A 144,179-nucleotide genomic window follows, 5' to 3' on the forward strand; every position below is an offset into this window, starting at 1 on the left:
CTGAAGCAGCTGTAATTGCTGACGAATTCGTGCTCACCCATAAAAATGTTTTTCCGGTATGTCATATGATTCCGTACCAGTATCCTATAAACAAGAATGGCATGAGGGATAAGTTCCAAATGGGTAGAATGGAAAAAGGCCGTAAGCCAATCTCAAACCGCAATGGTTACAAGCGTCTATGTTTTTACTGTCTTGACCCTGGCCATAGGATAGCTGATTGTAAAGCGTGGAACCAGAAAATGAGCACTAAAGCTAAAAGTGTTGCTTTCGTTCAGTCCGTTGCCGCTTTTAAGGATTCTGCTCTATCAAACATCTCTGGTTATGAACCGTTCTTGTTAAGTGGAACTGTTTCACTCTCCCATGATTCTCCCACTTATCCAGTTTCGATTCTCCGTGACACTGGAGCTTGTCAGTCCTTAATACTGGATAGCGTACTTCCATTCTCACCTGAGTCTTACGCAGGCACAAATGTCTTCGTTAAAGGTGTTGGAAAAGGCTGTATGAATGTACCTTTGCACTCTATATGGTTAACTTCTGAGCTAGCTTCAGGTCCTGTCAAAATAGGCGTGTGCTCTGAACTGCCTGTGAAGGGTATCAGTGTAATTTTAGGGAATGACCTGGCAGGTGGCAAGGTGTTCTCTTCTCCGAACATGTTGAATAACCCTGACATGTGTGGACCAGCAGCTTTGGTTACCAGGTCCTCCACTACAGTACCTAGTGATCCTCTTCTTTCTCAATCCAAGAAACTGGTGGAGACTACTGACTTTTCAGACTCTGTTATCCCTTTGTTTGAGTCTGCCAAGTATAAAGTCTTGACTAAACCCATGATGGACACTCCTATCATTCCTGCTGTGTTTCAGGTGGAACAAAGTCCCATAACGCTTGGGAAGGACCATATCGCTGCTGTGCAGTCTTCTGAGAAAGATTTCTCTTCTGTTTACTGTTTGCAAGTACTGAAAGTAGTACTCTTGTACTTACTGCTTCCGACTTTATTCTACCTTTTTCAAGTTGTGAACACAGCTGGGGTGGGTGCAGTATTGTTATATGAGCATGTCACTGCTGCAGATCAACTAAAAGACTGCTCTATTTATGCACTATCCCAGCCATCTATTGGTAGAACCCCTTTCAAAGTGTGTCCAAAAATGCCACTGGATGCTTCTCAGCTTTGTGATGGGAAGATGGTTGCTTTAGTTGTGATGGTTTTGTTGAAGATTTGTGCATGTACCCTGGTGCAAACTACAATGTTGGTGTCATGGTTGCTCCTATTTCTGCTATATAGGAGCAGTTCTACTGCAGGAAGATGCCTCTGGAGTTGACCAACCACAATCCCTCAACCTTCTTGTCTCAAGTGCAACTTTAATCAATGCTTGATGTGCTGGTTCCTCATTGTGCAAGAGAACTTTGAAATTCGTTATAAGCGAAGGGTAGAAAATGTCATGACTGATGCGCTGTCCAGAACCAACAGTGCAGCCAGCTGACCTGTGAATATTTAGTGCCTTTGTACGTGAGTACATTTTTGTTGAATTATTACAAATTACTGTGGTAATCTGTAATTTATGGGTGGGGGTGTTACGTCCCAGGACGTATATCGTTTATTGTTTTGTAATTCTGTGAATGTGTATGTGACACTGTCTCTCTGATGCCCAACAGCCTGCTGGGAAGTGTAGTTTTTTTCCCTATTTCCTCTGTTCCTCCCTGTCCTCTTGCAGGAGCCCAATTGATGCCACCTGTTCCTCGTTAGAGTATGGAGAGGAGCTTGCATTTACACCGCAGGAGCTGGCTGTTCCCCAGAGAGAGTGTGGCCTGTCTTCCCTCCCAGAACTTTTGTTGTCTTGGCTGTTGTGAAAGCCTCTTTAAGAGAAACCTGTTGTATTTGCTGGTGTGAAAGCTTCTTTGAGAGAAACCTGTTGTATCTGCTGTTGTGGCAGTGTGTAATTGTCCCATTATTAATGTTGCAGATGCAGTAAGGAGGTGGGTGCCCTTTTGTTTTTACTAACCCCTGTTTTCCCCTGTTTTTGGTTAGTGAGGCAGTCAGGTAAGGGATTTGTTGTTTATTTTGGTGTTTTGTTTTGATAGGTTATTTAGACTCCCTTACTCCAGTTAGCTTACTCCTTTTGTTTGTTATTTTGGCTTTAACCCCCTCCCAAAGTTAGAAGTGACTTGTGAGTTATCCTTATTATTTTGCCTTATCCTTGATTGTTATAAGAGACTTTGTTCAATAAACCTTTTCAAGAGTTATTTTGTGTTCGTGTGAGTTCTGGGAGTGCAGACTGAACCAACTCTCTCTCATTTTTGCCCTGTGTTTTTGAAGGGACATATCTTTTATTACTTTTTATTTCTATATGTTGCTCTCCCGCCACCCCTAGACAAAAGGGGGACGTAACAAAGTATTGCAATTTTTCTCCATTCTTTGGAAAATATATCTCAGAAAAATGCTCAGAAAATGATGGCATAAAACATACTCTCCAGCCACAGCAGTCAATCACCACTCCAAAAATAACACACATCCCACTTTTCATGACATTAGTTCAACTTTGCTTGTTTTTATTCTTTGTCTTTTGAATTAACATTTAGCACACAGTGTATATTGTATAAAACCTTTAGCAGTCTCTTTACTAAAAGACAGGTAAGACGGATGTAGTGTAATGGTCAATGATATGAAATAAAGCAAGGGTGCAAGGTCGAATCTATAGCTTTGCCTCCCCAGAATTATTCCAGTATAAAATACAAATGTAAGAAATGTTTCCTGTACCACTTTTCAATGTGATGACACAATGTAGCACAAAATCATGTAAAAAATAATTATATAAAACAATATAAAATAATGACAACTATAAGTCATTGCGAGCTGCAACTGATGCAGCACACTCAATTTAATTAACAAATGACTTTTGATCCCAACCAATCTTTTTACAATTTAAGCATGATGAATCTTGACATTATCATCCTGGAATATCGCCATGATGTGTCTTCCTACATGGTTGTTCAATAAATGAAAATCTACACACTCCATCAATTAGGTTTAGAAGTACTGTTGCCAAACATATAACATGCTAGAAACATAATCAATACAAAAATGATCAAATCATGGAGTCCAGGATTTTTTTCATTTTGGGCCACGGTGTGTACTATCGATGTTGTAACAACTTGATTACAAAGCGGGTTGAAAATCTGTGAAAAAAAAACAATTAAATTATCTAGACTGAAAATCTTGAAAGACAAATTTCGTGTTTTAAATTCAAGTTAAATAGTTTGAAGTTGAATCAGGATAGATGTGATAGAAAGTGTTGCTACGCATTTGCTAGGATATTCAGGGTGGTTGCTAGGCTGTGCTATGCAGTTGCTAGGCTGTGCTATGCAGTTGCTTGGGTGTTCTTGGTGACCTTCCATAACATCCACATAAAGACATTTCCATCTCTGTAAATAACAGATAACAGAAACTCAAAAAAAAAAATAAAATAAAATAAAAATCAGATTCAGTCTGTGCTTTGATATTTTGGCATTTCTAGCCAAATCAAAAGTTTTTGTTACTCTTAAAGTGAAATCAAAATTGACCTTATTAACTTTGTTAGTGCATATTACTAGTCTTGAGGATAACAATCAATCCGTGCAAGTTAAAACACAGAAAAAAATTGTTTGTCGCGGTAATCTTTAACCAAAATATGAAGTTACTTCTGGTCTGGAATGGCGTTCCTTCTCTGATAACGTCAGTTTGACGGCTTGGGTTGAAAACGCGTAAACACTCCTCTGCTACCGTTCATCTGCTATGACCGAGAGATGGCGAGGAGGAGCGCTAAAGTAAAACTCTGCCCTCTATCCAATATTCTGTTTCACTTGGAAATACGTCACAACACTGGAGAAAAGTTGTTTGCAACTTCCAGTTCACGCAGACTTTAAACTTGTGATTACCAAGTAGCCTATCTAATATTAATAAAACTACTTGTCTTCTATATGTAATAATTATAGACATAATCTTACAAGGCATTTAGAATCTGTTGACATTACAGTGTCCTGAATTGGTGCCCTGGATATTTATATGGACATTTTCCTGTTTATTTTAAATAACTACTTTGTGGAAATGCAACTGTTTAGCATATTCATGAACACGAATGTGTATGTCAAGCTATAAATCAAGAATGGGTGCACATTTTGGTGTAGCCACCCCTCATAGTCCTCATTCCACCTTAGAAACAATTTTCTAAATCTGGTCCTGTTTGTGGTAATATTTTCTTCTTTCCAAGTTCCTCCAAGTAATGCTGAGGAAGTGAGCAAGGAAACATAATATCTACTGAGCCAAACCAAACTTGATGACATAGGCAGTTCTGTCTTGTCCACATTTGAATGTTTTCACAAGCTTGGAGTTGTGAAAGTTTGCTTAAAAATTGGCTTAATATTTTTGTTAGAGGTGTACGAGCTATGATTTGCCATTATCACACATATCGCTTGTGCTTTTCTCCTTGAATGTTCAAGTTCGACTGCCTTAACACCCATAGAGCCAAGTTTAAAGCATTTCTTACAAATTCTGTAACAAGCTTTTCAATAATTTCCTGGTACTGGTCTTAACCAGTTTGAGAATTTGATATTTTCATGCCACTTAAAAAATGTACATTTCCCATCTTCTTGTCCACCTGAACACGCCAAATCAATCCAGCAGCTCGGTCAGCATGAAAATCAGTTACCATCACAATCTCCAGCCAATCAAAACCATGTTTGCCTTTTTAAAAGTCTCCTCTGTTTGTGCTCCAAAAATGTTAAATCTTTGCAAACGGTTAGGACTTTCCCCCAATATTTAAGACTTTTTATGGATTTTCAAGTTGTTAAAAGCTAAATCAATGCTTTTACATGCTTTACGAGGACCCACTTACTTCCTCCAGGGTGAATGAACAAGTGAAATTGCTCCTTTGGTCTAAACCTCTTATTACACTCAGAGCACTGCAATTTCTTGGCAGAATGAATCTGCAGTTGACTTTTCAGATCTATTTAATGTTTGAATCTCTTCTCACACTAAAGATACGTGAAACGCTTCCCTCCATTGTGAACTTTCATGTGGCTATAACGGGTTCCTTTATGTGTGAAACTCTTTCCACACAGTTTACAGGAGTAAGGCTTCTCTCCGGTGTGACTTCTCATGTGAGTCTTAAGAGTTTCTTTTCGAGGGAAACTCTTTCCACATTGTTGGCAGCTGTAAGGCTTCTCTCCAGTGTGAACTCTCACATGGACTTTAAGGTTTGTGTTGGTTGCACAACTCATTCCACAGTGATGGCACATGTAAGGCTTCTCTCCGGCGTGAGTTATTACATGCGTTTTTAGTTGTTTCTTGTCTGTGAAACTCATTCCACACTGATGGCATATACAACAGCTATCTTTTAAGTGAATCCTCACATGGTTATTAAGGCTTTCTTTACGTGTGAAACATTTTCCACACTGATCACATGTGAAAGGTTTCTCTCCGGTGTGAGTTCTCATGTGAATCTTAAGATTCCCTTTACGTGTCAAGGTTTTTCCACACAGTTTGCAGGCATAAGAGCTCTCTCCAGTGTGAACTGTCATGTGGGTATAAAGGGTTCCTTGGTGTGTGAAGCTCTTTCCACACTGTTGACATGTGTAAGGCTTCTCTCCAGAGTGAATTCTCATGTGAGTTTTCAGATTTCCTTTTTGAGAGAATCTCCTTCCACACTGTTGGCAGGTGAAATAACTTCTATTCGCTGTCTTTTGAGCCCTTTTTTGTGAAGTCTTTTCAGTCTGTGAGCAACTAAATGATTCTCCAGTTGTTAAATCATGATGTTTCCCAAACTGATCTTTCTCTTCCGTTTTATTCACATCTTGACTTTCCTCTTTCAGCGCCATAAGGTCTAAGGCAAAAAAGGACAAATACATGTTAACCCCAGTTTAATGGCACAAAGCAAGACACATCAAAGCCATCAACATATCTGTAAGCAGCGATAAAAGGCTCAAGCACTATGGCACCATCATCACAAAGTGGGCAGATGCATTTAAGTGGGAAAATAAAGGAGGCCAGTTGGTGGCGATTTGACCCTGAACCAAAATCGCCACATCAGGGCTCCAGACTGTGATCAAATAGTTGCATTTTGCTACCCTTTTTCCTGCTTCTGCATCTAAATGTTGTTAAAGGTTGCACTGGTGCAACCACCATGTTGCCCAACTGATGAGAGCTGCCCTTTCTGTTGCAACATTCCACATGGTAGAACTCCTTATTCTGAGCAACTTTGCCTCTAGGTCTGCTGCTGTCCATCAAATTGTTCATTAAATACTGGGATTATTTCAAAAACCATCTTTGGCAAACTAGTCCTAGGTTTTTGGCTCAACCTCGATTAAAAAGCTTCATATACCATAAATTTCCTGTTTTGGCTGTAAATGGTCTTTTCCCGCATATGATCGAAATGGTTCCAGGCTTGCTAAATTAAACTAAAAATGTTCTTAAAGGCCTTATAGGGTTTGAACCCCGATAATTGCTGCTCGCAGCTATATTTATTATTATTCTTTTTCTGCCCTAAAAGTGTCTGTCCCACCAAAACCATAAGTCATAGAACCACCAAATTTGGCAGGATGCTGCCAAATGTCCCCCACTACTCGGGTGCACACACCCACCATGATTGGACCATAGGTGGTGCTATAATAAGAACTTTTATGTTTTTGCTCACATCTCCACAACCATACAGGTTACAATCAAAATGATTGTTTTCAAGCTGAACAAAATGTTTATCTCTTATTTTTTGCCATGCACTATATTATTCTGCTATGTTGAGGTTTTTGAAAAACATACTTCTCCTACACCATTTGTCCAATTAACACCAAATTTTGTATGTATCATCTAGAGACCCTGATGACAAAATGTTGTCAACAGAATTTGAATTCATCAACTGGTTTAGAAAATATAGTTTAATAAGTGGCTCCATACACTTATTAAACTATATTTTCTAAACCAGTTGATGAATCCAAATTCTGTTGACAACATTTTGTCATCAGGGTCTCTAGATGGGAGAGGATAGGAGGAGGAGAGGGTCTCATGGCTGCAAAATGAATGGGCATAAACGGTTTGGCAATTTAAAATTCTTTTGATAACTTTTTGTCTTAAGTGTCATAGATGATACATACAAAATTTCAAGTGGTTTAGGAGAAGTTAGAAAAAGAAATGTTTCCCAACTTAAAATGACTGACGGACTACAACATTTTGTAATAATGTTATAGAGGGAACCACAGGAAAAGAAATAATTTTAGATTTCATTACACAGTACATGTAAATTGACTTGAGTAAATGAATATAAATTTATTATAGATTCATAAAGAACATTTTAATAGAGCCCAAAACTATGTAATTCTTAAAGGGATACTCCACCGTTTTTTCATATTAAACTATGTTATTCCCTTAACTAAGATGAGTTGATACATACCTCTCTCGTCTCAGTGCGTGCACTAAATCGCTCTGTCTTGCGGCGAAACTTTGTTAGCACTTAGCTTAGCCCAGTTCATTCAATAGGGGCCAAGCAGAGAAGCTACCAAACACCGCCACGTTTTCCCTATTTAAATACAGTTACTCGAGTAGTGTAACTCGACCTAGGACGGTGACACAAAACAAAACGTTGCGCTTTTCTAAACGTGTAAAATGGATAACTATATTGTATGGCGGAATACCATAGCAATTGCTCGGGAGCACTTTGACTTGGCGCAGTAATATCTTCACTCGTGAAAAGTCCTCTCACCGGCCCCCGCTCCCTCTCATTTCCGTCAATAGAACCAACGTGACTTTTACCACCTGTGCTATTAGCAAACTGCAAGAGATCATTTGCAATGGCGGACTTTGTAGATGATTATGACTTGTTTGTAGCAGACCCAGAGCCATATCTGTTTGAACCCGAGTACACGGAGGAGGAATTAGCTCTTATGGACCGTGAGAGGGAAAAAAGATACGAACCAGAACAGACCGGAGCCGGCGAAAGAACACGGGCAAACAGCAATTGGTGGTGCAAGTGTGACTGTTGCGAACAGCAACAGTGTTTTTGGATTCTTGTTCAAAGCAGCTAACCAAGCTCTCCGCTGTATGTGGTGAGTTGGAATTCTGTGAAACATGACGGCACTATATACCTTCTCCTTGTTATCACAACCCTTTACGATGCACGTTATAACCATGATTGTCCACAAACTATCTTCCTACAACCTGATACTTCGTCAACTCTGCTCAAACTATTACTACTGGTGCAGGTCACGTTGGTTCTATTGACGGAAATGAGAGGGAGCGGGGGCCGGTGAGAGGACTTTTCACGAGTGAAGATATTACTGCGCCAAGTCAAAGTGCTCCCGAGCACTTGCTATGGTATTCCGCCATACAATATAGTTATCCATTTTACACGCTTAGAAAAGCGCAACGATTTGTTTTGTGTTACCGTCCTAGGTCGAGTTACACTACTCGAGTAACTGTATTTAAATAGGGAAAACGTGGAGGTGTTTGGTAGCTTCTCTGCTTGGCCCCTATTGAATGAACTGGGCTAAGCTAAGTGCTAACAAAGTTTCGCCGCAAGACAGAGCGATTTAGTGCACGCACTGAGACGAGAGAGGTATGTATCAACTCGTCTTAGTTAAGGGAATAACATAGTTTAATATGAAAAAATGGTGGAGTATCCCTTTAAGCCCCGGGTATACTTTGGCCGTCCGGGTTCATGCACCGTCTGCATGAACCGCCTGCATGACGTAATTTTCATCATGCGAAGAGCTCATGGCCAGCCGCACACCCCGTCCGAGTGCAGCCAAAATTTCGAGACAGCGCGGACGGTGGGCATGCAACAACGCATGCTCAAGCAGGACAGAAGAGTCCACTAGGTGGCAATACGCACAGTACTGAGCACAATGTGCAGTCGTCGAAGAAGAGTGTGTAAGATGACACGATGTCTGGTAATAGTATAGAAAAAAATTGCACTGCGCATGTGTCGAACTTGGTCATCTGCGTGCATCCGTGGTTTAGTATACTTTGAAAGATGCGCGGATGCGACTGCGTGCAAGACGCGTCCGAGTGTGGAAAGTGAAGTATACCCGGGGCTTTACAGGTCATTCAATGTTTATGCTGATTGTCATAGTTTCTAACTATGCCCTCATTGGTTGACTCTTGCTGTGTTCACGTGACATTATATTCAGAGCTGTTCACATCCTTTTGGTCCCTGGACTGGGAATTGTGCATTTCCATGGCACCACTATCAACGCCCAAACTAATCTACAGCGGTCAGGTGGTACATGTGGGAGCTTTCAGGAAACTCCCAGCTTACAAGCTGTAATTACGAGCTCTACAAGCATGTGAACGCTTTTTACAAGCTAGAATCTCGTAACTACGGGAATTACGAGGCCACATGAACGTTAATTAGTTAATTAGATTAAGTTAGTTAATTGATTAGATTCACCTAGTTCAGTTCTTTGGTGTTGCCTATTTAGGCACTGTATGCAGTTAAAACAAAGTTACAGCACTGGTTCTGCTGTGAAGCTCAAAGTCCGTCCAGAGTGACACAAACTTGAACACACATTCAGCAACTACTATGATCTGATGTGATCTTTCATACAGCTTCCAGAAGTAAAAGATGCACAGATGTTTCAATCAGTCTGACTGGGGGAAAAAGTCATGTTTACTAGACACCAGTTTGATATTTGAGGGTGAGAAAAAAATCACTTATAGACAACTATTAAATTTTATGTTTTGCTTTAAACAAAACAATGTTTTTAGATATGGTTGCATAATTAAATAATAGAAATGGAGTACATGTTGAGCTTAATGCTAACACTAAATAATTGTTTTGTTTAGACTACATCTAATACTACTTCTCTATTATGTGATCTCTACATGTTTGTCCATGAGGAAACCCGCTCCTTGTCCATTAAAAGCATTTTAATTGGGACACTCTTCAAAAATATCATTCATTTCTGTAGAGCTGGACATTTTAATAAGGATCAATGACTGAGTTCAGCTTTGAGAATGAAACCAACCTGTTTGTTCCTCAGTTTCTTCATGTTTGACTCTGAATGTTTCTTCAATCTCCACGTCTTCACTCTCCTCTTTAATAAACGCCATCTTTATAATAGTGTGTAACGTGGATCTCGGCCGCTTCACCAGGAGTTTCTCTGTGTTTTTTGTATGCTCTGTCCTGTTTAAGATGAGAATAATTAACAGAAAGAAAAATAAAGCGAGAAAAAATTTATTATGCTGCCAGGCCAGTAGATGGCGATGTCACTTTGTAAAGAAAGACTACACGCCTACACAGCTAGGCAATCTTTTACAGAGCACTACACGCCTATAGACTGAACACACAATACGCATGTGCATGATGTCACCGTTTTCACAAATTCACGTTTTTGTAGTTTACAGAGATGATTACGGTATTGGTTTAAAAAACTTCAAAAACTCTGAAACCTTTTAAAAATGTTGAGTTTTCAGGCCAACAAAACACTGTTGTTGTGTAATTGAACTGATTTCAGACACAGCTTCAGCATCTATTTATAATGTAGGGGGCGGGACACTAGGTTCTAGAGAGCATTTGATTGGACAGAAAATCTAATAAGAAGGTGAAGTGCTGCGTCATGTCATCAAAATCATTGATCCATATTGGCAGAAGTGAGTTTTGAACGATGATATCTTCTAAATGTGAATTTTGTTGTTGTTGTTTTTTTTGGGTGCACACTAGCTTATAGATAACAGTAAGGCTAATGAATTCTTACTAAAAGCCAATAAACTTAAATGTTGATTTCATGGGGACTTTAACTGACCCTTCGCCAGGAGTTTGATTGACAGGCAATCTAACCAATCATAATACCGAATCTGCCATTTTGTCCAACAAAGCAGTCAGTCAGGGGAGTTAGAAGATTAACCTCGGTGGACTTGAACTTGAAAAATGGTGTGTACCGTCTTTCTGTGATTGAAACAACATTCCTTCTGATGTTCATTCATGTTTATTTGATGCTATAAAATTATCTAGTAGGAAGAGATGATTGGTTCACGAGATGTTTGAACTGGGGCGCTACAGCATCTGTCACGACACATTAAAGAGACACAAAACGGAATTTATTGTTTGAATTTCTTTAAAAATTACAGCATTTGAAATTTGAGAATCAAAAAATAACCTGTTCTGTCTTGTCTGTCGACGCATTGTCAGTGTCCTCTTTGCTCTGCGATGTATTTTTCACTGCGTGAGAACATGATGTGTGGTGAGAGATCGGCATGGCTTGTCGGACATAGCAACAGTAACTAAAGGAGGCGGGTCTTTGCAAACGGTCAACTGCATACTTTTTCAATATTGTGTATCGACAATAGTGAAATATCACTGATGCCTTTGACGATATCAAGATGATATTTGACTTGTTTTCCCAATAATATTATTTAAATAACATTATCAAAGTAATATTAAATGGTTCTATGAAATCCGTTTTATTTTTCCCAAATTTCATTTTTTTCTGCAATCAGTTTTAATGGTTAAATTAAATTTTAGTAATCAAAAAACATTGCTAATCAATTGAAATCCTGAAACTCATGCAATTTAAGAGTAATTTATTAAAGCATTTAAAAATACACTGGTATCATTTTAAACTGCATCAATACAGAAAAAACAAAACACAGCATTTCAAAATCCAGAACAAAACACTGGATGTTTTGTCAAAGTGCTGTAAGTTAGTCCATTCTAAGTTTTACATCTCACACAAACATCTCCATTAAAACACATGATAGCCAGCCTCTTCGTTTAGCTCTGATAGTGCTTCACGCTCGACTGTGAGGAGTGTCTTACATTCTTTCATCAAACACAACAAACATTTTCTTTCCGCTGAACTTGTGAAGTACTGCTTCCGTGTGTTTGTCAAAAACATGAGGAAAGTGTGTTTGATGAAGGCTGCTTTCATTCTCAGACAACAATCCTCTTCGCTAGCAGTGTTTGACTAGAAACGGCCTCAACTTCTTCATTTTCTCGAGCGGGATATCTCTGCTCACACGGCTTAGTCTTCTACAAACTCACGCCTAGCATCCGATGATGGTGCTGTGTATGCTATAGTACAGTTTTTTGAAGACTTCACTATTTCAGATGGTCTCTTCAACATGATCGTTTTCTCCTTTGAATCATTGTTCATATACGCTAACGTAACTAATGTCATCATGCAAACGGAAAAATCACAACGCTATCTCTTGCTCTCTGTTAATTTTATAAATAAATGTCATTTTATTTGTCAGTTAATGAAACCACAGCAAAAAACAGGCATTTGTAAATTATTTCTAATTGCTTTTGGAAATGATTTAATGTATCATCGAACTTATATTACTCGTCAGCACTTTTTTGTTTTGTTTCATTGTACAACAAAATATTTTAATGCCACTAATGCTATAACAAATAAAAAAAATTATTAATATTCTCATTATTCATTATAATAAGTCTTTATCACTTCTTGAACAGCACAATAATCGATGAAAATTGATGAAAATCAAAAGCTGCTTCAAACACTGACTGACAAAAAGGAAGTATAAATGTTTCTATTTTCCCCACTATCGCTACATTTCCACTGTCTGTAGTGAACAACTGACTGTGATTTAAGGCTCATTCACAGGCATAATGTGTAAAGTTTGAAAATTGCGTGGTATTGTGTTTATTTTTTTTATCTCCATCTTTGCTCGCAAAATGATGGATCGCGATTCTCATTTCCCGCGATAGAAGTAAATAATTAAATAAAGGAATAAATAAACAAGTATATTAATACACGACTAAATTAATTATCACAGAACAAACTAAAAATAAACTGATTTACTGATTTAAATGAGACACGTCTTGTCGTGTATCCGCTTTACTCACAGAAATAACGTGTTTGATAAAGCATCACGATGTTATATACTCAAAAAGCTTTCGTTTTACAATTAATGCAAGAACTAAAATTATCAGAACGGTTTGCTCATAAAACACTTTAAATGTTTAAAAGCACAAACCTTTTCTTAAGCGAATCGCAACAGAGCAGCAGCGCGGCGCGGCCTGATGACGTCACACGGGCATACCAAAACAAAAGTCCCATAGACTAAAACGCATGTTTGAGCTGTTTTAACTGAAAGAAACTTGCATTGACATATCTTAAAATATGTCAGTGCCATTGTTTTGTCTCAAGATGCACATAAAAACGTTTTTTTTTTTCTTCTAGTGAACGTTTATAAAAGCTATTTAAATATCCTAATGCGACTATAAGACCTTCTTCAGTTGCCAAATAAATATTAAAAAAGCTAAATTTGTTGCAATGTGCTTTTTGAAGACTAAAAAAAGGTTTCAAAGGTGGTCTGAAAAGTTAAATCGAGCAACACAATTGCTAATGGGGAGTGAAAAGATCAGTGGGATGCGCAATGTGATTGGGCAACAAAATAAACAGCTGGTAATCTTTTAAGTTTGATATATTCAGATGTATATTTGTATGTGATACCATAAATAGTATTAGTATTATTTATAAAGGACATAACACATTTACTGTTATGCAGAACCACTAAAAATGTCAGAATGGCTACCATATTATATAAAATAATCACTATACTGTATATTTTATGATTTATTTTACTTGTACATTTGTCTCTGTGGTTTCTACACTCAGACATTAAAGTTTTGCCTTTTAGACAGAATCTCACACTAAGTACTTTAAATATGTATTTCACCAAGAAATCAACTCTGACATCTATTTTAAATTTTCTGTGCACTTTTGTGATTTTAGACAGCAGCAGCATGAACAGGACTTTTATTTTGGCATGGCGTCGTGTGACGTCACAAGGCTGCGCTGCGCTCCAGGTACACATCTGCTGTGGTTCGGCTGAAGAGAGGTTTGAATTTTATGCGTTTAAAGTATTTACGTCAATGCAACCAATTCAGGCAACTTTATAGCTTTTACAAACAATGTATTGCGAATTGGTTTATCATAAACACAAATTCAGGCAAGGAATGAGCTTTATGAAACTCTTGAGTCAAAAAACGCTGCAAATGATTCAGTGAATCGAAGCGCAAATCTAACAAACACAATCATGTGTAATGATGGCTTTGACTAACAAGTTTGTGTTCTTTTATGAGTTTGTAGTGCTAGTTGGAGAGTTTTTAGTAATTTAAGTCCATTACTTTCACTTTAGTGGTTAGTCTTAGTGCTCACATCTACAAATACCATCTATCACTGCATCTTTTTACTTGGGTAAAGTTGGTTTTATATTCGCACATTCGGACATCCGTATTCAATAGCCTTGTTAATCACACTACATTGGACATTCAGTGGACATTCACAAGTAAATATGCCATTAAAACAATTGCCTATTTTGATCGACTGTGAAAAATGTTGTAAGTTGACAATCGTTGGTTGTCAATATCATGTCGCTGCTTAAAATTCGCAAACATTAATTTAGAGTTGCTAGGAAGAAAGGAGTTGTGGTTGGTCATCAGGATTTCCACAGGAGACACACACGTTCCAGTGGAGAAGCACGGTAATTCAGCTAAACAAGAGGCTTTCTCGAGTAGGAGCTTCGCTATGTGTACTTCTTTCTCTGCTTTTCCTTTCAACTGCGGCTATAATGGGCTAGATGTGTTTTAAACACGTGTTTTGAAGCAAAAAAAAGTAATCTATACAACTCAAGGGGGTTAATAAAGGCTTTCTGAAGTAAAGTGATGCATTTTCGTAAGTAAAATATCTTTATTTTATAACTTTATAAACAAAAATTATCAGCTTTTGGCAGATGACCTTACTCATACTGGGTAAGTTGACTTGCGGCAAAAAACTCAAGCTCCTCTTCTCTTATATCAAATTCCTCAGACAATTCTCTTTAAAATCTCTAATTTTAGACTTCGTGACCGGTGTTTTGCTTTGCTCTCTCCTCTGAGCTTCAGTGCTCGTCATTGCATCGGCTCAGAGGTCACTCTTCCGCCATACATCTCTGCATTTGGCCATCTGTCAGAAGCTAGTTATTATAGTTAATAAAGATTTAAATATGGATATTGTTACTTACTAAACCCCATCGCTTTGCTTCAAAAGGCCTTTATTAATCCACTGGAGTCGTATGGGTTAATTTAATGATGGATTGATGCATTTTGGGGGCTTCCCACATTCACAACCATTATAAAGCTCAGAGGAGAAGGGATATTTTTAAATATATCTCCAATTACGTCCGTCTGAAAGAAGATATACAGGAACCCTGTTGACAGCATTCAACTCTGTTCTGATATTGTAGTACTGGGCAAATACTCCTCCTCATTCAGATGTGTAATGACCAGTTGCAGACATTTATCCTATAAGTCTCAACTAACTCTCAAAGATTGTTGCCAGCTGTGGTGGAAAAAATGTTAACACGTAAACAAGTTTTGTGATTCATAGCGGGTACGCATTTTGACCTCAAAGTATGCTGATACGATTTGTCGCTCTATACAATGCAAAAACCTGGCTCTGTGCACACATAGTACTCAAATCTTGCAAAAGAAAGATTTTGACCAATCAGGGGGTGGGTTCATTTCCCCAAATGGCAAGAGGGGATGATTGACAAATGCGTACGGCCTATCAATAAAAAGAGACTGCAAATCGACAGCAACACAATCACGCTCGATCCCTCCTTTCACTCCCACTGTCTGACAGTGACTGAATTCTCAATTAAGCAAGGACAGTACAGCAGTCACGGTACTTCTAATATGTAAAAAATTATAATGTGCAGTGATTTAATTCAAAGACAGCACGTTACAAATAGAAACCATTTTTTTCTGTGGGATTTAGTATCATATTTGGATATTGGAATTATAAAGTATTTTAAATGAATCACATGTAAACTTAATGCTTTTACTGTTTTTTAAGGGTTTCTTAATTTGACTAGTTTTATTTATTTAGTAAATGTTGAAATTAACAAAGATTAATAAATGCTGTATAAGTGCAGTTCAGTATTAGTTCATGTTAGCTAATGTAGATAACTAATGAACCTAAGTGTTTCCAATGTTTCTTAATCCAGTAAATAAACAGTTTTGTAACTTGTTTTAAAACTTATCTTTTATTCTATTTCAGGTCTACTCTGGTCTATATCTACTGACTCAATCTGCACACTAGTGGTTAGTTTTAATCTCACATCACTACAGCACCCAGAAATTTAGTTTGGATGTGTTTTTCTGTTAATTATTCTCATCATAAATAGGACAAACACAGAAAAACTCCTGGTGAAGCGACTGAGATCCACGTGACACACTATTATAAAGATGGCGATTATTAAAGAGGAGAGTGAAGACATGAAGATTGAAGAAGTATTCACTTTGAGACATGAAGATACTGAGGAACAAACAAAGATGGTGTTTATTAAAGAGGAGAGTAATGAGATGAGGATTAAAGAAACTTTCAGCATGAAACAAGATGATAATGAGGAACAAACAGGTTGGTTTCATTCTCAAATCTGAACTCAGTCATTAGATCCTTATTAAAATATCAGAATGCTGTATGTCTTGATTTGAGCCATTAAACTTCTATTAACTTTTGTTTTTGTTTTTTGCTTTACACCTGATGGCACTCAAAGAAAAGAATCAAGAACTGAATGAAAAAGAAGAGAAAGATCAATATAAGAGACAAGATTTCATGGATGTAGGAAAATCTATACAGACTGAAACAACTTCACTAAATAAAGTTCAGAAGACAGAATCTAACAGTGACTTCACCTGCCCGCATTGTGGAAAGAGAATCACTACGAAACATAACCTTAAAGTGCACATCAGAATTCACACTGGAGAGAAGCCTCACACATGCCAACTGTGTGGAAAGAGTTTCACTCACAAAACAACCCTTGATTCCCACATGAGAAGTCACACTGGGGAGAAGCCTTACACCTGTGTTCAGTGTGGAAAGAGTTTCCTTCAGAAAACAAGCCTTAATTTCCACATGATGATTCACACTGGAGAGAAGCCGTTCACATGTCATTATTGTGAAAAGAGATTTGCACGTAAAATAAACCTTACATACCACAAAAAGAGAAAACACTCAGGTGAGAACTTTTTATATATCATCAGTATGGAGAGAGTTTCAGTTGTTAAGTGTTATTATCTCTGGCTCCTCTTGACATTAGCCAGGTTTCCATCCCAACGTGAAGCAAATCTTTTCAAAGTTCGCAAAAAAAGAAAAGAAAAATGCGAATTAGGTGCATTTCCATTAAGTTTTTAGAGCGGATGATTGTGGTATTGGAAACCTAGTAACCAACAGTAAATAAAATACTGTGACCGAGCGTTCTGAATCAAAGATAAGACAAGTAAACATACCATGCAATTTTTAAATGAAGGTTTTTATTATGAAAGGAAAACAAAATCCAAACCCACATGGCCCTGTGTGTAAAAGTGCTTGCCCCCAGCTGTTAAAACTTAACTGTGGTTTATCACACCTGAGTTCAGTTTCTCTAGCCACACCCAAGCCTGATTAATGCCACACCTGTTCGCAATCAAGAAATCACTTAAGTAGGACCTGCCTGACAAAGTGAAGTAGACCAAAAGATCCTCAAAAGCTACACATCATGTTGAGATCCAAAGAAATTAGGGAAAAAATTAGAAAGTAATTGAGATCTATCAGTCTGGAAAAGGTTATAAAGCCATTTCTAAAGCTTTGGGACTCCAGCGAACCACAGTGAGAGCCATTATCCACAAATGGCGAAAACATGGAACAGAGGTGAACCTTCCCAGGAGTGGCCGGCCGACCAAAATTACCCCAAGAGTGCAGAGACGACTCATCCAAGAGGTCACAAAAGACCCCACAACAACATCCAAAGAACTGCAGGCCTCATTTGCCTCAGTTGAGGTCAGTGTTTATGACTCCACCGTAAGAAATAGACTAGGCAAAAATGGCCTGCATGGCAGAGTTCGAAGACGAAAACCGCTGCTGTGCAAAAAGAAAATAAAGGCTCATCTCAGTTTTGCCAGAAAACATCTTGATGATCCCCAAGACTTTTGGGAAAATACTCTGTGGACTGACGAGACAAAAGTTGAACTTTTTGGAAGGTGTGTGTCCCATTATTCTGCTGTCTACCAAAAAATCCTGAAGGACAATGTCCGGCCATCTGTTTGTGACCTCAAGCTGAAGCGAACTTGGGTTCTGCAGCAGGACAATGATCCAAAACACACCAGCAAGTCCACCTCTGAATGGCTGAAGAAAAACAAAATGAAGACTTTGGAGTGGCCTAGTCAAAGTCCTGACCTCAATCCTATTGAGATGCTGTGGCATGACCTTAAAAAGGTGGTTCAAGCTCGAAAACCCTCCAATGTGGCGGAATTACAATGATTCTGCAAAGATGAGTGGGCCAAAATTCCTCCACAGCGCTGTAACAGACTAATTGCAAGTTATCGCAAACGCTTGATTGCAGTTGTTGCTGCTAAGGGTGGCCCACCAGTTATTAGGTTTAGGGGGCAAGCACTTTTTCACACAGGGCCATGTGGGTTTGGATTTAGTTTTTAATTCATAATGAAGACTGCATGGTGTGTTTACTTTTGTTATCTTTGATTCATATTTAAATCTGAAACATTAAAGTGTGACAAATGTGCAAAAAAATAATCAATTCACACCACTGTATCACTTTAATGAATTATGCTGCTTAAAGTTAAACTGTAGTCAATAATTGTAATCCCTTAAAACTCATCTTTTATCACCAAATTTAAAAATAGCCTGAATGTTACTCTACACCCTTGCATTATTTGAAATATGCGGATCTATAAATATGCTAATAAGCCCCAGCTCCACTCGCTCGCACAAGCTCAGAGATCCACTTGGTTCCAAGGTAGTTTGTGACTTCACAAACATCAAGTAATTTCAGACCACTTTTTTGAAACTGTCTTTAGATTGCTGCAGTTTTAAACAGAAAATGCACAGCAATAGTGTTGACTTATGCTTTAAGACAAACCATGTGCAAATTCATATTACAAACAACAAACATACATTAAAAACTTGACTTTAAATCCTGAATGAAATTGTCACAAGTACCAGAGCATTGTGAAGAGGACTATATGTTTCTTAATATTTTATACCTGAATGGCAGATTCAGGACTAGTCTAAAATAACACAGTTTTGTTGCATAATGTTTGTTTTTGATTTGCTAATACTTTTATCTTCGCTTTGAAAAATTAAACTGGTGTTAACTTGTATTTATCTTTGCTTTAGACCTGATGGCACTGGAAAAACAGAATCAACAACTGGAAGAAAAAGAAGAGAAAGATCAATATGAAAAATCTGTGCAGACTGAAACAACTTCATCAGGAAAAAGAGTTCAGAAGACTGAATCTAACAGTGTCGTCACCTGCAAACAGTGTGGGAGGACTTGCAAAAATAAATACAGCCTTAATGTGCACATGAGAGTTCACACTGGAGAGAAGCCTTACACATGCCAACAGTGTGGAAAGAGCTTTACTGAAAAAGGAAACCTTTATTCCCACATGAGTATTCACACTGGAGAGAAGCCATTTAAATGTGATCAGTGTGGGAAGAGTTTCAGACTAAAAGTTCAAGTTGATACCCACATGAGAGTTCACACTGGAGAGAAGCCGTTCAAATGTGACCAGTGTGGGAAGAGTTTCAAATATAGAATGCAACTTAATTCCCACATGAAGAAAGGACGCACGGGAGAGAATGATTTAAGGTGTAAAATACGCCTCAACACTATTAGGAAACGTAGCACTGCAGAGAAGCAGTTCACCTGCAAACAGTGTGGGAAGACTTTCAAACATAAACAAAGCCTTAATATGCACATGAGAGTTCACACTGGAGAGAAGCCTTGCACATGCCAACAGTGTGGAAAGAGCTTCTTTCACAAAGGAAGCCTTAAAACCCACATGAGAATTCACACTGGAGAGAAGCCATTTAAATGCGATCAGTGTGGGAAGAGTTTCAGACAAAAAATTCAACTTGATTCCCACATGAGAGTTCACACTGGAGAGAAGCCGTTCAAATGTGACCAGTGTGGAGAGAGTTTCAAACAAAAAATGCAACTTAATTCCCACATGAAGAAAGAACACTCGGGAGAGAACAGTTTAAGTTTTATAAAACGTTGCACTGCAGAGCAGCAGTTCACTTGCAAACAGTGTGGGAAGAACTTCCCATATAAATCATACCTTGATTCCCACATGAGAATTCACACTGGAGTGAAGCCTTTCATATGTGCTCAGTGTGGAAAGGGTTTCACGCACAAAGGAAATCTTAAGACTCACATGACCCTTCACACTGGAGAGAAGCCTTTCATATGTGCTCAGTGTGGAAAGGGTTTCAGACTTAAATCAACCCTTGATGCACACCTGATAAGTCACAGTGACGACACTCGTTACACCTGCAAAGTGTGTGGGAAGAGCTTGGCGTATGAAAAAACATTTATAGACCACATGAGAACTCACAATCCTGAGAACCCATACGTCTGCAAACAGTGTGGGACGAGATGCTCAAACAAATCAAATCTTAAGGCTCACATGAAAACTCACAAAGGAGAGAAGCCATTTGTGTGTCTCGAGTGTGGAAAGTGTTTTACACGTCAAATAACCCTTACTTTCCACATGAGGCTTCACACAAAGGAGAACTGTTCTATTTGTCAACAGTGTGGAAAGATTTTCAGTCAGAAAATAGCACTTGACATTCATATGAGGCTTCACACCGGAGAGAAACCTTTCAAGTGTCTTCAGTGTAAGGAGAGTTTCACATATAAAAGAGCGCTGAAACGTCACGTGGAAAACTCTTGTGGAAAGAAGTCACCATGCTCTGAGAGTGGAAAAAGGCTTCGAAAAAGGAGAAATATCAAAAATGTTCAACACATTCAATCTGAAGAAAGGCCGTTTAGTTGTGATCAGTGTAATAAAAAATTTATTTTGCCATCACACTTACAGATACACCAGAAAAGTCATGCAGATGTGAAACCACATTTGTGTTCATTGTGTGGAAAGAGATTTAAATGGCTCGGCGGTTTAAAATGGCACCAGAAAAGTCGTATCTGTGTGAAAGTAAGGTTACGGTCACGCCGCATCTGAATGTGGCCCAAATGTGATTGTCCACCTTGAAAATTTGCAGCTTTTACCTCTTTATAATTTTGACTTGTTTAAATGAATCCGTTTGAGATCAAACTAATGCTAATTTTTTGCTATAAACTACACACATGGCATTAATGGACTAATTCTCATTTTTCTCAGTTATTTTGCTTTATTTCCAGATTAAATCAAATGCTTGTTCTTACGTACTAAAGCACGTATGCACTCTTCAAAAATGGTACTTTAAGTCTACTTTAAGACAAACTTAAATATATAAATGACATTTGTATATATTCTAAATAAAAGATATACATTGTACTTAATGTCAGCTTGCTTATTTTGCTCAAGGATTTATTAAGTCCATGGCATAAAAACAAGAAACTGTGCTTCTAACTACAGCTCGAGAGCTGTCGTTCCAACCACACAAGTTTGCGATGCAGTTTGTTAATGTTCGTTTGAACAATGGTTTCGGGAAACACCAAATCTTTGAACTATGTAAGTAACGACAGAACTTGCGATGTTAGTTGGCTAACGATGCTTTTGGGAAACACACCCCAAGTCATGAAAATATGATCATATAACACCAATTTTATCATCTCTACACTGGTTCTGTATCGATTATAAAGTATTGCTAATGACCTATAAGGCTCTAAATGGTTTAGCTCCTGTGTACTTAACCGATCTTCTATCGCCCTACAATCCTTCACACTCTTTAAGATCACAAAACTCTGGATTTCTGGTTGTACCTAGGATATCTAAGTCCACTAAAGGAGGGAGAGCGTTTTCACATTTGGCTCCGAAACTCTGGAATAGCCTTCCAGATAATGTTTGGGGCTCAGACTCGCTCACCCAGTTTAAATCTAGATTAAAGACGCATCTCTTTAGCCAAGCATTCACATAATGCATCTCATATCCTTGTACACCAGTTATATCAGATCAAATGCACATGATTATCATTGGTTAATGTTATGAACAGCAGCTACGCTAATTATTTTTGATTTGCTTTTGTTTTATCTTGGGATGCCCAATAAATGTGAATTGAATTAATGTTTTAAAGTGGCTGGTACAATTACATTAGTTACGGAGCTATTGATAATAGGAGTAACAACTTCATTTAATGGAAAAAGGCTTCATACTATGAACAATATCATAGAGCTGTGAAGGTGACAGGTTGGAAAAGAGAATGGGAACTTGGATGAGAAGCCGTTTCTAGAAGAAAAGAATTTTGAGATGGTATGTTAGACCTAATACAATTGACTTTATGGATAAAATGTTTTAAAAACTGTTCACACAAATCAGTGGTGATCTCAAATGAGGCACTAGGAGTAGGATTTAAAAAAGACATTAATTGTACTAAAATGTACCTTCGGCCTGTGTCGGTTTTGTGCATCTGACGTACTTCCACTGTGCTGCATTAGCAGTGCTCTGATACTGTTTAAGACATTCTCTGAAAATCTTGTATGATATGTGAAGTTTATCTTTCTTTCAACTCTTGTCTGAGGGCATGAGTTGGCCCATGTAGCCATGGCTGTACATTTTTCCATCACTTTGGATCTTTGTAACCTAAGGGAAGCAACAGTCCAAGATGGAAGTGCAGGTACACCGCAAAATCCCCAGAGTTAAATCAACTCTGCTCAGAGTACATATGGTCCCTCTCTAAATAGTGTTAAAATAACACTGAAGCAGAGTTCAATTTAATGAGATAATTAAGCAATTAAGTAATGATTGCATATTAGTGATGAACACCTGCTGTTAATAAGCATAATCACTGAAGAAATAAGAAAAACACAAGAACTACAAGTGACTTCAGTCACAGCCTTATTAATTGCTTAATTTTCTCATTAACTTTAACTCTGCTTCAGTGTTACATTAACAGTATTTAGAGAGGGATCATATGTACTCTGAGCAGAGTTGATTTAACTCTGGGGATATTGCTGTGTGTACTGTTGAAAAGATCAACTAATTCATCCGGATTGACACAAGAGAATATAACATTTACAGCATTTGGGATTTGGGTAGATAAATACACATTGACTTGGCAGTAGAGGAATTAAAACATCTAGAATAACAAGGTGATTTATAGGATATAGGCAGAGCACATGGCAATACAGAGAACTGGACAGTGATTGAAAATAGCAGCATCACATACTTCAAATTTTACTGACAGAAAATGTAATTAGTAATTCATTTAATTTTACCTCTGAAGCAGATTTGTTACATAATGCAGGTGTAACGTGTATAAATACTGAAATGGTAGATGAAAATAATGGACCAATATCAGAAGAACTAAACTCAACTCAGGGAGGAAAATGGTGTGTTCAATGAAACAAACACAAGATTGCAGTACTCAATGGTGAAATATATTACAATGAAATAAGTTGACAACATTTACAATATTTACATATACACACAGATAGTATTGAATTCAAAATCGTTAATGAACAATTCACATGATTCGAAGATTCAAGTGCTGCAACTGTATACCTCACACAATGAGCAAGTTCGACAATTCAGAAGAAAAATCAGTCAACCGAACCGGAGGCATCTGCAGCAGCACAACACATCGACTCCCACACACACACACACAAAACAATAGCGCGCCGTCATATTTAAAGGGAAATGACGCGGCCTCTGTCAAATCTCGCGATACTTGCATGAATCTCGCGATAGCGTGAACAGTGGGGAGTCGTGAGAACAGAAAGTAAAAGCAGGAAAACCCAGGGTTACACAGGCATCTTGTGTGTAAGACACATTCCCTCTCAAATAAATCTCGCTCTGAACCTGCCATGCAGGTTTAAGCTTACGGACCTGTTGCTATGACAGCAAGTCCAGAAACTAAAATATTATTTTTTCTCACCCGTCCATCACTCCTATTCTAGGATAGATTTTTTTTTAATTGATTATAAACTTTTTCTAGCTGTCTTACATTGTGATTATGAAGCAATGGTATTATCAGACCATAGCCCCATAGTTCTTCAGATATTATTTGAAACCAAATATGACACTATTAAATGGAGGTTTGATAATAGTTTATTGGCAGATAAGGCATTTGTAGAACAAACCAAAGCTCAAATTGGATTGTATTTAGTGACAAACTAAACGACTGATGTTTCCAAATCCACAATTTGGGAGGCATTTAAAGCGTATATGCACGGACAAATTATTTCTCATAGTATCTTGATCAAGAAACAGCGTAAAGAACAAAAAAATAAATTAATGGACAGAATACTAGAATACTTCCTCCTCACCAGAATTGTATAAGAAGTGGCTCTCTCTCCAGTTAGAATTTCAGTTACTCTCCACCTCAGAGACTACTGATCGGCTGATGCGAGCGAAAGCCACATATTATGAGCATGGATAGAGAGCAGGTAAACTCCTGGCTCGGCAAATTAAAGAAAATGCAGCATCAAGACTGATAACGGAAATTAGGAAAGATACGGGACAAAGTACATTTGACCCACAGGAAATAAATAATATTTTTAAGAGATTTTAAGTCAAATTATACTCCTCAGAATCTATTAATGACCCAGCATGTATAGAGCAGTTTTTTGAATCACTTGACATTCCATCTTTAAGTTTGGAAGACAGGGATATCTTGGAACATTTTGGAACAACCGCTAACTATTAATGAAATAAAACAAGCAATATCCAATATGCAAAGTTCAAAGGCCCCGGGTTCGGACGGTTTCACAACCGAGTTTTATAAATCTTTTAGTGATCAAATCTCTCCATTACTTTTAGAGGTCTTTAATGAATCACTTGAGAAAGACTGTTTACCACCAACATTTTATCAGGCAAATATTTCTTTAATACATAAGGTAGAAAAAGACACTTTAGACCCTGGTTCATATAGACTTATCTGTCTTCTTGATGTTGATAACAAAACACTGGCCAAGGTTTTGGCCACTTGTCTCGAAAAAGCTCTTCCAACTGTGATTTCCATGGATCAAACAGGATTTATCAGAATTCGCCTCCTATTTTTTAACATTAGAAGATTATTAAATATTATATACAATCCTAGTCCCAATCCCACCCAAACTGAGGTACTTATTTCTATGGATGCAGAAAAAGCGTTCAATAGGGTTGAGTGGGATTACCTCTTTGCCACTCTGGAAAAATTTGGGTTTGGTTCTAATTTTATCTCATTTATTAAATTGTTATATGCCCACCCCCAAGCTTCTATACAAACAAACAATAATAACTCTATTTATTTTCAATTAAATTGCTCTACAAGACAGGGTTGATCTCTTTCACCCCTGCTATTTGCTTTAGCAATAGCAATTTCTTTACGTGCATATACAGCCTATAGTGGAATAATGAGAGGAGGAAAAGAACACAAAGTTTCATTATATGCTGTTGACTTGTTAGTTTACATCTCTAACCCCTTACAATCAGTGCCAACCATTGTGTCAAACTTAGATACATTTGGGATAATTTCAGGGTACAAGATTCATTTTTCAAAAAGTGTTATGTTTCCGATCAACCCTAAGGACCAATTTGAAAACATTCCTCCTTTCCTTTTAAAATATTGAGCTCATTTAAATACCTAGGAATTACCATAACTAAATTTTTTTTATGCTTTTAAAGAAAATATTCTGTTGTTGTATGAATACACACAACAGATTTTTAAGACATGGTCCAAACTTTTTATTTCTTTAGCAGGTCATATTAAAATGTGTATTTTGCCCAAATATTTATTTGTTTTTCAGTGTATCCTAGTTTACATTAATAAATCAATTTTTAGAAATTTGGATAGAATAATCACCCAATTTATTTGGAATAACAAGAACCCCAGACTCAAGAAGATATACTTACAGAGGACTAAACTGAAAGGTGGGATGGGTCTGCCTCATTTCCAGTTGTATTACTGGGAACCAGATAAGAAGGCATTTAAAATGGCAGACGTGCTCTATTTTAAGTCCTTTATCTGCTAATCATTCATTTCCCCTTTCCCAAATTGATTCAATATTTCAGACCTGGTTCAAAAAAGAAATATGTTCTTTCCAAAATTTGTTTATTAATAAATGCTTTCCAACATTTCAGCAGTTACAAAAGATATTCCTAATCTACCTAATTCACTTTTTTTTTTTTTTTTTTTTAAATATCTACAAGCTCGCTGTTTTGCTCAAAGGAATTTCTCATCATTCCCTAATGAGACGTTAACCTCTCAGATGGACTCACTGTTTTTACAGGATCCATTTATTAAAGGAGGAATATCCATTATATATAATAAATTATCACAGTTGGAATGCGATGTTTCATTAGAGCATTTAAGAGCAGCATGGCAAGAAGATTTTGGAATAGATACTGCAGACTGGTAATGGGAAGAAGCACAAGAATGGGTTCACTCTTCTTCTTTGTGCATTAGACATGGTTTTATACAATTCAAGATCTTACATAGACTTCACCTGTCTAAACTAAAGTTCTCTAAGATGTTTTCTTCAGTGGACCCAGTATGTGACAGATGGAGTCAAACTCCAGCCTCACTAGGACATATGTTCTGGAAATGTCCTAATATTCATAATTATTGGATTTCTCTAAAAATCAGTGCATTGTACTTGGAGTTATTACACTCTTGGTACATAGATTGATTTTGCTTAATTGGAAACAAAAAAATCCACCTCACTGTTCTGTCCTGATTAAAGATGTTATGCACCACCTTCAGTTCAAAAAGATTAGATTTTCTTTAAAAAAAACAAGACAGATCATTTTTATGCAGTATGGAAACCTTTTATTAATTATTTTAATAAGACAGCAATAATTATTATATAATAATAATTTTTTCTTTTTTCTTTTTTTCTCCTCTTTTCCCTTCTTTATCATTACCTGTGTTCAAACATAAATTATTTACATATGAAATAATATTATTGCATACTGTATCAGCAAAGTGAATTTTGTTGGAATTTTTATTTGTGCCAATGTTAAAAACCAAAAAAGAGAATGTTAAAAAAAAATTATGAAGGTAACTCTATAGAGAAAAAAAAAAAACAGCATCATGATCCAGCTCAGTTCAGTTCAAGCTTTTGTTCTCATATGAAAGAGCCAGTGCAGTCTAATTGATCATTTCAGAATACTGTCTTTTAAACCCTAACTGAGAAGGCCAAAGTGAGGAACACAAAATTAGATAACAGTGGTAAGAAAAACCCTTGGGATAATCCAGGTTGGGGGCCAGTTCTCCTCTGGCCTAACGTAACTAAATGTGATTCAAGGACTCAAGGCTGCATCACAAGTAAGATTTTCTGGACTGTTTCCAAAACGTATGATAATTTGACATTTCCTTGTTTTCAGTTTGTATAACCAGTGGTTAATTTAGGTTTGAGCCTCTCAGCGGATGAATCTAATGTTTGCTGTCAATCACCATACCGGTGTGGATACTGAACTTCAGAATCACAGATTCTACGTCTTGAAAGTATGACCAATATAAGAATTTTCACTGGAAAATATCATCTGAACAAGTAAGTAACATGTCTGCCACTTTTGTTCTGACCAACTGAGGAAAAAAGCATAAGGCCTACAATAAATCATGCTACCAATGATGATTAAATGGTCTTGTCAGTGATTGTCATTTGGATCTTTCTGGATTACAATCCGCCATCAAAATGATGTTTAATTATTTCAGCTGATGTGAGAAAAGGCTATAAATGATCCGCTACAAGCAGCATCCTCACATGATAAAGCCGACTAGCCTGGACTCCTTCCTTTGTTTACAGACGTGACGTAATGACACAAAGACAAACTGCTGCATGCTCGAATTTCCCGCAGAAATCCACCAGGTCGCTCTTATTATAAAACATTATTACAAGCTTAGCGTTGTGAATCGAGCTAAGATATGGGGATATGGAGACACTGGCTGGATACAGTATGTAATTGCTCAATTTATTTTGGATCATTTTTAACCAAAAAAAGTTACAGACTGCAGCTTTAAGTTGTGTAATCAAGAAAAACATTAGAAAAGTTACAAAAATAAGGATAAATGATGTTTGAGATGTAATGCATCTTATTCTATTAGTAATAAAATAATTTTATATACAATTTAAAGCTGCAGTCCGTAACTTTTAAACTTTAACGGCAGGAACACCATGAACGTGGACACTGTGTAATGGACGCTGGCTAATTCTGTCAAGTGCTACTGCTAAGAGTGCAATGTCAGCCTGTTACCTTGATTCAAATTGTTCATAAGCTTAACTGAATTGGTCTAAAGAGAAAAATAATAATGACTAATTTTTGTCTAAAGACTACATATAAAATAGCTACCAAAATTAATTTAGTTTGACTAAAAGTAATGACTAAAAGTTAACAAAAATGCAACGACTTTTCGTCGATTAAAACTATAAAAGGTAAACATGGCTAAAATGTGACTAAGTCTAAGCATTTTTCATCTGAAGATGAAGAATAAATCAAAAATGGCTATCAAAATTAACACTGGTCTGAAGTTGAAGCTTTATTTCTTGTTAATTTATCCACTGTAACAAATAAATCCCTAGAGTTGTGTTTATTTTCTGCTAAAAGAGTAAAAAAAAAAGCAGATCTTGCTATTTTTAATGCAATTTCTTTCTGTTTGCAATAATGCTTTCTTTCCATGAAATGCGAGGGGGAAAAAAATCTATTTTTGGTCGATTTTTCAATCTGCTCTCTTACGGTGCGTTCACACTTAGCATGTTTGGTTTGATTAAAACGAACCCTGGTGCAATTGCTCTGTTAGTGCGGTTCATTTGAGCATGTGTGAATGCTGCCATCCAAACCCTGGTGCGCACCAAACAAGCGGACTGAGACCGCTGAAAAGATGGGTCTGGGTCAGAGGTGGGTAGAGTATCCAAAAACTGTACTCAAGTAAAAGTACAACTACTTTACACATTTTATAAGCTCTTCACGAGTTCCCAGCTGGCCAAAATACCATCACATGAAGGCTATGCACAGACAACATGTGCATTTACCTCATCACACAGCATTGTTTTGGATGTTCGGTAAGTTCCGTCTCAAAATAGGCAATACGTCATAAAATCCGACCAACCAGGTTGTGAATGTATCCCTATGCCTTGGTATCTAGGTATCTTGGTACCTAAGTTTGGTATCTTTTGGTTCGGTGATAAATTTGCCAATCTGAACACTAAACGGACCAGGACTAAATGTTTTTTTTTTCTTTTTTGGTCCAGACCAAATGAACCAAACGAACCAAACTAGTGTGAAGTAAAGTAACTAGTGTGAATGCACCCTTAAGGGCCAAAGTGTGCTCGTTGTACCATGCCTTTTGTATTTCTTTAAAGGGTTCACCCAAAAATGGAAATTCTGTCATTAATTACTCACCCTCATGTTGTTCCACACCCGTAAGACCTTCATTCATCTTCAAAACACACATTTTTTATGAAATCTGAGGGTATCTTATACACATATAGGCAACAACGTCATTGCACATTTTGATGCCCAGAAAGGTAGTTAAAAACATGATTAAAATAGTCAATGTGACTGCAGTGGTTCAACCTTAACCCTCTACCGCATAGTGTTGCCATATGGCAACATACTCTTTGTGTTCATTTCCTTGCCACCGTCTCTTTAAGAGAACATTCTTGTTTTTTTGTTGGTAAGAGAAGACCTTAGTTTAGCCATTGATGTGCTTTGGTAAAGTCAAATGACATGCATTTTTTTTCTGTAGCGCGATTTCTGACAAACTGCTGTCTCTTGTATGTAGTTGCTGAAAGCAAACTAAAACGTCAGTAACAAACAAGGACCCGCCCATGTCACATTCACAAAAAAATTGTTAACATCATCTCAGGTAAGTTATGATGACATATTCACCACTCAAAAAATGTTTTTATGAAATTAGTTTTTGGTAAATTGATAAAATGTCTGTGTTGCCATATGGCAAGTGATAGTGGCTAGTGATATAATGTTGATTAGTCATATTTTAAGGACTGCCATGTCATTTGTATTATGGATTAAATCAACATCAGAGACCTGCCACCACAGCCAGTGATACTGGCCCAGATCTACCACTGGCCTACCATGGTGTCTCAAAAAGGCAGGTGTAAGTGGATGTAAGTATATTGTTAGGGTGAAGTGCACCAAATGTGATGTGTACATGTGTCTCACCTCTGAAAAAACCTCTGCTTTTTGAAGTTTTGTACAGAAAAAAAGGTGAAGTTTCAAGGATTATGGGGGGTTCATGTTCATAACCTTCCTCTCATAAGATTGCGTAATGTTGAATTTTCATGAACTGCAATGTTTTTGGTTTGGTTTGGTCAATGTTTTATGATACATGATGAACAGTATTAGATTTGGTTTTAACTGGCTACATTTGCAATTTAAATAATATTCACAAAAAACGTAATGAAATATAAAGCATTATTCAGCAAAAGAGCATGGAATAAATAAAAGCACAAGATGTTGGAAAATAAGTATAAGCTGTTGTTTATATTTACTGCTAAAGCTTATAATAGCACCAATTGATTCAATACAAACAACATTTCTGAGGAAAAATATTAACTATATACACTTACACTTATTTTAATTTATTTCCACTATTGTATGTTGTTGCCATATGGCAACATATCATAAAGTACCTTAAAATAATTTTTTTTCCCAAAATTTTTTTACAGCACTAAGTTAAGCCATTCTAAGAAAAGAAAAAGAGTCAAATATTTTTTTTTATAGATTGATCATAATGCGTGCGGTAGAGGGTTCATTTTATGAAGCAACGAGAATACATTTTGTGCGCAAAAACAAAACAAAAATAATGACTTTATTCATCAATTTGTCATACATGGTGAACTCAGTGCAGGTGTCCTTCTTTACGTCCGAAAGCCAACTCAGTATTGGCACAAGCTGAACACGTGAGCTGCACGATGCATGCATGTGATGCTGACACAGGATCCAGCCAATAATGAGCCCCATATACGTCCCGTATCCTTGGTTAAAATCACGATTTTCTCTGGCCTAGTGGTTTTGGGATATTTTACTGCAAAATTCTTACATATTGTTGCCCTTTAAGGGTTGAAACACTGTAGTCACATTGACTATTTTAACTATGTTTTTCTGGACGAATTTCAACTGCATCAATATCGATTCCATGTGACAATATTAGATCTAAAGTATGATTACGACAATGAGTGGGTCCTGACAAGTGTTGTCTAACTCCAATAGAGTTTAGAATGTCTGTAAATGCCAATCCCAAAAAATCTACATCTACATGGATATTAAAATCACCAACAATTAGGACTTTATCTACAGCCAATACTAAATCCGATAAAAAATCAATAAATTCTTTGATAAAGTCTGTATGGTGCCCTGGTGGCCTGTATACAGTAGCCAATACAAATTTATCATGTACACTAGATAATGTTACAAAGCACCATCACTTCGAAATAATTATATTTAAAACTAGACCTCTGAGTAATTGTTACAGAGGGACTGCGACGTGCAGATCCATATAGAAAAGCTTTTAATTTACAAAAACATGTTCAGAAGGCATGATTTGGGCAAGACAAAGAATATTCCAGGGACAGGCGAGGCGAGGGTCAACAAACGAAGAATGTACATCAGAATAAAGGAGACAGATGGCATCAAATACAGCATTTAACATTATAGTAAGTATGCCATGAGATACTATAAACAGATTACCATGGTATAGACCAAGGGTTCCCAACCACATTCCTGGAGCCCCACATAGACAGCTCACATAGACTGATGTTCTGATCACTGTGTGAAGAGTTTTGAAAAAGTGGCTCAAGTATTGAGAAACTGGTCCTAGTGATTGAATAAAAACTGTAATGTTCAAAACATGTACTAACAAACTTCCAAAAACTGCAGTTCAGTTTACTGAGAACACAAATTTCTGAATAAAAAACAGATAAGAGTTGGTGTGTTTGCTGACGTCTGACTGTCACTGACACTTTAAAAGCAGTTTCACTTCCTCCAGGAAGAAATTTCAGAGCTGCTGTTCAACACGACAGTTCAGAAGAGAAATGTCTACAAATATTGTTTGAGGTGAGTGTTTCATCTTTCTTTGGTTGTTTTCATGTATTTTCAAATATAGAAAACTTCCACTGCAAAAATAAAGAGTTCATACAATATTTTCACTTTTGAATGCAGATCTGTGAAATGTGAGATGGGAAAAGTAGTGCTGAATAATAATGATTTATAATCATCTGACACATAATCTGTGCTTTCACAAGTGCTGAAAACCTCTGAAGCTTAGAGACGTTTATCTGAAGTAAACTAACCCTGAAACATGAAACATAAACCTGCTTTCTGGAAGGGGTATGTGTGTGTGTGTGTGTGTGTGTGTTTGTGTTTTAAAAAACAGTGTCAAAAAGAGCAGCACTTTGACTCTCTCTGGTTTGTGGGGCTGTGTAACGCCCTTCCATCTGATAACAGATCTGTTTCCTCCATTGAGATGTGTAAATCTCCCTTAAAAATGTACTGTAGAAAAGAGAACATGGCCCCTTTAAGTATTTTAATTACCCTTTCTGTGATCTAGTCTCTTATTGGTTGTTCAGTTACGCACTCTTTTGTATAGAGCGTAAAGTTTTTCTTTAGTTCGTTTTTGGGGTTGCTCACATGCTCATTGCACGTCGGAAAACTGCCGTCCTGTGCTGGAGCAAGAGCACCTAGCAGCCACATCAATGGTGAGTGTGCTGTGAACTGTGACTTACATCTGTGCAGAAGTTCAGTAAATTGTGAATGAATCCCCTTGTCGTGGCTCATTTCACCCATGTTTCCCACTGCATCGACCCAAATCAGAAGCACGACAACTGGTGTCAGAAGCTGGGATTTATTTGGATGTTTTTGAAACTCTGTAAATGAACCCAAATGGATTTCGGATATTGGCAAAATAACATATTAAAGCAGTGGATGTTGCAGTCGCAAGTTAATTTGTTAGCGCTTCTTCAAGACCAGGCCGGTGGCGCGAGGTAGTGAAGAAGAAAAAATAAAACAAAACAAAAACAAGAAAAAAAGAAAAGAAAAAACAAGAAAAAAAGTCAAAATATAAAGAGAAAAGAGAGATAATAAATAAAGTATTAAAAAATGTCCCAGTAAGATTTACACCGTGGAGCAATGGCAGCAGCAGCCCCTGATCCTGACCAACCTCCAGACTGGGTGAAAGTGATGCTCGAATTGTAGAACAAGCCCCACAAACATCCAATGTCCACTGCACCCAGATGGGAGACCCATGAGAACTCACAGCCTACTGTCAGAGAGAGGCGGATGCCTTACTGTGATTCAACATTTACCTCAGAGAATCCAAAGAGGTCACGCAACATTACAAGTGGGCCATTTACTGCTGAGCTGGAAGTCATACAAACAGAGAGAGCTACCCCCTCCATAGAGACAAGTGTTAGACATCGAAGTAGTGAGCGTGGCTCTCAACTACTGCCACCTACATACGCCGTTGAACAAAGACACAGTTTTCTTCCTCATCAAGGCCAAGCCATCCCTCAAGAGAGTCCCAGAGCCAAGCTCGCTATTTTTGATGGTAGTGGGGACTGGGAATCGTTTCTAGTACCATTTGAACGGCAGGCCAGGAAGTATGGTTGGAGTGGAGCCCACAGGGTGGATTATTTGCATCAATGTCTGAGGGGGGCAGCAATTAAGTATGTCTGTTCACTTTCTGAGCATATTCAAGAAGACTACATTATTCTTAAAGAGCAGCTTACTCAACGTTTTGATCAGCAAGATCCCCCAACCACAATTAGAAGGAAGCTGGGAGAACTCCGCCAGTTTAAAGAGTCAGCAGCAGAGTTTGCAGAAAAAGTCCAACGCTTAGTCACCTTAGCATACCCTGGTGTGGAGCTCGATCTGCAAGATCAACTTGCCACAAATTTCTTCCTCAAAGGGCTTCATAACCAAAAGGTGGCTTATGAAGTAATGAACAGAGATCCTCATTCATTAGTGGAGGCTCAAAGACTTGTAGAGGCCTATGAGCACAATTATCAAGCCACCGTGGGATGTGATGCTGATGCAAAAAGCAAAGCCAGGCGTATTTCCTGGGCAGATGATGATAAAGTGTCCAGTGAAACTCCAGCAGCATCATGCAGGGTGCAGAGTCCATCTTACATCACTGCAGACCGGCTAGCTATTCTTTCTTAGAAAACTGCATTCCTAACAGAAACTGGAGAGAATTGGTAAGAACTATGTGACTGCTGACCAGTTTCACTTCCTGATGGAAAAGATGGAGCAGCTGCAATCAAAATTAGATAATGCTGTGGAGCCAAGCAAGCTGGAAGAAGCAAATCAGGAAAAGAGGCAGGGCCGGTCTCCTATATAAAGTGGAGCAGCACAAACCAAGTCATACTCACCAAGTTTCAGCCGTGTTGGATTAGGTTTGTGTTATCACTGTGGTGAAAAAGGACATTTTCGCAGAGAGTGTGTGAGGCTGTCAACCCCGCCACCCAACTCCAGTCCAAGTAGTAAGGAGCAGAACCACAGTACTGCTCCAAGGGATCTAGTAGAGATCTTCTAGAGAAGCCAGTCCCCTACACCACAGGTGGGACACACTACAAGTAGAGGCCCAAGCTTGCTCATTGATGCAACTGTGAACAGCATTCCAGTGAAAGCCGTTGTAGACACAGGAGCTGAAGCAACGGTTCTCAGATCTCAGAAACCTTGAATCAGCAGTTTCCCTTAAATAAGCAGACAGCTTTAACACAGATATGTCTCCATTATGCTGAATCAGGGAAAGACATGAGTGCCAAAGCTGGACTAAAAGTTAAATTCCAAATCGGTACATGGAAAGCAGAATGGGAAGTCTTTGTGGCTCCGATACGTGACTCTGTTCTTTTGGGCCTAGACCTTCTGCAGGCTGCAAACGTAACAACCCATTCCGGCGGCAGTGTATTCACTGAAGAAGAGCTGGTTCTGCTAAGATTGTCAGAGGTAATGGAACAGACTACCATGTCGCATAAATGGTCCTGGAGACAGACACAATGTTACTGTCAGAAAGTGAATGTCTCGTCTGGGGTGAAGTTGACAATCCAAAACCTGGAGTCTGTGCTGTTTTGGAACCCTACCTGTGACTTCTGGAAGTGTTTTCACAACCATGGAGCAATGGGTGATTGTAAGGCTTTGCAATCTTTCCAGCAATAAGACCACCTTGCTGAAAGGAGCCTGTCTTGGTCTCTTGGTTGAAACCTATCCAGATGAGAGCTTATCACATTACACAGAGTAAGAAGAGGACTGTAGCGTTCAAGAGCAGAGTAAGGACACAATTTATTCGGAACTAAGAAGATTGTCAACTGCCACTGACTTACCTGAGCACCTCCAAGCCCTTTATACGGCTTCATTAAATGAACATTAAATGAAGAACAACCGCGATTTGTTAAACTCTTGCTCTCATACAGATTTCTTTTTGCCGTTTCAGATGCTGACCTTGGTTTCCTAACAGCTGTCACACACAAAATAAATACTGGAGCTGCTAGGCCAGTATGCCAGCCAGTAAGACGGACTCCACTCGGATTTCAAGGAAAATAGGAGAGGCATCTCAAAGCTATGCTGGAAGCAGGAGTCGTTACAGCTTTCTCCTCAGAGTGGGCGTCCCCTGTCGTGTTAGTCCGTAAAAAGGATGGTGGAGTCCACTGGTGTATCGACTATTGGCGCCTAAACAGCCTGACAACTAAGGATGCTTATCCTCTCCCCAAGACTGAGGAATACCTGAATGTCCTTAGTGGCACTTGTGTCTTCTCTACCCTAGACCTCCAGTCTGAATACTGGTAAATTGCAGTAGATGAAATGGACAGAACAAAGACAGCCTTCATCACTTGCTATAACCTGTATGAATACACTCGTATGCCCTTTGGATTGTGCAATGCTCCCAGCACTTTCCAAAGGGCAGTGGAGTTCATTCTTAGAGGACTTAAATGGGAAAACCTTCTGATTTTTACTTGGATGACATCATCATCCTGGGTAAAGGAGTAGACGAGAGCCTTGATCGCCTTGCACTCATATTCCAACGCCTTGACAGTTATGGGTTGAAGCTGAAGCCGTCCAAGTGTCACCTACTCAAAGACAAAGTCCTTTTTCTGGGCCATGTGGTTAGTGGTGAGGGTATATGCCCCAACCCATCTTTGATTAAGGATGTAGACATTTGATTAAGAATGACTTCACACAGCTCAAGGAAAGATTGACTTCTGCACCAATACTGGGGTATCCTTCAACAGAAGGGAAATAAATTCTCGACACAGATGCATCAAATCACAGCATTGGAGCAGTGTTATCACAACTTCAGTGGGGAGAGGAAAGAGTTATCACTTACGCAAGTATCCACCTTACCCCAGCTCAGAAAAAATACTGTGTAACGAGACGAGAGTTGCTAGGTGTTGTCTGCTACACCCGCCAATTTTGACACTACCTGCTTGGTAAGAAGTTCCTTTTATGCACTGATCACAACAGCCTTACCTGGTTGTTCCATTTCAAACACCCTGAGGGACAGCTTGCTCGATGGCTGAAAGAGCTGAGCCAGTATGATCTCGACATTGAGCGCAGGGCTGGAAAACATTCAAATGCTGATGCGATGTCAAAACGTGATGGTGATATTCTCAATATGTGTAACTGTTATCAGGAAGGGAAGAATGTTCCAGATTTGCCATGTGGAGGTTGTCAACATTGCCAAAGACTCCATGACCACTGGGAGAGATTTGAAGAAGCACTATGATATAAAAGAACACAATGACATTTGCTCAGGTGCAGAGAACAGATCAGTTTCAGAGTTGCTTGGAGCCCCACATGTTAACTGGTTAGAAACCACTAGCAAAGAACAGCTGGCTCAAGAACAAAAAGCTGATCCCGACCTCTCTATCTTGCATGAGTGGAAAAAGAGTGGAACCCTTCCCACAAAGGAGCAGGTAGCATTGAAGTCCAGCAGTAAGGAAATACTGGTTGTGTTGGCCGCAAGTCTAATTACATCAAGGTGTTCTCTTCTATCGTTGGGAAAGACCTGGAGGACTCAGCCTGGCATGGGTGGAGATGTACATTTGTACATACAACGGTACAAACTCTGCAATGCTTGTAAATCTGCAGGACCTAGTAAGAGAGCCAAACTTCAAAATTACCAAGCAGGGGCCCCAATGGATCGGATCCACATTGATATACTGGGTCCATTTCCTGTGTCCAGTTCTGGAAACAAGTATGTTCTCATCAGCATTGACCAATTCACTCGATGGGTGAAGGCATTTCCTATTCCAGACCAAGGCACAGAAACTACAGCTAAGACATTAGTTTATGAGTTAATTTCCCGTTTTGGTGCACCACTTGAACTGCACACAGACCAGGGTCACAATTAAAGAATGTTCACTATTCAAGAATGTTTGCAGTCTTTTGCAAATTACAAAAACAAGGACGACCCCTTACCACCCTGCCTCGAAATGGGCAAGTTGAGCGGTTCAACCACACACTCCTTCAGATGATTTGCTGCTATGTGAACCAGAATCAGAAAAATGGGGATGAACATCTTCCTCTACTTACATCAGCATATCGTAGCTCCCAACATGCAGTCACAGGATTCACACCAAATATGCTGATGCTCGGAAGAGAAGTCTACCAACCTCAGGGCTATGGTCGGGCAGAGGTCAGATAGTTTGGCAGTTCCCGACTTCCTGTAAAACGTGGAAAAGGGCTTAAGATAAGCGCATGATGCTGCCAGAGAGCACCTCCAAACAGCTCAACAATGTCAAAAGAAGACGTATGATCTCAGGTCTCAAGAGAGAATGTATAATGTGGGAGATCTTGTGTACATGAGGGACAGCACCAAAAAGAAGGGACAAAGTCCAAAACTCCAAGCACCTTGGAAAGGGCCCTTTGTGATACCTGCTGTGGTCCGGTGCTTTATGAGGTCCGGTGCTTTATGAGGTCTTCTCCCCGCCCGTTGACTCCTCGAAGTCGCTGTGGGTGTGACAGTTCGGCAGTTTAGTTTGGCAGTTCCCGACTTCCTGTAAAACGTGGAAAAGGGCTTAAGATAAGCACATGATGCTGCCAGAGAGCACCTCCGAACAGCTCAACAATGTCAAAAGAAGACGTATGATCTCAGGTCTCAAGAGAGAATGTATAATGTGGGAGATCTTGTGTACATGAGGGACAGCACCAAAAAGAAGGGACAAAGTCCAAAACTCCAAGCACCTTGGAAAGGGCCCTTTGTGATACCTGCTGTGGTCCGGTGCTTTATGAGGTCCGGTGCTTTATGAGGTCTTCTCCCCGCCCGTTGACTCCTCGAAGTCGCTGTGGGTGTGACAGTTCGGCAGTTTAGTTTGGCAGTTCCCGACTTCCTGTAAAACGTGGAAAAGGGCTTAAGATAAGCACATGATGCTGCCAGAGAGCACCTCCGAACAGCTCAACAATGTCAAAAGAAGACGTATGATCTCAGGTCTCAAGAGAAAATGTATAATGTGGGAGATCTTGTGTACATGAGGGACAGCACCAAAAAGAAGGGACAAAGTCCAAAACTCCAAGCACCTTGGAAAGGACCCTTTGTGATACCTGCTGTGGTCCGGTGCTTTATGAGGTCCAGGGGTTACGACACACAAGAATCATGCATCATGACCGTCTTAAGCCTTATGACTGTGAGGAGATTCTGGCATGGGTTAACCGTCAAAAGAGTCAGATCCTGCAAAAGAGCAAAGATACCACTAGTAATCCTATAATTCAAGTGCCTCTGCTTGATCCTGAACAGCTTGTAACCCAGTACAGCAGTGAAACAGAATCAGTTTCTTCTGACCCTGAGTTCAAGAAAAACCAGAACAAAGAAAGAAAACGTCAACCAGCAGCTCGTTGACAAAGGCAAAATGATAGGGAACTTGGGTTAATGTCAGGCCTAGGACAAGAAGAGACAATCAAGAGGACAAACAAAGGAAGATAAATTCATAAGCCTGCAAGATGCAATAATTAAAAAATAAATCAATGTGTAAATGTGACTTTTAGTTAAGTACTAGTACTTATGGATTGTTATTTCAAAGTTAACACCTTGAAGGACTTTTCCAGACTAAAGATACTGTTTACTATTACATGCACTATTTCTTAGTTACTGTTGATATGCTATTTTTACTGAAGGGACTCAGGACTCAGATAGTGTAGAAAAGAGAGCAAGCAAGAGCATCAGTTAAAGTGTGTGTTCATGAACGATACTGTTGGTGAGTGCGCTGTGAACTGTGACTTACATCTGTGCAGAAGTTCAGTAAACAAATCCCCTTGTCGTGGCTCATTTCACCCACATTTCCCACTGCATCGGCCCAAATCAGAAGCACAACAGTACTTATTTTTTTATGGCTTTTAATTGTTGATATTTTTGGACCTGTATTTTGTATTATCTTTGTTTTTGATGTATATATTTTCTATGATGTTTATGGTGTTTCTGACTGTAGAGTCCTTTCGTCTTCAGTGTAATTGTAAAGGACTCTATAAATCATTTAGACCATGACAAGACTTGAGGCATGACCAGTGACTATATTGCTATAGTTTCTCTGGAGACACAGAGGACATTTTTAGATAGCTGCCAAGTGTCTTTGCTTTCACAGATGAGGCTGCTGCTAAATTCTGACTCTGTGACACGTGATCTTTTCTCTTGTAATGTTAAAAAAAACATGACAATCAAGTTACTTCAGTTTTAACACATTTTCAGAACAGGAATGAATGCGTAATATCTTTCTCTGTATAGAAGCCTTAATAAAACCATGTGCTGTTTTATTATCACTCTTGCAGCTTCTTCTATCTCTGTCATTGTTGTTTTGATGGCTGGGATGTTGTCTGGACTGATGTAGTTTGTTAAAGCAGCTTCACAGTGATAAACAGAAGGAAACAACAGGATCATTTATGGAAACAGCTGTGGAGACTGTTCAGATTCTGCTGTAAAGCGTCTCTGAAAGAGAGTAGTGTCGTTATTTAGCTCAAGTCAGTTCAGGGTTGATTCAGACGAACTATGAATCATATTTTATTTATTATCTCAATTTCTTCTCCTCTTGATTTATTAAGCATAATCATGTGCAATATTTGCCTGCTGGTTATTTGTCCTGAAAACATTTCATTTTAATTTGGATTTTGCATTATCTTGCATTGCTAACAAGCCTCCACAAGCTTTCATGACTGCTGTTGTCAGATTTCATATATTGTCTGATCTGTGAGTTGATGATTGTGCGTCTGTGGATCTATTGTGTGCACAAGATTTTCACTCCATAGTTTCAAACTGTAACGAATTGTCATTCAGGCTGGGATCCATTTGCATGCTTTATTAGACAAGTTCGTAGTCATACAGGCAGGGTAGATCAGGGGCAACCAGATACGATACAGGACAGGCAGAATCGTAAACAGGAAGCAGGCAATGGTCAGGGCTGGCAGATAACACTCACAGATCATGATACAAAGCACAAGTCAGGGACAGGCAGCAGAGGTTCGTAAACGATAAGCAGCAGGTTCAGTAACAGGTAAGCAATCAGATAATAGAATAACGCTCAGAATTGTACACCACGGCAATACAAGACTTCGCATCTATGTGTGGTGTATGAGAGTCCTTTATAGTCCGGTTAACGAGGTACAGCTGGCGGGTAATTAGTCCAAGGCAGGGGATGATGGGAATTGTAGTGTGCATGTGAATGTTAGTACTCGGGTGAGGGCTCCCTCCGATGGCCAGAGGAGGGAATCACTGAGTTCGTCTCTGTGACATAAACCAAATGCAAAAAGAATAGCTGAAGATGTTATAGCTGACAGCTTTAACATGTGAGATAATGATCATTTCTTTTTTAAATCAAACCCAGATGGGATGATAAATAAAATTATATTTATCTGCACTTTTTACAGTTAAAGCTGCAGTAGGTAACTTTTGTAAAAATGTATTTTTTACATATTTGTTAAACCTGTCATTATGTCCTGACAGTAGAATATGAGACAGATAATCTGTGAAAAAAATCAAGCTCCTCTGGCTCCTCCCAGTGGTCCTATTGCGATTTGCAGAAATACACCGCTCCTGGTAAGAAACAACCAATCAGAGCCAGGAGGAGTGTCTTAGCAGTGTCAATCAAGCTCGCGTGTGCTGATCACACCCCTCTCATGCACAGCGCGTACAGGCGTTCAAATTCAAGATTACCGGTGTGCTGCAGCTTTGCTCATGGTGGACAAACAATCCAAACTGCCACTTCCTGGAGTGGCACCTGCTCATAAAATAAAGACAGGTAAACGGAAAAAGACAGATGACGATGATAAAAAAAGCCAAAAAGAAAGAATTAGATAGAGCCCGAAATAAAATGAGGGTAAATATCGGAGCGGCTTTTCCGAGGTGGAGGGAGCTACGTGTCCTGAAAGGATTAAAAACCGATTCAGAGTTAGCCACATTTCTGCTTGACAAGTAAGTATCCCTGCTTGATTTGTTTCATTTTTAAGAACTACACAACTAAGATAATTTCAAAACAGGCCTGCCCGTCCCCTGCCTGATGCTCCGCGCACACCACAGCTTCCTCTTCTCCCGCCCGTTGACTCCTCGAAGTCGCTGTGGTTGTGAATTCCTTGTCGGAGCCCATGGACTTGGTGTCAAAACTCTAGCCACATAACATACAGATAAAATGTCACGCACTGTGCAAAGCAACTATTGAAACCTACTAATTCACTGGCTTGTCATGTTGCTGAAATAATGTACTAGTAAACCTTATTTAGCATTACATATCGATAGAATAATTACTTGCATACTGTAACGTTAGTTACTGTTATATTATCTTACTAGCTATTTATTACTTATAGAAATAGTGCAACGTCATATAGTTATATTACATGTATTGCAAAATACGTAATGTTTTGAGGACCAAGTTTGTAGTCAAAGTATGGGCAGGCCATAGTCAATATAAATCATATTGTTGATGTTTCGTCCATACCAGTGAATGTGCCATAACTCTTTATCTGCTGTCATCGGTGGCCCTGCTTGCTTACTAGCCTGCGCGTTCACGGCAGGCTCCGTTTTGATGGGGAGGAGCTGTGGAGGGAGGGCTGTAGCGCAGCATAGAGCAAGGGGGAGTGACCTGTGAGTTGTGCTTGTTCAAATTTTCAGGCTAATTCAACGTTTTCTAAAAACTCCCTACTGCAGCTTTAACTTAGGACATGTTTCTCAATACACTTTTTCAAAACTCTAAAAGCTAAAAACAATAACAACAGGCAGTATCATACAGTTTTTTTTTCTAAAATCTCTTTACAAATCAAGAATGACACTCTACTATTTAGAAGTCACTGCAGTTTATGTTCCATGGGCCATGTTTTCACTATAGTACATTATTCCTAGTTTAACACTTGAACACTTGAAATACTGAATGTATTTTGTGTCAAAGCAATGAATGATCCACAGTTTATCCACATAGATTCTGTTGTGATCGTTGTGATTTATAAAAAGCTTATAAATCATACTAAGTAATGTTTTAAAATATAAATATGCAGAAAGTTTTCTGTGATTTGTAGGTTTAGGAATAGAATTAAGGCACAAAGTGTCTATCGGTTTCATTAGTCAATCATGAAAGCAAGTGATGAGCAGTGCTGACTGAAAACTGCATTTAACTGAATATTGTCACAGGTGGTTGCAGCAATGATGAGTCATAACTCTTTATTAAGCAGTAATTAGGAGTTTATTGAAGCAAAAGTCAGTTAATAGTGAGAATTGGACCCTAATCTAAAGTGTGACCCATTAATCTCATAACATTATTTATGAAGTTAGAACTGCAGAGAAGATGTTTTCATGGTACATCTGAGCTTCATTAAAATGACTATAAATACATCTAAATGCACTTCAGATGCAGAAGATTGCCAGCAAGCCAATAACATATAATATTATAATATTTTTAACTTAAAAAATGGAGAATTTTCACCTGCTCAAGAGGAAAAATTGAGTTTTGTATATAATAATACTCCAACTAAGTATTTAGTTTGACTTATACAAGTAGTCAACATTTTCAGAAGGTTCAACACCTGCTTTCACTATTTTAAAAAATATTATTTATTTATTTATTTTCAAATAGTACCTTCATTTTTGAAAGTGCCTGGTAAAAGTGGTCCTTTTTCTTTGTGTCCAACAGCAGTGAGTCAGTGAAGGACAATGGCTTCCGCTAAACCGCACTATGACACACCAGATGAGCAGGAAGAAGAAAAGCTGAAACACAAGGAAGGTAATAAAGGAAAGAATATCAGTAAATAATATTAAAGTTGTCATTTTGTTTTGTTTTTTATTAGGAGTGCAAAACATACAACATAGTGTGAACACAAAACACAACAACAAAACACAAAAACAACAATAAAACAGCAATGAAAAATAAGCAGAAATGACAAATGGGTAATAGTAGAAGTATTTAAATAGTAATAGCATGTATGATAACAATGATAATAATATTTTGTGATGACGGCAACAGTAATAATAATAATAACAGTAATAATAATAACAATAGTGATACTAAAGATGGTGTTGATAAGTTGTGTTGACGGAAATAGTAATATCAATAATAATAATAATAACATTTATATAAATAATAGTAACCGTAATAACAATAATAATAATAACAATAGTAATACTAAATATAGCTGCGAGCAGCGATGGCGGGCCCAAGCCCGGTGGCACCGCCACCCCGGTGGCTTCAGGGCAACTGTGCACAGCGGGCAATAGGCACTTAAAACGGTTAAACATCAAAGGACTATGTCAAATTCACTCCACATTTACTGCACTACAAGGTGCCACTATAGAGCCCCTCCTCCCTGCCCATTTTCAAAGGATTACATGTGCCAAGTTTTAACATTATTCTGATGAATTTTGAAGCAAATCAGGTAAAAATAAGAGGGTGATCTCAATGTATGCTGAAAGTGACACATTTTCTGCTTCCAGTTGGTGGCGCTATTACTTTGAATCACAATAGTCACATCCATGTGATCAGCCTTGTACAACGAAGACTAAGCCGAAGTTTCATCAAAATCAATTAATGTATGCAGAAGTTATAACACTTTGTTTCCCTTTTCTTGCCATAAATTCGTTGCCTCGCCACGGCCAAACCGTTTGAGATATCCAAAATCCGTTTGCAATTAAACAACTTCAATGTGTTAGCAACAAGTTAAAAAAAGTTTGGTGTAAATTGGATAAACCCTGTAGGAGCAGTAGTATAAAATTCATAGCCTGTTTTTTCAAAAAATTAACATTCAAACCAAAATAGCTGACTTCCTGTTGGTCGGAGCTAATGAATGTAAATTAGAAAATTGTCCGGCTTGATGAGAACAATATGTGTACCGAGTTTGGTGATTGTAGGAAAAACTAACCCCCCACTTTTGTCAAAAGGTGGCGCTACTGAGCCCCTCCACCACGCCCATTTCTATGGCTTTGTCCATGTCTACTGGTTGACAATATTGATGTGTGTGTCGAGTTTCATGCAATTTGAAGCATGTTAAGAGCCTCAAAAACACTCAAGAATATTATTACAGTTTGACCTGTTGCCATGGCAACAATATTTCAAATATCAAAAATCCTGTCATAGGTCTACATCTGCTGTGTATTGACATTACACTGATGAAGTTTGAAGCAAATCAGGTAAAAATAAGAGGGTGATCTCAAAACATTTCAAAAAGTGATACACTTCCTGCTGCCAGTTGGTGGCGCTATAACTTTGACTCACAATAGTCACATCCATGTGATCAGACTCCTATAACGAACACACTCGTGAAGTTTCATAAAGATCAATATATGTATGCAGACGTTATAACACATTTCCTGTTTCCTTTTTCTCGCCATAAATTCGTTGCCTCGCCACGGCCAAACCGTTCGAGATATCAAAAATCCCCTGGCAATTTTTAATCATCAGTGTCTTGACTTCATGCTGACCGAGTTTGGTGGCGATCGGATTAATCGTCTAGGAGGAGTATATCAAATTCCAGAGCATGCGTTTTTCAAAACAACCCTTAATAGCTGACTTCCTGTTGGCGTGGTGTTTAACTTAGAGCACGAAAGTTGTTCGGCCCGATGAGGTCTATATGTGTACTGAGTTTCATACTAATACGTGCAAGCGTGTTTAATATATGGACCAAATTTTCAGACTTTTTTCAAGGGGGCGCTGTCGAGCCCCCTGCCACGCCCGGGTACCAGCCTCTCCGGCGTCCTAATGGCCGCGGATTCCAATGTGTGTGCCAATTTTCAAGAGTTTTTGAGCATGTTAAGGCCCCAAAAAGCCCCGGAAGACGGAAAAAAAATAAAAAAAAAAAAAAAAAAAAAAATAATAATAATCCTTAGAAGAACAAGAGGGCCCTGCGCGAATTTTCGCTTGGGCCCTAAATATGGTGATGATGATAATATTTTGTATTGACAGCAATAGTAATATCAACAATAATATAATAACATTAATAACAACAATAGTAATAATAACAATAGTAATGCTAAAGATGGCGATGATGATAATATTTTGCGGTGACGGCAACAGTAATATCAATAATAATAACAGTAATAATAATGATAATAACAATGGTAAAATGACAATAGTAATAGTAATAATGAAATAATGACACATACCACACCTCTCCTAGCTTTTGTGTCAGTGTGCATGTTTTTTGTTTTTTTTCTCCTTCTCATTCACAGTACAGTTACTATTTGTATGTATGCCTAAGCTGAGGTGGTGCATTAAAAGAAGGGAGTGGTGCTTTAAAATCAGCATTTGATGCATTAAAATCATGTGTGGTATATGTTAGGTGTAGATTTGATTTGGTTATATTTATATATTTTAGATATATATATTTCTTTTTTTTTTAAATTATTAAAGATATTCATTATACCGTTACTGTCCTTATATCAAGCAAAATATCATCCCATCAACATCATTCTATTACTGCTCAATGTTTCTATGATATATTTCATAATATTACTAAAACCTTGTATAAATATGTATAATAATAAATGAATACATAATTAATTAGGATGAGTGTGTCAGATTTGTAATAGTTGAATGAGGTCTGATCTGGAGTGTTGTGGTTCCGATATACAGTTGTAATGAGGTGAAAAATATTCTAGGGAGATGTAGTCTGTGAGCAAATTTTTCCAATGCGTTATGTGAATAGTGTTTCGGGATTTCCAGTTCAAGAAGATGGCCAAGAAAAAAAGTTGTCATTTTAGAAATGTCATTAATCTCTCTCTATTCTAGTCCAGATGAGCAGCAGCACTCACTGTGGAGTCGGTGTTGATGTGAACGCTGAAACAGGAGCAACTGTAAATGCTCCTTTACTTTCTGGAAACACCTTCACGGGCCCAGTGAACATCTACAACTCTGCAGGAAACGGTATCAATATAACAGTGCTTACTGAGACACAACTAGTGAAGTTTGTTTTATGACTATTTTGCTAATGGGCAATCATGCTTTAGTCTTTTCTTCAGTTTATCTGTATATTTTGCCTTTAATTTTTGACTTCTCTCCTTTTCTTTCTCCACACAGAGACACAAAAAGCCTCAGAGAGAGAGCCAGAGAAGCACACAGTAGATCAAGGTACAACAGTCGTGTTTCCTCACACTGCACTGACAGATTCTGACTGACACCAACAGACACGTTCGTTGTGTTTTCCCCCTGTTGACAGTGGCTGGTGTTGGTTTTCATCAACTGAACATGTTCAATCAGTGTTTATCAGGATGTGGAATGTTTGAGTTTATGCAGCTCACATACAGTGTTGAAGTATACATTACTTAAGCAAGTACTTACAAATTATTACAAACAATTAATTTATAGTTTATTCATAGTTTATATATTGTAGTTTCTGCTTTGTTAATATATTAATATTCATGGTGACTCTGCCTAGGCATGTTTTTTAAACTGTACAAACTGTATATTCTATCACCCTATACTAACTCTAATATTAATATAATAAGTAAAAATATATGATATATATAATTTTCCATGACCTAATCTAAAGTGTTAATCATTTATGGTTAATAAGTTGTTAACAAAGCATAGATAAACATTATCTAACTCTTTACATATAAGCTAATTAAACAATAATAATTTGGTTAATTATAGTGACAATGAATGGGGAACTCACTATTTGTATATAGCCTATTAATAAATTAACAATGTAGAGGCTACAATATATTAACTATGAATGAACTATAAACTAATAGTTTGGAAATTATTTGTAAGTACTTTATTACTGTATACTAATTATAAGGTTCATTATTATTTATAACAATATATTTCTGTACATGAAAACAAAAGAATATGTAACAGCAAGCAGCAACTGCAGGGCCAAACCATAGACTGTAAAAAAAGATGGATGCTGTGACACTGCTTCCTTCCATTGTAATGAACAATGTAAAACGTACGGCGATGGGTGTTGACATGTTACGCAAAAACGTCAGTTTAGAGCCTGGGCATGCGCAGAAGGAATCGTTAGTGGAGCCCGGAGGCGGAGTTTGTCGTGGCAAATTCGATGTTTCTTTGTCCCTTCAGATCTGGTCTCGAAGAAAAACTCACAGAGTCGAAGTTCCAGGTCTCAGAAGTATTTAACTTTATTGTCAAACAACAAAGTGAGATGCCAGCTCCGCATCTGAAGCTCCCGTAGCCGGGGCACAGTTTTTATACAATTTTCTTATCTCTTAAAAACACACCAAAGTAATATCATTGGCTGGTAATATTCACCCTAACAGTTATTTTCCATGATCTCATCTACGGGGGCTCTTCTCCCACATCTCCTTCCCATGTACTCCCCGACCTTTCTGCCATAGTCATTTCACCAATTAAAACTTCAGGTGTTGCTTATGTAAGGGACAATTTTCTTAGTAGGGTGGCCGCCTGCCAACTACTGTACATCTTTTACCCTAATCTCTCATGGCCTTCTGCCAATTGATGGTCAACGCTTTTCCCATTGGCTGCCTCATGTGACTGCACTCCAGAAGAGGTAAGAGTCAAACATCACTCCCTCTCTCACCAAAAACATGATCAAACTCTCTGATAAAACAAAAAAAGGCGCCCCTTCTGTCACGGACTCACACACGAAGACGAGAGACAGATCCAATTGCAGGTAATTTATTAGGGAAATCCAAAATCGTAGTCCACAACAAGCATGAGTCAAAAACCAGGTATCAGTCCATAAAAAATAACAAAAACAAAACACGGGAACAGGAAACAACACAGACTGGGAAAGTGAACTGAAAACTCCAGGAAGTGAACAGAAACAGACAGGGTATAAATAGACAGACACTGATTAAATGATGCATGACAGCTGGTGGTAATGAAGTGATAGAGGGATAGTGAGTCCGGCAGTGCGTTATGGGTAGTGTAGTCAATGGGTGAAAGAGTCCAGGATGGAGTGCCCTCAAGTGGCAGATAGGGCACTCACACAATCGATCGTGACATTACCCCCCCTCAAAGGAGCGGCTACCAGACGCTCCACCAGACAAAACAAAAACACAACTCAGGAGGGAGGTGGACAGGAGGAGGATCAGGGGGAGGGATGGCGGGTCAGATCCAGGGTGCCCCACAGATAGCCAGGGCGGTGCTGGAGGAACTGACCAGGCTGGTTCCAGCGGTTCTGGAGTCCTGGCTGAGAGCCAGGGTGGCGCTGGAGGAACTGACCAGGCTGGTTCCAGCGGTTCTGGAGTCCTGGCTGAATACCAGGGTGGCGCTGGAGGAACTGACCAGGCTGGTTCCAGCGGGTCTGGAGTCCTGGCTGATTGCCAGGGTGGTGCCGGAGGAACTGACCAGGCGGGTTCCAACGGTTCAGACGGCCTGGGCAGTGGCGACAGGGCAGAAAGCCTGGGTGGCGGCGGCAGGGCAGAAGGCTTGGATGACGGCGGCAGGACAGAAGATCTAGGCGGTGGCGGCAGGGCAGAAGGCTTGGACGGCGGCAGGGCAGAAGGTTTGGAGGGCGGCAGGGCAGTAGGCTTGGACGGCGGCGGCAGGGCAGAAGATCTGGGTGGCGGCGGAGGCGGCAGGGCTGACCAAGGGTGCTCCATGGCCGTCTCAGGGAGAGCGGGCAGCTCGGTGACGGTTTCCGTGGCCGGCTCTGGCTGCTCAGGAGGCAGGGCAAGGCGCTTAGTTGGCGCCGGCAGGGCAAGGCGCTTAGTTGGCGCCGGCAGGGCAAGGCGCTTCGGTGGCGCCGGCAGGGCAAGGCGCTTGGAGAACCCACGAACAGCCACTAGAGTGGTCTCCAGGCCTTGTAGGACGGAGGAAGCCCTTTTCCTCCTTCTCCTCCGCTTATGAGGGTGAGGCAGTGGCTCACCCAAAATGGACTCACTGGCTGGAGCGGGCTCTGGAGTGGACTCACTGGCTGGAGCGGGCTCTGGAGTGGACTCACTGGCTGGAGCGGGCTCTGGAGTGGGCTCACTGGCTGGAGCGGGCTCTGGAGTGGGCTCACTGGCTGGAGCGGGCTCTGGAGTGGGCTCACTGGCTGGAGCGAGCTCTGGAGTGGGCTCACTGGCTGGAGCGGGCTCTGGAGTGGGCTCACTGGCTGGAGCGGGCTCTGGAGTGGGCTCACTGGCTGGAGAGGGCTCTGGAGTGGACTCACTGGCTGGAGCGGGCTCTGGAGTGGACTCACTGGCTGGAGCGGGCTCTGGAGTGGACTCACTGGCTGGAGCGGGCTCTGGAGTGGACTCACTGGCTGGAGCGGGCTCTGGAGTGGACTCACTGGCTGGAGCGGGCTCTGGAGTGGACTCACTGGCTGGCGCGGGCTCTGGAGTGGACTCACTGGCTGGCGCGGGCTCTGGAGTGGACTCACTGGCTGGAGCGGGCTCTGGAGTGGACTCACTGGCTGCAGCGGGCTCTGGAGTGGACTCACTGGCTGGAGCGGGCTCTGGAGTGGACTCACTGGCTGGAGCGGGCTCTGGAGTGGACTCACTGGCTGGAGCGGGCTCTGGAGTGAACTCACTGGCTGGAGCGGGCTCTGGAGTGGACTCACTGGCTGGAGCGGGCTCTGGAGTGGACTCATTGGCTGGAGCGGGCTCTGGAGTGAACTCACTGGCTGGAGCGGGCTCTGGAATGGACTCACTGGCTGGAGCGGGCTCTGGAGTGGACTCACTGGCTGGAGCGGGCTCTGGACCTTGGGGGAAGAAGGGAACCTTCCTCCTTCTCCTCCTCCTCCTTTTACCAGGGTTAAGCAGAAGCTCAGTGCCTACCTCCCCTGTGACTTCTGGAACGGATTCATGGGCTGGAGCATGTACACTGCCTGGTAGATTAGGTGGGGTCCCCCTACCCCGATCTTCAAGGTAGTAGACGAACCCCCAAAAATCCATGTCACCCAATCCATCTCTCTCCCTCGACGGCAACGGGTCATCCAGACAACCGTTGAAAAGGTCAATCAGACACGCATCATTGTAACCTAGCCCTGCTGCCAGGGTCCAAAACATTTGTGCCAATCCACCGACCTGATGACCTGTTGCCGCAGGGTGGTTAAATTGCTCAGGCGAGCCATCCGTTCCCTCACAGTGGTAGGAGGAGTGATGTGGATCCCCATCCTGCTGGATCCTTAGGTGCTGGAGTTTTCTGTCACGGACTCACACACGAAGACGAGAGACAGATCCAATTGCAGGTAATTTATTAGGGAAATCCAAAATCGTAGTCCACAACAAGCATGAGTCAAAAACCAGGTATCAGTCCATAAAAAATAACAAAAACAAAACACGGGAACAGGAAACAACACAGACTGGGAAAGTGAACTGAAAACTCCAGGAAGTGAACAGAAACAGACAGGGTATAAATAGACAGACACTGATTAAATGATGCATGACAGCTGGTGGTAATGAAGTGATAGAGGGATAGTGAGTCCGGCAGTGCGTTATGGGTAGTGTAGTCAATGGGTGAAAGAGTCCAGGATGGAGTGCCCTCAAGTGGCAGATAGGGCACTCACACAATCGATCGTGACACCTTCCATCTCTTTATGTAGTCGGTCTTACAGAACTCGTCCAGTTCATCCAGCCCTGGACCAATTGGTTACACTCCAGTGTTGGTGCATCCGATATCGACTCCAGTTCATCTTACAGATACATTGATCATCTGTTTGGCAGCTGCATTGGCCATCATTGATCTGAGAAAAGGCACAATACAACAGAACGTCTCGGTTACGTATGTAACCCTCGTTCCCTGAAGGAGGGAACGGAGACGTACGTCAGTAGTGACCGACGAATTGGGATATCGCTTAGAGAGCCCTATCAGCTTCGTGTAAACTAAAACAAGCCAATGGAATTGGCGTGCGATATTTGCATAATGCGCACCGCCTCCGACAGGTGTATATAAATAGGAAGCAGATGCAATCGCACTCTGTTTTTCGCTGAGGAGACAACTGGTGTCCGCGCTACAGCGAGGGTACAGAAACTGTGGCGACGGGACGTACGTCTCCGTTCCCTCCTTCAGGGAACGAGGGTTACATACGTAACCGAGACGTTCCCTTTCAGTCGGTCACGTTCGACGTACGTCAGTAGTGACCGACGAATTGGGATCCCAACTAAAGCGCCACAGTTACGAAACCCCTTCCAGTGCCCAGCGCAAGCTCAGCCGCCCATAGCACCGGCTGGCGGTGAAGGGGGCGAGCTTACACCGAGAGAGTCTACTGCTGTCTAACCACTACCCACTAAGTAAACTAGACTACACTGGGGAAGCGAACCCGTAAGGGACGCTGCGGAGACCACTACCTACCCAATGGGGGAGGAGTTTACGTGGAATACACATATGGACTGGCCCGGGGGGCAGTACGCATATGGAGTCCCTGGGATGGCTCCACCTGGTAGGGGGAGACTCATCTGACAGGTGACAGCAGAGCTGGCTCTGCTAAGGGAAAGACACGGACTCAGCCCGTAGGGAGTTTAAAACCGTGGATAATTACACATATGGGACCGCTCACGTAGAGGAGTCACGACATATGGGCCCCAGCCAACAGACAGCATCAGCGACGGATGTAGGCCTGGCATCAGACACTCCGCAATGTCCGAGCCGAAGGGGGAGGCGGAGGAACTCGACAGGGTTTGCCAAGCGGGGAACACGACTGGAGTGAAGTATGCACGTATCCGGCCGGTGGCGGGAATGGCATTGCAAGCCGACACTTAGAGCGGGTACAACACGTCTACCGACTAGTGGATGCGAGTACACGTGAAGATACCGGCTCTACACGTAGGCTATAAAACCTAGCGAACGTGTTAGGTGTCGCCCAGCCCGCAGCTCTACAGATATCTGTCAGCGAGGCGCCATGAGCCAGCGCCCAGGAGGAGGCCACCCCTCTGGTGGAGTGGGCTCTCAACCCGAGCGGGCAAGGCACGCCCTGGGATTCGTACGCCAAGGCGATGGCATCCACTATCCAGTGGGCCATCCTCTGCTTGGAGACAGCCTTTCCCTTCTGCTGGCCTCCGTAACAGACGAAGAGCTGATCTGAGGTCCTGAAGCTTCGCGTTCTGTCCACGTAAACGCGCAGAGCGCGGACGGGACAGAGCAAAGCTAGGGCTGGGTCTGCCTCCTCCGAGGGCAGCGCTTGCAGGTTCACTACCTGATCTCTGAAGGGAGTGGTAGGAACCTTGGGCACGTATCCAGGCCGGGGTCTCAGGATGACGTGAGAATCACCGGGCCCAAATTCTAGGCACGCTTCGTCGACCGAAAATGCATGCAGATCCCCTACCCTCTTCAGGGAAGCCAATGCAACCAGAAGAACCGTCTTGAGAGACATTAGTTTCAGGTCGACTGATTGCAAAGGCTCAAAGGGATGACCCCGGAGAGCTGTGAGAACCAGGGTCAGATCCCAAGAGGGTACGGAGGAAGGGCGAGGAGGATTCAGTCTCCTCGCCCCCCTCAGGAACCTGACGATCAGATCGTGTTTCCCCAGGGACTTACCCTCAACTGCGTGGTGATGTGCGGCAATAGCGGCAACATACACCTTCAGGGTGGAGGGAGACAGCCTTCGCTCCAACCCTTCTTGCAGGAAGGAAAGCACGGATCCGACCGAACATGATCGGGGGTCCTCTCGGCGAGAGGCGCACCATTCGACGAACAGGTTCCACTTCAGCGCGTAGAGACTCCTAGTGGAAGGAGCTCTAGCGGAAGTGATGGTGTCTACGACCGCTTGCGGGAGATCACTCAGAACCTCCGCATCCCGTCCAGGGACCACACGTGGAGGTTCCATAGATCGGGACGCGGGTGCCACAGGGTGCCCCGTCTCTGAGTCAGGAGGTCCTTCCTCAGAGGAATCGGCCAGGGAGGGGCTGTCGCGAGGAGGATGAGGTCTGAGAACCAGGTCCGAGTGGGCCAGTACGGAGCCACTAACAGAACCTGCTCCCCGTCCTCCCTGACCTTGCACAGGAGTTGTGCAAGAAGGCTCACTGGGGGAAACGCATATTTGCGCAGACCCGGGGGCCAGCTGTGTGCCAGGGCATCCGTGCCGAGCGTGCCGCCGGTCAGGGAATAAAACCACTGGCAGTGGGCAGTTTCTGGGGAGGCAAACAGGTCTACCTGGGCCTCGCCGAAATGCTGCCAAATCAGCTGGACCGCCTGGGGGTGGAGCCGCCACTCGCCCGCAAGTGGAGGCTGCCGTGACAGCTCGTCGGCTGCACGGTTGAGCACACCTGGGACATGAGTGGCCCGAAGGGACCTCAGATACTTCTGACTCCACAACAAGAGATGGCGGGCAAGTTGCGACATGCGACGGGAGCGTAGACCACCTTGACGGTTGATGTACGCAACGGCCGCAGTGCTGTCTGAGCGGACTAGAACGTGCTTGCCTGACAACAGCTTCTTGAAGCGGGCCAGCGCAAGACGTACCGCTAGCAACTCGAGGCAATTGATATGCCAATGCAGCTGAGGCCCCGTCCAAAGACCTGCCACTGCATGCCCGTTGTACGTGGCCCCCCATCCGGTGGCAGAGGCATCTGTGGAGACCACAGCATGCCTGGACACTTGTTCAAGGGGTACTCCGGCCCGCAGGAACGAAGGATCCGACCACCGGACAAGGGTGCGACGGCAGCTCGGTGTCACAGGGACACGGAGCGTGCCGCACTGCCACGCCCATCTCGGGACCCGGCCGCGGAGCCAGTGTTGAAGCGGTCTCATATGAAGCAATCCGAGCGGCGTGACCGCGGCTGCAGATGCCATATGCCCCAGGAGCCTCTGAAAATCTTTCAGTGGAGCCGCTGTCCTGCGCTTGAGCGAGCTCAGGCATTTCAACACCGACTGGACGCGCGCCTCGGTGAGACGCGCAGTCCGTGCGACCGAGTCTAGTTCGAGACCGAGATAAGAGATCCTCTGCCCGGGGGCGAGTTTGCTCTTGTCCCAGTTGACCCGAAGACCCAACCGGCTGAGGTGAGCTAAAACCATGTCCCTGTGTTCGCACAACTGCTCTCGCGAGCTGGCCAGGATCAGCCAGTCGCCGAGATAGTTCAGAATACGAACGCCCTGTTCCTTGAGGGGAACAATGGCCGCCTCCGCAACCTTCGTAAAGACGCGGGGTGACAGGGCCAGCCCGAAGGGTAGGACTTTGTACTGATATGCCCGACCCTCGAACGCAAACCGGAGGAAGGGTCTGTGTCGAGGCAGAATCGAGACATGAAAGTACGCGTCCTTCAGGTCTATTGCTGCAAACCAATCCCGGGGACGGACGCATTCGAAAATGCGCTTCTGCGTGAGCATCTTGAACGGCATCCTGTGAAGATACCGGTTCAGGACGCGCAGATCCAGGATTGGCCGTAGCCCACCGCCCTTTTTCGGTACAATGAAGTAGGGGCTGTAGAACCCCGACTTCATATCGGCTGGAGGGACCGGCTCGATTGCATCCTTCGCCAGTAGGACAGCAATCTCCGCCCGGAGAACAGGTGCACTGTCCAACGACACTTGAGTGAAGTGGACACCCCTGAAAACCGGGGGACGCCGGGCGAACTGAATCGCATAGCCGAGTCTGATGGTGCGAATGAGCCAGCGGGACGGGCTGGGAAGCGTGATCCACGCCTCCAGACTCCGAGCCAGCGGGACCAAAGGCACCACAGACGCACCGGGGGTGGGGCAGCAAGGCAGAGAGGGACCTGACTCGGACGGCATGGGAGCGGCCCGGAGTGAGGTCGGACTCTGCGAGGCAGCAGTGCGAATGGGAGACGGCGCACGGGACGCGGTCTGCGCCATCACACTGCCGCCTACTGGCGGAATGGGAGGGGGTTGCGAGCGGCGAGGTGGGGCCTGGCACACTGGCAGACGCGCCCTCTTGTGACCTGGAGTTTGAGGAAACTGCTCTTTTTGTGACAAAGTGGGTACCGCTGGACTCCGGAGAGCCAGCGGCGGTAGATGGACAGACGCCACAAAATCCCCCCGGCCCTCCTCCGGGGGTGGGAGAGCAGATGGAATACTCTCCCGAAGAGCAGGAACCTTCCCCTCCAGGTCGCCCGTCTCAGGGCCGAGTTTTCCTCGACCGCTTGCCACCTGGCTTGGCAGAGACGGGCTGGGCACCACGTCCGCGACCGGCACCCTGCTGTTTGGCTGGTGTTGGCTGCTGCTTTGCCGACTTAGGAGGGGCGGAGGAAGACGCAGGCGGGCGCCCTCGGCGACGAGCAGGCTGAGGCTGAGCCACGGGCGGCTGGGTGGAGGCAGCAGCGGACCGCCGTGGCATGACATGTCTGATAGCCTCAGCCTGCTTCTGTGCAGCGGAGAACTGTTGGGCAAAGCTCTCCACCGCGTCGCCGAAAAGGCCGACCGGAGACACGGGGGAATCCAGGAACCGATGTTTGTCGGTCTCCCTCATGTCTGCCAAGGTCAGCCAGAGGTGGCGTTGCTGGACTACCAAAGTAGACATCGCCTGGCCAACAGAACGCGCTGTCACCTTCGTTGCCCGGAGGGCAAGGTCAGTGGCAGCGCGCAGCTCCCCAAGCAGCTGTTGGTCAGGACCTTCCTGGGGCAACTCCGACAGCGCTTTTGCCTGGTAAACCTGCAAAAGGGCCATCGCGTGCAGGGCGGAGGCAGCCTGCCCACAGGCACTGTAAGCCTTCTCAGTCAGACCGGCTGAGAATTTACAGGCCCGGGAAGGGAGACGCGGCTCACCGCGCCAGCCAGTGGCCGTTGGACACAACTGCATCGCAACAGACCGCTCGACTGGCGGGATCCTCGCGTATCCCCTGGCTTCCCCGCCGTCCAGGGAGGTGAAGGCGGACGAGGGACCAGGCCTTGTACGAGCCCTATACGGAGCTTGCCAAGACCTGGTCACCTCATCGTGTACTTCCGGGAAGAAAGGCATTGGGGCGGGACGCTGGGTTTGACCAGCGCGACCCCCCCCAAGTACCAATCGTCCAACCGAGATGGGCCAGGACAGGGTGGAGGGTTCCACTCAAGCCCGACGCACAAGGCGGCCCGGGAGAGCACAGCCGTGAGCTCGGGATCCGACTCGGGCAACGCTACTGTCCCGGGCGGCAGCGCGTCCGGATCTTCCTCCCCCGAGGACTCAGGCTCACCTTCCGATGCAGAGATCGACATCCGATCCGCCGCCGGCGCACCAAAGGTAACGGCTGGACAGTCCGTAGAGGGCCCAGCGGAAACCAACGGTGGCACGATGGGTTGCGGTGCTGATGAGGCGGCAGGGGCCCGAAGAGCGTTTCCGCTCGGCGGGGAAGCCCTGACCGTAATCCTCAGGTCACCCTTCCTATACACCGCCGAACCGTCATTCCGGCCCGGGCCGGAAAAAACGGTCGAACGGGGCATAGGGGAGGGGACCCCCGCTTCCTGAGACTTCAGGAAGGAGAGTCTCGACCTCAGCACCGCGATAGTCATGTTCCCGCAATGGGAACATGAACCATCCACAAAAGCTGCTTCAGCGTGCTGAATGCCCAAACACGAGATGCAACGATTGTGCCCATCAGCAGGGACCAGGGAACGACCGCACCCATTAACGCACAGACGAAGTGACATACTGTCAGGGTTCGTCTGTAAAGCTCTTTTAGAAGGGGAAAACAGTCAACTCGCTCGTGCTGAAGCACACAGGGAGTGACGCGATGTGCCAGGTACACCACTCCCTGGACACACCGAGGAACCGGCCCAAATCGCAACACACACACTTTCACTCTTGGCGTGTTGCTGTGAAAACAGCAGTTTGAGGGCTTATAGCTCGGCTCCTCGGAAGCTCGCGACCTCGCTGAAGCGCCGTAACTACCAGCACACACACGGCTGCTGAGAATCCTCTTCTGAGGCAGTTTAGTTCTGACGAAGAAAGGAGTCTTCTGAAACTAGGACACCACTGTATGGCTCCGAAGCGAAAGACAGAGTGCGATTGCATCTGCTTCCTATTTATATACACCTGTCGGAGGCGGTGCGCATTATGCAAATATCGCACGCCAATTCCATTGGCTTGTTTTAGTTTACACGAAGCTGATAGGGCTCTCTAAGCGATATCCCAATTCGTCGGTCACTACTGACGTACGTCGAACGTGACCGACTGAAAGGGAACAACAAAACAAAAATAGCAATAGCCATTGCTATTATTATTCTCACTTTAGTAAATCATTTACCCGGTAATTCAAATATTTTATCAGACTAGTTCCCATTATGCTTATCTCCTTCATTTTCAGTGATTTCTTCTCTTATTATTCAGTTTCTTCATTGCCTTGTTGAATGATTTATCAGGAGCTGTATTATTTGGAACATAAGTACAACAGTTAACTTCATATACTTTACAAACACCTCCTTTCTTCTGTGAATAACCAATTTACTGTTTGTCTGATTTGACCTATCATTTTGCTTGTGGGTCTGAACTGTTCTCCGAAGGCTCTCAATGCATCTTCAGCGTGGTTAATGAGCTTCTGTTAATCACAATAAATTTAAATTATATTTTTTCATAAATTATACACACAAATTCTGGTTGTTCATTCATCTCCGTCCTTAAATTAATTTGGTATTCTCCTTGGTTGACCATTCAAATCCATGTACACACCTTTTCTAACATTGTTTTGGCCACAAATGATGCATTTGGCTAAAAAATTAAAAATATCACTCATTTATCAAAAAAAATCATCAAATCATCTGTCAGTGACTTTGATTTCTCTTCCCCCCTTGCGCAATGGTTAAAAATCATGCGCATCTAAGAGTTGCTGATGTAATCATTTGTCGACTTATATCGTTTGAGAGTATGCCTCCTAATTGACTCATTAATATTTCTTTAATTTTATATGCAAGTTACCATCCTAAATATCAAGGTTTGAATACCACCAATTCTAAATTAGTAACAAAATTCTAATGACATGATCTACTGAACATAGGCCATGTGGCATTCCCCATTTGACAGTGTCTAAATGTTTCCAATAATACAGCTCATCGGTATTAGTATGTAGTTGTGTTAAACACCACAGCTAAGTCCAGTCCCAATTTTAGTTAATTGTTGAGTCAAGCAAACACTCAACCTCCCCTCTTTTTTATTTCTTTCTGATTTTTAATGCTTACGGCTGGACTGATGTCTATTAAAAGAAAGCAGATAGAGAGTGTTAGCTTAACAGAATGCAGAGAACTGCTGTTGCACCAATGAATAATCAAAATACAATTAATATGGTCAATCAATAAAATTTGAAGTGGTCTCTAGTGATAATTGGAAATGTATCGCCTGTGCCTTCTTAGGAAAGTCCTTCTGCTCAGTTCAGGGAGCAGTTGAACTGGTCGGGCTGCTGTTTGAGTGTTTTGAGTGTCCTTGTGTTTCTTGATCTCACTTGTTGCACAGTCCAGTTGCTTTCAGTTAGTATGTCAAGGCAGCCGTCCCAGAAGTCATCTGGGGTAATCTGGAGATTGAACACTCAGAGAACCGCATTAATCAAATTTATCCTTTATAAATTCTACAAAGTCTCATCTGGTTGATAACAGCAGTTTCCCCATGCTATTTTAATAAAGCAAGTTCTTTTTTTGCAGAAAACAGCAAGCATTTTTCTTGCAGAATGCAGAAAATAGCAGCATTTCAGTCTTTTGAATAGACTTATTTTCAGTCACATGTATACCATAGTATCAATGAGTCTCGTTGTAAAATCTATATAACATGTCTGTTAAAAATGTTTGTTTGGCTTGGTCACTCAATCTTGCTTATTCAACACATGTCCAAAGTTATTTTAATTAACACAATCTAAAAATCTTAGAATCTCTGCAATGGATCAAATTTCAAACTGTCTCCCAGGGATAACAAGATACAAATTTCAGATGTCTTCATATGACTTTTCAGTGTCAGTAATAGTTATAAAACCCACATCTATATCTCTATTTTTTATCAGATATTTCTATAATCCCTTCTGTCAGTTATTTGGATTTCCTCAAGGAACTGCACAAACCACTTATACTAAGGAGAAAACTCCAATGTTTTTGGTGGCCACCAGTTTGTGCAATCCTCCAGATCAATCCCTGTTAGCAGGCCTGCTTATTAATTTAATTTGGACCGGTCAACTAACATTTATGCAATATTATTATTTCAGGGTTACTTATCCATTTTTGTTAGAGTTTTCTTGGTAATTGTTCAATTGGCCTACTTTTAATTCTAACTAGTTTAGCTCTTTTCTTCAATCCTACATATGTACTTGTTTTCCATTTCTCTTAGTACTTCAGCTGTTTTTGAATACAGTTTTTGAGAGGTTTGTCTATGGCTTCCCATTTACTTTTTTTTAAATGCTCATTTCATCATTGTACATAAATATTTTAAGTGGCATCCTCTACATACAAAGTGTCATATGTAATTGAACTCTGGGTCCATTCCTAAATTGTCACAGCTCAATGTCCTCATCCAAAATCAAAAATGTAAAACCCTCACCGAACACCTCCAACTGTCCACAGTCAATCCATCAAGCCGAAGTGAAAAATCAGTGTTGGCTAAACAAGTCTAAAACACACACAAAAAAACTAACATTTTTCACCTTTTGGACAGCAAGAAAGATAAAATTTTCACCACTGTTCAAAACATCCAACCAGACAGACAATGCGGCCTGGCAAACCAAACCTTTCCGTCAGCTCAACGTACCACCTCTGACAAGAGACTGCTGCCACAACTGGCAAAACTCAACTAATCAAAACTCAACTCATTGAAACTCAACCAGGCCAACTGAAAAACAGAAAACCCCTGACTTGGAGAGTTCCCAAACATTGTAAATTGAATGAAATTCAGTTTTTGTCATACAGGGCTCATTAAGTTACTCTTTTATGTACTCATTTGATAATTGTTTTCTCTACATCTTTTCCCTAAATCTCCTAACAAGTATACATTAGCTCACAATCATTTACTTACTCTTTGGTGGTCTTGCGTTGTATTTTAACTTTTGTCTGTCTGTTGCTTTCTCTGAAATCCATTTTCCCAATCTGAAATCCAAATCCATCCAGCTCTTTTCTCAGGACTTACTTCCATTTTTTTATCCATTTATCAGTCCTTCCTATGTCTCACTCTAACTCCATTATATTGGACAGATTTTAATTAGATCATTTAATTAGTCTCTCTTTTCTTTAGGTTTTCTTTGTACGGCCTTAGTGTCTCTTTTCTTGACCCCCCCATGGCTTGATGCCTCCATTTTCCTTTCATCCTCATGTTTTCTATGTTCATCTGCTAACTTCCCCCTGTAACTTGATGTGCTTATCTCTCTCTCTTTTTTTCCCTACAATACAGCTTGTGATATCTGAATGATTTTAATAGGCCACTTCAAAAAGTTGTAAAAGGTCAAAGTTTTAGGCCAATGCATATATGAGGGAATAAACTGGGCACACGACTGTTACTGTAACGAATGGGGACTCAGGCAGGGATCCATTTGCAGCTTTTATTAAGGTGAGAGTGGTCGTACAGGCTGGGTCAATCAGGAGCAAACAGGAACAGCAAGGGACAGGCAGAATCATGGTCAAGGAACAGGCAATGATCAGGACAGGCAGATATCACTCACAAGACGATATACAAAGCACAGGTCAGAGGTAGGCAGCACAGGATCGTAAAACAGGTAACAGGCAGGAACGGCAGCAGACAGAAATAATAACGCTTAGAATTGTTACAGGTGTAATCAAGACTTCTCGGTGAGGTGGTGTGTGTGAAAGTCCTTTATAGTCCTGGTAATGAGCTGCAGCTGGGTGTGGTGATCAGTGTAGTGTGCTAGGTGTATGTGGCGACAGGTGATTGGTGTGGAGTGAACATGTGACTGACAGGGAGGATAGTGGGAAGTGTAGTCCGGGAATTGACAGGAACAGACGGTGATCATGACATAATGCCCCCCTCCTGGAAGGCGCGTCCTCACGACGTAAACGGAACAGCTAGGGAGGGGGGGTGGGTGCATTGGAGACCTGCATGTAGACAGGAACGGGGTCCCCAATGCAGGTCCAGGAACTCGGGCAGCCACGGCGGGTCAGGAGTCTCTGGTGGCCACGGCGGGTCCGGTGGCTCAGGCAACCACGGCAGGTCAGGTGGCTCGGGCAGCCACGGCAGGTCAGGTGGCTCGGGCAGCCACGGCAGGTCAGGTGGCTTGGGTAGCCACGGCAGGTCAGGAGCCACAGGCAGTTCGGAGGCCGCTGATGACCGCGGCCGTGCAGAGTTCCCACCCACAAGCTCCCCACCCTTAGGTATACTGCCCCCCCAAAAAAAGTTCTTGGGGAATTCAACGGGAGTCGTGGCGGGTTCATGGGCAGGGAGCTCGGGCGGCGCTGGCAGAGCACGGTGCTTGGGTGGCGCTGGCAGAGCAAGGAGTTCAGGTGGCGCCGGCAGGGCAAGGAGCTCAGGCGGCGCCGGCAGGGCAAGAAGCACAGGCGCCACCGGCAGGGCAAGACGCTTGAACGTACGAGAGGGAAGAACAGAAGGAGCCTTCTTCTTCCTCCTCCTCCTCCTCTTCCGAGGATGAGGCGATGGTTCACCGTTTGGAGCGTGTTCAGGAGCAGACTCACTGGCTGAAGCAGGTTCTGGAGTGGACTCGATGGCTGGAACTCCCCCCACATCCTTGAGCACTGCAGGGGCGGCCATCTTGCCCGTGGGCACTGGCAAAGCAGCCATCTTGTCCATCGCATCCAGGGCGCTTGAGTCCATAGCAACCGGCGAACTTGGGTGCGTTGCAATCGGCGAACATGAGTCCATAGCAACCGGCGAACTTGAGAGCGTTGCAACCGGCGAACTTGAGAGCGTTGCAACAGACGAACTTGAGGGCGTTGCAACAGACGAACTTGAGGGCGTTGCAACAGACGAACTTGAGAACGTTGCAACAGACGAACTTGAGGGCGTTGCAACAGACGAACTTGAGAGCGTTGCAACAGACGAACTTGAGGGCGTTGCAACAGACGAACTTGAGAGCGTTGCAACAGACAAACTTGAGATGCCAGCTGCTCGTGCTGTAGTCAGTGGAGGATCATTCATGCTGGAACGCAATCCTCTCCGCTCTCGGACAGGACCAGCGACGTGACGTGATACTGGACGTTCAGCGGAGACGTGGCGTTGCTCTGGACGATCAGTGGAGATGTGACATTGCTCTGGGCGATCAGCGGAGACGTGACGTTGCTCTGGGCGATCAGCGGAGACGTTGACTAGTGTTGTTGTTATGAGGGCCGCCATCTTGTGAGTGTCCTTTGGCGCGGCAGTCATTACGTGATTAAGCGAGGTGTCGCATTCCTCCGCGACACCCACAGTAAACAGAGAGCCAACAGTCAATAAAGCATAATCTATAAAATGACTTAGAGATGTACGGGGTCCCTCATGGATGAGTTGAGATTTGAGTGGCTGGTTCACACCATCACAGAAGAAGTCTATTAGTGCGCATTCAGGCAAGTCTGAGTATTGTGCAATGTCCAAATATTCCGCTACATATTCTTCCAATGATCGTGTGTCCTGCGTACTCCACAACAACAATTGAGTAATGTCCATACTGTGCAGATGCTCTCCGGGGAAGCTGCTGGATCGTAGTGGTGGCGAAGTCTTCTGTAACGACTGGGGACTCAGGCAGGGATCCATTTGCAGCTTTTATTAAGGTGAGAGTGGTCGTACAGGCTGGGTCAATCAGGAGCAAACAGGAACAGCAAGGGACAGGCAGAATCATGGTCAAGGAACAGGCAATGATCAGGACAGGCAGATATCACTCACAAGACCGTATACAAAGCACAGGTCAGAGGTAGGCAGCACAGGATCGTAAAACAGGTAACAGGCAGGAACGGCAACAGGCAAAAATAATAACGCTTAGAATTGTTACAGGTGTAATCAAGACTTCGCGGTGAGGTGGTGTGTGTGATATTCCTGGTAATGAGCTGCAGCTGGGTGTGGTGATCAGTGTAGTGTGCTAGGTGTATGTGGCGACAGGTGATTGGTGTGGAGTGAACATGTGACTGACAGGGAGGATAGTGGGAAGTGTAGTCCGGGAATTGACAGGAACAGACGGTGATCATGACAGTTACTTATATGTTATTAGCTTGACATTAAAATAGAGTTATTAAACGCAATAAACCTTTAGAAAACAACCCATTGTGGCACTTACGTCATCTTGCACCCCCCGAAAAGTATGCAATCTAAGTCTAACTACCTGTCTTGCTGATAATTCATATAAGCATATTAGGTTGTCATTTTAGTTTTTAAATATATTTAAGGGTCAAATACATTTAGATGTCCAAATCAGTAGAAATTTAAAAAAGTGATTTTATATGCATAGAAAGCAAATTGAACGCAAGTCAAATGTCTGCTTCTAAGGTTTCAAATAAGTTTTGGAAGAATAAAATGTTGACATGTGGGTGAAATAATGTTCCATTGTCATTCAGTGTAACACATTTATGTAAAATTGAAACAACATACTCTGACCTGTACATACTAAAATATATAAAAGAATAGGTGAGCATACTAAATTTAATTGCATTTTACATGAGTAAGACATTCTTGCTGTCAAATGGGTAAAATCTAGGATGGTGGCAATTTTTAAAAATCACAAGTAAATAGTCTTTAATATAAATAGATTTTGTGTTGTAAATATCCCTGACAAGATTGTTACTAAATGACATTTTAGTGTGTCTTCTGTAAATCATGGTAAAAATGAATATTTAATTTTTGCTCAGAAAAAACAAACAATTACCCTCTATGGTTTGCATTATAGTTCTAACTATGAATTAAACAGGACTCATTCTGATCTATTGCAAAACAACAACAACAATTCAAAGCTGTATTATACTTATTGTTTTGATGCTTGAAAACTCTTTTTCATCTTGACCCTTGAATCAATATCGAATTGCATATTGCATTTTTTTTCTTCAATATCGTACAGCCCTACCTCTTTCTTCTACTCTTCCTGTTATGTCAGACATCTTTTTCTCCGAAGGGCCATAAGGTAGTTCATGGTAGGCGATCTTTCTGTTTCCTTTTCCTTTTTGTCATTATATCTCCCTTTGACCTGTTTCCCTAATTTTAATTAGATTTTTAATTTTTAGATTTAGCTTCTCTGCACATAACCAGATGTTTCCTCTGCTTGCCTTATGTATTTAAGCTTTTTGTCCTTTTTCCCTATTTTCTGGAGGCTATCCTAAAGTATCTCTGTGTAATTGATGTCTAGACCTTGGCATCTCTACAGGTGTTGATGCTATTATATTCTAAATTATGACTATCTGTTTCACACTTTTTTAGTAGGCTATATGCCTCTCTAATCCCAGCTTGCGTCTATTCTTAACTAGTTATTACCTCAAAGATCAGACAATATTAAGATATATGATTAGTCTTTCTTAGGTATTTTAAACAGGCAGTTCCTCTATTTCAGGTCCACTGGTGGGAATAATGTTGTTCAATAATCAAAATTTTGTTCAAAGTTTATGTTGGAATTTGTTCCCCACTTTCTGGTTTATAAAATAGTCACAGCCAGAAAGGGTAAACTTTTTCTCTCTGTCTTCCTCCCTGTACACACACACACACACACACACACACACACACACTTCTCTCCTCTTGCAGCCCCGCCTTTACTGCACTCTCAGTTTTCTCCTCCCTCTGTCAGAGGCAGCTCCGCCCTTATCTTCTCTCTAGTTTTCTCCTCTCTCTATCAGAGGCAGCCCCGCCTTTATCTTCACTCTGTTGATACAGTGCAGGCTCAATCACACACTCTTAAAACAATCACACACCCGGGATTTCACTCACGCAGCACACATTAAAAATGACTATACACCAGTTTTCTCAAAGTTTTCTCTATTAACATTTCCTTACTTGTTTTGACTTATTAAGGGCTGTTTCCCTATCTGGATCACAGCGCTTACAGTCTGGAAAGTGTCCAAATAAACAACAGAGCCAATTTCTGGGAATGTTTTTAGTTCTTTCATCAATTCTTATACAATTCTTTTACATTTTTTATCACACTTATAATTTTGAATTTTAGTGTCCATTAACAATCTTGTTTTTCCATTTCACAAAACCTGCAGGAATATTCACATATTCTTCCGAACAACACTTCTCATATGCTTTTATCAACTTTACATAAAGCAATAAAAACAGAAACAAACCAAGCAATTCTATTTTACTTTATACCTAATTCTGCATTATACACAGTATTATACACTTCAGTCACTTTTTTTCTCAAATCGCTGTCTCTCTTCTCAAGGCCTTCTTTATTTATAACTAACAGCTCTTGTCTATCTGGCAGCCAGCCTGGAGCCCCCGCTCAGCGCCGAGTTCTCCCGTCAGCTCTGGCTATCACACAGACAAGCGTGATCACACACTTCAGCGCTTTTCTATGGGATTAATATCCTGCCATGATTCAAAACTGAAAATAAAGTTCTGAAAGGTTGAAACTAAGTGTTCGAAAACTTTTTTTTGTAAGATTTTGAGTTTTGCAAGATCGAAAAATAAGATTTGCAAGCTTGCAAAATGTAAAAAAATAAAAATATCTCTGCAAACATTATGTTGTTTTTGAGATTTCCTTCTTCAGAAATGCAACATTTTTTTTACGATGTTGTACAAAGAATTTTTCAGAGTTTCAAATTTGTCAGTGTTCTCCCACTGTATAGTTTGTTTTCCAGGTTTGAAACCTTGTAAATGGTGATCTGAAAACTGGTGTGCGAATGTGTGAAAAAAAGTTTTGAAACTCTGAAAACAGAGTTTTGCAGGCTTGCGATGTGGTAAAAAAAATAAAATCTCTGCAAACATAATTTTGTTTTTGAGTTTTCCTTCTTCAGAAGTGCAACACTCTTTTTTTACGGTGTTGTGCAATCATTTTTTTCAGAGTTTCGAATTTGTCACTGTTCTCCCAGTGTATTAGTTTGTTTTCCAGATTTGAAACCTTGTAAATAGTGATCTGAAAACTGGTGTGCGAATAGGTGAAAAAAAGTTTTGAAACTCTGAAAACTGAGGTTCGAAAGGGTGAAACTTATTACATTACATTACATTTGCACTCCTATTGCAGACTATTTTTTCAGAGCCGAGTTTAAAACACCCACTTTGCGGAGATACGCCCACACAGTTGCGAGCTTGCGACTCACGTGATTTGTGGCAGCGTTGTCACGCAGCTCTGCTCTGAAACTCTGAAACTCAGACTGAGCGAAAATGAAGCTTCGAAACCTCGCAACTTAAAAAAAAGCCTGGAGGGAGGGCCTTCTGCTCTTGGCCAATGCTTTGCTGTCTGCTGACGTACAGTCCAATCACAAGTCGTATTTACTGGAAAGGTGGGATTGACCGACTGCTCCGCCAATGACGAAAGCGCACAGGATACGCAAACAGAGGATGCACGGATCTCTGGCCACAACGCGGTCCCGTCTAGTATGGCGGGCCGGAAGGTCCAAAAATATTACTACCGACTTGTCGCAGGAATTCACTATACAATTGCCAGTAGCCACTGAGTTTACCACTGATAGGCCGGCGGTGCATCTCTGTATACACACTCTCCTCACGCAGCGAACGACTCACTTTCCTCACGCAGCTGACCACTGACTCTCCTCAGCCGGCGACTCACTTTCCTCACGCAGCGAACGACTCACTTTCCGCAGCCGGCGACTCACTTTCCGCAGCCGGCGACTCACTTTCCTCACGCAGCAATTGACTCTCCTCACGTTTCTTTTCAAATACTGTGATGGTGCAATAACTAACTACATCTAGTAAGGTTTATCATTTTTTGTGTTGTAAATGTACTTTATTCTGAAGCAATATTCCCATCAGTGTTCTGTAAACTGTTACTGTTAAGATGTAAACTTTTAATCATCAGATTTGTATATGCTCCCTTAAAGGGATAGGTCAATCAAAAATAAAAATTCTGTCATCATTGACTTACCTTCTAGTTGTTCCGAACCTGTATGAGTTTCTTTCTTCTGTTGAACTAAAAATATATTTTGAATGTCAGTAAACAGACAGCTGACTGTAGCGAGTGACTTTCATAGTAGGAAAAAAAAATACTATGGAAGTCACTGGTTACCATCAACTGTCTGGTTACTGACATTCTTCAAAATATCCTTTTTAGTTAAACAGAAGAAAGAAACTCATATAGGTTTGGAACAACTAGAGTGTAAGTCACTGATGACAGAATTATCATTTAGGTTTATCCCTTGAAATTGATTGTCATGGAATTTTTTTTTTTTACCTTTATAAAAAGGTAATTTTCCCCTAACCTTGGCTATCAATTTCATGTTAGGCTAATTAGAATAACTCACTGTAGGGCTGAGGAGAGTCAGTGGTCAGCTGCGTGAGGAAAGTGAGTCGTTCGCTGCGTGAGGAGAGTGTGTATACAGAGATGCACCGCCGGCCTATCAGTGGTAAACTCAGTGGCTACTGGCAATTGTATAGTTAATTCCTGCGACAAGTCGGTAGCCATATTTTTGGACCTTTTCAGTAAATACGACTTGTGATTGGACTGTACGTCAGCAGACAGCAAAGCATTGGCCAAGAGCAGAAGGCCCTCCCTCCAGGCATTTTTTTAAGTTGCAAGGTTGCGAAGCTTCATTTTCGCTCAGTCTGAGTTTCAGAGTTTCAGAGCAGAGCTGCGTGACAACGCTGCCACAAATCACGTGAGTCACAACTGTGTGGGCGTATCTCCGCAAAGTGGGTGTTGTAAACTCGGCTCTGAAAAAATAGTCTGCAATAGGAGTGCAAATGTAATGTAATGTAATAAGTTTCGCCCTTTCGAACCTCAGTTTTCAGAGTTTCAAATCTTTTTTTCACCTATTCGCACACCAGTTTTCAGATCACTATTTACAAGGTTTCAAATCTGGAAAACAAACTATACACTGGGAGAACAGTGACAAATTCGAAACTCTGAAAAAAATGATTGCACAACACCGTAAAAAAAGAGTGTTGCACTTCTGAAGAAGGAAAACTCAAAAACAAAATTATGTTTGCAGAGATTTTATTTTTTTTACCACATCGCAAGCCTGCAAAACTCTGTTTTCAGAGTTTCAAAACTTTTTTTCACACATTCGCACACCAATTTTCAGATCACCATTTACAAGGTTTCAAACCTGGAAAACAAACTATACAGTGGGAGAACACTGACAAATTTGAAACTCTGAAAAATTCTTTGTGCAACATCGTAAAAAAAATGTTGCAGTTCTGAAGAAGGAAATCTCAAAAACAACACAATGTTTGCAGAGATATTTTTATTTTTTTACATTTTGCAAGCTTGCAAATCTTATTTTTCGATCTTGCAAAACTTTTTTTTGTAAGATTTTGAGTTTTCGAACACTTAGTTTCAACCTTTCAGAACTTTATTTTCAGTTTTGAATCATGGCAGGATATTAATCCCATACTTTTCACCCATACAGACATATAACATTTATGTGCCCCACTCAGGCAGACAAAAAACGCACCTCATGCGTTAAACATTTAGATGAACACACTTCATGCGTATTTAGACGAACGCACCTCATGCGTTAAACACTTAGACGAACGCACTTCATGCGTATTTAGACGAACGCACCTCATGCGTTAAACACTTAGACGAATGCACTTCATGCGTATTTAGACGAACGCACTTCATGCGTTAAACACTTAGACGAACAACACTTAGACACGCATGCGGTACCCCTGGGACCTGGAAGTTACTTCTCCTTTAATTTTAATCAATTCAATCAATTATTTTAAATTTGATTCATTTTAATTTAAATTTGGTTCGTTTTGGTGAAGTCTTAGGCAGTCACCACGCAGGCATTAGCTCACAAGGGGCCACACAAAACAAATATAAGCAAAATTGCTTACCTCATTTTTATAGCGCCTTTGTTTTGTGAAGCCTCATGCCAGCACGCCCACCGCAGTTCCACCCCGACCTCTTCCTGGCTCCTGGCTCAGGGCTCGCCAATTATGTCATGGCAGATTCGATGTCTCTTTGTCCCTTCAGTTCTGGTCTCGAAGAAAAACTCACAGAGTCTAAGTTCCAGGTCTCAGAAGTATTTAACTTTATTGTCAAGCAACAAAGTGAGATGCCAGCTCCGCATCTGAGGCTCCCATAGCCGGGGCACAGTTTTATACATTTTTCTTATCTCTAAAAAACACACCAAAGTAATATCATTGGCTTTTTCTTATCTCTTAAAATACACCAAAGTAATATCATTGGCTGGTAATATTCACCCTAACAGTTATTTTCCATGATCTCATCTACGGGGGCTCTTCTCCTACACCTCCTTCCCATGTACTCCCCGATCTTTCTGCAATAGTCATTTCACCAATTAAAACTTTAGGTGTTACTTATATAAGGGATAATTTTCTTTGTAAGGGTGGCCGACTGCCAACTACTGTACATCTTTTACCCTAATCTCTCATGGCCTTCTGCCAATTGATGGTCAACGCTTTTCCCATTGGCCAAATGAAACATTGTATCAAAACAGTCAATACACCCCAGAGGCAAGATGCCTTCATATGACGCACTTAACAATGATCTTGTTCATTTCACAGCCACCTGTTATCTGGTGTAAAATTACCAACAAAATATGCTCAGTGACCAAGTAAACTTGTTTGACCCTTACAGTTACATAGGCCAAGAGGCCTCACAACACTTCTATCTTTTATAGTAAGCAAACAAATTCTACAATTGTTCTCCATAGGATGGATAAAATACTCCATCAAGTTGCAGTATCAAACTTCTGCCAAGACGACTGCGTCATCATTAGTGTATTTTAGGCTATCCACCTTATTCCTACGCCCCATGATGCTTTGATTGAATTATGGGAGCAACTTCCGTTAAGATGTAAACAGTCAGTGAAAGGCTCGCTCTATGAACGCAATATTATGTTTTATTTTTAAACTGGGTACAATGAGATGACATTATTCTACTCACCCTTCAACCAACGAACATTTAAAAGTGTAAAAGCATCAACAAGGTACTTTCAACAGGCCATGAAAAAGCATGATTCTTTCCACAGCAATAACAGACGGGTTAAATATAACTATTTCAAAGTGATTTCCATCATTTTTACAGATAATAAATTGTATTTACCTGTGAAAAGAAACCTGGAAAGAGATGTGATGTTTTGACGAGAAAAACGAGAGATCCTTCATGCTGTTACGGTATACAGGAGACAGACACAGATGTAACAGGTAATGGATGTTTATTTGACCACAGTAGAGCAGGTGAACACACACAGGTGAGTGAACTGGTTATATTGAAGTTTGAGCAGGTAGTATGAGGAATAGTCACTGTCCTTTCTCTTTGCAGGTAGATGTAAGTTGGAGCTTGGGGATCGCTGGAGCACAGAGGAGATCGCTGGAGAACTGAGGAGCTGACTGAAACACACCCACACAGCAGACGAGGCACACAGAGGGAAGGAGACACGCTGGAGACAGGCGAGTATACGAAGAGGAGTCCTTGAGGTAAGCATAACATGGGTATATGTGAACGAGACCGGACGTGCTGTGTGCGTGTGGGATAAATAGTGCTGTAGATGAGTGAGGTGATGAGGTGCAGGTGGCGGTGATCAGTATTCTGGTGATGGCGTGCGTTGTGATTGGATGTTGGAACCTGACGTGTCTGTGACAGTACCCCCCCTCCACGGCCCGCTCCAGAGGGCCGAGGACCCCGACGCCGTGGTGGTCGTCCTCTTCCCTGCGGTGCCGGTCTCTCAGGGTGACTGTCGTGGAATGTTTGGAGTAAGTTGGGGTCTAAGATGTCGTTCCTTGGGACCCAGGAGCGTTCCTCGGGGCCGTATCCTTCCCAATCCACAAGATATTCCAACTGACCACCACGACGTCGGGAGTCCAAGATCTCCCGAACCTCATATGCAGCTCCGTCCTCCAGGATGAGTGGAAGGGGGGGTTCGGCGGGAGCTACGTCAGGTCCTGTGGGAAGAACAGAAGGGTGGTGAGCTTTCAGGAGTGACACGTGGAAAGTGGGGTGTATACGATACCCTTGTGGGAGACGGAGTTGATAGGTGACTGGGTTGACCTGCTTGACGATTGGGAATGGGCCAATGAACCTGGGACTCAGCTTTCTGCAGGGCAGACGCAGTCTGATGTCGCGAGTGGATAGCCAGACCAACTGACCAGGCTGGAAGACAGGGGTGTTGGAACGTCGGAGGTCGGCTACCATCCTGCGTCTGCGCAGGGCTCGTTGCAATTGATGGTGTGCTGAGTCCCAGACCCTCTCGCTCTCTCTGAACCAGTAATCCACTGCCGGAACGTTGGAGGGTTCCCCATCCCAGGGGAACAGTGGGGGTTGGTAGCCGAGTACGCACTGGAACGGTGTGAGTCCTGTTGTAGACTGTCGGAGGGAGTTTTGGGCGTACTCGGCCCAACCCAGGAACTGGTTCCAAGAGTCCTGGTGGTCATGACAGAAGGTACGGAGGAAGCGGCCGATCTCCTGCACCTTCCTTTCCGTCTGCCCGTTCGATTGCGGGTGGTATCCGGATGTCAGGCTAACGGCCACACCTAGGAGGGAGTAGAACGACTTCCATACCCTGGATATGAATTGGGGTCCTCGGTCGGAGACAATGTCCTCTGGTATTCCAAAGTATCTGAAGACTTGGTTGAAGAGGATCTCGGCTGTCTCCATGGCAGTGGGTAATCCTGGAAGTGGGATTAGACGGCACGATTTGGAGAAGCGGTCCACAACAACTAGGATGGTGGTATTTCCGTCTGAGACAGGGAGATCAGTAATGAAATCCACTCCTAGGTGTGACCATGGGCGATCTGGAACGGGCAGCGGAAGGAGTTTCCCAGCTGGCAGATGACGAGGAGATTTGGAGATGGCACACTCCCTACAGCCCTGCACGTACCTTCTGACATCCGAAGCCATCCCTGGCCACCAGAAGCGTTCTTTAAGCAACGAGAGGGTTTCATTGACCCCCGGGTGACCAGTGCCAAGTGACGTGTGAGCCGAGTGAATGGTGGGAGTGCGTCGTGTCCATGGAATGTAGAGCAAGCCGGGTGGACAGCCCGGCGGAGGGTTCGTGGAGGCATTGGAGGAGGGAATGGTCTCTTCTGACCAGGTAATAGGACTTACGATGAGAGAGCTCAGGATGATGGGTTCTGGTTCCTCGGTCTGTTCGTCAGGAGCATGGAGACGGGAGAGAGCGTCGGCCTTTACATTCTTGGTGCCTGGGCGGTAGGAGATGGTATAATTGAAGCGGGAGAAAACATCGCCCAACGGGCTTGCCTGGGGTTCAGTCTCTTTGCTGATCGAAGATATTCAAGGTTTTTATGGTCGGTTAGCACCAGGAACGCGTGTTTGGCTCCTTCCAGCCAATGCCTCCACTCTTCCAAGGCAAGCTTAACAGCAAGAAGTTCCCTGTCACAGATGGAGTAGTTGACTTCCGCCGGGCTGAGCTTGCGGGAGAAGGCGGCGCATGGATGGAGTCTACTTGGCGTCCCCTGCTGCTGCGACAACACCGCTCCCACTCCAGTTGTCAAGGCGTCCACTTCTACGACGAACTGTTTCTCTGGGTCTGGATGTACGAGTAAGGGAGCGGTGGTGAAGGCTTCTTTGAGCTGGTTAAAGGCGTTGGTGGCTGCCGGGGTCCAGGACAGAGGCTTGGGCTGATGACGGAGCAGGCTGGTGAGTGGATGGGCGATGGAACTGTAACCTTTGATGAAACGTCTGTAGAAATTGGAGAATCCGAGGAAGCGCTGGAGTTCTTTTATGGTGGTGGGTTCTGGCCAGTTGGTAATGGATTCCACCTTCCTCTCGTCCATCCGGATGCCACTGTGGTCGATATTGTAGCCCAGGAAAGAGACGGAAGGTTGGTGAAATGAGCATTTCTCTGCCTTGAGGAACAGGTTGTACTGGCGAAGTCGGGTGAGGACCTCCGCAACGTGTCGGCGATGTTCGGCCTGGCTCCGGGAGTATATGAGAATGTCGTCGATGTAGACTAGGACAAAGCGGTGGAGAAACTCCCGGAGCACCTCATGAATGAAGTCCTGGAATACGGAGGGGGCGTTGACCAGTCCATACAGCATTACTAAGTACTCGTAGTGGCCAGTAGGGGTGATGAAGGCGGTCTTCCACTCGTCCCCCTCACGTATCCGGATGAGGTTGTACGCGCTGCGGAGGTCCAGCTTCGTAAACACAGTGGCACCACGGAGATGTTCCAGGGCCGCTGGGACGAGAGGAAGGGGATACCGGAACTTGGCGGTTATTTTGTTGAGGGAGCGATAATCAATGCAGGGCCGCAAGCCTCCGTCCTTTTTAGCCACAAAGAAGAAACTGGAAGCAGCAGGGGAAGTAGACGGCCTGATGTAACCTTGGGCGAGGGCTTCCTTGATGTAATCCTCCATGGCCTTCTCCTCCGGGATGGAAAGTGGGTATATCTTACCCTTTGGCACTGGTTCACCCGGAAGCAGGTCGATGGCACAGTCCCATGGCCGGTGTGGAGGCAGCTTGGAAGCCCGTTGCGGGCAGAAGACGTCGCTGAAGGGGGCGTAACACTTGGGGATGTCGACGGAGCGTTGTTCGACTGGACTTTCGATGGACGTGGCGCAGAGAGAGAGGTCAGGCGAAGAAGATGGTGGAACAGGAAGTTCAGCCAGGCAGCGAGAGAAGCAAGTGTCGCCCCACTTCAGGATTTCGCCCGTTTTCCAGGAGATGATCGGGTTATGCTGCTCCAACCAGGGGCGCCCCAGAACCACGTCAGCAGTTGAGTCCTCCAGAACCAGCATATGAGCCTCTTCCCGGTGTAGTAAACCAACTTGAATGGTTACTGGTCCAGCCACGGTGCGGACGCGCTTATGGCTCAGGGGTCTGCCGGTTAGTGAGTTGAGCGTGTAGATGGTAGGAGACGGAGTGGTCTTGAGACGAAGGTGGCGGCAGATGGCTCCGGAGATGAAGTTGCCGGCTGACCCCGAGTCGATGAGTGCGACCACTGAAAGGGAGACATTGGCGGCAGTAAGATTGACGACAGTAGTGAGTGGTTTCAACTTATGAGTAGCAGGAATAATGGCACTCACCAGGGGTCGCGGCGGTCGTGTGGGGCATGCAGCAATAGCATGCCTGGGTTCACCACAGTAGAGACAGAGACGGAGGGTCAGCCGGCGGCGGCGTTCTTCAGAAGATAGACGAGAGTGTTCCACATCCATAGGTACTTGGGCTGGTTCTGGGGTGCTGACGGGTTCGGATCGGCAGAGGAGCACGTTGGAGAGGGACTGGTCCTGGTGCTCTTGGATGCACGCTTGCATGCGAGTGGCGCAGCGAATGGAGAGCTGGATGAACTTTTCGAGGCCGATGGAGTCCTCGCATGCAGCGAGATGCAGCCACACCCGAGGTTCCAAACCTTGGCGATAAGTCGTTATTAGAGCTTGTTCATTCCATCCGCTGAGTGCTGCAAGCGTTCTGAATTGCAAAGCATAGTCGTAAACAGACAGAGATCCTTGTTTCAAATTATAAAGTTTCTCACCAGCTGAAGAGTCCGTGATCGGTTTCCCGAACACTTCCCGGAAGTGGGAAATAAACGCCGAGTAGGATTGGGTTACAGCGCCCCACTGGGACCAGATGGAGTCGGCCCACTTTAATGCTTTGCCACTGAGCTGAGATATAATGAACGCTATTTTGGAGGTGTCACTCGGGTACAGGTGTGGCTGCATCTCCAGGACCAGTGTGCATTGCAGCAGGAATCCGCTGCAATCCTCCGCCGATCCTGAGTAGGGCGCTGGTTTGGCCATGGGACTGGCGTACGGCGGCAGTGAAGGAGGAGTGTTGACATCGCTGGTGGTGTTAGCTGGTGCAGGTGAAGGGACAGTAACTGGAGATGGCGGTGGATGATTAGTGGATAAAGTGTGCCGAAGCGCATCCACGAGTTCCTGGAATGGATCTGGCTGGCTCATACTGGGTCTACGGTGTTGGTCCGGTCTTCTGTTACGGTATGCAGGAGACAGACACAGATGTAACAGGTAATGGATGTTTATTTGACCACAGTAGAGCAGGTGAACACACACAGGTGAGTGAACTGGTTATATTGAAGTTTGAGCAGGTAGTATGAGGAATAGTTACTGTCCTTTCTCTTTGCAGGTAGATGTAAGTTGGAGCTTGGGGATCGCTGGAGCACAGAGGAGATCGCTGGAGAACTGAGGAGCTGACTGAAACACACCCACACAGCAGACGAAGCACACAGAGGGAAGGAGACATGCTGGAGACAGGTGAGTATACGAAGAGGAGTCCTTGAGGTAAGCATAACATGGGTATATGCAAACTAGACCGGACGTGGAGTGCTGTGTGCGTGTGGGTTAAATAGTGCTGTAGATGAGTGAGGTGATGAGGTGCAGGTGGCGGTGATCAGTATTCTGGTGATGGCGTGCGTTGTGATTGGATGTTGGAACCTGACGTGTCTGTGACACATTCCAGTAAATTATTAATGGGATATATTGTAAATTATATCGGGAAAACAGACCACAAATGTGCAGTATATGTTGTCCTTTTTCACACTATTACAGCGGCAAAATAAAATAATCACAAGGTTAAAAAGCAGCAATTTAAAAAAGAGCTCTTGCCATAGATATTCATGTTATAACATGTTATGTTAAAATACCAAGCGTTACGTTATTCTCATGATGTCTGAAAATAAAACATGAAAGAAAATTGACAGCTCATTCAGTCAAACTGACGGATAAGCTTTATTTGTAGGGCAACCTTATGATTTGAAACGATTCGTTTAAGTCTTTTTGAATGGAAGTTCCCCAAGCCGGAAGTACAACCCATATTTCGAAATGCAGTAGGCTAGTCAGGAATAAGGTCAATATAAATTATACAAAATTTAAAATTCTACCTATAAAATAATAGGCTATTCTGTTTCTAAAGCAATAATATTTTTTAAGAAGTAAATTCAATAGATAAACTCAATATAATATTCCTCTAGAAACAACAATGTCAGAAACGGTCCTGCCATTTTAAATAAAGTTGAACTAACGTTACAGGAGATTGATTGCTGTAGAGTAGGCTATCATTAGTTTTGTCCTGCTAATTATTTTATACCCATAAAAATAATTAGTAACTGCCAGATAACGATCACCTGCTTTTTTCCCGTCATGGCTAACGTCAGGCGTGTTAACTCAACTAATAACATTTATTAATTGGCTTATAAAGCCCATGTTTAACATTACCGAGAAAAGCTCAGATATCCGTCAGATCCTGTAGGTCAGTTAGTACAGTTTACTGCTGAACAGCTCATTTTGTCAGTGTGAAATAACACAGAAATTGAAAATTAATAGTTAGTTATATATCTTCAGTCTCCCCTCGAAGCCCCGACAGTCCTCAGAGAAGCTGTCAATCACAACTGTCGATCATGACGACACGCCCCGTTTCTATAGCATCAAATTGCTAGCTAAAATCAAACTTATCACAAAAATGAACAATTGAACATATATCAGCATGATAACAACTACCTTAAATGACCAAAACCATCTTTCAGAAAATTTTATTTGAAGTGTAATTTATTTTTATGTTTTAAGTCTCGTTCTTTTGAATGGAGAGGGTGAGGTTTATGGCCTGTACTGCATCCAGCCACCAGGGGGCGATCAAAGAGCCCGCAGCTTCACTTTTCAGGACGTATGAGGCACACCCAGGCCAAACACAATAGCGGTAGATTGTAAAGCTATTTCATATGCAAAGATGTCAGCCAATCACAGCAGTGGGCATTTACACTGAAGTCTCACAGCAGACACGCTCCTTAAAACAGAGCGTTCAAACCAGAGGGCTATAATCAAGGTAGGAAAAATGCCTTTTATTTCTAAATTATGACAATTTTTTATGTATATATCATATTAACATTATAAGTACAAACATTATAAAACAATAAAACAAGGCACTTCATGACCCCTTTAAAGTTGCCCTAGAACCCTTTTTCACAAGATGTAATAGAAGTCTAAGGTGTCCCCTGAATGTGTCTGTGAAGTTTCAGCTCAAATTACCCCATAGATTTTCTATTATTCATTTTTTTAACTGCCTATTTTGGGGCATAATTAAAAATGTGCAGATTCAGCGCGTGTCCCCTTTAAATGCTTGTGCTCCCTGCCCCCAAGCTTGCAACTCCATAATACATTGCATAAACAAAGGTCACACAGCTAATATAACCCTCAAAATGGATCTTTACAAAGTGTTCGTCATGCAGCATATCAGATTATGTAAGTATGGTATTTATTTGGATGTTTACATTTAATTCTGAATGAGTTTGATAGTACTTGCTGCAGCTAACAGGGCTAAGCTAATGTTACACACACTGTTGGAGAGATTTATAAAGAATGAATTTGTGTTTATGAATTATACAGACTGCAAGTGTTTAATAATGAAAATAACGACATGGTTCTTGTCTCTGTCAATAGAGTAAGAAACAATGGTAACTTTAACCACATTTAACAGTACATTAGCAACATGCTAACGAAACATTTAGAAAGACAATTTACAAATATCACTAAAAATATCATGATATCATGGATCATGTCAGTTATTATTGCTCCATCTGCCATTTTTCGCTATTGTCCTTGCTTGCTTACCTGCATAAAGTCTGATGATTCAGCTGTGCTGCTCCAGACGTTAATACTGGCTTGTCTAATGCCTTGAACATTGGCTGGCATATGCAAAAGTTGGGGGCATACATATTAATGATCCCGACTGGTGTGTCACAGTTGGTGTTATGTTGAGATTCGCCTGTTCTTCAGAGGTCTTTTGCAAAAATCTAATTTACGTAAGAAGGAGGAAACAATGGTGTTTGAGACTGTATGTGTATGTGATTTCCATGTACAGAACTCTATTCTTTAAAATTATTCAACTATGCAGAAGTAAATTCAATTTTCAATTCTAGGGCACCTTTAAGCAAGACAAATCATGCTGGAACTACAGCTTCACATACTGATTGGTGTGCTAGCTGTCAATGGCTTGATATATCAAAAAGCTTTTAAAAAAACGTATTGGCTTAAAGATCTGAGTCTAATGGAAACAATCCATTAAATGCACTGGAAGTAATTAGAAAATAATTTAGAAACTTTTAAATTGAAACCAAGGTGTTAGGGCTGGGAGATATACCAGCAGACATGGTTAACCATAGAAATTAGTCAAGCAGTAGAGATTTTGTGGTTAGCTATTGGGGTTAGACTCACGTGACATTGTAGTAAGCCAAGAACTTTTTTTTTAAATTATGTTAGTAGGCTAGTAGCAATATTGGTTGCAATTGGTGTTGAAAATTTAATTAAATGGTTAAATTAAACTGTATTATTTAATATCATTTAAATGTAATTAAAAATAACTAGATTGTCATACATATTGGTAGCAAGAAGAAAATGACAGATTTTGATTGCTCACCCCTACAAAGTGTGTATGTGAGTTGACATAAGTTAGGGCATTTCCATGACCACAAATGTAGTCAACTTAAGCATAATCTGTGTAAAACATCATTTAAACACTGTTACAGTATGAGACTGATTAATTTGAATATAGTAGAAACACATTTTACAAGTTACCACACATGTGCGGTGGTTATTTTTGTAATGGGAATCACAGACTAAATTAGAATTTACATACAGATTTTATTATTTATTGAAAATCTCATTAAATTTTTCCCCTCTTTCTCAAAGGCTCAACTGCAGAGGACAGTAAAGCTGCTCATCATGATTACACAGCGACCAGCCGCAGATTGAAGGACAAATTAAAACAGGAGTGTGAGCGAATATTGGTTGGTAATTCACAGAGGGGTCATCAGAAATACCTAAACGATATTTACACTGATCTATATGTGGTGGAGAATGAGACTGGAGGAATAGTCAGTGAGCACGAGGTGAGACAGATCGAATTCAAACGATTTGATGCCAAGGACACACCGATCCAGTGCAAAAATATTTTTAAAGTCAATAATGGTCGACGAAACAGAAAAGTGCTGACGTTGGGCATTGCAGGGATAGGAAAAACAGTGTCCGTCAATAAATTAATCCTTGACTGGGCTGAAGGGAAAGAAAATCAGGATATTGCCTTAATTTTCCCTCTTCCGTTCCGTCAGCTAAATTTGATCAGAAATAATTTCAGTCTAATGGGACTGCTTCACAAATACTTTTTTGATGATCCTAAAGAACTGCCCTCTCTTCCTGAAGGTGATGGTAAAATCATGTTCATCTTTGATGGGCTGGATGAATGTCGCTTCCCTTTGAGCTTTATACAGGCTGAAAAATTTACAGATGTTCACAAAGAAACAACAGTGAGTAACATAGTTACAAACCTGATCAAGAGACATCTTGTTCCCTCTGCTCTCGTCTGGATCACATCCAGACCAGCAGCAGCCAGTCTGATTCCCCGAAACTACATTGATCAGGTGACCGAAGTGCGTGGATTTAATGATGAACAGAAAGAGCAATACTTTAACAGAAACAGCAGTTCTGAGGTTGCTGGAAACATCCTCCGTCATATAAGGAAATCCAGGAGCCTGTACATCATGTGCCACATCCCCGTCTTCTGCTGGATCTCTCTCACTGTTCTTAAGCCTCTACTGGCTCAAGTGAGTAATGACAAGACACCAGCAACTCTAACAGGGATGTACACAAACTTCTTACTTACTCAGCAGCAACAGATGAAAGCAAAATACAGTTATGACCCTGAACCTAAAGCCAATGCCATGTCTTTTGATCAGGTTATTCTGAAGCTTGGGAAACTGGCCTTTGAACAGCTGGAGAAAGGAAATCTGATTTTCTACAAAGAAGATCTTGAGGAATGTGGACTAAATGTCAATGAAGAGATGATATTCTCTGGGTTATGCACTCAGATCTTTCAGGAGGAAAAGGCTATTTCAGCAAGAAACGTTTACAGCTTCATACATCTCAGCATCCAGGAATTCCTTGCTGCTCTTTATGTGTTTTTGATTAGCCAAGAAAAGAAAATGAACCAGTTTCTTGAAACCTGGAGAGAACAACTTAATTGGTATTTCTCCAAAAAGCCACTGTTTAAACTTCATAAGGCTGCAATAAACAAGGCTTTACAAAGCAAGAACGGACACCTGGACCTTTTCCTCCGGTTCCTTCTGGGTCTCTCACAGGAGTCCAGTCAGAGTGACCTGAAGGAACTACTGCCAAAACTGGAACTGAAAACAGAGAATGTTAAAGACACTGTTGACTATATCAAACAAACAATAGAGAAGGAGAAATCAGTAGAGAGGACCATCAATCTCTTCCACTGTCTGAGTGAGCTGAAAGATGACTTTGTGGAGGAAATCCAGAAGAATCTTAGCTCAGGAAATCTTTCAGCAGAGAATCTCTCCTCTGCTCAGTGGTCTGGTCTGGTGTTTGTGCTCCTCATGTCAGAAGAGACACAAGAAACGTTTGAACTGCACAAATACAGAAGATCTGATGAAGCACTGATAAAACTGCTGCCAGTGATAAAAAATACCAGAAGAGCACTGTGAGGATCTTCTTTGCATTGATGTACACTTTCAATTTTTTGTAATTGGGCCTTCATTTTACATGGATGGCTTTTTGGACTACACTGTTCAGAAAAATGAATAAATGTAATGTGTGTGATATAAATACTGGTTTAATGTTTTATGAAGAGAAAATTGTTTTAGCTTTGCTTACATCACTACAGTCAAAGGTTTTGTGAAGCTCTAGATTATAAATGCTACAAAATAAGCATTACTGTTGCCATTTGTTTTGTTCTTTACACAGGCTACAGTGCTGTAATCTCACTGCTCAGTCCTGTGAAAGTTTGTCTTTAGTTTTACAATCATCAAACTCTCTCCTGAGAGAGCTGGACCTGAGTAACAATGACCTGCAGGATTCTGGAGTGAAGCTTCTTTCTGATGGACTGAAGAATCCAAACTGTCAGCTGGAGATAATGAGGTGAATGGTTTAACAATAATTAACTATTATATATTCAGAAACGGACCTAACCAATAAGCCAAGTGGGCCGCTTAGGAAATCAGGGGGCCCCATCTGATTTGGTGAAATATACAATATATACTTACAAAAGTAAAAGAACTGGTATTTGCTTAGGACCATGGCTATAATAATGCTATAACAATAAATGATTTTGTCACAGAATGTGACATCTGCTCTCAATGGAATGCCAGAACAAGAGACAAAACATGAATGTGATATTTTTGCAAATTTATACAGAAGTATGAGCAATGTTGACTGCATAAGTCTAAGAAAAAAATATTGTTTTGGGTCGGGGATAAAAATTGATAAATTGAAATTTGCAAGTCGTAAAATGCTTCGATTTCATGCATGGTTTGCTTCTGACAGCACTGAACAAACTAGCAGTGCCATCTAGTGGCTCAGCCAGGGTCCAAAATTATCACCACACACCCAAATGGTGATTAAATGAAACAATGTTACTTGTTGTAATGAAGGGTCAGTGGAGAGTGGATCCATTTGCAGTTTTTATTAAGAACACAACAGGGCAAAGACAGTACCGTGGTCGGGGACAGGCAAGGGGTCGAGGCTGGCAGCAATAATCAGAGTCGGGTCACAGGCAATGGTCGTGGCAGGCAGCAAGCAAACAAAGTTCAGAGTCCAGGCAGTAATCAGGGCAGGCGGCAACGGATCAAGCAGGGTAAAACAGTCCAGGTAATAACAGGGAATCAGTCCACAGAAATAACGGTCAGAAATGATCACCTTAGCAAATTAAGACTTCGCGAGGTATGAGAGCAGGAGCGCGTCTTAAATAGTGTGTGTGTGATATGGTGCAGGTGCATGTGTAATCAGTCCCAGGAATGAGGGCCTATGGGAATTGGAGCCTCATTCATGACACTTGTCAGTTGGCTGGAAAATTATGAATTCTAACAATGCATAGTTGAGAGAATAGGATATGTCTTAGTATGAATATCAAATTATGAAGGTTGTAATGTAATCATATAAATTCTGCTTCATGTTTCATAGTGAAGCATGGTACTGTATTCATTTACATGTGTGCAACTGATCTTGTGTTTCCAGTGTTTCAGATCAGCTCAGTTCACAGTAAATCAGTGGTATCAAACTCAGCTCCTGTGCTCCTATGATCAGCAGTGTCACAGGCTAACCTAAACCAGACATTTAAATATAAAAATATAATGTCTATTGTTTAGACGGTATCACATTATTTTGCAGTAGGCTAAAACATATTTGCACTAAATCATATCATATTTACACCTAAGCAGATGTTCACAAACAAGCTACACAAGCAGTGTCATAAGCTAACCAAACTGAGCTAAATATATTACAAATCAGACTGAAGTACTTTAAGTCTTTGGTTCTTTTAATGATGATTTTGGCTCACATTTAAAAAAACCCCGCAAATTTACTATGTCAAAAAATTAGAATACTTCATAAGATCAATAAAAAAAGTTCTTAAATTGGCTTCACCTGACAATCTTCTCAAGCCTGTGGTCATTCCTTTCACTTGTACACCTTTTCCTACCACACTTTTCCTTCCAGTCAGCTTACCATGAATATGCTCTGGCACAGCACTCTGCGAACAACCAGCTCTTCCAGCAATGACCCTCTGTGGCTTACCCTCATTGTAGAGGGTCTTGATGATCGTCTTCTGGACAACTGTCAAGTCAGCAGACTTCCCCATGACTGCTGTTGGGATTACTGACCTAAACCCAGTATTTATACCCTGAGAATGGTCATTTAATAGAACTTGAAATGAAATATTCTAATAATTTGAGATAAATAAATTGTTTTTTTTTTTTGTTTTTTTTTTTTTTTTGATGAGCAGCAAGCTGTAATCATCAAAATGAAAACAAAAAAGTCTAGAAATATTTTACTTTATGTCTAATAAATCTAGAACATTTTTAAGTTTTACTTTTTGAATTAAATTACAGAAAAAAATAACTTTCATGATATACTAATTTATTGACATGCACCTGTATATCCTCGTCAGGCTCAATTCGCTGTTCAAAATGCAATTGTTCGTCATCTGAGTTGCAATCTAGGGCCTCTTTACCAAAGTAGCGTGCTATCCTCAAAACGCAATGAACGTTCAGTGAATCTGATGTGGAAATTTTGTTTTTGTGGCATTGACTGGGGGCATGTGCAATGCATATATTTCAGCCAAACTATTGACCATGTGAATGGCGCCGGTGATGTGGCAGTCTCAGCTCATTAAAGATAATGATGTGAGCAAGAAAAGACTGTACATCTCATTGGTTTGAAATGGATTACATAAACTGAGGATATTTGTTTTTGATTTGACTTCATTTGAAAGTAGACATATCTCTTGTGTCTGTGTGGCAAGAATTTGCTGAGTTTCAGTTCATTTTCAGATGCATTTCAGAATGTACTTCACTTAGAGACATCAGATCGCGCATCATGTTTTTTTCTTTATTTTGCGAAAAGAAAAACATTTCGTTTTTTGTGAGTGTACCCAAATAAAAGTAGACACTTAACAGTCTCAAATGATGTATAACACTGGTATGTATGACCAAATTCCACCAAGTATTTTGAGTGTCTTTCACAATAATAAGAAAAAAAGCAACGTGGTATCACAGGCGCGACCACCAACCCCTGAGAGTTAAAATAACATTCACTCTTATTTGTATGACTCTGTTAATGTTTCTTCTCTAAATGTAAATATATTTAATTCAAAGCAATGATATTTGAAAAAAAAAAAAGTAATCACTTGAAATTACTGCTGGTTACTCCAATAAAAGGCTAAATAGGTATTAAATGTTCAAACAGCAATTTCTATAATACAAGTAAGTACAAATGTGTCTGATGACTTAAATGTGTTTGGAAATAGAAATTAATTGTTACTTTAGACTGAATCTAGAGAAAGTAACAGCTGCATATACAAACTCCACAGGTCAGTGTGTGATTGTCATGTCTGATTGCCAAACCAATGTCATGTGGACTGTTGCTCTGTGTCTTTGTAGATTGTCTGGCTGTATGGTGACAGAGGATGGCTGTGGTCATGTGTCTTCAGCTCTGAGTTCAAACCCTTCACACCTGAGAGAGCTGGATCTGAGCTACAATAATCCAGGAGATTTAGGAGTCAAGCTGCTCACTGATAAACTTAACCATCCAAACTACAGACTGGATAAACTCAAGTATGTAGAGCAGGAATAATTTTGATTAAAAAAAACTCCAAAAACAGCATTACTGTCTTTACATATTAAAAAACAGTAAAAAACAAAACAAAACAAAAAAACAGCTTTCTCAAAGTCCTTGTGGCAGTGTTCTGAACTCATAAAGTCCAAACTTGATGTGAATTGGTTGAGGTATCACACTTCTGTCTCAGTGGGTGTAGTTGCATTGGCTTTAATTCCAGGTGTGGTTTCCACTGTGTGCAGTTTTCTGGATGAATAAAAGGACATATAGGACAAAAGGTGAAAAGGGAACAAGAGTGTTGTATTTTCAAATCTGTTAAAGGATTATTAGGCTGCATAAATTAGGTCAGCTGGAACCGGGAACACTTCCTATAACACCAGATGTACTCGTTACATCAGAAGAAGAATGGCATCTAGGGTAATATTAGTCTTTCTGTTTATCCCGAGGTTTACCGTAGTCTACCGTAGTCAACCGGATCCGGGCCGTATCCAGGTGAGACCAAGGGCCTGCGCCTTGACATGACCACAGCGCAGCCCTGAAGTATCAGCAGAGATTGACTAGATCATCCACTGTGAAGGCCTCATCAACACGACAACCAGTGGCACAGTTCCTCAACAACCATCCATACCGGCGTGATGAATATGATCCTCAACTGGATGCATTGTTAATTTTGGCAGCCATTTTTGATTTAGTCTTAGTCTTTATCTTCAGATGAAAATGCTCCTTAGTTTTGGTCACATTTTAGTCATTTTAGTCTTTCATATTTTAGTCTAGTTTTAGTTGACGAAAAGTCATCACATTTTTGTCAAGTCTTAGTCATTACCTTTAGTCAAACTATAGTTGCCAACATTAATTTTGATAGCTATTTTATATGTAGTCTTTAAGCAAAATAGTCATTATAATTTTTCTCTTTAGACCAATTAATTCAAGCTTATGAAATCAAGGTAACAGACTGTATTGACATTGCACTCTTAGCAGTAGCAATTGTACATATTCACTTTCAGTGGTTCTGAAACTTTCTAGAGTGTCGTACCCCCTGAGGGATTTAACATCCTTCTGTGTACCCTCTCTTTTCCACTTAGACTGCAGTTACACTTTTCCATTAAGGGACAATATTTTTTCCTTTATAAATACCTTTGTAAAATAAATAATGCCTTAAATAATTTTTTTTTTTTTTTTAATTATTAAATACAATGATGATAAAAACGAAGTGATACTTTTAAATATTACATTAAAACTGCCAGTAGGTGACGGTAAGTCACTGTTTTATGAGTGAATCATCGAGTCATTCATTCTTTCAGTATCAAAACTAGCGGCTGTATTTATGAATGGATTACTGTATCATTGACGATTCGTTCAAAGTCGCAGATTCGTTCACGAAACACAGCTTGTGTGCTGCAGTTCTGCTGTGGCTTTCGTTGCAAAATAGAGCAAAAATACTTACAATACTGACAATACAGTATTTACTAATCACTTAATATCACCCTTTTGTTTGTTGAACTGTTGTATAAAATCAATATTCGGGATATTATATATTATATTCGGGCAATATTCTTGCTGGTATAATATGATCAACATTAAAAACAGTAACTCGCAGAAGGGTATGTTTTTTGTATCGAAGAGAGTTTAAATCTCAAATCTACATGCAGTCTGTGTCTATATTGTTCTTCATGCTAGTAAGTGCTAAATCCCCACTTTCACAAAGGTAACGTTATATTGTCGAGAACAGCACTAATGTAGCGCGATGCTGGCTTGTGTGGGTGCAGTCAGTTTTGACCGCAAAAGATGAGGTAATTTGATTGAATGTCGTGTATATACGACATTTTACCTGCTAGAAATACATGTTAAGTTTTCATGTTATTTTAAGATGGAGAAGAATAAAATGAATGGCACTTTTCGCGTCAGTTTGAGAACCACTGCTGGATATCAGTCTGCACTTTGGTCCCAGATTTAGTCATTAAACGAGTAGCGCAATATAGACACATTAATTTAAGTAGAAATCTCAAATGAAGAGCGATGAACTCCAGTTTACTTGTCTATGTTTTCAGATCATCCGCGCTTCTTCAGTGTAGAGAGGGCTTGTGTGCATGGTTGCCAGATAGCAAAGATTAAGTAAAATGTGTTCTATTAACAGAAAAGCTCTGATAGGGGGTTTAAATGATGGAAATCTGGCAGCCCGTAAGCGTGACGTGACCGCTCCTAAAGACAGTCTGTAATGTTTTGTCTCCTTTATTCGACAAAAACAAAAAGTGATTTCAAAAGAGTGATTTTGGTCAAGTGTTTAGTCTTTTAGACACATTTCAGTCTTTTTTCATCAACGATGTTGCACATATAGTTTTAGTCACGTTGTCGTTAAATGAAATTGGTGTCGTCTCTCATCGTCTCGTCTTAGTCATGGAAAAAAAGGTCGTCAACGAACATTTTTCGTCATAGTTTTCGTTAACGAAATTAACACTGACTGGATGGAACTGAAATAAATACTCTGAATGTTGCAATCCTATCGGACTTATGATAGCAGCCTGTATCATAACAAAGCACTGTTTGCCAGAGGAGAACCGCCCCCCGACTAAGCCTGGTTTGTCCCAAGGTTTTTTTCTCCATTTTAACATCTATTTGCCACCTGTTTGCCACATGATGTCACCTGTTGGAGTTTGGGTTACTTGCCGCTGTCGCCTTTGGCTTGCTTAGTTGGGGACACTTGACATTTGATATTCAACAGTGCTTTGATCTGCCTGCATTGACTCTATTCTTTAAGAGCTGCTGTGCAGCCAAAAATATATACCAGTTATCAATGTAAAGCTGCTTTGACAATTTACATTGTAAAATGCGCTAATAAACTCAATCTCCCATTGGTAAGGGTGAACCTCTGACCTTCCAATTATAAATAATGGCATGACGGTTCTGCTCTTTGACACTGTGTTTCCGGGCAATTTCTGCAGCTGTGCTCAGGTCTCTTCTCAGTGCAGAGACAAACTCGTGATGGCTGACCACCCTATCGTCACAAAGGACGTGCTGAAACATGATGTCGATTGGCAGCCTCGGGATACGCCCAAACATAAGATAAAATGGGGCAAACCCGGTCGTTTCATGTACAGTGCAGTTATAACTGAATGTTAATGTCCTTAGAAGCTGTGGCCACCTTGCCTTGGATTTAACTAGGAGAGCTCTTATCATATTCCCCAAAGTCCTGTTAAAACGTTCTGCTAACCCGTTACCCATAAGTATGGGTATGGTATGGTGTGGTGTGTGATTTTTGAACACCAGCCATCTCAAGTAGGTTCTTAATGATTTTGCTTTCAAAGTTCGCACACTGGTCTGAATGTATTCTCTTTGGAAATCCGTAAATGCAAAAGAAGTCATTCCAAAGGTGACGGGCAACTTGTTTGGCAGACTGGTTTTGATGGGGGAAGGCATGTGCCATCTTAGAGAAATGATCTGTTACTACTAGAACATCAACAACTTTCCCTGAAATCTGTTCAGCACTCCAAAAATCAAAACATATGAGCTCCATCGGCTCAGAGGTTCGAATGTGCTCAAGGGGCGCACAAGCATCTGGCTCTGGAGTTTTCCCGACAACACATCTCTGGCAGTTTTTTACATAAAGCTTCACATCCTTGCTCATCCCTGGCCAAAAGAATCTTTCATCTGCAAGGGAGAGAGTTCTTGCACTCCCCTGGTGTCCGGAAGCATCATGAACACCACAGAGAACATCATGCTTCAGAGAATCAGGTACAACATACTGAAAAAGCTTCCTATTCATCAGCCAATCCTTCTTCACTCTGTACAGCACATGGTTACGAATCTTTTGCTTTTTCCAGTGCTTCAAAAGGTTTGTTACAGAGCTAGGTTCCTTTGCTCTCTCTCATTTTTTAAAGCACGTTTGTGTCTGAGAACATAGTTGATGACTCTGCCGACTATGTTGTCCTGCTCTTGGAGACTAGCGAGTCTAGAAAATGGGATTGCAACAGATGGATCTTCAACAGGGAGTTAGAGTGATGTTGGACTGGCTATGGATAAAGGACTAACTCCATTGCAGTGAGCACCCAATGCAGCAGAAACTTCAGCAGCATCAAAAGATCTGGGACATGAGTCGTTCACATTATCCTGCAGCTCTTTCTCAGTTTCACCTTCACTGGCAGCCTGCACATTCTGACAGTTGACACGAAAGGCATCTTGCACAGTACTGGTAACAACACCATTGACTTCATCCAAGAGAGAAATGTATGGTTCTTTCAACAGACGATGGCTGACACAAGACTTAACAAAGGGCTCTCTGCTCAAAGCATCTGCAACAACGTTCTTCGTGCCTGGCACATACTTCAGGTCAAAGTCATATGCAGCGAGCTTCGCCACCCATCGCTGTTCACACGTGTCCAATCTAGGTTTGGTTAGAATATAGGTCAAAGGAAGTCACGTGACGTGCTCATGAACCTAGTCGCACTCGAGTAGAGCTCCGTATGTTTGGCCCCTTTTTGCTGATTTTTTCGTTTTATTTTAAGTTTACTTAATTAATAATACTATTTCTGATGGCTTACAATCGGAAGCAGCAGGAGATATCTCCAACGGCTTCTCCGATTAAGAAGAAATCCAAGCCACCAACCACGGGTGACATGGTAGACAAGATGGCGAATACTGTTGCGCACTTTGAGGACATTCTAAGAACTGAGTTGACGGCGATGCGGAACGAATTCGCCTCTCACATGTCAGTTGTTCAGTCGCTATGCTCCAAACTGGATCTTCTTACAGGGGAGATGAGAGAACAAAAGAAAGTGGTCGCAGATCACGATAAGCGAGTAGCCGCGTAGTCTAATGTTTACTTCTGAACTTACAGTTACTAAAAGGTTGATGGTAGACTCAACTGGTCTTGTTTTCAAATTTGTATTTTGTCTTATTACGCAGTAATTCTGTTCGATACCTATGACTGACCTTAATATTCTCAGTTGTAATATCAATGGCCTAAATGGCCCACACAAACGTACAGGTTTTCTGGATTTTCTGCGAAGAAGAAAGATTGATATAGTGTTAGTTCAAGAATCCCATCTGAAAGAGGAGGATGTACGCAGGTGTATTAATAAGTTTTATGAAGTGGTATCTCATTCATCTTCGGATGCTAAAACCAAGGGGGTCCTAATATTAGTGCGGAGGACTTTAAATATTACTATTTTAGACAAAGGTTGTGATACAGACGGTAGAATAACACATATAAAAACAATAGTGGAGAATAGAAATATTGTATTTATTTCAGTTTATGCCCCTTGTACCCCGGACCCTACTTTTTTCTCTGTTTTGTCTACTTATCTTTTAAAATGTTCAGATTTTGAAATTGTATTGGGTGCAGACACAAATTCTGTAATGTCGCATATCCTAGATAGATCTGGACCAAAGGAATCACACTCTCAAGCCGTCTGTTCTGACAAACTTAGGAAATGTATAATCTCATCTTCATTGGTGGATAGTTGGCGTTTATTAAATCCTTCTGCCAAGTCTTTCACTTTCTTTTCTGCTACTCATAAATCCTATTCGCGAATTGACTATATTTTCATTTCTACTTCTTTATCTTCAGCTGTTCGTGATGCCGATATCTGTTCCTTATCTTTGTCAGATCATGATGGAAATTTGTGCAGATTATCTTTGATCCCTCGGCCATCTCGTGCAACTAGATGGCGATTTAACCCTAAATTGTTTTTGTAGCCAATTCAGAAATAAATTTGCTGAGTTTATTGAAATTAACCAAGGCTCAATGGATGATCCACGAACACGCAGTTAAAGGATTCATAAGGAATAACTCAATTTCGTATGCCTCTTTCCTTCAGAAAAACCGACATAAAAAGATAGTTGAACTGGAATCACAGCTCCAGAATCTGACTAGAGACAATCAACGTTGTTTCTCAGACAATACTCTCAGCAAAATTATGGCGGTTAGGTCTGAACTTAATTCATTACTGAGATCCAGGGCAGAATTCCTGATTCAAAGATGCAGGCAGAATTACTATTTTCAAGGAAGTAGACCAAGCCACCTTTTAGCTCTAAGAATACGCAACAGTGAAAAGTTTGCTAATATTTCAGCAGTGAAATCCCAATCCGGGCTCATTATGACAGACCCCAAAGACATTAATATTTCTTTTCATTCTTTTTACTCTAACCTCTATACTTCTTCTGCTGTTGGTGACCCTGACTCTTTTGCAATTTTTCTTTCCAACCTTGATTTACCTAGGCTGTCGGATTCAGATTCAGATTATCTGGCTGAACCGATTACTCTTCAGGAGCTGGAGTCAGCAATCCGATCTATGAACAAGGGGAAATCCCCAGGTTTAAATGGTATTCCAGTCGAATTGTGTACTACTTTTTGGTCGGATTTAGGCCCCCTCATGTTAGATATGATAAATTTTTCAGTTACTCAAGGCTCATTTCACCCATCTATTAATATAGCTGTTATTTCTTTCTTGTTAAAAAAAGATAAAGATCCGACTTCCTGTTCTAGTTACCGGCCACTTTCTTTGATAGGGACTGATGTTAAATTATATGCTAAGGTACTATCTCGTCATCTAGAGAAATTTATGAACAGGCTAGTTCATCATGACCAAACAGGGTTCATTAAATCTCGCTCAGCTTCGGATAACTTACACAGGCTATATCATATTATTAATTTATCTAATAGTTTGTCCTCCCCTTGTGCAGTATTATCTCTAGATGCAATGAAAGCTTTCAACCAGCTAGAATGGAACTATTTATGGGCGGTTCTACAGCATATGGGTCTAGGATCGAGTTACATAAACATGATAAAAGTTCTGTACGCCAATCCAGCAGCCTCTGTTCTCACAGGTTCTGTTTGCTCTAACCCATTCTTTATACATCGAGGTACTCGTCAGGGTTGCCCGCTTTCTCCTCTGTTATGTGCCTTATCCTTGGAACCCTTAGCTCAAGCGGTCCGTCAATCTGAAATTATTTCTCCCATAATTATAAGGAATACTCATCATCATATTCTTTATTCGCTGATGATATTTTATTGTTTTTGGATAAGCCGTCACATTCTATTCCTCATGTATTGAATTTATTTGACCATTTTGGATCTCTCTCTGGGTTTAAAATTAATTGGAGTAAGTCATGTCTACTTCCCCTCAATTCTAAATTTGATCCCATTTCCCTTTCTGCATCTATTCCATTGGTTCAAAACTTAAAGTAGTTAGGGATAGATATTTTTCCTTCCATGCAAGAAATTCTTTCAAAAAACTATAATAGTATTCTAGCCAAAATATCCTCAGATTTGGAAAATTGGTCTCGTCTTCCTACTTCTTTTCAGGCTCGTATATCGGTGATCAAAATGAATGTTCTCCCACGTATTAACTTCTTTTCTTCCATGATTCCTCTCGCTCCACCAGTTGGCTACTGGAACAAACTTGATGCATGAGGAATTTCCCTCTTCTGCTTCAGTCATCTATCTTTTTCTACTTGAGCATTCATACAAACCTTTATCTATTACAACTGTTTGGGCTAAGGATCTTAATGAGGATGTGCATGTTTTATTTTCGGATCAGATATGGGGAATGTTTAAAATGTCTTCTAAAAACCCTAACCACCAAATGATTCATTGGAAATTGCTGCATAGGGTCTACTTGACTCCAATGAAACGTTTTCATATGAATTTGTCAACCTCTCCTAAGTGCAATCTCTGTTCACAAGGATCTTTAGGCACTTTTTTGAATTTTTTCTGGGAGTGCCCCTCTCTCTTTTCTTTTTGGACTCAGCTCTCACAGGACCTCTCTTATTTGTTGGGCACTGAGATAAGTTTGACTTCACGCCATTTTTTTATGAATGACTTTTGGGACCTCACCTTGTCCGTCCAACAAAGATGTTTACTGCTAGCTGCTCTCACTGCAGCAAAAAAGTTGCTAGTCAACCGTTGGAATCCTCCTCACACAATGGACAGACGAACCTGGGCGGTATATTTGTTGGACATTATCTTGATGGAACTCTCAACTTCTCGCATACATGGATCTAATGTGAAAACTGTCAATTTATGGCATTCATCTTTTAATATTGTGTCATCTTTTCTAAAATCTTTGTCAAAATTATTTTATTGTATTTTATGTATTAATATTACTTAATTCATTTTTATTATTATTATTTATTTTACTTTATGTATTTTATTATTTTTCTTTTCTACCCTTAAGTCTACCAGGGGGTGGGATGGGTTGGGATGGGTTTTAAATTTGCACAGTTGCTTTTTGTTTTATACTACTGTTCACAGAAGAAAATTCAATAAACAGTTGTTAACAAAAAAGAATACAGGTCAAAGGGTTATTATTAGACCATGCTGTGAAATGTCTCCCTTTTAGGCGTGAGAAAACCAGCTCTAGTCGGTCAAGAGCTACCTGCTCACAAAGAGCAAAAACCATTAAATCGTAGCAGAGAAGGCTAGTGAAATTCTCAATACCGAAGATGGACATCATCGTCCTCATAAAGGTTGCTGGACTGTTGGTCAAGCTGGCCCTGAGGTAGACGATTATACTTGTGAAGCCCGAAAGGAGAGGAAAAGGTGGTGTACTTCTTATGCTCTTCAAACAAGGAAACATTATAAAAGCCAAAAGGTAAGTCCATAGTTGAAAAGAAAACATTGCCTCTCAGGGCTGCAAGTGCATCTGCTTGGTGTGGGAGTGGGTGGGCGTCCTTTACTGTCTTCGCATTCAGCCATCTAAAATCTGTACAAATATGAAGGTCGCCATTCTTTTCCCACACCAAAACTAATGGAGATGCATATTCACTCTGAGATTTCCTTATAATGCCTTTCACTTCAATCTCATTCAAGACAGTGCATAGCTTTTCATAGTGGCAGGGGGCTACACGTCGATAAGGGAGTCGAAATGGCTTCTCATCCACCAAGTGAATTTTGTGGACCAAGTCAGTGGCTTCCCCACAGTCCATTTTTCCACGAGAGAAGGTCAACTCATACTTCTCAATGAGATTCTCAGAAGTTTATCCTTTCACTCATCTGACACTTCACAAGCATCCAAATCCAAATCTTGCAGGCCTAACTTATCAAGCACATTTGTCCTCTCATCACTGGTCCGCACATGACTCGCTGGACTCACAGCACATTGAACATTACTCTTCAGGGTCTCAGGAGTAGACAACTCTTCAACAGCTATACAAGTGAAAACATCCACAATCTTTGTGTTTTTCTTAAGAATGATTGCTTTGTCTGTAGTGTTCATTATTTTGAATGGCACCCATCTACTTCTCCACATAGGTGTGATGACTCTCCCTATGATCACATTCCTTGGATGGCATTTACACAGGGTTGGCTCAACAATGACTGTGCTCCCCACAGAAACAGCTGTTGACTCAGAAAGCTGAGCCCAAGCAAGATGCTTATGGTGTGGTTCTAGAGTTATTTTCTCCTTCAACTTAGCTGTGCCCACCTTGTCAGAAATGTCTTTTCCATTCCATTGTTCCATATTTGAAAGAAGAGACAGGAATTGGTGACATTCAATATCATCAGAGTTAGCTGGGCTGGACACAAGTCTCCAGTATCCGTCAGTTTCCTTCATTTTTTGAATCAGCCACTTGATAGCGTTGCTACCCAGGATCAAATCGTCAGTCTGACCTGGAACGACTAAAACTGGAACAACCATCTTACAGACATAAACTTAGATTTGAAATTCATACATCACTTTTGTGGTAACACGTTGTCCACCACAATCAATTACGACTTGTCACCAGACCAAGCTCAATTTAAAATAGAACATTGGTCTGGGGAGTCTGTATGTATTTTCTACTGCACAAGAGGCGTGATCAACGAGCATTATTCACGCAATTGGATAGTCCTTGAACCAATCAGATCAACGATCCAGGTGACGTACTTTGCAGAGCGACGCAAAAATTCCAGACAGGTTTAGTTTGTATTGGTTTGTAGAATTGATCAGCGGTTTGCAGAAGCAGCAATGGCATTGAGCGATTTTTGTAGGTTGTGCAAAAAAAAAAAAAACATGAAAGTGAGTGGTATTTACACCCACTTGAGCGATTTGTTTGCTAAACTAAAGAAGTCATTCACCATCGTCGAGAGGTTAAAAGGAATTGGATTGACGGTCGTGCTTGCCGTCACTTCTCTATCGTCATCGTGTTATACCCGCCAATAGTGAGCAAGGTGGATAAGCCAGTCTGTGATTTGTTCCCGCAAAAGTGTAACAGAAGCAGTAGAAATGAATGTACGGGTTTCCAGACTGAGTTGCCGGGCGACATCCAATCGCCGGCAGATCAGGCTGAGTTTACCCAGTCTAAATTATGACAACATCATTGGCAGGGAGCTTTTTGTAAATCTGGCTTGTGCTGCAATAAGCAACGTTCAGCAGCTTCACTTAACGTGCATGCCATGGAGCCACTGTTAACCATAGCTTTCAGTTGAAGGTCGCCCCATACTGTCGCAGGAGTGTAAAACAGACTATCAATTCTTTGTACTCTGTGCATGTTCTGAAAGATGACAGTTTTTCCAGCAGGCTCAACAGAATTAGAAAGACTATAAACTGAGGTAGGATGATTCATACAACACTGGTTGGGAGGAAAATTCTCATGATCTACACTGTCCTCCCTTGAGTGTAGATCTTCTTCTTTTTTCCAGCCCTTGAGAAGACAGAGATTTTACTCTCTCAGGAAAAACAAAGCGTGAGCGGTCAGGAGGTTGACACTGGAAGCACAACTTTTTGTCACGACAATGCGTGAGGCCAGAATGATCAGGGCTCGAACAGGCAGTGCATGGCAGGTCATTAAGTCCTTTTATTCAAGGCAGACTTACATTGGGTGTTGACTTGGCTCTTTGCTGGTGGACTCCTTTAACAGGACTTTTTCCAACAGGCTCATGACTCACTCTAATGCAGAAGCTTCCAAAGACTTAGACTGCTGGACATCAGAAGTAGACGGAAGTGCTGCTGTCGACAGTTCCACTTCAGTTCTGTTCACAGGAATTCTAGTGGGCGCTGCATGTCTCACTGTAGATACAAGACTGGTCTCGGAGTGATATTCATTCAAAATATCTTGAACTTCTCGCACAGACCATGCATAAATTGTTTTAGATCGAAAAGTGATGGCAAGCTCTTTACAAGGGCAGCATCTGATGAACATGCAGGTTACCTCTGTACCTGGACAATCCAACACTTTACCCTGCTCTTTCAAACATTCTGCAGCAACGTCAACTGCACGGTTTAACCTGAGCCAGTACTCATAAGCATCCTCATCTGGTCTGGGTAAGGTGGTATAAAAGTCAGCCAGCAGGAGAGGAGAGCAGGGAGAAGCTTCAAAGTGTTTCCTGAGAATACTAAAGATAGCATCAGGGTTCTGCACAATGTCAATTTCACTGTTCCTTATGCCAAACTTGACCACATCTCCTGCTTTGCCTCTAAGATCAAAATTTCCTCCGCTTGTTGCTCTTTTTTCAAGTTATTATGTTTTATGTAATCTCTCATGATATCAATCCATTCACTTAAGTCAACAGTATCAGAAACTTCACCTCTGAAGCTAGGAGGTTCTTTCACAGTTCTGGAAATGGACAACTGGCTTTGTAGTAGGTCCAGCATTCGTAAAGCTGATCCATCTGCTGTCACATTTTTGGAGGTACTACATACTCAACTTGTGTCAACTGTGTGTGTTGGGCTGAGTCTGGTGACAATACTGTCAGCGATTTGCTGACCGACTTGGCTGATTATGTCTGTCATTGCAGTGATTACATCTGGGGGCTGTGCGTTAGGGAATGGGGTAGACGAAAACGCACCTTGTGGCTCTACTGAAGCATCGGATTCATGATTAGTGGTTGAGCCCTCACAAACTAATGGATCTGAATTGGAAGCATGACTGTCTATGAGCACACGTGCATCGCTTTGTACATCGGGCACGCTGAACTGTAATGACTGTGGTACTTTCAATAAACCCCATCCTCTACCTTTACTTCCACAGACTGGAGTGTTATAGTTAGCAAAACCACTCATAGTGAATATCAGTACGCATAAACAATTATTAAAATAGATAGAAGAGGAAAAAAAGAATTCTAGGAAGTGCTGTTGAAAGCAAACTGTCCTTTTGTGAATTTGTGATTTAGAGACAGTGGATACAGGCAGTGAGACAGAGCGCAACAGGTCATATCACTATAAGAAATGCATAGGAGGGGAATGTATTCAGGGACGGGTAAACTAATTCTTAGACATGGTTAAAAATAATTCATGTTTTTTTTCTTTGTTTGTTTAGCATAACCTGATGCTGATTACATTACCCTCCATAGTAGTTTTTATAGTAATATGACCTGTTGCGCCCTTCTCACTACCTGTATCCATTTTTGTGTCCTTAAACTTTCGTGTTTTGGAGTCGACAGTGTTACGTGTAGTGGTTACAGAGACCAGCTGTTCACGGAGATCCACAATAAACAGGCATTTATTGACAACAAGGGAGAAGGTACAACCAAAACACATGTAGAATAACATTAAGAACAGACAAGGAGTGAAGAGAGTGAGTCCATTATATAGGCAGTGCTGATGAGGGAGTCCAGGTGCAGGTGATCCGTGATGATGGGGAGAAGACGAGGGAAGTGAGTGCGGGTGTGGAAACAGGAGGATCATGGGAAATGGAGTCCAGGAGACATGGGAACTGTGACAGACAGCTTATAAAAACTTAGTTCTGGGGGGTTTTTTTAGCTTGTTTGCTGTACACCTGGTCACATAAACAGCTTTTAGACATTGTTCTGTTTTTTGTAATAAGTCAGAAATGACAAAGAGGCAGCCTCACACTATACAAAGTGAATGGAGACGGTTGGATTGTTTCCCCCCCCGGTGGGCGTGGTTTTCAGATTATACTAAATACGATCTGTCTCTATGCAACTCTGCTGATTACATGTATCTGCTGATGTATATATATATATATATATATGATCTGTCTAATAATGTCTAAAATATAATAATTCTCTATTTACAAAGCTGTTATAAAAATGTATGGAATATTATATTAATAGATATTAGATTAATAAAATAGCCTTTAGCAGCATGGACGTGACTTTGTCTCTGGCTGTAAGCAGATTTAAGTCGACAGTCCACTGTGTGCAACTGCAAACTGTGCTGTACACAACAGACCCATTGATAACTTTATTCCCATTCATCTGGAGAGCCACTGTGTTTACTGATTAACTGTGACACTGTGTGTGTTTTTTTTAGTGTGGATCATGGAGGAGAGATCAGGATTACAGCAGGAGTACGCAAATGTATGTACACACACACACACACACACACACACACACACACTAGTTGGTTGTTTGGTAACAGACCTGAGAGTTGAGTGTTGAACTCAAGATGAGATGAGATTTGTAAGAATCCTAAATCAAGTTATGATTTACTTCTGAAATATTAATTTGTGAAAAATCCTAAATTAACTTGTCAGAGATCTGAACCAAATACATAAGATAGAAAGTTTCTGTAAAAATATTTTTTGTAGATTAAAAGATCAGATTCATAATTCCTGTTTTATCTCCATCAGATTACCATCAGTTCACTCTGGATCCAAACACAGTGAATAAACACCTCCGTCTGTCTGAGAGGAACAGAGTGATTACTAACACTCTTACAGTTCAGTCGTATCCTGATCATCCAGACAGATTTGATGTTCCTCAGGTGTTGTGTAGAGAGAGTGTGAGTGATCGACGCTGTTACTGGGAGATTGAGTGGAGAGGTGGTGTGGATCTATCAGTGTCATATAAGAGCATCAGCAGGAAGGGATGGGGTAATGAGTGTGTGTTTGGATATAATGATCAGTCCTGGTGTTTGATCTGCTCTTCCTCCAGATACTCATTCAGACACAATAAGATAGAGACTGAACTCCCTGTAAAGTCCATCAGGCATAGAATAGGAGTGTATGTGGATCACAGTGCAGGAACTCTGTCCTTCTACAGCGTCTCTAGAGACACAATGAGCCTCATCCACACAGTCCAGACCACATTCACTCAACCGCTCTATCCTGGGATTAGGGTTGTTTATGGATCGGTGAAACTGTGTTGATGAATCAGAAAAGACTGTAGAGAGATTCTACCCATAATGCTTTGAGCTCATTTATGAGGACACAGGCTCATGAACCTAATTGTTTAAAAAACATACTAAACGGATTGTGTAGGGGGATAGAATATACAGTTTGTACAGTATAAAAAACATTACGCCGATGGAGAGTCCCTGTAAACCACATATACTGTACAAGTGTGTGTGTGTGTGTCTGTTCTTTTCTCAGTCTCTACGTATTCTGATGTAAATCAGTTTTTATTGTCATATCAATCTCTATTATTACTGTCAAAATTACCTTTCAGCTGAAAGTGTTTTTCACAAACATGATTCATGAAGAACATGTCATTATATTTGTTTCATTCTCACCCATGTACTTTAAATGTTTGTTTTATTATTTTAATGGGGCATGATGAATTATTCATGTATTATTGTATAATACTTTGATTGTTTTCCATAGAAGATTACTTGTGTCAATAAATATCCCTGAACTCCAGATACTTTTATCTTTCACTGTGTTTTGAACATGACAGAGTGTTTAACATTTCAATAATACATGCTTTGTAGTAAATGTCATTTTATTATATTTTGTAAATTGTAAAGGCTGGTATCACTGGGATCACATGATCAGACCAACCTTTCATTTTTCTGGATCCCAAACGAGTGTGATAATGTGTTTAAATTAAAGTGTTTTTACTAATTGACCCTTTGCTGTGAGTTTGATTGACAAGCGATCTAACCAATCATAACGGTGAATCCGCCGTTTTGTCCGACAAAGCAGTCAGGAGCATAGACATTATAATAAACACTAGATGCCCTATTGGCTGCTGGTCTGTATGTCAACGGCGCCGCCATATTGTGCGGGGCAACGTTCCCATAACGCTCATAACTGGAATTGAGAAAAATGCCTGCTTTGTGTGCTGCTTGGGGCTGTACAAATCGCTGCACAATTGAAAACAGGTCTCAAGAAAATGACCTATTACAGGTAAGACTGAACATTTGTTTCTGGTTGTATTTTGTCATTATATAATTATATTAATAGTAGTTGGCCACCGGAGTCAGCCAGACTACAAAAGTTAGCGATGTTGCTAGTGAGCTGTGAAAGTAGAGATATGAGTTTACATGATTTCTAAAATAGTTTTAGCTTATATCTTATTTTATAAACAAATTTGCTGAAGTTTAAATATGCCCTAGAATCAAAAATTGAATTTACCTTGGCATAATTGAATAACAAGAGTTCAGTACATGGAAAAGACATACATTGGGTTTCAAACTGCATTGCTTTCTCCTTCTTATATAAATCTCATTTGTTTAAAAGACCTCCGGAAAACAGGCAAATCTCAACATAACACAGACTGTTACGTAACACTCGGGATCATTAATATGTATGACCCCAATATTTGCATATGTCAGCCCAGCCCATGCCAGCGGGGACAGGGAGCGCGAGATTTAAAGGGGCCGCAGCCTGAATCGGTGCATAGTTAATGATGCCCCAAAATAGGCAGTTAAAAAAAATATTTAAAAAAAGCTATGAGGTATTTAAAAAAAGCTAAAAGGTATTTTGAGCTGAAACTTCACAGACACATTCAGGGGACACCTTAGACTTATATTACATCTTGTGAAAGAACGTTCTAGGGCACCTTTAAAACCGACTTTTATGACAAGTAACTTTCGTTTTGGCTAGGTGACTGATAATTGTGAATCTTACTGTAATGTTAGTTAGTTGGCTAGCTTTTCACACAAAGACAAAGAGTTGAGGAGAAGTGCGAAGTAGCTATAAGAAGGGAAGTTTCCCGACTCATCAACAAAGAGTAGGTTTGTCATCAATAGATTATTTAATAGTTTGCCATTAAATGGTGATTTGTTCATATTTTTATTTCCTTTTTAGCCCATTGTAACCAGGGCTACACAAGCCTCAAGGAAATCTGAGGAGAGCTTGTCAGTGCAGTGTTCTCACCATTTCCAAGAGACTGATCCTCCTCTGCCTAATGCTGGGAGTATCTGATCTAGTTAAATCCAGAACTGCTGTGAGCATTATAGCCCTGTTCATATTCAAACCTCTTTGAAAATGAAATTTTGATGAAAACAAATAGAAAATTTGTCATAATTTTCTCCCTCTAATTCCATCACAGATGAGTATGACTTTCATTGTTTATCTGAACTTTACAACCTTCCTGGGACCCACCATCCTCACTTTAGAGCCTTGTCCAGATCCTGATCCACCCTCAGAACTCAATCAAAGATGAATGCTAACCTCAGCCCAAAAGAAGGCGTAGAATGAAGAAACCATCCTCCGCACACTGAGGCCATCCCAGGGCCTCATCCCAAGATGGCCACCACTCAAGAGCCTAGTCTCAAGATGGCCGCCACTATGCATGAGCCCTCAGCCAAGATGGCCGCCGCCACACCTGAAACCTCAGTCAAGTTGGCCACTTCACTTGTGCCTGCCATGGCGCCCCGAAGCTTCTGAGCCACCCGACCCGCCCTAGAGACTTCCTGTCCTGCCAAAGACTATCCTTTTTTTTCATATACATCTTGGATGGCCTTAAGATGAATACATTATCAGCAAATTTTCATTTTTGGGTGAACTATTCCTTAAAGGGGTGGTTCAATGTGATTTCACTTTTTTTTTACTTTACTTAGTGTGTAATGTTGCTGCTTGAGCATAAACAGTATCTGCAAAGTTACAGTGCTGAAAGTACTGTTATACTAGAATTATACTATATGCTATTATCAATATATTATTATGATATTATATTATTGTACTTATACTATTATATAATTGTACTATTCATTACTATTTTATTTGCTGTATACTGTTTGTATTAAAGAAATAAAAGAATGTACAAAGTGTTTGGATTCTGCCGTTACATATTAAACAAACAATACAAATGCTTGCACGCTTCTTTCAATCATGAAATGCATCGAAATGATTAATGTTGGGAAACTTAAATTGGTAGATTAAGCTCTCTATTTGTGATCGATTGTACTTTTGTGGAATAAATCACAAAAACTCTGCTGTATGCACTGCTTTGATAGAGACTAAAGTGAAAGTTGTTTTACACTATGAAGCCATTTGAAGCGTCTGCCTTTCAAATGCTCTTAATTTAAATATTGTGCGGGAAACAGAAATCCGATCAGTTATCCAGATACAGAGGCCACTTTAATGTGATCAAATATAAACACACTGTGTCCTGATTAGCTAATGATCTGATCTGCTTGATCGGATCACTGTGATTGCATATTAATGCCAAGTGTAAACGCAAATACTAAAATATTAATAAATAAGTTACTATTATTAGAAAATTTTAAAGGTTAATCTACGGTGTCTTTTTTACGATATAGATGCTCCAGCACCAGTAATTGTAATTTGTTTCGGGTGTGAAAATGACAACACGCAAAATCAAAATGGGACTTCATATCGGTCACGATCACCATCAGTTCCTGTCAGTTCCCGGACTACATTTCCCATCATCCTCTCTGCCAGTCACATGCACACACTCCACACCAATCACCTGTCGCCACATACAGCTTAGCACATCATCTGGACTATAAAGGACTCACACACACACTACCTTTTCGCGAAGTCTTGTTAACATATGTTGCAATTCCGAGCATTTATATCCTGTCTGCCTATCTGTTTCCGATCCTGTCTGGTTACCCGTTTATGATTCTCTGCTGCATACCTTTAGACTGTGTATTGTTTCCTGGACTGTGAATGATATCTGCCTGCCTCGATCTACTGCCTCTACTCTGACCACGATTTTGCCTGTTCCCTGCTGCTCCTGTTTGCTCCTGTTTGACCCTGCCTGTACGGCCACGCTCACTTTCAATAAAGCTTGCAAATGGATCTCTGCCAGAGTCCCGCCTCGTTACAGAAGACTTCGCCGCCACAACGATCCAGCAGTTTTTCTGGAGAACACTGGTCCGGTATGAGCGTTACACAACTGCTATTATGGAGTACACAGGGTACACGATCTTTGGAGGAATATATTGGTGAATATCTGGACATTGCTTATTATTCTGATCTGCCTGACTGTGCTTTGATAGCCTTTTTTTGTGATGGCATTAACCACCCACATGGAAAAAACCTATATAAACATATATGTTTCAATATAGGTTTGATATAGGTTTTACATATATGTGACATATATAAAATTGGCCGTTTTCCTATATTATATGTACATATATGTACATATATGCACACATATATGCACACATATATGTACACATATATGTACACATATATGTACACACATATATATATATATATATATATATATATATATATATATATATATATACACATATATGTACACATAATATAGGAAAACGGCCAATTTTATATATGTCACATATATTAAAAACCTATATCAAACCTATATTGAAACATATATGTTATATACGTTTTTTCCATGTGGGACCAATTTCACGTGTTCGTGTAGCGGTGTGTTTTCTGCGTTGTGTCGTAATCAAAGACAGACTGCGAAAAATCTTGCCATCAGGTCCTCACTTTATTCTGTATAACACAAATGGCAATATATGAGGACTTGTGCAGCATACAAACAGCATGCGGCAGCAACGCACAACGCTGAGAAAGAGAGATATTAAAAGTAACTTAAGTAAAGAAAAATAATCAACGAAACATCTGAATGTACATCACAGAGGGGTTTTGGATTACAATCATACAAATATATCATGCGAATTCAGCTGTTACATGAAACATGGCCTTAATTGAATCACCGCAAAAACTTTGTGCGACCTACCGCTGTGATGTCTCATGCAGACTGGGAAGCAGCAAAGTGCGTCAACACCCCAAGTCAGCATGGCGGCAGGAAACCCCAAATATGGTCATGGCAAGTGGAATCACAAAATAATTGTCTAAATACATAACTGCTACATTCGCACATACATAAGTTCTTGCATAATTTTTTTCGTTAATTCTTAGTTTTTGCCTTGATAATAGAAAATATGAGCTAGGCATCATGTATGACAGTCAAAAATGAGATATGAGCTACAAAATGACCAGATCCTGCCATTAGCTATATAGAAGACATATCTTGTATGTATAGGGCATATATATGGATATGAAGAAGCAATACAGGAGACCTATATTTCCTGTATATGCACATATATGCACCTCAATTTTGCCTATATGTGGCATATATACACATATATGCAGTATATATACGCATATATGCAGCATATATATAGCATATATGCAGTATATATGCGCATATATGTAGCATATATATAGCATATATGCAGTATATATGAGCATATATGCAGCATATATATTATCATATATGTGCATATATGCAGCATATATGTACATATACACTGCATATAGGTTTCATATATGCGCATATATCCACATATAGGTTCTTTCCATGTGGGCAGCCACTCCAAAATAAACTAAGACAAGAAGGACCACGTTTATCACTCAGCGGTTTTATGGATTATGCTTTATTGACTGTTGGCTCTTCGCTCACTGTGGGTGTCGCGGAGAGAGGCGATGCTACACTGAATCACGTAATGGCCGCCGCGCCAGTGGACACTAACAAGATGGTGGCTACCATCACAACGACACTAGTCCATGTCGCCACTGATCGCCCAGAGCAACGCCACGTCTCCGTTGATCACCCAGAGTCATGTCACGTCTCTGGATCTGTCCGGGAGCGGAGAGGGTTGCGTTCCAGTGTGGCTGATCCACCGCTGTCTTCAGTACGAGCGGCTGACATTCCTAAGCCTCCGCCGGCCGCTTCGCTCTCAGGCCCGCGGGCCGCTTCGTACTCAAGCCCGCCGGCCGCTCCGCACACAAGCCCGCCGGCCGCTCTGCACTCAAGCCCGCTGGCCGCTTCGCTCTCACGCCAGTCGGCCACTTCGCTCTCAAGCCAGTCGGCCGCTTCGTACTCAAGCCCGCCGGCCGCTTCACTCACAAGCCAGCCGGCCGTTCCACACTCGAGCCAGCCGGTCACTACGGCCACAAGCCAGCCGGCCGCGTCGCACTCAAGTTTGCCGGTTGCAACGCGCTCAATTTCGCCTGTTGCAACACACTCAAGTTAGCCGTTTGCAACGCACTCAAGTTCACCTGTTGCAGCGCACTCAAGTTCACCTGTTGCAGCGCACTCAACCTCCCTGGATGCGATGAACAAGATGGCCGTTTCGCCAGTGCCCACGGGCAAGATGGCTGCCCCCTCGGTGTCAGTGAACAAAGGGGTTGTTCCAGCCGTTGAGTCCGCTCCAGAGCCCGCTCCAGCCAGTGAGTCTGTTCCAGAATCCGCTCCAGCCAGTGAGTTTGCTCCAGAGCCTGCTCCAGCCCGTGCGCCCGCTGCAGCGTCCACAGAGGAGGTGAACACAGAGCCACCGCCTCGTCCACGTAAGAGGAGGAAGAGGAGGAAGAAGGCTCCTTTCATCTTTCAGGGCTTGGAGGCCTTCCCAGAGCCTGCTGTGGGCCCAGAGACCACTCCAGAGGTCTTTCTTGCTCTGCCCAAGCGTCTTGCCCTGCCGACGTCGTCCAAGCGTCTTGCCCTGCCGGCACTACCCGAGCTCCTTGCCCACGAACCCGCCACGGCCTCCGTTGAAATCACCAAGTACTTTTTTGGGTGGGGCCATATACCTGAGGGTGGGGAGCTTGTGGGTGGGACCCCTGCCCGGCCACGGCCAGCAACTGCCTCTGAACTGCTATGGCCGTTTACGGACTATAACTCCCTATGGCCATTTATGGACTCTGACCCACCGTGGTCATTTACAGACTCTGTCTCGCCAGTGGTTGCCCAAACCACCTGACCGGCCGTGGTTGCCCAAGCCATCTAATCTGTCGTGGCTGCCCAAGCCACTTGACCTGCCGTGGTTGCCCAAACAACCTAACCTGCCGTGGCTGCCTAAGCCACCTGACCCGCCGTGGCTTCCTGACACTCCTGACCCACCATGGCTGGCCGTGGTACCTGACCCGCCATGGCTGCCCGTGAAATCTGACCCGCCATGGCTGCCCGTGGCACCTGACCCACCGTGGCTGCCTGAGTTCCTGGATCTGCATTGGAGACCCCGTTCCTGTCTGCGTCTCCAGTGCACCCACCCCCCTCCCTATCTGTGCCATGTACGTCGCAAGGACGCGCCTTCCAGAAGGGGGGCGTTATGTCACGATCACCATCAGTTCCTGTCAGTTCCCGGACAACATTTCCCATCATCCTCTCTGCCAGTCACATGCACACACTCCACACCAATCACCTGTCGCTACATACAGCTTAGCACATCATCTGGACTATAAAGGACTCACATACACACTACCTCTTCGCGAAGTCTTGTTAACATATGTTGCAATTCCGAGCATTTATATCCTGTCTGCCTATCTGTTTCCGATCCTGTCTGGTTACCCGTTTATTATTCTCTGCTGCATACCTTTGAACTGTGTATTGTTTCCTGGACTGTGAATGATATCTGCCTGCCTCGATCTACTGCCTCTACCCTGACCATGATTCTGACTTTTCCCTGCTGCTCCTGTTTGCTCCTGTTTGACCCTGCCAGTACGACCACACTCACTTTCAATAAAGCTTGCAAATGGATCTCTTCCAGAGTCCCGCCTCGTTACAATATCTTTATAATGAAATAAGATTGTGAGATGAATCCAATCTGTGGCACTAAAATGTCCATGAGTGTCTATTGAAAAACAAAAAGCAGCACTTTTTGTCCACAAAAGCATTAAATCAATTAACACCCTAGAACCCTTTTTCACAAGATGTAATATAAGTCTAAGGTGTCCCCTGAATGTGTCTGTGAAGTTTCAGCTCGAAATACCCAATAGATTTTTTATTATTCAATTTTTTAACTGCCTATTTTGGGGCATCATTACAAATGGGCCGATTCAGCACGTATCCCCTTTAAATGCTCATGCTTCGCCCCCAAGCTCACAACTCTGTAATACATTGCATAAACAAAGTTCACACAGCTAATATAACCCTCAAAATGGATCTTTACAAAGTATTCATCATGCAGCATATGAGATCATGTAAGTATAGTGTTTATTTGGCTAACGGGGCTAAAGCTAACATTACACACTGTTGGAGAGATTTATAAAGAATGAAGTTGTGTTTATGAATTATACAGACTGCAAGTGTTTAATAATGAAAATAACGACATGGCTCTTGTCTCTGTGAATACGGTAAGAAACAAAGGTAACTTTAACCACATTTAACAGTACATTAGCAACATGCTAACTGGTGTATCCAAAATGGTCAATATTCATTTATTCATTTATGCATTTTCATTTATTCATATTCATATTAATCATTCATTATCATTTATTGCTTATGATTTTTCATGCTACTTATGATTTGAAGTATTCATATAATCTTACTTAATTACTCACATATAATCACGTATAGTCAAGTATAACCATATTTACTCCTTATTATGCTCTTTTGTTATTTTGATCTTCATTGTGTTTCTTCCACCTGTTGAACTCTGTGACATCGAAGTTCCAAGTGAACTTTAAGTTTTCTTGGTTAAGAGGGCTTGGTAACATTTGTGGTTAAGTTGGGTTCCTGCCAAATTTTACCCAAACGTAGATGTTCTCAGAAGTGATCACATGTTATAATATTTTGTATATCTGTATTCAAATGAAAGGGGATCTTTGAAAAATGTAACTTTGCTATTCCATTGTTCTGACGAAGGTGTTAATCCACCCTTTTGGGGTGCTATTTTTGGGTGTTTTTACTTCATCTGTTAATGTCAACTGTCACGAGACCATAAAAATTACCCAATGACTGTTTGGATAGCAGGAAATCATAAAATGTCATGAATTTCTTTAAATCCTCCAAAACAACGGAAAGTTCATTTTGACCTTTCTTATCTATTCAAACAAGGCCTGGAATGGTGTGTTGTAAGTTTTTCCCAATCTTAAGGTATAAAACCTGGCTCATTCTGTCAATAGGTACCTTTTTCCTGTTATCTTGACTCGCAATTTGCTGTCTCATGGCGCCACTTCTAATGATTTTCTTCTAGATTACTATACTCAGATTCCAGAATGTTATTATCATAGATGTTCGATTTCTGATTGTTATTTTACCTTTTGGTTTTATTAAATATTTTCATTATTGATTGAAGTTTGTGTGTGAGGCTCAATTTAACTGAAATAAATAAATAATTTTTCTTCAAAGTCATCAACTGCCTGGATCTCATTTTCTCAAGTTTTTGCATCACTAACGAAACATTTAGAAAGACAATTTACAAATATCACTAAAAATATCATGATATCATGGATCATGTCAGTTATTATTGCTTCATCTGCCATTTTTCGCTATTGTCCTTGCTTGCTTACCTGCATAAAGTCTGTTGATTCGGCTGTGCTGCTCCAGACGTTAATACTGGCTTGTCTAATGCCTTGAACATGAGCTGGCATATGCAAATATTGGGGGCGTACATATTAATGAACCCCACTGTTGCGTCACAGTCGGTGTTATGTTAAGATTCACCTGTTCTTCAGAGGCCTTTTGCACAAATCAAATTTACATAAGAAGGAGGAAACAATGGTGTTTGATACTCACTGTATGTCATTTCCATGTACAGAACTGTGATGAGGTAAATTCAATTTTCAATTCTAGGGCACCTTTAAATATTGATAAATTGTCCATTGTATGCATCACATTTCTTCTGAATGATCTGCTCTCCATCATCATTCTTCAAAAAATTATGCAATCTGAGCAGCGTTTATGTTGTAAAACTGTATATGATCATATACATCTCACAAACAAATGAGCACACATCCAAAGTATAATTTTTCACAATGCAGCAGTTTTAGTAATAATATCCAAGCAGTGCTGTCAGAGTTTTATATTCTAAGATTGAGGGATCTGCCCTCATGCTGTTACGGTTTGGTTGTTTATAACATTCATAATAAATATTAGTAACACAAGATTACAAGAAGGCTTAATTTCTATCATTTTACACAGGCTCTGGCCAGATTTGGGCTTGCGCGGTAAATGAGCGGCCATGTGATGCGTTTCGATTAGCGTGAGAAAGATGCGAAAATGGATGCTGAGGAGGTGAAACGGAGGCTTGCCTCTGGCGATTACATTTTGGTTGCACCAGCAACTGATGTATTTGCTGTCACAAAGCTCTTCCACTAGATGGCGCTTGTATACTTGAACACTCATTTGCTAAAGCTACTTTTGACTAGTCTAATTTTGTATATTTTGACTATTTTATAACGTTTATTGTGATTTCTATACTGAACTGTTGTTTATTTGTGCAAGATTTATTCTTTCTAAGACTTTTTTGGTTATATTTTATTCCATCGTCACTTACTGTTTTGTCATCTACATGAAGAGATGGAATGATGTAAACATCGTTAAAGGTGTTTCTCTCTATAATCATAAGCCATCCAACCAAGAATCCTCAAGATATAATCCCCTCTCTTAGCTCACAAGCAGGGAAAAGTGGTATGTAGATATATTTTCTGTTTATTTGCGAGTTTTATGTGATATGTTTTTTTTCCATGTAACTGAATGTGTGACTGATGTTATGTTGTATATTTCATCCTTTTACTCAGTTCTACGGTGTTGATGTCTATATTGGTGTCTATGTGGATGAGTGCATTAAACATCTGTGAAAAAGGAACCTCAGCCTTCGCATTGTGACTAAGGGCTGCATAACTAAAGCAAAGTCTGAGGTGTGGAAAAGTTTTGACCATGTGCATAATGAGAATAATGAGCCAGTGGGTTATGCGAAATGCAAAAAATGCGACATTCTCTTAAAGTACGACAGCAAAACGACAGGGAATTTGTCGCTGATAAGGCATGTTGATCGAAGCTGTTCAACACCTGCCAGTGCCCAGGATCAACCTACAATCAAATCATTTGTTACAGCATCAAAACTCATCCCTGCAAAGGTGAAACAAATGATGACGGAGAAGTGTGTCAACTTTTGCTGTTAAGATATTAGGCCTTTTAATTTCGTAAATGGCGAGGGGTTTGAAGAGCTGGTGCAAGAACTAATTAATGTTGGGGCTGTGTATGGGAGGGTTCCCGTAAACTCTTATTCCCCGCCATGTGACAATTGCGAAAGAGGTGCACTGACATGGCAGAAGAAAAGAGGGAAGCTTTAGTACAGAAACTTAAGACTTTGTTGAAGGATGGCACAGTCGCATTGACCACAGACATGTGGACAGAGGATTATCGAAAAACTTGTTATTTGACAATCACATTATTTCATAAGTGAGGATATGAGTGTTTGAATTAATACAAAAAAACTTAAATAAATCTTCTCAAACTCTGTGTCGTTAAGTATTATTTGGAACATGGAGGAAATTATTTAAAATAAAAACGGCGTATAGTTGTAGCCTATATACTCACAGCATACACTACTGTGTTTGTATCCATTCATTGACATTAAGCATAGGCTGTTTTAAAATTTTGCTCTTTGTACATCATGATATCTTATGCATATTAGGCCTATATGAACAGAAAAATGACTTTATTTAAAAGTATTGTTGTTAAATACTGTAGACATCGATCATCATCAAAATCCATGTAAAAACAACTTATATTTAACAAAAGAAAATGACATGTATAACTAACGCAAATATGACTGTTTAAGCCCCGCCCCTCACTTCCGTTCTGTGGCTGCGGTTCTGAAACTGTGGTGCTTGCGGGTCTGCAGCTGGATACTATTGGGTGCACTAGATGTGGAGATTCGTGACCCAGAGCTCTCCGGAGTTGAAAATTAGCCAGATCAGTACTATGCATCCCGGCCAGTAGCAGCAGCAGTGAAAGGGTGTTCAGTGCTGCTGGACGCACCACCAGTGAGCGCAGGACCGCGCTGAAGCCATCTACAGTGGATTCAATCATTTTACTCCACAAAAACATGTAGCCTAATCTTCATGAGTAAAGGTTTTTCAAATTATAACTAAATGTTAATTGAGTCTTAAATGCATATTGTAGAGAGAATAGAGTTTCTTCCTCACATTGAATGAAAAGCAGGACTTATTTCTCAAATAAAATCCTACATTTTTCTTGAGTTTTTGCCTCAAATAATTAATAGATGAAACAAAGCGTAACGTGTGATGGATAATAATACTGAAGTATTTGTACTCCGACATTGATGTTATTTGACTCCCCTGAGAAGTCCAAAGAGCAAAGGGACTTTCTGAAGAGATTTTAAGAGAGATCAGAAATATAATCAACATGGAAAAATAGTAAATAGAGATTAAAATAAAAACTATACGGAGCTACAAATGCAAACCGCTCAGCAGAGTCGGACAGTAATGGGAAGCAGATGGGAGAACTTCCTTCCACAGGTGTGGCATTGTTCTCACTGAAAAATACACATCGCTTAGTGACAGGTTAACACTGTATTCACACCTTTTGCAATCACTAGGACACATTTCTCCATACTTGGGTCACTTTTCAAAACTCTTCTCACAGTTCTTCTAACCAACTCTCAACACCTCAGTTACAGTTTTTTTAAAGCTTTCACACAGTTCTAAAACTATGGCTCCATTTCTCAAAACTCAAAACCACAAAACGTCACACACAACATGCAAAAGCAAACATTTCCTTCAAAACTATTTTAACTCTTCTAAAAATGGTATTTTTGCATAGTAACTCTACACACTGTTAAGTCCCAGGTTTAGGGTCCAGGAGAATAACATAAATAAAATTATTTTTCATTTTTGCCTTGTAATTGTCACTATCAGCACCCAAGATCAGAAGTCTTTTTCCCAAAAGAAAACTTAATACCCTAACAAATAAAATGTCTAAACAAAAAAAACAGGGACTGAACTGACCCCTTAACTAACCAAAAAACAAGAGAAAACTAAGTGTTCACAAATAAAATAAAATAAACAGTGGCACCCAACCGCTACGGCTGAAGAGAAGTGACATTTACAGTATTTACAGTAATGGGCGAAACACTCATTTTACAGGTTTTTACGATTGCTTAAGCACAATTTTAAAAACAAGGCTCATTTTGTCAAAACACTACACACAATTCACAGATCCACACACAAGTAGAAGAACACCTCAGTTCTTTTGCAAAATGAAACACTTCATTCAAAACTTTACATTAATTTAACAAAACCCAACTTTGACACCGTGTGGAACACACGTTTTATTCTGATTCTGTTTGATTCATTTACACACTGCTGTGCTCAATCTTAAACACTTGTAACTTATACTTTTCTAATGATATAGTTTGGGTTTGATTTTTTTCAGAGATATTGTTAGAGTAAAGTACATGAATATATTGACAAAAAAACCCAAACAAAACACACAAGATCAGTACTGCACATTGATGAAATATTTATTTCTCACCACACTGTAAAACCTTTCAATACATCAACATCAATACAAAAACATTTGTGGAGACAAAACAAAAGCATGATTTAAAATGAAAAAAAAAAAACAATAGAAAAAACACCTGAGCATCATCTCTGGCCTAGCTGGATCTGGCCATAGCACTTCATCCACATCACAGGCGATGTCCTCTCAAGACAGCGAGGGAAGAATCTTCTTGAATGGCGAATCCATCCTTGCACAGGTCCTACATCAGTGAGGTCAGGCCTTCTCCATGGCTTGAATGAGGCACATCCTGACACAGGGCTGGAGATTGTAAACCTTCCATGCCAAAAAAAAAAAAAAAAAAAAAAAACCCTCCTCAGTGGGTTTAAGGAAGGGACAGTGGGACAGTATGGTGGGAGGTATGCAGTGAAAGTTGTGGACGCTAATGAAACCAGTTTTGGACCAGAGCAGATAGGTGGAAATTTACATTGTCCTATATGACAATGTGTCTCATCTGCTCTGCACCCATTAGGTCTTCTGCTGTGACGATTTTGTGCAGTCTGAGAATGTGCTTATAGTTGTGCAGATCTGGGCAGAGGTTTTGGCTTCAGTACCTTTGTGTTATTTTTTAAGTGTGTAAGCAGTCGTAAAAACTGTAACTACATCAGTTTTTTCAAATTGCTCCCACACAGTTTTGGAAACTATGGCTTCATTTCTGAAATCTCAACACTGTAAACCCGAACACTCAAAATACTTCATTGGTTTGAGTAGAACAAACTTAAATTGAACAAACTAGCTCAGTTAAATTAACTGCTATAACTTTTTATTTTTATTTTGAGTTCACAGCACTGACATATTTCAAGTAAACTGAACTGATTTATTGTTTTGAGTTTTATGAACTCATTTCTTTTAATTTAGACTAATTTAAGTTTAACTGAAACTGGGCTGGGATTTCTATTTCCCAGCATGCTTTGCCCCTGGCAACCAAAAGTGAGAGTAAATGCTAAAATTAAGTGTTATGTAATGTTTTTTGTGCACAATTAAAGGTAAGGGAGATTTAGTAGTGATTAATGTTTTGTTATGCTAAATTAGAAGAGTTTCTGTTAATGTGGGTTTTTGAAGAGTTTGCATCATGGTGACAAGCAGCGCTTGCGGCTTAGTTTGAGAGCAGGTAAGTTACATGTTTTAATATGTTGTATTTATTTAGTAAGTGCTAAATTATTGTTAACATGTTAGCAGATTACAGTTTTTTACGATTGCTTACACACTAAAATTAAACTTTTCCCACAATTAGCAAAACCTTACACTCAAGGAGCAAAACACAAAGCTAGATCTGCACAACTATAAGCACATTCTCAGCCTCACACTTTTTGCAAAACACTACACACATTGTTTTGCACAACACTAAACACACTTCTCTACATTAGACACAGAAATCTAACATAATGTCACTTCTTTGCCATTTCAAGACACTGCTTTCCAAAATACCACACCTATAAACCAATTGATCAAACACAGCCGTCAGGTGTGAAGACACTTGGGTGCTTAACTGTAAACTCAACAATCAGGTGCTATAGTACTATAAAAAGGCAAAATGTGAGTTTATGAGTCTTCAACAAAATGAAAGGCAATGTTGCAGTAAGAGGGAGAGGGAGAAACATAATTTTGAATCATTTTGAATGTCCCGGGCCAACGCGGTGGTAACATCCCAATGTATGTTGCAATCACACAGAATGAGGTCCTCCACCAGCATGCCAACTTAGGCTCTTACAACACAGCCCACATATTCACATTTTAGACAGACTGCACAAAATCGTCACAGCAGAAGACCAAATGGATTCAGAGCAGATGAGATACATTGCCATATGGGACAATGTAAATTTCCACCTATCTGCCCTGGTCAAAAAACTGGTTTCATTAGCATCCACAATTTTCACTCCAATACATCCCACCATACGGTCCCTTCCTTAAACCCATTGAAGAGTTTTTTGTTTGTTTGTTGTTTTTTTTTGGCATGGAAGGTTTACAATCTCCAGCCCTGTGTCAGGATATGCCTCATTCCAGCCATGGAGAAGGCCTGACCGAACTGATGCAGGATCTGTGCAAGGATGGATTCACCTTTCAAGAAGATTCTTCCCTCGCTGTCTTGCGTGAAAGGACATCGCCTGAGATGTGGATGAAGCGCTATGGCCAGATCCAGCTAGGCCAAGAGATGATGCTTTGGTGTTTTGTCTCCACAAATATTTTTGTTTGTGTAATAAATTATATTTAGAATATGTTCTAATTTTCAGTGCAAAATATAACCTTTGGAAAGGCATTGATGTATTGAATGGTTTTACAATGTGGTGAGAAATAAATATTTTCATCAATGTGCAGTACTGATCTTGTGTTTATATATATATATATTCATGTACTTTACTCTAACAATATCTCTGAAAAAATCAAACCCAGACTATATAATTAGAAAAGTATAAAAGTTACAAGAGTTTAAGATTGAGCACAGCAGTGTGTAAATGAATCAAACAGAATCAGAATGTATGAACCATGTGTGTTCCTTACGGTGTCAAAGTTGGGTTTTGTTAAATTAATGTAAAGTTTTGAATGAAGTGTTTCATTTTGCAAATGATCTGAAGTGTTGTGCTACTTTGGTGTAGGGTTGTGTTAATTGTGTGTAGTGTTTTGACAAACCGGGCCCTGTTTTCAAAATTGTGCTTAAGCAATCGTAAAAAACTGTAACACATTGGCATTTTCTGCATTTTCTTAGGGTTTACAGTGAAGTAAATAACTTTGATTTGCAAGAACTCAAAATAAAAAAGTAAACAAAATATTTTATGTTAATTGCTATCAAAATGAATGAGTTAGCTTACTCTGTACTTCAAGTTAGGAGAAATTAACATGCATGAGTACTACAAACTCAAAACTTGATAGTTCTGCTTACTTAAATGTCAGAATTGTGAGATATAAACTCATGCAGTTCTGAGAAAAAGTCAGAAATGTGAGATAAAGACTTTTTTTCTGATTCACCTTTTTTATTTTTTTATTTAACAAGCTTCCATAAACAACAGATAGCATTATACAATGTTTTCTTTAGTAAAATTTCTTTACAAAACAAGAATGACACTCTCTGCTGTTTGTAATTCACTGCAGTTTGTTAGATGATCCATGTTTACATTCCAGGACAAAATTATTCTCAGAAGTTTCCCCTTTTGAATGGATACTAATGAAACTCAAAGATGTGTTCAGCTACAGTTGTTTTGATGGTGTAAGGCCGTCCAATTGGCCGAAATTGAATACATGAGTTCACAATGGGAATTTGCATTAATCAGGGTCCCAGACCAATGTTCCCTCTAAGCTGCGCGCGTGCGCGGCCGCGCAGAAGAAATAATTGCCGCGCAGAGAACAGACATGAAAATGATTGTAGTAGTTTAAATGAGAAATAATTGCAGTGCTCTGGACAACCGCTACAGAGTTATTGTCGCTATAGAGTTAGAACCGGTGAATGCGGTTTACAGGTTTCATAGAAAGAGAACGATTGAGCGCGTGTGAGCTGGCTGGCCCTGAGCCAAATCAGTCGCGGTAAGTTTGCGGACTAACGCGAAACGAAAAGAAATGTGAAATGAAACGTCATGTTTTAATGAAAAGTGGTGGAAATAACGGATGATGGGCACAAAATGCTAACAAAACTCATCACAAAAGACATTTACAATCACACACCCACCACAGGTGTAGCTTGCAAACTCAAAATACATCAGTGATATACCTCAGTTTAAATAGATTTTTGTGTGTGGTGGTGTGGGTTTCAGGGATGTTTAGATAACTATAAAAGAGTTAACGTTCACTTTTCTTAAAAATATTTAGCTATCAGTTTAAATGCTTCAGTTTGTTTTCACTATATAATATATTAAAACAAATGGAAGCATTTAAACTGATAATACTGTAGTTTAAATACTTAAATATTATATTTTATTATATTACAATGTATAAAAAATTTATCTCACAAGGGGATTGTTTAGGGCTCCTTGCCACGAAAAATCTTAACCTCCTGGTATATAAAATCTGAGAAATTCATAAGCAATAAACATGTAATTTTGATGGTTTAACACTGTCTGTTGCTAATAATTGACTGTACAAAAACACATTATGGTTGTTCCAGACCATCATTGTAACTGCTCATATTATATTATTATAAAGAACTGAACTGTCCTGCAGGAGGACAGAAATTATTTTTTAATAGAATTTCTTGGTAAAGACTGGTACAGTTAATACAGCAATGTGAAAAAAATCTCAAGTAACCTAAAATGTGCTTAATTTAGTGACTGAACTGCTTATTTTCAAACATATTATTTAATAAATCACTAAGTTACATCAAGGGTCAAATAAAATAGAAACGGCACATTAAAGTTAAATGTTACAGTTGCATGATAAAACCATTTTGTGTGTGTGTGTGTGTGTTTACGTTCATTGTACAGGTCTGATATAAAGTATGTTTTTGCTCAGGTGGCCAAAATGTGCACTCAACAGAGAAAAGTTTTGCTCAGCGAGAAAAAATTAGAGGGAACATTGTCCCAGACTGAGTAATTTACACCTTTCTGTGGAGGGCAATTCATCTACCAACTGCTCTTTCATGCAAATGGCTCTCTGCCCCCATAAAGCTAAATATCTCTAAACTCTTCTGATGTACTTCTGTGGGAAGTAGAGCTTTGTACCAGTCGCTCTGAGACATTAATGATGCCAAACATGTACAGTGTTGTGTGATAATTGTTCACATTAAACCATATAGATTCTTTGGTGAAGTTCAGATGGTTTCAGCTTGTGGAGAGAAGAGATGGGGGAAGAGTCTTTGAACAAACTCAGCATGTGGTTTCTTCCAAACTCAGTGGCTATATCCATGCATGCTTTAGCAACCCTTCTTTGGTAATCCTTTGGTTTTATAACCAGTATTAGCACCAACTTGGGTAGAAGAAGCACATTCACTGCCAGCAGAGATCCTCTGCACACTGATAATCAAACAAGCATACCTGGTTCTATGTGACATGTGGACATCCAATGGCCAATCAGCGTCCTTGTTCCTTCCAGGTTGCACTATGTGCCCACAACCAATAGTATTCATTCATTTTGATCTCAAATCAAACCTCATCTCATCTGATAGATTTTCATTCTTTATTTAACAATAATGAATAAAATTTTTTCCTTACAATTTCAAGTTTAAATTAACATGGGGTGAAGGGACATAAATGTCAATTAAAGGTGATTCACTCAGTGTGATTTCATCTCGGGTCGGATGCCAATTTTACAATTGAGGGATCAGATGTTAATTTCCAGAAACGTCCTTTGTCTGCTCGAGGAGTATTCGTTCCTCAACCAGACGCCCGTCATTTCTTACAATAGCATTTCATTTTTTACATTTAGAATATATTTCAATATGGTATTACTGTAGAAATTTAGCAAATTGAAGTCTTACTCAGTTTTGTATTATTTTATTGATTTGAACTTAAGTTTTGTTTAGAGTTTTGCTGATGTTTGTGTTTAAATGAGAAAATAATTCACGTAATTTCAAAGATTTTGTCATTGAATGCATTTTGTCCAAATCATTGATTAATGATCCACACTTCAGCTCACATAGATGAAGTTCTGATCACTGTGTCAAGAGTTTTGATAAAGTATTGAGAAACTATACTAGTGATTGTATAAAAAACTGTAATGTTCAAAACAAGTTTTAACAAACTTGAAAAAAGTGCTTCCAAAAAATTCAGTTCAGTTTACTGAGAACACAAATTTCTGAATAAAAAACAGATAAGAGTTGGTGTGTTTGCTGACGTCTGACTGTCACCGACACTTTAAAAGCAGTTTCACTTCCTCCAGGGAGAAATTTCAGAGCTGCTGTTCAACACGACAGTTCAGAAGAGAAGAAAGAAATGTCTACAAATATTGTTTGAGGTGAGTGTTTCCTCTTTCTTTAGTTGTTTTCATGTATTTTCAAATACAGATAAAGTTCATAAATACATACAATATTTTCACTTTTGAATGCAGATCTGTGAAATGTGAGATGGGAAAAGTAGTGTTGAATAATAATGATTTATAATTAACTGACACATAATCTGTGCTTTCACACGAGCTGAAAACCTCTGAAGCTTAGAGACGTTTATCTGAAGTAAACTAACCCTGAAACATCTTCTCTGACACATAAACCTGTTTTCTGGACTGTGTGTGTGTGGGTGTGTGTGTGTGTGAGCATGTGTTTTTGTGACATATCAGGACACAAATTTGTATAATGACATGGGTATTACACTGGTATTACGACATAAACATGTTTTATGAGGACATTTCATGAGTTCTCATATTTAAAATAGATTTAAAAACATACTAAACAATGTTTTATTAAAAATGTAAAAATGCAAACAGTTTCCTGTGACGGGTAGGTTTAGGAGTAGAGGTAGTGTAGGGGGATAGAATATATAGTTTGTACAGTATAAAAAACATTACGCCTATGGAGAATCCTCTCTAAGATAGCCAAACAAACCTGTGTGTGTGTGTGTGTGTGTGTGTGTGTGTGACTCTCTCTGGTTTGAGGCTGAGCTCTCCCTTCTGTCTGATAACAGATCTGTTTCCTCCATTGAGATGTGTAAATCTCACTTAAAATACTTATTTTCTATGGCTTTTAATTGTTGATGTTTTTGGAGCTATATTTTATTTTATGTTTTTTATGTATTTTGTATTACTTAGTTAATTTTTATGCATTACATTACTTTTGCGTTACTTTTTCTCACCTGGACTGGGCTTGGTTATTTGTTTTTTAACAACAACAAAAGTTATATTATTGGCAAATATTAAAGGGTTAGTTCACCCAAAAATGAAAATTCTGTCATTAATTACTCACCCTCATGTCGTTCCACACCAAATTACACACCACGTTCCAAATTAAGATATTTTTTTTAAAATCCTCAGTGAGGCCTGCATAGCCAGCAATGACATTTCCTCTCTCAAGATCCATTAATGTACTAAAAACATATTTAAATCAGTTCATGTGAGTACAGTGGTTCAATATTAATATTATAAAGCCACAAGAATATTTTTGGTGCGCCAAAAAAACAAAATAACGACTTATATAGTGATGGCCGATTTCAAAACAGTGCTTCAGCAAGCTTCGGAGCATAAATGAATCTTTTGTGTCGAATCATGATTCGGATCGCGTGTCAAACCGCCAAACTGCTGAAATCACATGACTTTGGTGCCCCGAACCGCTGATTCATAACACTCCGAAGCACTGATTCATAACGCTTTTCTTTCTCAAATCTCTTGCTCGTTCTCTCTCCTCGTCCGTCATACACCCCCCTTATGCTGATTAGTTACACTTTGTTATTGGTGTTGGCCCAACTCTCATCCAAACAGTGTTTGTGAAAATCTACATACCCCACCTTTAATGTGGTAACGGCTGCATTTCTGCTGTCCCATAAGTGCCATCAACTGTCACAGCTGTTTGGTTGAGAGAAGAAAGAAAAAAAAATATTTAGAATTTTTTTGAAAGCAAATGCAAAAATATCAGTGACACTTTAGTTTAGGGTCCAGTTCTCACTACTGACTAGTTGATTATTAGCATGCATCTTTTTGATGAATCCGAGAGCTTTCTGTCCCTCCATAGACAGCTAAGCAACTGAAACACTGAAGCTTCAAAAAGTTAATAAAGAGATTGTAAAACTCTTCCATATGAATCAAGCGGTTTAGTCTAAATTTTCTTGAAGAAATACAATCACTTTATATGATGAACAGATCGAATTTAGGCTTATATTCACATGTAAACATTCATCAACTCACACATCAGTTGTGGTAAATGGAAACTCAAGCATGTTTGCTTGATGCGTGCAAGAACCAATGAGGTTCATTCCTGTGTTTCGCAGCACATTTGAGCTTCCACAAGAGGTTTGTTCTCATTCAGGTTTAGAGTTTCTCTTTATGTTCACTGATTAATGTTTATATGTGAGTAAAAATTATATCTGTTCAATATAAAATGCGATACTAACTATATAAAATAGCATAACTAACTAAGCATATATAACTAACTAAGCAGTAATTTGGAGTTTATTGAAGCAAAAGTCATAGTTAGTAATTAGTTAATACTTTAAGAAGGACAGTTTCAGTGCAACACAGAGACTTTAAACCAGATTGAGATGTATCAAACATTTTGTTTTCATTTAAAAATGTAGAAAGGTGATTAAAAACCACATTCCCCATTATTTTAGTCAAAAAATTCTGAGATTGGTCTATAATTATTTAACACTGAAGGGTCACGACTTTGTTTTTTGCACCAAGGCATGCTTAAAATAGGACAGGACCAAGTAAATCCAATGGAAAGATGGCGCCACTGTGTTTGGCTGGCCGTCTACCTCTGCCTTGTGTTTTATCGTTATTGTTAATTTTGTTACACTTTGCACAGAATGTGTCACCACTGTTAGTATATGACCGCCAGACTCTTCTGAATATAAGGAATTATGTGGTTATACCTTCAATCTGTGGCTTTAGTGGACAGTCTAAGATGCCACCGCCATTCCTGTCATCTGTACCTTCGTACCTGTGGCGTGTGCCCTGCCTGCTACCTGCCTTTAATCACTACCGAAAACGCAGCAGAAGGCGCGGCAGAAGAGGCGGTAGACTTGTCAGATTAAGAAGAGCCTACCTGACCCTGTCTTCGGCATCTGATCCTCGTTGCTTCAAGGAGCTCTCTCAAGAGTATGACGGCTATGTCGTTAAGTGTTCCTCGGAATACTGTTATCGGTGGCTTCGACCCGTTGTCCCCGATGCTGAGTACACACCTGCTTGCCGACGACCCGTGAGGATTTACAAAAGGCATCCCATAAAGGACAACCATCGCCCGATTGCACGCATCTCCCAGCAGTCTGGTCTCAACACATTGCGCGTTGCTTTGATCAACGCCAGATCGCTTACAAACAAAACTTTTATTTTAAAGGACTTTTTTATTTCTCACTCATTGGATTTTCTTCTGTTGACGGAAACCTGGGCTAAACCAGGTGACAACAGCGTCTTCACGGAGCTCCTCCCACCTCGGTGCTGTTTTTTCAGCTCCCCGCGTGCATCTGGGCGCGGAGGAGGCGTGGCTACTGTCTTTAAAGACAATTTTAAGTGCCGACTTTTATCTATAAATAATTATTCTTGTTTTGAACTGCAGTTATTTTTAATTGAGTTTACACGCCCTGTGTTGTGTGCTGTTGTTTATCGTCCTCCTAAATACAACAAGAATTTTATCCAAGAGTTTTCTGAGTTTTTAGCTGATGTTGTCCCTAAATATGATCAGCTTTTGATTTGTGGTGATTTTAACATCCATGTTTGCTGTCCGTTTGATCAGCTGGCCACTGATTTTAAACGACTTTTGTCATCTTTGATTTATTCCAACTAATGGATCGACCCACACATCTTATTGGTCACACTTTGGACCTTATTATTTCTCATGGACTCTCTATTTCCCTTACTGAAATATCTGAGACTGCCATCTCAGATCACTTCCCTATTATTTTTGAATTTCCAATTCTGCCATCAACAGCCAACAGGTCTATTGTTTCACCATGTTACCGTCGCATTTTCACCTCCTCAACAGCTGAAGTGTTTACTGCTGCTTTTATGGACTCTAAACTTTATGCCCTTAGTGAAGCTGTCTCTCCTGCATGCCCTGATGACCTTCTTTTATCCTTTTATTCCACTTGTTCTGAAATCCTGGACTGTACTGCCCCTTACAAGCATAGATCTCCTAAGTTAAGAGTAGATCCCTGGATGAACGATGCCACCAGAGACCTTAGGCAGCTCTGTAGAAAGGCAGAGCGCAGATGGAAGAAGGACAAATTACATGTGTCATTGGAAATATTAAGGAGCTGTCTTTCTGATTATCAAAGGGCTGTGAAGGAGGCAAAGTCTAAATATTTGTCAAATATTATTACCAATAGCGGCCATTGTCCCAGGGTGTTGTTTAACACAATTAATTCTGTTGTGAACCCACCTACCTGTTCTCCAACAGATGCCTCAGTCTCCTGTTGTGAGAATTTCCTTCACTTTTTTATTAATAAAGTGGAGTCTGTCAGACAACTCACGATTAAGAGCTCTGGAACTGATTTAGCTGTTGCTGCAGCACATTCTGCAGTGTTTGAACAGTTTGAAGCAGTCACACTATCATTTCTTAAGGAAGTAGTGCAACAAATGAAAATTACAAATTGCCCTTTGGACTTTGTTCCAACCAAATTGCTAAAAGAGGTCTTTACCACTGTAGGGCCTTTTCTGTTGGTTTTCATTAATAAATGTCTTAGCTTAGGATATGTTCCTGCTGCTTTTAAACACGCTGTGGTTAGGCCTTTACTCAAAAAACCTAATCTGGATCCCTCAGTTTTGTCTAATTTTAGACCAGTTTCCCACCTGCCCTTTCTTTCAAAAGTGCTAGAAAAAGTTGTTTTTACACAACTATATTCTTTTTTAGAAAATAACTCAGTTTTCGAGAAATTTCAATCGGGATTCAGATCGCGACATAGCACTGAGTCCGCACTGTTAAAGGTGCATAACGATATTGCTCGGTTTGTTGATGCTAAGAGCCCTGTTATTTTAGTATTACTTGATCTCACGGCGGCTTTTGATACAGTGGACCATGAAGTCCTTCTGTCTCGCCTTAATCACCATGTTGGCATTCGGGGTACTGCACTTCAGTGGTTCTCGTCATATTTGACCAATAGAACTTTTTCTGTAGCGATTGGGGATGATTAATGTCATTAATGACATTAAACTATGGTTAGAGCAAAATTTCCTTCATTTAAATGAAGAAAAGACTGAGTATATTTTATTCGGAGAATCTGTAACTTCCGACTTTAATGCGCTGACTTCAAAGCTTAGACCATCAATCAGAAATCTCGGTGTGACTTTTGATAGTAGCCTGAAATTTGATAAACAAATTGACAGTGTGGTTAAAGCTAGTTTCTTTCAATTACGTCTCTTGACCAAGGTCAAACCATTTCTGAATCGCTCTGATCTTGAGAAAGCTATTCACGCTTTTATCAGCTCAAGATTAGATTATTGTAATGCACTTTATGTTGGTGTCTCACAGTCATCCCTCAGGCGCCTTCAGCTGGTGCAGAATGCTGCAGCCCGTCTTTTAACCAATACACGCAAACGTGAGCACATAACTCCGATTCTCTATTCGCTCCACTGGCTTCCAGTTTCTTTTAGAGTTGATTTTAAGATACTTTTGTTTGTTTTTAAAGCTCTCAATGGCCTTGCCCCTCTTTATGTAACTGAGATGCTGGCTCTGTATCAGCCAACCAGGGCTCTTAGGTCAACAAACCAACTTTTACTGGAAGTCCCAAGGTCACGGTGCAAACACTGGGGTGACCAGGCTTTTTCTGTTGCTGGGCCCAGACTCTGGAATAAGCTCCCCGCCGATATGCGCACTATCACTGACCTGGGCCTTTTTAAAGCTAAGCTTAAAACTTATTTATTTAGACTGGCTTTTAATATCTAGCAGTTGTGCTGGCATTTTGTGTATTTTGTGTATTTTTTTATTCATTTTCTTGTTGCTTATTAATTTTTGTTTACATTGTTTTGTTTTTATTGGAAAGCACTTTGGTTCACCTTGAGTGTTGTAAAGGGCTGTATAAATAAATGTTGATTGATTGATTGATTGATTGATTAAAGTTAAAGTAAAGTTTTTACAGAGCATTATTTACACATTTTGATTTCCAATACTTTGTACTTTAAACTTCCTACTGTCTATTCAGTATTTCCCATGTGACAGACAAAACAATTTAGTAGTTGTGGTGCTTCTAATTAATATGTAGCAATTACGTCAAAAGGAAATATAATTAATTGTGATTCATTAAAAAAGAATAAAAACCAACTGATGTGGCAGAATTAATATAACAATCATCTAATGTGTTTAGATCTAATAAACATTAATAATTAATCATAACTAGTTATAATTAATTATAAATATTTGGATCAGTTTATAAAATTAACTTAATGTAATAAAAATAATATTACAATCAATTAACCTGTTGTCCAATGAACACACAGTGTTAATTGTTTATTAATTCTAAGAAATGTTCATTTCCAGGTTATGGGAAATAACAATCTTATTGTACAGTACTACTAAGAGCCTGTAGTCAGGATCTGCATGAATAGGGACTCCAGTATATGAGCATGAAACACAGACAACTTTATGTGTGACATGAACAAGACTTTCTTAACTACTCTAACATTCACACACAATCATGCATACAGTTTACCAAGGGAAAGAGAGAGCTGAAGCAAAGTACAGGAAGCAAGATGTTACAGCATTGTTTGACATTCAGCAGATCAACAGCCTTGAGCAAACCATCAGTTTAGTTCTAACACGCCCTTCTTTAAAAGGGGTAAGGATACTCAATGTATCAGTTAATGAGACTAAGTTTGATACTTGCATGTCTCGCCCATTTGAAGTAAAACTGCAATTTGTGGAGGCTCCCATTGAATCTTTGCTGATATTGTCTTGACAAAAGAGAGTCAGTTGGATTCAGAGGATCTTTGGTGAATGGAAGGTCTAAGCCGAAGCCTGGCACAAGCTTGGGGTTCCTTAGAAGCTTCTAGTAGGCCTACAGCATCATCTTGACATCAGCATTTGTCAGTAAAAGAGAAGAGAAGCTTGATCTTGTGATCAGTGATTTTAAAGGGTGAAGATGTCACACCCTCTTAAGGTGTCTGAGCCAATAAGGAGTTTCCCTTTTAGAGGGAAGTTTTACGAGTCTTTGTTCTCTAGCAAGATATTAGCATAAGACACTGTATTGGATGAATGAGAGAAGAACCTTCTAGATTCTTATAATACTAATGTGTCAAAGAGTTAGTAACATGTAACAAATTGCCAAATAGGAAATGAAAGTTGGAATCCGTAGATACCAAACATGCTACCCATGTGATTTCAGTTAACTATACATTTGCAACTCTGGAACATTAATACCAAAATAGTTCAAAAGAGAGAATTAATACATAGAATAAAGCCTATTAAAAAAAAAAAAAAAAGTCATGAGATGGGAAAATTGGATACATGTTTATACATTTCCCAAGTGGTTATATAGAGAATACATAGGATTAAAAGGTTTCAATTGTCTTTCTCAGAAAGAATGAAGTCAGAATCACTAGTCTCTGCAAAATGCTTTCTGATCGTAAAAGTTCTTATCAGTTTTCCTGTGTCCTGTAACAGGACACCTAGTTCTGCCTGTGTGTTAGCTACATTTGGGATGATAGTTGCAGTCTAGGGGGATGGGTTCATAGAACTTTGATAGAGTCAGTTTCTGGATAATTCATTAAATATAATGAATAATTGTGGGTCTGATTGGTCCAGATGCTACAGTTTAGTGAACATTTATTGTTTATGTTTGTGTCTGTCTGATGTACATTGTAGTTTGTCATGAATTGACACATGATGATGGTGGGATACGAGACTGGAGTAGGAGCAGAATCTAGAGGCTGAAGACAAACAGATGATGTTAGTGGAGTGAGATTTATGCTTTACAGTGCAGAGTTACAGTGTGATTCAGTCCTGACTAAAGCAGCATAACTACAAGGTTAAGACATAAGTTAGGTGTATGCCAGGCTAAAGACACGAGTCTATATTCAAGACTTGAACTGTGAGAGTGTGTCTGAGTCCTGAACATTGCCAGCAATATTATATTTTTAACTTAGAAAATGAATAATTGTCACCTGGTCTAGAGGAAAAACACCTGTTTTCACTGACTATTTAAAAAAAAAAATAATTAATGAATTCATACATTTTCAAATAGTACCTTCATCTTTGAAAGTGCCTGGTAAAAGTGGACCTTTTTGTTTGTGTCCAATAGCAGTGAGTCAGTGAAGGACGATGGCTTCCGCTGAACCGCACTACGACGCACCAGATGAGCAGGAAGAAGAAAAGCTGAAACACAAGGAAGGTAATAAAGGAAAGAATATCAGTGAATAAAATTAAAGTTGTCATTTTAGAAATGTCATTAATCTCTCTCTATTCTAGTCCAGATGAGCAGCAGCACTCAATGTGGAGTCGGTGTTCATGTGAACGCTGAAACAGGAGCAACTGTAAATGCTCCTTTACTCACTGGAAACACCTTCACAAGCCCAGTGAACTTCATCTACAACTCTGCAGGAAATGGTATCAATATAACAGTGCTTACTGAGACACAACTAATGAAGTTTGTTTTATGGCATTATTGCTAATGGGCAGACATGCTTTAGTCTTTTCTTCAGTTTATCTGTATATTTTGCCTTTAATTTTTGACTTCTCTCCTTTTGTTTCTCCACACAGAGACACAAAAAGCCTCAGAGAGAGAGCCAGAGAAGCAAACAGTAGATCAAGGTACAACAATCGTGTTTTCTCACACTGCACTGACAGATTATGACCGACACCAACAGACACATTCGTTGGGTCTGGTTGGATCATTGTGTTTTCCCCTGTTGACAGTGGCTGGTGTTGGTTTTCATCAACTGAACATGTTCAATCAGTGTTTATCAGGATGTGGAATGTTTGAGCAGGGACATAATGTTATGCAGCTCACACGCAGTGTTGAAGTATACATTACTTATTATCATTAATCATTAATATCATTAATTATTACAAACAATTTATAATTTATTCATAGTTTACATATTGTAGTCTCTGCATTGTTAATAGATAAATATTTATGGTGACTCTGCCTAGTCATGTTTTTTATACTGTACAGTCTGTATATTCTATCAACCTATACTAACTCTAATATTAATATAATAAGTAACAATATATATATATATATAAAATATTCCATGACCTAATCTAAAGTGTTAATCATTTATGGATAATAAGTTGTTAACAAAGCATAGATAAAGATTATCTAACTCTTTACATATAAGATAATTAAACAATAATAATTTGGTTAATTATAGTGACAATGAATGGGGAACTCACTATTTGTATAAATTAACAATGTAGAGGCTACAATATATTAACTATGAATGAACTATACACCAATAGTTTGGAAATTATTTTTAAGTACTTTATTACTGTATACTAATTATAAGGTGTTAACCAATAATGTGCATGTTCATTATAATTAATAATCATTTTCTGTACATGAAATATGATATGATGTAAGATTTTGATTGCTCACCCCTACAAGGTGTGTATGTGAGTTGACATAAGTTAAGGCATTTCCATGACCACAAATGTAGTCAACTTAAGCATAATCTGTGTAAAACATCATTTAAACACTGTTACAGTATGAGAGTGATTAATCTTGAATATAGTAGAAACACACTTTACAAGTTGCCACACATTTGCGGTGGTTATTTTTGTAATGGGAATCACAGACTAAATTGGAATTCAAATATAGTTTTTATTATTTATTGAAAATCTGTTAACTTTTTGCTGATGTTTTCCCCTCTTTCTCAAAGGCTCAACTGCAGAGGACAGTAAAGCTGCTCATCATGATTACACAGCGACCAGCCGCAGACTGAAGATCAAATTAAAACAGGAGTGTGAGCGAATATTGGTTGGTAATTCTCAGAGGGGTCATCAGAAATACCTAAACGATATTTACACTGATCTATATGTGGTGGAGAATGAGACTGGAGGAATAGTCAGTGAGCACGAGGTGAGACAGATCGAATTCAAACGATTTGATGCCAAGGACACACCGATCCAGTGCAATAATATTTTTAAAGTTAATAATGGTCGACGAAACAGTAAAGTGCTGACGATGGGCATCGCAGGGATAGGAAAAACAGTGTCCATCAATAAATTAATCCTTGACTGGGCTGAAGGAAAAGAAAATCAGGATATTGACTTAATTTTTCCGCTTCCGTTCCGTCAGCTAAATCTGATCAGAAATAATTTCAGTCTAATGGGACTGCTTCACAAATACTTCTTTAATGATCCTAAAGAACTGCCCTCTCTTCCTGAAGGTGATGGTAAAATCATGTTCATTTTTGATGGGCTGGATGAATGTCGCTTCCCTTTGAGCTTTAAACAGGATGACAGATTTACAGATGTTCACAAAGAAAAAACAGTGAGTAAAATGATTACAAGCTTAATCAAGAAACATCTGGTTCCCTCTGCTCTCATCTGGATCACATCCAGACCAGCAGCAGCCAGTCTGATACCCCGAAACTACATTGATCAGGTGACTGAAGTGCGCGGATTTAACAATAAACAGAAAGAGCAATACTTCAACAAAAATAGCAGTTCTGAGGTTGCTGGGAACATCATCCGTCATATAAGGAAATCCAGGAGCCTGTACATCATGTGCCACATCCCCATTTTCTGCTGGATCTCTCTCACTGTTCTTAAGCCTCTACTGGCTCAAAAGAGTGATGAAAAAACTCCCACAACTCTCACAGGGATGTACACAAACTTCTTACTTACTCAGCAGCAACAGATGGAGGAAAAATACAGTTATGATCCTGAACCTAAAGCCAATGCAAGGTCTTTTGATCAGATTATTCTGAAGCTTGGGAAACTGGCCTTTCAACAGCTGGAGAAAGGAAACCTGATTTTCTACAAAGAAGATCTTGAGGAATGTGGACTAGATGTCAATGACGAGACTATATTCTCTGGGTTATGCACTCAGATCTTTCAGGAAGAAAAGGCTATTTCAGCAAGAAACGTTTACAGCTTCATACATCTCAGCATCCAGGAATTCCTTGCTGCTTTTTATGTGTTTTTGATTAGCAAAGAAAAGAAAACAATCCCCATTTCTTGAATCCTGGAGAGAAAAACTGAAATGGAATCTTTCCAAAAAGCCACTGTTTAAACTTCATAAGGCTGCAGTCAACAAGGCTGTGCAAAGTGAGAACGGACACCTGGACCTTTTCCTCCGGTTTCTTCTGGGTCTCTCACAGGAGTCCAATCAGAGTGACCTGAAGCAACTACTGCCAAAACTGACACTGAAAAGAGAGAATGTTGAAGACACTGTTGACTATATTAAACAGACAATAGAGACAGAGAAATCAGTAGAGAGGACCATCAATCTCTTCCACTGTCTGAGTGAACTGAAAGATAACTTTGTGGAGGAAATCCAGAAGAATCTGAGCTCAGGAAATCTTACAGCACAGAATCTCTCCTCTGCTCAGTGGTCTGCTCTGGTGTTTGTGCTCCTCATGTCAGAAGAGACTCAAGAGATGTTTGAACTGCAGAAATACAGACGATCTGATGAAGCACTGATCAAACTGCTGCCAGTGATCAAAAACACCAGAAGAGCACTGTAAGAGTCTTCTTTACATTTATTTATATACATTGTTGGTCTTTTGTAATTGGGCCTTCTTTTTCCATGGGTGACTTGTTGGCCTAGACTGTTCAGAAAAATGAATAAATGTATCAATGTGTGTAATGATATTGAAACTGAAAATAATAGTTTGATGTTTTATGAAGAAAAAATAGTTTTAGTTTGCTTACATCACTACAGTCAAACACTGTGTCCTAACCAGACCCGATGCGATAAGATTCCAACAACAAGCAATTTGACTGTCAACACTAGATGTGACGCGATAATGAGAAGCGATAAAATCAATCAAAAACCACAGCCAATCAGAAGAGAGTGTGGGCGGGCTCTCTCGGCAAGAGCACAGCAGACACAATGAAATAGGCACAGAATGATATTCAAACTCACATAGATGCTTTTAGCATTAAATAAAGCACATAAACAGTATATTTTCATTATCAGTATATTATCATTGCTATACTTGCTGTTGTTGCTCAAGTTGCAATGTTGCAGAGAAATAGAAACCATTTTTAAAATAGAATTGTCGTGTGCCACGGTTGTTTAGGACAAAAATTAACATGGAAAAGAAACCTTTTATCATGTGTTGTGGCATCGTGCCTGGTTAGGATATTGTGAAAGGGTTTTCCAAGTTATCTATGCTCTAGATTGTAAACATTACCTAATAAGCATTAATATTGCTGTTTGTTTTGTTCACTACACAGGCTACAGAGCTGCAATCTCACTGCTCAGTGTTGTGAGAGTTTGTCATCAGCTCTACAATCCTCAAACTCTGTCCTGAGAGAGCTGGACCTGAGTAACAATGACCTGCAGGATTCGGGAGTGAGGCTGCTCTCTGATGGACTGAAGAGTCCAAACTGTCAGCTGAAGATACTGAGGTCAATAGTTTTACAATAATCTATCACAATAAAATATGCACACATGCACTCTTATTTGTATTAGGGATGCACCGATACCGATACTTTCAATCACAATTCATTATCAATTAGTGAAGGTGGGATAGGTAGTCACTGAAAATTAGTGACTATTTAAGTTTTTTACTAAATTAAAAACAAATATCTAATGAATAGCTGAAATAGGTATAAATGTTCAAATAATTTTTATAATGCAAATAAGTGTAAATGTGTCTGACAACTTAACTACATTTAGAAAAGTAAATGAATACTTTTACTCTGGTCCAGCAGTGGATTTCCACAGACGCTTTAGTTAATTTTATGACTGAATCAACAGAAAGTAACAGCATACAAACAGCACAGGTCAGTGTGTGATAGTAATGTCTGATTGTAAAACTAATGTCATGTGGACTGTTGCTGTGTCTTTGTAGGTTGTCTGGCTGCATGGTGACAGAGGAAGGCTGTGGTTATGTGTCTTCAGCTCTGAGTTCAAACCCCTCACACCTCAGAGAGCTGGATCTGAGCTACAATCACCCAGGAGATTCAGGAGTCAAGCTGCTCACTGATTAAACTCAACCATCCAAACTACAGACTGGATAAACTCAAGTATGTAGAGCAGAAAGAGTTTGACTTTATTTCTTTCATACATTTACAAAAGTTCTTACTGAAAATAGAGGTTAAGCTTATACTACAGGGCTGAAAGCTTGATTCTGATTGTTTGACAAACATACTAAGGTGTGCAAATATTGTCAAGTAAACGTACAGCTAAATTTGTCCCAGGCAGGTTTCGACTGCATTACAGTACCATATCACTTCACCAAATGATTTCAGTTATTTCAAAGGTATTTACATCTTACAACAGCAGAAGTACCAAACCCACAATAACTTTGAACAAATAATTAACAAACAATAGGTTAAACATTTTAAATTATTTTCTTGTTTTTCCCACAAAATAACATTTTATTTTCTATGAAGAGCATACTTTCTCTGGCTCTATGTTCCACAAATACAGATCACCGAACACACATACAGTAAAGACACACACTAACACACACAGAAACATTTTGTCAGTGCTGCCCCTCGACTTCATCAGTAAAATAGTTTAACAATTTGTGTACTATGTCTGAAAAGGAACTGTATTAAGTGATGTCTGAAATCTAGCTTTCCTCAAGGGGTGTTAGTCAAAACACAAGATCCAATCAGCTTAATCTAAAGGAGGTTTATTTGTTCTCAACACAATGGCAATTTTCATCCAGGCTGTACACAACACAGCTGTACACTAGCTTTACAAAATTAATCCATATTCACCAAAGGGGTGTGTTTGTGTACTAGGGATGCACCGATACCATTTTTTAAGGACCGAGTATGAGTACCGATGCTTTTTTATTCCGCCTATCCTGCCTTCACTAATCGATAACGAATTGTAATTGAAAGCATGCAGTTGTCATCATTAATTTTGAAGTATTTCCACACTTCTGTAACATTGTTTCTGCTGCTGCAGCGGGTGTCACTGTGCATGGAAAATTCTGTCAGTTAAGTCACGTGAGGTGTCGGTCTTTAGTATCAGGGGTATTTTTATGAGTACGAGTACAAGTACATGAGCTTGGTATCGGCCGATACCCATACTAGTATCGGTATCAGGTGCATCCCTAGTGTGTACATATACAGAAATATAAATACAATTATAGTAACATATAGGTGCATGCAAAAAATCTAGTTTTGAATTACAGAATATAACATTATCCATGAAGAGTAATACAGAATATCAACGCAAGACATGTTCAAATGCATAGGCTTTAACATTATAATGGGCATAATGACATATTGTATTGAAGACTGTAGTATGCACTGATTACTATTACAGTTCTAAACCAGCTTAGAAGACTATACCCAATTAATGTCCAGTGACTAGAAGAGGAAGTCACTGACGCCAGAGTCATGGATCAAATTTACTCAATGTATTGATTGGTCAAATAAAAGAATTAATTATTTGCTCACAATGTTAACAAAATGTATATGTCTCAAATAAAACAACGTAAGCGTACACTAAATAACCAAACAATATAACAATGTGCTTTAACTCGAAAGATACAATGATGATGTTGAGATCTGGCAATAAAGTGGTGGAAATAAAAGTACTCAGTCTTTGCAAGTCCCAAATGTTTCAGAAAAGTCCACTTATTGCAAGGAGGGTGCAGATATCCTCAAACATCGATCCTCAGACGTGATGCCATCACACTGGAACTCGAACAGGTGGTTACATGTCAGGATGTAACCTTATTTGGTCCTGAGAGGCTTAATGTGATGTGATATTAACAGTGAGGCCTGTAGCTTAGTGTGCGTGAAGGGTGTGTGTGATATGTGCAGAGCGAGATCAGCTGAATAAACGTGGTTCTACAATAAAATAAAACTCAAATAGTTTTCTGATATGATTTGTACAACAAAGTGCTGCGTCATTATCATTTCATGTGAGTGAACTTGTGAGACATTGCAAACATGATAAATGCATAATATAGCAGTTGATCTTTTACAACTGAAGAATTATCTTATTGATGCATCTAACAGCTTATCAAGACAATGATTATTAAACTGAAAAATGAAATGAACACTTACAGTCTGCAATGATGCATGCGATGGTATTCACCATACGATTTCCACCAATCTCTGGAGCGATCACACAACATCGGGCCATCTATCACATTTGAAAATGCCAAACTATTCATGATCTGAGTGCTCTATGGTCGATCTATAGCTGGATGGCCTTAATCCACCTTGACTTGTTTATTTACAATAATAACACACACACCACATTTCTTCCTTCTTTTCCTCCATTGCCGTGTATCTATTTTTGCCGATCTCGCGAGACTTCCGATTAAACTCCGCCTACTCTGCAGATGCAATACTCAAACAGAGCACAGTACAACTATTATAATACTATAAGTTTACCTTGAACATGGCCTTTTGCACAATAATAATGTTGCATTTTTATGATAAACACTTAGATATTTATCATGAACTTCAGGTAAATTTCATCTGTTCATTGACACACACTTCCACACATGTAATCCACCTTGCACTTTCAGTCACTCTCACTCTTTCTACAAATACAACCTGATGAAAAAGGGTGGTACATGTGCACATATGCAGTTTCTTTAACCCTCTGGAGTCTGAGGCTGATTTTGGGCCCTGGAGAAGTTTTGACATGCTCTGACATTTGTGCTTTTATCAGTTGATTATAAACATATTAATGACAAAAGTGTCATTACACTGTATTCAGCACAAACTAGGCTACCATAATATGTGAGGAACATGTATGTACATGTTTGTGTTTTTAAAGGAATAATGTTTATGCGTGGTTATTGAAAAAAAAAAAAAAAAAAGTAACTGAAACAATACCTCAAAATGCATACTAAATGTTTTTTCACAAGACTTTTGAGAATTGTATATTTTAGTGTAGAGTTTTTGCTTCAAAATGATGTGGAAATGATCCTCCCTACTCTGACACATAAAACATTGTATTGATTTTAAATTTCTAAGACACTTTTTGTTTAGGTAGGCCATATGCGAAGAGGTGTGACTCTTCATGAATAATGAAGTGATTTACACCTGGGGAGATTAAGACCCTGCCCCTAATGAGCCGCATAATGAGCCATTCAGTCAGGAATGTGACTGAGTCAACTAAGAAAATGCAAAGACAAGACATATCATTGTTTTTTTTCTTTTTTATTTAAAATAAAGTTAACAATATAATCCACATATAAACTAGGGTCAAAGGCACATTTTGTGTATACAGGCAAATAAAGGTAAGGTTTATAAAAAAAGCCCACTTTTACACCCTATACATAACCTGCTTGATCACATATAGATAATCTTTGCAGCCCAATGGTCAGTGAGAGGTGGTGAACAGAGAATCTGAACAGTCACACATCTGTGTGCCATTTTTGAAAACAGTTCCTTTTCAACTGAAGACACAAGAAAATGTCACATGCCTGGCATTTCCAAGGTGTGTCTTGCCTTTTACCAAGCTGTACTTTGCAAAGCATGCAGTTCCGACGACCAGCGGTGGCATTATTCCTTGCATTTTGAACATTTTGAAGAGACTCTTAGGAGTGTGTTCATCAGCAGGACGCAGCTGTGGTCCAGGTTCCCGTGCAGGTAGGAATCTCAGAGTCTGTGGAACCATGTCAGTGTCATTATCTGTTTTCCATGACAGAGCTGAATGCCTGTTGCTTGTCTGAATGTTTTTCTTGGCCTTTTTTGCAAGGGGTTTTGGAGCACTCTCATTAGGGCTATAGCTGGAGAAAAAAAAACAGTGAGATGGTTATTACACAAGGAGCTATACTATTTGCATCATCAATAACTAATACTAATATAATGTTTATTATTGTATATATTAACATTACCAAGCACTAATGCTAATATTGTGCACGCATAAGAAAGAAAGCCATACAGACACATATATACATACACTACCGTTCAAAAGTTTGGGATCACTAAGATTTTTAATGTTTTTAAAATACGTTTCGTCTGCTCACCAAGGCTACATTTATTTAATTAAAAATACAGTAAAAACAGGAATATTGTGAAATATTATTCCAATTTAAAATAACTGTGTACTATTTAAATATATTTCACAAAGTCATTTATTCTTGTGATGTCAAAGCTGAATATTCACCATCATTACTCCAGTCTTCAGTGTCACATGATCCTTCAGAAATCATTCTAATATGCTGATTTGCAGCTCAAGAAACATTTCTGAACAATTGTAAACAATAAATGTCTCTTGAGTAGCAAATCCTCATATTAGAATGATTTCTGAAGGATCATGTGACACTGTAGACTAAATAGTACACAGTTATTTTAAATTGGAATAATATTTCACAATATTACTGTTTTTACTGTATTTTTAATTGAATAAATGTAGCCTTGGTGAGCAGACGAAACTTATTTTAAAAACATGAAAAATCATACCGATTTCAAACTATTGAACGGTAGTGTACATAGGCCTACCATATAGTGGGTGAACATGTACTTACTCTTTCTCATTTCCGCCTGTGTTGCTGGGTGCCCTCTTAGTGGGAATTGCAGGTGAATGCGAGAGTGATGGATCCACATTCCTAAAAAAACAAATTGTAAAAAAAAAAAAAAAACCCTGTTATTATTAGCATATAAGATACTACTCTCATACCATTACCTATGCATAACTGACAGGAAAGTAACAGGTATACAAGCATGCTGTATATTTGTTTCGTTTAAAAGTAGACACTTAAAGCTTTGCAAAGACATATCTCTCATGTCCATGTAGCATGTATAAGCCGTCTATTTTAGTTACTTTTAGTGACGTTTTAGAATGATGTTTGCAGAGACGGAGATGGCAGGACAGCACACCCTGTATATTTTATTTATTTTTAAAAAGCACAAAGTTTTATTTTGATTGTGAGTGTACACAAAAAAAAGAAGACATTCTATAGTTTCATTTGATATATTACTTATGTCTCTATGATAAAAAATGACGGAGTATTTTAAGTCTGTTTTGCTGCAATGTGAAAAAAAAACTGCAAAACGCGCCGGCGCGTTTTTAGACCTCAGAGTGTTAAACAGTTAAAGGGTTAGTTCACCCGTAGTACACAGAAGCCTGCACTGTCTATACAATGTAAACAGCATAGGAGACTAACAGGTGCACAAAAAGTTGGATTGGATACATTGGATAGTTCGCCCTAAAACGAAAATTACCCCATCATTTATTCACCCTCAAGCCTTTCTTGGTGTATATGACTTAGTTCTTTAAGCTAAACACAGTCAGAGTTATATTAAAATTATCCTGGCTCATCCAAGCTTTATAATGGAAGTGATTGGAGTTTTTCCCGGAAGGGAATCAATGCTTTGTGAAAAAAAAAAAAAAAAAAAAAAAAAAAAAAAATCCTTATTTGAAAAAAAGCATTAACCCTCTGGGGTCTGAGGCTAATTTGGGGCCCTGGAGAAGTTTTGACATGCCCTGACATTTATGCTTTTTTCAGTTGCTTATAAACATATTAATGACAAAAGTCTCATTACACTGTATTCAGCACAAAGTAGGCTTCAATAATATGTGAGCAACAAGTATGTACTTTTTGAGAGAATTATGTATTATATGCATGTTTTTAAAAAAAAAAAAAAAAGTCACTGAAATAAGGCCTCAGAACACATACTATATATTTTTTCACAAGACTTTTGGGAACTGTTTATCTTAGTCTAGAATTTTTGCTTCAAAGTTATGTTAAAATCATTCTGCCTACTCAGACACATAAAACAATGTATTGATTTTAAATTTCACGGAGGCTCAATACATTGAGTCATCGTCTACATTGACGACATACTGACTTATTCTGATAATATGGAGGAACATATCCAACAGATCAGACAGGTCCTGCAAAGATTAATTCAATACCAGTTATACGCCAAAGCAGAAAAATGTGAGTTCCACAAAACAGTAACATCCTTCCTTGGATACGTTGTAATTATATATCTTGTCTGACTACCTGTTGCTGATCCTGTTGTTACCCGTTACTGATCCTCTGCTGCCTGCCTTTGACCCCCGCCTGTTACCTTGATCTGTGAGTGATATCTGCCTGTACTGACCTACTGCCTGTTATCTGACCACGACTCTGCCTGTCCCTGTTATACCTGTCTGCTCCTGTTTGACCCTGCCTGTATGACCACGATCTTTATTAATAACACTTTCGAGAGCCATGTCTCTGAAACATGATAATAGGCCCTACTTGACTTGATTTCCACCCCATTCTCACTCACGAGTGGTCCGATACTGCCGCATGTCCCAGTGAATTCTATACTGGCAACAAAGCGGGACATTCAAGCGCTTAACATGAAAAATAAGCGCTTAATGTGTAGATGATATTGGAGGAGCAAATTCACTACACCTTATAAGCAGCCAATATGAACACAATTAATAACACGTTAAGCATTTTCCTTGGAAATAAAACACAGTTATGAAGAAAACGCTAATGCATTAAGACACTGATATTAAATGACCCCTGCTCTAATGTTAGAGCGCTAAACATGTGGCTATAAGTTTTTAAACATGTAATGTTTAAATTAAAATATAAATGTAAAAATAATAATAATAGTAATTTAACGAATGAAAATTAATCAATGTCATTTAGGCAGACTCTTGAAGCGAGTCATTCTATTGACGCCAGAAGAACAGGCACTAGAGGGCGCTTTAGCGTCTGTGTGTATGATGCAAAACACTGGAAATTAAATGTAGCTTTTTTACATATTAAATAAGTTGTATATCATTAATATTATTTTTCACAAAACAATAATCTTGCATAAGGAAAATTAGCTTGTATCTGCTAATTTCACTTTCTCTAGGCTATTGAGAAAACGAATGACAGCACTACTCATTGGTGCCGCTGACATAATACTCTCGTACCCGACGGCCTTTCCAACCGCCGGACTACACTCTTCAACCGAGCAATTCATCACTGGCACCATTTTAATTCCGTGTCTGCGTGAGTCGCTCAAACGCCACTTTATCTGAAGCCATTGCTGGTGTTGATGACTCCTGGCCAGCAAATGCTGACAGGCAGCGTTCTCAACTTATAAACTTGAAAAAAGACTGTCTTTCCTACACAACTGAAACTTTAAAATTCCTTCCAAAAACACTTATAAATGATCACAAAGAAAGGAAAGTTTTAGAGAAAAAAAACAGAAACTCTGCTCAGAGAGAGAGAGAGAGAGAGAGAGTGTTTACTGATTAACTGTGTCACTTTGTGTGTGTTTTCTAGTGTGGATCATGGAGGAGAGATCAGGATTACAGCAGGAGTGAGCAAATGTATGTCTACACACACACTCACAAAAACTCTCACACACACATTCACACTCTGTCTTTCTCTTAATAACTAAACATTTAACACTTAAAGGTCTTTCCCTCAGTAACACATAAAATAACACTTACCCCTGGTTTCACAGACAAGGCTTGTCCTAGACTAAAATGCATGTTTGAGCTGTTTTAAAGGTGCTACAGAGGATCTTTTCGTCGACTGAGAAACCAAAGAGTTTTTGAAATGAGCGCATGCATAAGAACAACCCCCCTCATTTCGAGGGAACTCCTCTCAAAACTCGTGCACCGGCATTCGCTGTGTCGTGTTTTTTGGATTCATTATGTCGGACTCACCGCAGGTAACTCATAATCTGCAGTTGTTACTCCTGTCTCCTGACAAAAACATTGCATGCGGCGCCTGTGGAGTGTGGAAAGTTACTGGAGCGCGCAGCACACACGTCTCTCACAAGGAACGTCATGGCAGTGATTGACAAGCCAGAGGGCCAATCCGCGCATGTCTCTCACAAGGAACATAATGGCAGTGATTGACAAGCCAGAGGGCCAATCGTTTACGCGATGGCTGATGTTTTAATGCCCTACCTCGTGCACAGATGATGTATATTAATATTATTCCTTTCAGTGCACCTAATAAATGGTCTTTTATCAGTTAGTAAAGACAGTTTCAAGTAATATTGCAAAAATGTATAAAACAAAACATCCTCTGTAGCACCTTTAACTGAAAGAAGACGTATCTTAAAATATATCACAGCCATTGTTTTGTCTCAAGATGAACACCAGTAATGTTTTTTTTGTTGTTTTTTTTTCTAATGAACTTTTATAAAAGTTACTTAAGATGAAAAAGCATTTGGCACATGGACAAATTAAAGTCAATGATTCATGGTCACAGAGTTAAAAAGGAGTTTTAATGTGAAATTAGTACATGTAGTTTTTGTTTTTGTTGCTGATTGTTTAGTATCTGGTTGATACGGGCACAAGGTCAGTAATGTTAATTTTATGTGTTTATATTTTGTATATCATTGCCATCGTTTATGCTGATTCAGTTGATCTAATTTGATTCATGAGTAAATTGAGGTTGTTTATGCTAAATGTTGTTTAATCAGTATTTTTTTCATATAACAGCGAATTGTTTTGTTTCATTGTCAAATCTATTGTATTTGCTTGTTTTAGCTCTTGATGTGTTTTATGGAGTCAATGAACAGAAAAGACTTAAAGGGATAGTTCACCCAAAAATGAAAATTTTATGTTTATCTGCTTACCCCCAGCGCATCCAAGATGTAGGTGACTTTGTTTCTTCAGTAGAACACAAATGATGATTTTTAACTCCAACCGTTGCCGTCTGTCAGTCTTATAATGTGTGTCAATGGGTACTTCGTCTATAAGAGTCAAAAAACATGCACAGACAAATCCAAATGTTGGATGTTTTTTGAGTCTTACAGATGGAGTTCCCATTGACACACATTATAAGACTGACAGACCGCAACATTTGGAGTTAAAAATCATCATTTGTGTTCTACTGAAGAAACAAAGTCACCTAAATCTTGGATGCGCTGGGGGTAAGCAGATAAACATCAAATTTTCAATTTTGGGTGAACTATCCCTTTAAAAAAGGAAGACATTCACAGGCAAATTTCTTTTATTCAAGCGGGCTGCTATAAATAGCTTTCTGGTCATCTGAAAGTGTTAATTATCTTGCTGTCAATGGAGGCCTGATAAATAACACTGATAAATAATGACAGAGTCATGAAATACAGTCATAGACTTTGCCTTTTATATCAGGCTTATCAAAACTTCTTTAAAAGCTCGCCTGTTTTGATTCTCCATTTTAATCTTAAATTAGTTGCTTGGTAACAGACTTGAGAGTTGATAGCATGTTTGCAATCATGTGACTGATTACGTGCAAAATTCAGATGGGGGCAGGAAGTGAAAAGCAGAATAAACGAGATGGAGGAAACATGCTGTTTTAGACACTGTTACAAGAGAGGTATAAACAGAAAATCACAACATACAGTATGTTGGACATGATCATTACATTATAAAGAGGAACAATTTTTCTACTGAATTGGGATATTTACTTCTCCAGTTCCCAGTTGTGTAAAACACCTCAAGTTTTTCCCTTAAGTATGAGACTTAAGGCATGATTTCCCCTTACCTATGGGCATGACTTAAGGGTGTTGCATATAAAGTCTTTGATATAATCACTTAAACCTCTAAGTATTTCAGAACAGCGAACCGGGTTCCCTTTCGAAAGGGAACTTCAACTCTGTGCTGAAATTGCGCTATGGGGAACGTCACTCGTGACAGGTGCTTGAAATGCCAAGAATCACACAACTCCAATCCTATTGGCCGGCGACAGCCTATGACGTCGAACGGCGCGAACTGTGACGTATAAAGGGAGCACCTGAGGAAGCAGCCAACATCTTCTTGTCTTTTCGGGACTGTTTTGTTCGTGCCTGTCTCACCACTCCGGTAAGATTGTCTCTATCATGGCTGAAAAACGTTTCAGGAATTGTGCTGATCTCTGAGGACACACACGACCTGTGCGTTATGTGTCTGGGCGAGGAGCACGCACGGACAGTGCTTGAGGGTGCTGTCTGTGTTAATTGTGAGCGTCTGCCCATGAGGACGCTCCGTTCTCGTCTGGCCCTCTTCTGGTCGGCCTTCTTTCGGCCGCCTGACGCTATTGCTTTGGAGCTCGTCTTTCCTCGCTTGTAGGATTTAGATGAGCCCAAGCGTGGCTATGGTCTTTTCAGGTTATAGCTAGCGGCTAGGCTAGGACTAGGTTAGATGTTTGTTTACATCAGCACCATTTTTCACTGTTTGTGTTTTCCTAGTTCTGGCTCTCTCCCGAGGGAGTTGTTGCCGTATGGCCTTTTTTCCCCCTATCATTTTGTAATGTAGGTGCTATAGCTTTAACAGCTAGGTTTAGGCTGTTTTTAGCCTTCCTGTTGCTGTTTTGCACAGGTGGTAGGCCCTTATCTTCGAGGAGATAAGTTATGCAGTGCTGCCAGGCCCCACTTTTCAGTGTTCCTGTGTTATTTTGAGTTTATAGCTAAGGTTATAGGCTGTTACTAGCCTTCCTGGTGCTGTTTTCTCTCAGGTGGTGGCCCTTATCTTCGAGAAGGTGAGTTTGCAGTGCTGCTAGGCCTCACTGTTAGAACCTTTTTCATGCCGATAATGACATCACGTGAACCCCTTGATTTACATTTCAGTGCCAGATTACGATGCTAATGTTTTTAGCTTTCGTTTTCTAGGGTTCATCTCAGATTTCAGTAACAATCTGCTGTGATACATTTATCCTTTCTGGATGGCATGTGTTACAAAGCATTTATGTTTGCTTTGGGTTCTAAGCTTACATACATACATGCATACATATGTGAGCTTACTCATGTGCTGCCACAGGTAACACCTGTTTTCTGTGATAGCAGGCTATGGTTAGCCTCTATCTGTGAATACGGTGTTTGGTTGTACTCCCTGTTTGAATAAGGAAATGTGTTTCACTGAGTGCATCACCTGTTGGATTGCACACTCAGGTTGAGTGTAGAGGATCTTATTCTGGTTAGAATAGTGTTTTCTCTGTTTACTCCCTGTTGATCTATGAACCATAGCAGCTGTCTTGCATTGCTGATAAATTGTTGGCTCTTTGTGGTAGCCTCTCTTATCACAGCTTATTTTCTGGACGCTGTTGGTGATGATCATGAGTTTGCTCATGTATTTTTCATCACTGCCTAAGGCATTTGCTCACGCTGTCTGGGGTGACAGGCCTGTTTGGCCTTCCTCGGACCGTGATAGAATGTTTTATATGTACTGAGGTACATTGCCTGTTGGAGTGTGTAGGCTTAAGCTCAGACTTGGTAGTAACTTCCTCATTTAATGTGTAAGTTTAGTTCTGCCCCCTTGAGCTTGGGTCCTGTTATGACCACGGGCTGACGCCACATGGTGCTAAAGTAGTAGGCCTGACCAGGCTGGGTTGGTCCTGTTTTTAGGCTCTTTTCATGGTTTGTTATGTTCTTGACTTATGCCGCCTTTGGCCATGCCCACCTCTACATGAATAGACCCCACATTAGGCCTTTCGTTGAGTTCTGGTGTGTTGTATGTACTTCTTTTAAACCCGAGGGTTTTTCAAGTATCTGCATATGGGCTTACCCTAGTCTTGAACGTATCACCATGAATGGGTCTTGGGTAACACTAGCTGACGCCGCGTGTTTATGGGTTGTAGGCCTTCGCAGGCCTTCTTTGTGTCACGCTGAAAGTTGGCTTTGTTCACCTCTTGGTTTCCTTTAGCTCTAGTTGAGCTAAATAGCTACCCTGTCTATTTCTCGGTTCTATTTTTGCTCCTAGAACTTTAGTGGCCGCTGGTTGACACCGCGTGCGATGGGTAGGCCTTCAGAGGCCTCCTATGTAGCATGCTGGTTATTTCCCTAAACTTTTGTCACCGGCTGGCCGAGGCTCAGGCTGGCTCATGACTTCCTTTGCAGTCGGTCTGTCTAGCCTGAACCTCGATAACACTGCCACGAGCTGATGCCACTTGTCTCCTGAGGTTATAGGCCCCTTCTTTAGCGCTTGTTGGCGTACGCTGTACTCATCTTGCTTAAAGAGTAGAAAGGTGCTTTTACCGAGTACACTGCTCGTTGGTCTGTGTTGGACGGGCTGTTTTTGTGGGCACCCACAGCTACCTAATTACTGGGTTGGTCATGTTTGCAGCATGTTTGTCAGTTCTCTGGCCTTCTGGGCCATCCTGATTACCACCTGGTTGTTGGGTCCATGTTGTTTATCAGTTCATTGTTAGAACTTATAGCCATGTTGTAGGCCCCTATTTTAGTCTGCCTCCTTGGTCATGTGCCTACAGTACGGTCTGTCTGATAGGTGAGCTTCATACTCCCCTCTGGGTTGCCTGTGTAATTGTGCCTAGCTCCCTAAGCCGGTCTTGGTAGAACTTCTATGAAGTCTCCTGTTCAGACTGGCCCCCAGGCTGGTTTGTGCTCCCCGGTACCTGGGTTCTCTAGCGCACAGCCTCCTCAGCGCTTTTCAGAAGCTGAGTAGATCCTAGGATGAGTGGTCTTACTCCCCTCAATACGAGGGTTTATAGTGCTTAGCTGAGTTCCACTCTCCAGATGCCCATCTCTGCGTGTGGGTTTGAGTTGCTTACTGCCCCTTGCAGTCGCTCTTTCCTGCTTTCCTCTTGGAGTTTGCGCATTGGAGATTCTGTTATCAGACAAGGTTGGCCCTCACTATGTTTGGCTCTGCTAAATTGGTACGGCCTCCTTAGTGGCGTCAGGGGTGAAGTTTTCCCCCTAGTGTCTGGCCGGGATTCCTATAGGTTTCCTGGCCGCATTCCCTTTAAGTGACCACTTCTTTCGAGTTGTTGGTTTCAGATGCCTTCAGAGGCTTTTTGAGAAAGGCTGCTTTTAGGCTCGACTTTGGCTGTTGGCCGTAGGGAATGCTGTCACTGACAGCCTTGGAGAGTTGCTCCCGGTTTTTCCCTGGAACTGCCGGACGTTTGTCCAGAACCTTTGGGCATGCACTCTCCTTCAGCATGGAGGCGTGGGTATATCGTTACCCATAGCGCAATTTCAGCGAAAGGGAACGTCTCAGGTTACGCATGTAACCATGGTTCCCTGAGAACAGGGAACGAGACTCTGCACTTTCCTGCCATGCTTCGGGGTGCCTGCGGAACAGTCCCTCAAAGACAAGAAGGTGTTGGCTGCTTCCTCAGGCGCTCCCTTTATATGTCACGGTTCGCGCCGTTCAACGTCATAGGCTGTCGCCGGCCAATAGGATTGGAGTTGTGTGATTCTTGGCATTTCGAGCACCTGTCACGAGTGACGTTCCCCATAGCGCAATTTCAGCGCAGAGTCTCGTTCCCTGTTCTCAGGGAACCATGGTTACATGCATAACCTGAGATGTTTTCCTATATTAAGGAAAATTGTACTTAAGGTGCTTTATGCAACTGAGCACAGACATCCTTCTACTCCAGAAAACAAATGAAAGAATACAAAACTATGGAGGCATACTACTTATTTATTAGCGGCTGCATATGCCAGTTGTTTTAACTTTTGACAAAGGGGTCACAACACACACTCATTATCCGACTTGGCTCCCGACTGCAAGCCCAGGATTATAAGCCACTTTTCCCTGTGCTTTTCAGTCAGTTTCTTGCAGTTTCCCCCTGATGAACAACAACTTTTGGTACACGATAAAAGCTCTTTGTGGTTTCTGGGTTTGATCGATTAGAGCAAAATTAGAGCATTTAATAATGACCTCCCCGTGACGTCATGTGCAAACAACCTATTGCTGAACTCGATGGAGCAGTTTAAGATTTCCTAACTACAGATAAGATGTGATATTGTAAGATAGGATAAGAATCCTAAATCAAGTTAAGATTTGCTCCTCTAATACAAATGTGAAAATATCCTAAATTAACTTGTCAGTTCCCTTTCGAGGGAACTCGCGCTGCATCCGATAGGAACGCTTTGGGAACACCTCCAGCGTGATAGCGTCTGATGCACGATTGTCAACTAGTCCAATGGCGAGAGTGAACGTCACGGGCGGGTGACGTCACAACCAGGAAAGGATAAATACACATCTGGTGCAACCGGCTTCAGCTTTTCCGCCTCAGCAAAAGCGCTCTATGTGAAACTGTCTCTGTCTATTTATTGTTGTCTGTCCCGTTATCATACAGCACAATAT

The 144,179-nt window shown here is 40.6% G+C and overlaps 4 protein-coding genes and 1 long non-coding RNA gene across 8 annotated transcripts; 3 read left to right on the forward strand and 2 right to left on the reverse strand.

The window, feature by feature from the left end:
* Positions 1-2,523: 2,523 nt before the first annotated feature.
* On the reverse strand, positions 2,524-13,021 carry LOC125245705 (gastrula zinc finger protein XlCGF8.2DB-like). The gene is made up of 3 exons (XM_048156422.1): positions 12,956-13,021; positions 9,985-10,142; positions 2,524-5,852 (listed from the first exon to the last, which is right to left on the reverse strand). Exons 2-3 carry the CDS (start codon positions 10,067-10,069, stop codon positions 5,005-5,007), a joined length of 933 nt encoding a protein of 310 aa, XP_048012379.1. The 5' UTR covers positions 10,070-10,142; positions 12,956-13,021; the 3' UTR covers positions 2,524-5,004.
* Positions 13,022-13,760: 739 nt separating this feature from the next.
* On the forward strand, positions 13,761-21,296 carry LOC125245994 (oocyte zinc finger protein XlCOF6-like). 3 transcript variants are annotated; one of them, XM_048156822.1, is made up of 6 exons: positions 13,807-13,822; positions 14,390-14,467; positions 16,024-16,067; positions 16,151-16,383; positions 16,523-16,984; positions 19,138-21,296. In XM_048156822.1, the coding sequence occupies exons 4-6, from the start codon at positions 16,212-16,214 to the stop codon at positions 20,982-20,984; spliced, it is 2,481 nt and encodes an 826-aa protein (XP_048012779.1). In that variant the 5' UTR covers positions 13,807-13,822; positions 14,390-14,467; positions 16,024-16,067; positions 16,151-16,211; the 3' UTR covers positions 20,985-21,296. The 3 variants fall into 3 exon arrangements, with proteins under 3 accessions (XP_048012780.1, XP_048012779.1, XP_048012781.1); XM_048156823.1 differs by lacking the exon at positions 14,390-14,467 and having other exon boundaries at positions 13,761-13,822; XM_048156824.1 differs by lacking the exons at positions 13,807-13,822; positions 16,024-16,067 and having other exon boundaries at positions 13,829-14,467.
* Positions 21,297-31,892: 10,596 nt separating this feature from the next.
* On the forward strand, positions 31,893-98,990 carry LOC125245415 (NLR family CARD domain-containing protein 3-like). 2 transcript variants are annotated; one of them, XM_048155988.1, is made up of 9 exons: positions 31,893-31,961; positions 43,001-43,090; positions 46,088-46,222; positions 46,376-46,426; positions 78,768-80,574; positions 80,838-81,011; positions 84,029-84,202; positions 97,391-97,437; positions 97,710-98,990. In XM_048155988.1, exons 2-9 carry the CDS (start codon positions 43,021-43,023, stop codon positions 98,225-98,227), a joined length of 2,976 nt encoding a protein of 991 aa, XP_048011945.1. In that variant the 5' UTR covers positions 31,893-31,961; positions 43,001-43,020; the 3' UTR covers positions 98,228-98,990. The 2 variants fall into 2 exon arrangements, with proteins under 2 accessions (XP_048011945.1, XP_048011946.1); XM_048155989.1 differs by lacking the exon at positions 31,893-31,961 and having other exon boundaries at positions 42,974-43,090.
* Positions 98,991-124,526: 25,536 nt separating this feature from the next.
* Positions 124,527-128,745, forward strand: LOC125244403 (protein NLRC3-like). The gene is made up of 4 exons (XM_048154490.1): positions 124,527-125,444; positions 125,522-125,863; positions 126,934-128,208; positions 128,309-128,745. The coding sequence occupies exons 3-4, from the start codon at positions 127,239-127,241 to the stop codon at positions 128,743-128,745; spliced, it is 1,407 nt and encodes a 468-aa protein (XP_048010447.1). The 5' UTR covers positions 124,527-125,444; positions 125,522-125,863; positions 126,934-127,238.
* A 4,611-nt stretch (positions 128,746-133,356) lies between these two features.
* On the reverse strand, positions 133,357-135,163 carry LOC125245220. Its single transcript, XR_007179458.1, has 2 exons — positions 134,686-135,163; positions 133,357-133,944 (listed from the first exon to the last, which is right to left on the reverse strand). It is a non-coding gene; the product is annotated as an uncharacterized LOC125245220 (long non-coding RNA).
* Positions 135,164-144,179: the final 9,016 nt, after the last annotated feature.

The sequence above is a fragment of the Megalobrama amblycephala genome, linkage group LG14, assembly GCF_018812025.1.
Source record: "Megalobrama amblycephala isolate DHTTF-2021 linkage group LG14, ASM1881202v1, whole genome shotgun sequence".
Taxonomy (NCBI): domain Eukaryota; kingdom Metazoa; phylum Chordata; class Actinopteri; order Cypriniformes; family Xenocyprididae; genus Megalobrama; species Megalobrama amblycephala.

Bases quoted from the DNA above. Each gene is read 5' to 3' on its own strand.
- LOC125245705 (XM_048156422.1), bottom strand. From the start codon at position 10,069: ATGGCGTTTATTAAAGAGGAGAGTGAAGACGTGGAGATTGAAGAAACA. The intron at 5,853-9,984 runs GTTGGTTTCATT...TTTTTGCCTTAG, and splicing joins AGAAACTGAGGAACAAACAG to ACCTTATGGCGCTGAAAGAG.
- LOC125245994 (XM_048156823.1), top strand. From the start codon at position 16,212: ATGGCGATTATTAAAGAGGAGAGTGAAGACATGAAGATTGAAGAAGTA. The intron at 16,384-16,522 runs GTTGGTTTCATT...TGGCACTCAAAG, and splicing joins TGATAATGAGGAACAAACAG to AAAAGAATCAAGAACTGAAT. The intron at 16,985-19,137 runs GTGAGAACTTTT...TCTTTGCTTTAG, and splicing joins CAAAAAGAGAAAACACTCAG to ACCTGATGGCACTGGAAAAA.
- LOC125245415 (XM_048155988.1), top strand. From the start codon at position 43,021: ATGGCTTCCGCTAAACCGCACTATGACACACCAGATGAGCAGGAAGAA. The intron at 46,427-78,767 runs GTACAACAGTCG...TCTTTCTCAAAG, and splicing joins GAAGCACACAGTAGATCAAG to GCTCAACTGCAGAGGACAGT. The intron at 81,012-84,028 runs GTGAATGGTTTA...GTGTCTTTGTAG, and splicing joins TGTCAGCTGGAGATAATGAG to ATTGTCTGGCTGTATGGTGA.
- LOC125244403 (XM_048154490.1), top strand. From the start codon at position 127,239: ATGGGCATCGCAGGGATAGGAAAAACAGTGTCCATCAATAAATTAATC. The intron at 128,209-128,308 runs GCAAAGAAAAGA...ATAAGGCTGCAG, and splicing joins TTTTTATGTGTTTTTGATTA to TCAACAAGGCTGTGCAAAGT.